Source organism: Balaenoptera acutorostrata, chromosome X, assembly GCF_949987535.1.
Source record: "Balaenoptera acutorostrata chromosome X, mBalAcu1.1, whole genome shotgun sequence".
Classification (NCBI taxonomy): domain Eukaryota; kingdom Metazoa; phylum Chordata; class Mammalia; order Artiodactyla; family Balaenopteridae; genus Balaenoptera; species Balaenoptera acutorostrata.
In genome coordinates, this window is record NC_080085.1 from 20,411,118 (window position 1) to 20,533,013 (window position 121,896).

The following is a 121,896-nucleotide window of genomic DNA, read 5'->3' on the forward strand; positions in this document are numbered from 1 at the left end:
ATTAAATGAAGTGAAGATAGGCAACCTTCCATAAAAAGAATTCAGAATAGATAGTGAAGATGATCCAGGACCTCGGAAAAAGAATGGAGGCAAAGATTGAGAAGATGCAAGAAATGATTTAAAAAGACCTAGAAGAATTAAAGAACAAACAAACAGAGATGACCAATACAATAACTGAAATGAAAACTACACTAGAAGGAATCAATAGCAGAAAAACTGAGGCAGAAGAACGGAAAAGTGACCTGGAGGACAGAATGGTGGAATTCACTGCTGCGGAACAGACTAAAGAAAAAAGAATGAAAAGAAATGAAGACAGCCTAAGAGACCTCTGGGACAACATTAAACGCAACAACATTCGCATTATAGGGGTCCCAGAAGGAGAAGAGAGAGAGAAAGGACCAGAGAAAATATTTGAAGAGATTATAGTCGAAAACTTCCCTAACATGGGAAAGGAAATACCCACCCAAGTCCAGGGAGCTCACAGAGTCCCATACAGGATAAACCCAAGGAGAAACATGCTGAGACACATAGTAATCAAAGTGGCAAAAATTAAAGACAAAGAAAAATTATTGAAAGCAGCAAGGGAAAAACGACAAATAACATACAAGGGAACTCCCATAAGATTAACAGCTGATTTCTCAGCAGAAACGCTACAAGTCAGAAGGGAGTGGCATGATATACTTCAAGTGATGAAAGGGAATAACCTACAACCAAGATTACTCTACCCAACAAGGATCTCATTTAGATTTGATGGAGAAATCAAAAGCTTTACAGACAGGCAAAAGCTAACAGAATTCAGCACCACCAAATCAGCTCTACAACAAATGCTAAAGGAACTTCTCTAAGTGGGAAACACAAGAGAAGAAAAGGACCTACAAAAACAAACTCAAAACAATTAAGGAAATGGTCATAGGAACATACATATCGATAATTACCTTAAACGTGAATGGATTAAATGCTCCAACCAAAAGACACAGGCATGCTGAATGGATACAAAAAAAAGACCCATATATATGCTGTCTACAAGAGACCCACTTTAGGCCGGACACATACAGACTGAAAGTGAGGGGATGGAAAAAGATATTCCATGCAAATGGAAATCAAAAGAAAGCTGGAGTAGCTATACTCATATCAGATAAAATAGACTTTAAAATAAAGAATGTTACAAGAGACAAGGAAGGACACTACATAATGATCAAGGGATCAATCCAAGAAGAAGATATAACAATTATAAATATATATGCACCCAACATAGAAGCACCTCAATACATAAGGCAACTGCTAACAGATATAAAAGAAGAAATTGACAGTAACACAATAATAGTGGGGGACTTTAACACCTCACTTACACCAATGGACAGATCATCCAAAATGAAAATAAATAAGGAAACAGAAGCTTTAAATGACACAATAGACTAGATAGACTTAATTGATATTTATAGGACATTCCATCCAAAAACAGCAGATTACACGTTCTTCTCAAGTGCACACAGAACATTCTCCAGGATAGATCACATCTTGGGTCACAAATCAAGCCTCAGTAAATTTAAGAAAACTGAAATCATATCAAGCATCTTTTCTGACCACAACGTTATGAGATTAGAAATGAATTACAGGGAAAAAACGTAAAAAACACAAACACATGGAGGCTAAACAATACGTTACTAAATAACCAAGAGATCACTGAAGAAATCAAAGAGGAAATCAAAAAATACCTACAGACAAATGACAATGAAAACACGACGACCCAAAACCTATGGGATGCAGCAAAAGCAGTTCTAAGAGGGAAGTTTATAGCTATAGAAGCCTACCTAAAGAAACAAGAAAAATCTCAAGTTAACAATCTAACCTTACACCTAAAGAAACTAGAGAAAGAAGAACAAACAAAACCCAAAGTTAGCAGAAGGAAAGAAATTATAAAGATCAGAGCGGAAATAAATGAAATAGAAACAAAGAAAACAATAGCAAAGATCAATAAAACTAAAAGCTGGTTCTTTGAGAAGATAAACAAAATTGATAAGCCATTAGCCACACTCATCAAGAAAAAGAGGGAGAGGACTCAAATCAATAAAATCAGAAATGAAAAAGGAGAAGTTACAACAGACACCGCAGAAATACAAAGCATCCTAAGAGACTACTACAAGCAACTCTATGCCAATAAAAAGGACAACCTGGCAGAAATGGACAAATTCTTAGAAAGGTATAACCTTCCAAGACTGAACCAGGAAGAAACAGAAAATATGAACAGAACAATCACAAGTAATGAGATCGAAACTGTGATTAAAAATCTTCCAACAAACAAAAGTCCAGGACCAGATGGCTTCACAGGTGAATTCTATCAAACATTTAGAGAAGAGCTAACACCCATCCTTCTCAAACTCTTCCAAAAAATTTCAGAGGAAGGAACACTCCCAAACTCATTCTATGAGGCCACCATCACCCTGATACCAAAACCAAACAAAGATACTACAAAAAAAGAAAATTACAGACCAATATCACTGATGAATATAGATGCAAAAATCCTCAACAAAATACTAGCAAACAGAATCCAACAACACATTAAAAGGATCATACACCACAATCAAGTGGGATTTATCCCAGGGATGCAAGGATTCTTCAATATATGCAAATCAATCAGTGTGGTACACCATATTAACAAATTGAAGAATAAAAGCCATATGATCATCTCAATAGATGCAGAAAAAGCTTTTGACAAAATTCAACACCCATTTATGATAAAAACTCTCCAGAAAGTGGGCATAGAGGGAACCTACCTCAACATAATAAAGGCCATATATGACAAACCCACAGCAAACATCATTCTCAACGGTGAAAAACTGAAAGCATTTCCTCTAAGATCAGGAACGAGACAAGGATGTCCACTCTCACCACTATTATTCAACATAGTTCTGGAAGTCCTAGCCACGGCAATCAGAGAAGAAAAAGAAATAAAAGGAATACAAATTGGAAAAGAAGAAGTAAAACTGTCACTGTTTGCAGATGACATGATACTATACATAGAGAATCCTAAAACTGCCACCAGAAAACTGCTAGAGCTAATTAATGAATATGGTAAAGTTGCAGGATACAAAATTAATGCACAGAAATCTCTTGCATTCCTATACACTAATGATGAAAAATCTGAAAGAGAAATTAAAGAAACACTCCCATTTACCATTGCAACAAAAAGAATAAAATACCTAGGAATAAACCTACCTAGGGAGAAAAAAGACCTGTATGCAGAAAACTATAAGACACTGATGAAAGAAATTAAAGATGGTACCAACAGATGGACAGATATACCATGTTCTTGGATTGGAAGAATCAACATTGTGAAAATGACTATACTACCCAAAGCAATCTACAGATTCAATGCAATCCCTATCAAATTACCAATGGCATTTTTTACGGAGCTAGAACAAATCATCTTAAAATTTCTATGGAGACACAAAAGACCCCAAATAGCCAAAGCAGTCTTGAGGGAAAAAAACGGAGCTGAAGGAATCAGACTCCCTGACTTCAGACTATACTACAAAGCTACAGTAATCAAGACAATATGGTACTGGCACAAAAACAGAAACATAGATCAATGGAACAAGATAGAAAGCCCAGAGATAAACCCACGCACCTATGGTCAACTAATCTATGACAAAGAAGGCAGATATACAATGGAGAAAAGACAGTCTCTTCAATAAGTGGTGCTGGGAAAACTGGACAGCTACATGTAAAAGAATGAAATTAGAATACTCCCTAACACCATACACAAATATAAACTCAAAATGGATTAGAGACCTAAATGTAAGACTGGACACTATAAACCTCTTAGAGGAAAACATAGGAAGAACACTCTTTGACATAAATCACAGCAAGATCTTTTTTGATCCACCTCCTAGAGTAATGGAAATAAAAACAAAAATAAACAAATGGGACCTAATGAAACTTCAAAGCTTTTGCACAGCAAAGGAAACCATAAACAAGACGAAAAGACAACCCTCAGAATGGGAGAAAATATTTGCAAACGAATCAACGGACAAAGGATTACTCTCTAAAATATATAAACAGCTCATTCAGCTCAATATTAAAGAAACAAACAACCCAATCCAAAAATGGGCAGAAGACCTAAATAGACATTTCTCCAAAGAAGACATACAGACGGCCATGAAGCAAGTGAAAAGATTCTCAACATCACTAATTATTAGAGAAATGCAAATCAAAACTACAATGAGGTATCACCTCACACCAGTTAGAATGGGCATCATCAGAAAATCTACAAACAACAAATGCTGGAGAGGGTGTGGAGAAAAGGGAACCCTCTTGCACTGTTGGTGGGAATGTAAATTGATACAGCCACTATGGAGAACAATATGGAGGTTCCTTAAAAAACTAAAAATAGAATTACCATATGACCCAGCAATCCCAGTACTGGGCATATACCCAGAGAGAACCGTAATTCAAAAAGACACATGCGGCTTCCCTGGTGGCGCAGTGGTTGAGAGTCTGCCTGCCAGTGCAGGGCACACGGGTTCGAGCCCTGGTCTGGGAAGATCCCACATGCCGCGGAGCAACTGGGCCCGTGAGCCACGAACTACTGAGCCTGCGCGTCTGGAGCCCGCGAGCCACAGCTACTGAGCCTGCGCGTCTAGAGCCCGCGAGCCACAGCTACTGAGCCTGCGCGTCTGGAGCCCGCGAGCCACAGCTACTGAGCCTGCGCGTCTGGAGCCTGTGCTCCGCAACAAGAGAGGCGGTGATAGTGAGAGGCCCGTGCACCGCGATGAAGAGTGGCCCCCGCTCGCCGCAACTAGAGAAAGCCCTCGCACAGAAACGAAGACCCAACACAACCAAAAATAAATAAATAAATAAATTTATTAAAAAAAAAAAAAAAAAAAAAAAGACACATGCACCCGAATGTTCATTGCAGCACTATTTACAATAGCCAGGTCATGGAAGCAACCTAAATGCCCATCAACAGACGAATGGATAAGGAAGTTGTGGTACATATATACAATGGAATATTACTCAGCCATAAAAAGGAACGAAATTGAGTCATTTGTTGAGATGTGGATGGATCTAAAGACTGTCATACAGAGTGAAGTAAGTCAGAAAGAGAAAAACAAATATCGTATATTAACGCATGTATGTGGAACCTAGAAAAGTGGTACAGATGAACCGGTTTGCAGGGCAGAAGTTGAGACACAGATGTAGAGAACAGACATATGGACACCAAGGGGGGAAGACTGCGGTGAGGTGGGGATGGTGGTGTGCTGCATTGGGCGATTGGGATTGACATGTATACACTGATGTGTATAAAACTGATGCCTAATAAGAACCTGCAGTATAAAAAAACAAACAAAACAACTAATACTAAACTTTCATTGGGTTATTTGTATGGAAATATGTTAATATAAATGTTTCAGACATTACATGAAGTTTCTAAAAATCTTATATTTGTATTTGTATGGAAATATGTATGGAAATATGTTAATATAAATGTTTCAGACATTACATGAAATTTCTAAAAATCTTATATTTGTATTTGTATGGAAATATGTATGGAAATATGTTAATATAAATGTTTCAGACATTACAGGAAACTTCTAAAAATCTTATATGTTCTGGTATAATGTTATAAGTAATAATCCTAGTTATTACTTTAAAATGTATATCTCAGAAATAACTAATTTTCTTGTCAACTGCATTATTATGAACTTTCATCAAATCTTTAACCATGGTCATTTTTAAGTCTTTTGTCATTTACAGACAGTTCTGGGTGTACTCTGATGATTTTGCAAATATGTCCCTATAAAAGGGTTTCATCTTCAAGAAATTCATGGAAAAGACTCTGACAAGTACAGGTTTCTGGTAACTGACTATACTGCTGAACTGAATGAATAAGCATTTTCAGAACTCTAATGAAAAACTGATGAACTCATAAAGGTGCTAACAAAAGATCAAGATGAAAAAAAAAAATTAATTACATGGGACTGAGTGAACTGATGAGGATGAGTATAATTTTTGTGACTTTCTGTCTGAATTAAAAAAAAAAATCCCACAAGGATTCAGAGGCAAAGAATATACAAATCAATTTTCACTGCAAAGTAAAGGAGCTGTTACAGTGGAGGATTACTGGACTGAATGTCAATATTATGACATAGTATGAGTGTGTTTCATGTTTGGTAATTGCAATCACTGTTGCTTTTGTTGTGGTCATCCATGTACAATGCTTGGTGTCAGTCTATTTATCTCTTGTAAAAATAAAATACAGTGTGTGTGTGTGGAAAAAAAACAAAACAAAACAAAAAAAAAAGCCACCATCACCCTGATACCACAACCAAAAAAAGATATCACAAAAAAAGAAAATTATAGATCAATATCACTAATGAACACACATGCAAAAATCCTGAACAAAACACTAGTAAGCAGAATCCAGCAACACATTAAAAGGATTATACACCATGATCAAGTGGAATTTATCCCAGGGATGCAAGGATTCTTCAATATATGCAAATCAATCAATATGATACACCACTTTAAAAAATTAAGGAATAAAAACCATATGATCATCTCAACAGATGCAGAAAATGCTTGACAAAATTCAACACCCATTTATAATAAAACTCTCCAGAAAATGGGCACAGAGGGAACCTATCTCAACATAATAAAGGCCATATATGACAAACCCACAGCAAGCATCATACTCAATGGTGAAAAACTGAAAGCATTTCCACTAAGATCAGGAACAAGACAAGGATATCCAATCTCGCAACTCTTATTCAACATAGTTCTGGAAGTCCTAGCCATGGCAATCAGAGAAGAAAAAGAAATGAAAGGAATACAAATTGGAAAAGAAGAAGTAAAACTGTCACTGTTAGCAGATGACATGATACTATACATAGAGAATCCTAAAGATGCCACCAGAAAACTACTAGAGCTAATCCATGGATTTGGTAACGTTGCACGATACAAAATGAATGCACAGAAATCCCTTGCATTCCTATACATTAATGAAGAAAAATCTGAAAGAGAAATGAAGGAAACACTCCCATTAACCATTGCAACAAAAAGAATAAAATACCTAGGAATAAAGCTACCTATGGAGACAAAACATCTGTATGCTGAAAACTATGACACTGAAGAACAAAATTGAAGATGATACAAACAGATGGAGAGAGATACCATGTTCTTGGATTGGAAGAATCAACATTGTGAAAATGACTCTACTATCCAAAGCAATCTACAGATTCAGTGCAATCCCTATCAAACTACCAATGCATTTTTCACAGAACCAGAACAAAAAATTTCACAATTTGTATGGAAACACAAAAGACCCCAAATAGCCAAAGCAATCTTGAGAAAGAAAAACGGAGCTGGAGGAATCGGCTCCTGGACTTCAGACTATACCACAAAGCTACATTAATCAAGACAGTACGGGGGCTTCCCTGGTGGTGCAGTGGTTAAGAACCTGCCTGCCAATTCAGGGGACACGGGTTCAAGCCCTGGTCCAGGAAGATCCCACACACCGCAGAGCAACTAAGCCCGTGTGCCACAACTACTGAGCCTGTGCTCTAGAGCCCACAAGCCACAACTACTGAGCTCGTGTGCCACAACTACTGAAGCCCACACGCCTAGAGCCTGTGCTCCACAACGAGAGAAGCCACTGCAATGAGAAGGCCGCGCACCACAACCAAGAGTAGCGCCCACTCGCCACAACTAGAGAAAGCCCGCACGCAGCAATGAAGACCCAACGCAGCCAAAAAAAAAAGACAGTATGGTACTGGCACAAAAACAGAAATATAGATCCATGGAACAGGATAGAATGCCCAGAGATAAATCCACACACATATGGTCACCTTATTTTTGATAAAGGAGGCAAGAATATACAAAGGAGAAAAGACAGCCTCTTCAGTAAGTGGTGCTGGGAAAAATGGACAGCTACATGTAAAAGAATGAAATTAGAACACTCCCTAACACTATACATAAAAATAAACTCAAAATGGATTAAACACCCAAATGTAAGGCCAGACACTATAAAACTCTTAGAGGAAAGCATAGGCAGAACAATCTATGACATAAATCACAGCAAGATCCTTTTTGACCCACCTCCTAGAGAAACGGAAATAAAAACAAAAATAAACAAATGGGACTTAAAAGCTTTTGCACAGCAAAGGAAACCATAAACAAGACGAAAAGACAATCCTCAGAATGGGAGAAAATATTTGCAAATGAAGCAACAGACAAAGGATTAATCTCCAAAATATACAAACGGCTCATGGAGCTAGCTCAATATCAGAAAAACAAACAACCCAGTTAAAAAATGGGTGGAAGACCTAAATAGACATTTCACCAAGGAAGACATACAGATGGCCAAGAGGCATATGAAAAGATGCTCAACATCACTAATTATTAGAGAAATGCAAATCAAAACTACAATGAGGTATCACCTCACGCCAGTCAGAATGGCCATTATCAAAAAATCTACAAACAATAAATGCTGGAAAGGGTGTGGTGAAAAGGGAACCCTCCTGCACTGTTGGTGGGATACAACCACTATGGAAAACACTATGGAGGTTCCTTAAAAAACTAAAAATAGAACTACCATATGACCCAGCAATCCCACTCCTGGGCATATACCCTGAGAACACCATAATTCTAAAGGAGACATGTACCACAATGTTCATTGCAGCTCTATTTACAATAGCCAGGACATGGAAGCAACCTAAATGTCCATTGACAGATGAATGGATAAAGAAGATGTGGCACATATATACAATGGAATATTACTCAGCCATAAAAAGAAACGAAATTGAGTTATTTGTAGTGAGGTGGTTGGGCCTAGAGTCTGTCATACAGAGTGAAGTCAGAAAGAGAAAAACAAATACTGTATGCTAACACATATATATGGAATCTAAATTTAAAAAATGGTTCTGATGAACCTAGGGGCAGGACAAGAATAAAGATGCAGACGTAGAGAATGGACTTGAGGACATGGGGAGGGGGAAGGGTAAGCTGGGACAAAGTGAGAGAGTGGCATGGACATATATACACTACCATATGTAAAATAGATAGCTAGTGGGAAGCAGCTGTATGGAACAGGGAGATCAGCTCGGTGCTTTGCGACCACCTAGAGGGGTGGGATAAGGAGGGTGGGAGGGAGACGCAAGAGGGAGGGGATATGGGGATATACGTATACGTATAGCTGATTCACTTTGTTATATAACAGAAACTAACACAATACTGTAAAGCAATTATACTCCAATAAAGATGTTAAAAAATTTAAAAAGAAACGAAATTGAGTTATTTTTAGTGAGGTGGATGGACCTAGAGAGTCTGTCATACAGAGTGAAGTCAGAAAGAGAAAAACAAATACCGTATGCTAACGCATATATATGGAATCTAAAAAAAAAAAAGGTACTGGTGAACCTAGTTGCACGGCAGCAATAAAGATGTAGACATAGAGAATGGACTTGAGGACAGAGGGTGGGAGGGGGAAGCTGGGGTGAAGTGAGAGTAGCATCGATATATATGCACTACTGAATGTAAAATAGCTACTGGGAAGCAGCAGCATAGCACAGGGAGATCAGCTCGGTGCTTTGTGATGACCTAGAGGGGTGGGATAGGGAGGGTGGGAGGGAGGCTCAAGAGGGAGGGGATATGGGGACATGTGCATGCATATGGCTGATTCACTTTGGTGTACAACAGAAACTAACACAGTATTGTGAAGCAATTATACTACAATAAAGATCCATTAAAAAATAAAAAATTTTAAAAATTTAAAAAATTTTTAAAGTAAGTAAATAAATAAATACGTGCTACAGTACCACATGGTGTGGAACCATGGCTACAGGGCCCACTATGGGACTTGAGCATCCCTGGATTTTGGCATTTGGGGGCGGGTCCTGGAACCAACCCTCCACAGATACTGAGGGACGATGGTATTTGTTTTGAAATTTTGCAGGTTAACTCTTAATTTAACGTGCATTTAAAGAGATGCTTTCAGACTTCCCTGGCGGTCCAGTGGTTAAGACTCCGCACTCCCAATGCAGGGGGCACGGGTTCGTTCCCTGATCGGGGAAATAAGATCCCGCATGCCGCAGCTAAAAAAATAAATAAATGAAAATAAATAAATAGATTTTAAAAATGGTTAAAATAGTAAGTATGATGTTATGTATATTTTATCACAAGAAAAAAAGGAATGACGTACCAATACATGCTACAACAGAGATGAACCCTGAAAACATTATACTTAAGTAAAAGAAACCAGACATGAAAGGACATATGTTATATGATTCTATTTATATGAAATGTCCAAAATAGGCAAATCTATACGACAAAAAATAGATTAGTCATAGCCAGGGGCTGGGGGAAAGGAGGAATTAACCACTAACAGAAATGAGGTTTCTTTTTTGGGGTGATGGAAATGTTCTGGAATTAGATAGTGGTAAGCACAAAGCACAACATTGTGACAATACTAACAACCACTGAATTTATTATATATTTTTAAATGATAAATTACATGTTTTGTGAATTTTATCTCAAAAAAAATTTTTGGACAATAAGTCTTCCCGCAGAACGAGTAATGTAAATGAAGACAGACAGATACTATCTTTTTTCTGACCTTGAGTCAGAAGTCACAAAGCATTCCTCCTGTCATATGCATTAGAAGTGAGTCCCTAAGTCTGGCCCACACTCCAAGTTAGCTTTTACACTTATATCATGAAACTCATATCATTTCAGTCTCACAACATGGGGAAGGTATTAATGACTCCCATCTGCAGCTGAAACTAAGGCTCAGAGAAGTTAAATTAATTTCCCCAGGCCATAAGGCCAGTAGGTGGCAGAGCTCAGACTGGAACCTAGAAACAGCTGAGTCCACAACTTGTGCTCTTAACCTCTATCAGCGGTGGTTCTTAACCAGACACATTATTTGTGAAAGCACAGACGCTTGAGACTGCCCCCACCCTGCCCCGCAAACATCACTTAAATCATCATTTCTGGGGCCTGGTCCATACACTCAAATGTTTTTAAGCTCCTCAGGTGTTTCTATACACACAGAACCACCGCCCTGTGTCTGATGGTTTTGTGTTATTAATACGGGCAGCTGACTCCAGCTGGATGGTGAGTGTCTTGGGGGCAGGGCCCCGCCCCGAGCCTCCCTGTGACTGCCACTGTGACAGCACAATGTCTACCGGCGCGAGGCAGGCACACGAGGAGTATCATTGGACAGAAGGATTCAGAGCAACTGCCACCCAGAATGTCAGCTGCCAAAGGTTTCCAGTGAGGAGTGCAGTTTGTGCCTGGGAGCTGGCCTGCCTGGCCACTCTCCAGTGGGCAGGAGGTTCACTGGGGCCCACTTGCTGGGCAGCCCTTGCTGCCAGCTGGGGCACCTCAGCTCAGCCCAGGGCAGAGGTGTCAGGAAATAACACTCTCCCCGAGTTTCCTCTCCCAGTTCCTAAACTAAGAGACCCAGCTCAGGGCCTAGAATTCACTGAGGCTTTGTGGCCATTTGTCCAACGATCAACATGGATCACCGAAGACGACCTCAGGGCATAGGCCTGAGCCGAATCTCTGGGACTCAGTCCCAAATCCCCTAGGCCCCATTCCCCTTCCACGTGGAGCTGGAGGCCAGAGAAGGAGAAGAATGGGAGGTGCGAGATCCACCTCACCCGAGGACTCCTATCTACAGGACCATGGAAAGTGAAGAATTGACAGACAATGCTATAGGTAAGGACATGCTTCCCTCACCCCCTGCCTACCCCCCTCAGCAAAAGAGAGGTGGCTTCCTCCTTTGCCCATAGGAAACAGAGGTCAGGAAACAAAAAGCAGAGCATGTAATGGGCAGGACTGGGGTGAGGGATGAGTTTGTAAAGGGCAGGTTTCCTATCTGTCTCAAAGGGCTGCCACAAAGAATAAGGATATAATATGTGAAAACAACCTGAAACTACGACAGGCTATCAGGAACATTAGGTGTTATTTACAAAATCAAGTGTTTACAATAGCAAATGCTCACCTTGTGCCAGGTGCTTTGGGAAACAAAGATGAATTCGACATCGATTTTGACCCCAAGGAGCAGACAGTCTAATAGAGGAAAGAAACTGTTAGGATGGCTTCTGTGGGATTCAGAAAGATGACAAGAGCTCACAGGAAAATAGAAGGGACCCTGGGGGCATAAAGGCTGCCAATGGCTTCCATCTTTCTGGTGTGTGTTGTGTTTCTCCCCTCAGTTCTCATCTGCCATCTTAGCAAATGGGTGAGTGATGGGGTAATTGTCAGAGGATGGAACAATACCATGCCTGGGAGAAAGGGTTTTGTGGGAACTTATCAAGTCTTGATTTTAAAAAAATAATACACATCTTGAGACAGCCTGAAGTCACCAAACTGTGACTTTCCTGCTTGAGCTTCTTTCCCTCTGGAAGACAATAAATGGTCTCAAGATATTGCTTTTCAGGTTACACCTTTCTTCTCTAAGTCTTCCCAGTACTTAAAAGGACTACAACCTGAGTCATGGCACTGTTCGCCCAGCTCACTGCAGGAAAAGGAGAATAAGTATCTGTTAAAGGTATAAAATGCAAGCCATTCAGAGGCAGAAGGGTTACTTTCAGCTTCGGGGGTCGGGGGGGGGGGGGGGGTGGCTTGGGGGGGGATGGTGTGCGGTAGTGAGGCTCTGTAGGAGAGTGGGGGGAAGGATGAGAGGGTCTAAAACAGTGCTGCGACCGCACGACCAGTCACCGGCAATGGCGGGAAGCCTATCACAGCAATGGCGGGAGACCAGTCTCCGGCGAAGTTATGTGGAAGAGATGAGCCTGGAAGGATGAGGAGGCCCTAAAACATTGCTGAGGGCGAATGGGAAGAGGGGCGGGAGCACGAGACCTGTCGCCATCGACGCCACAAAATGCTATACTGAGTTGGGCGTCGCTGGGCATCCTGGGCCTGCCCCCAGGGCACAGGCACAAACGCCTGTGGGGTGGAGAGTCTCGGGAGGGGGCGACGGAGGCTGGAGCTAAGGGCCTTCGGGCCCCAAGCCCATCAAACTCTTCCGGGTCCTATAATGGGCAGGACTAGGGTGAGGGATGAGTTTGGAAAGGGTTGTCACAAGGAGTAAGGATAAAACATGTGAAAGCAACTTGAAACTATGGCTGTCGGGAACATTAGGTGTTATTTACAAAATCAAGGGCTTACAAGGGCAGGCGCTAACCTTGCGCTAGGTGCCTTGGGAAACAAAGATGAATTCCACATCGATTTTGACTCCAGGGAGCTGACGGTCTAACAGAGGAAAGACAAACTGTTGGATGGCTTTCGTGGGATTCAGAAAGATGACAAGAGCTCACAGGAAGACAGAAGGGACCCTGGGGGCATAAAGGCTGCTGAAGACCCCTGTAAAGTGATGGAGTAATTGTCAGAAGATGGAACTATTCTGTGCTGGAACAAAGTTCGGTTTTCTGGGAACTTTTCAAGTCTTTAAAAAAAAAAAAAGACACCTTTGAGACAGGCTTAAGTCACCAAACTGCCTGTTTGCCTTGCCTGCTGAAGGAGAGTAAATGGTTAGGCCTTTCTTCTTCAAATTCTCCCAGGACTTAAAAGGGCTGCAACTAAGGGCGGGGATGGGGGGGGCGGGGAGTCATGGCGCCGTTCACACAGACCACTTCAAGGAAGAAACAAGTACTGTTAGAAGTATAAAGTGCAAGCCGTTCAGAGGCAGAAAAGTTCGTCTCACTTTTTTGCGGGGATGGTGTGCGGTGGCGAGGCTTTGTGGAAGAGATGACGTAAAAGGATGTCTAGCCCAGCGCAAGGGCGGGAGCACACGACACCAGTCACGGGCGACGCCGCTCTGCAGAGTTAGGCTAAGCTCCCAGCCTTGGCCCGCCCCAGGGCGCATGCGCAAACGCCTGCGGGAGCTGAGCAGGCGGGGCAGACGCCCACGTGGCGGGGCGGGGTGGGGGGGAGCCCGGGAAGCGAGGGACAGGGGGAGTGGGGAGGAGGCGGGGGAGGGAGGAGGCGGGGCAGCTCTCGCGAGGCCGCGCTTCGGCTCCCGCGGGCGTCGGGCGCGCGGTTGTAACTGCCAGGAGGTGGGAGAAGTAGCTCTCGAGCCAAGGGACGTGCGACTACCCTTGCGTGGTCATGGAGGCGCCGCGGCCGCCGCTACCCGCGACGACTTCGGCCCCTGGCCGGAGCCGAAAGCTACTGCTGCTGCTGCTGCTGCTGTTCCTGCTGCCGGCCGAAGCTCTGTGGGGCTTGGAGGCGGAGGAGAGGCCCCGAACCCGCGAAGAGGAGTGCCACTTCTACGCGGGTGGACAAGTGTACCCGGGGGAGGCGTCCCGGGTTTCGGTCGCCGACCACTCCCTGCACCTCAGCAAAGCCAAGAGTAGGTGGTGCCCCGCCAAGGCGGGGTGACCGGTGGCAGAGGGAGGCGGGAGATGGGGAGGATCAGGAGACACATGTACCCTGGTTACGGTGGCTACCCGGGGGCCTGGCTTGGGCGGCACCCCCTGGGCTGCCTCCGGTCCCGGGGAGAGCCTGGCTCTCTCCTTGGGGGGTGGGGGGGGATGGAAGGGGGTGCCAGGTGTGAAGAAAGGGATGGGTTCCACTAATCAGATTTTGGAAGAAGTAGTGGTTACCCCAGAAGCCACAGATGAGGGAAAGAGGGTGGCCCTGGTCCTGGGCTTGCAGGCAACGAGGATGTTGTGCAAACTGAAACACTTCCTCAAACATCGCAAAGAGCCTGCAGCACATCGCGTCTGTTCTGCGATTTCGGGGAAGAATGCATTGATAAGTTGAATAATGATTCACAGAAAGTTTGATTAAACAGAAAAGTGGCTAAACAAAATGCTCAAGAGGGCAAACGTTTCATTTTTCTTTTTTCTTTGATTGTTGTTGCATCTTAGAAAGAAGATTATTAAAAGCCACCTTCCCAAAGACCTGTGTAGTTAATGGGTATCCTTTGTGTTTCTCAAATGAGGAACTTGTTACAGGGTGTACTTTGGAGGCTCTTTGTAGGGAAATGGGAAAAGGGAGGTTAGAAGTAATGCATTTGGGTTGATGATAAACCTCGTGGCAAATTTGTGTCCTGCCAATTTGGCTTTTGATTATTTGCATTTCTGTCCAGTGTACACAACTAATGGCCACTTTCAGGAAGGACACGTCAGACTAAGTAGATACTGAGAAAGTTGTGGCCTGCTGCATCTGGATGTTAAGATTAGCCCAAAAAAAGTGGCTAGGGGCTAAAGGATAAAGACTGTCCCTTACTCGCTTTTAAGTAACTTGCTTTTCCTACTGACCATTTGGCTTTTGTGGTACAGTTACAGAATGCTCCTTGCCCAGGTTCAGTGAAAAAAAGTAGTGCTTCACAATTATGAATCCCCAGTGTTAAATTGGATGTTGTTATGCCTTAGGATGGAGTGGGAGTGATAAATGAGAAAAACCCTTTCGCCTCCTTAAACATCTGCAGTTCTTTCCTACTGAAAGTTATCTTTAGATTTTTGTTTTTAAAAAAGCTAGTGTTGCACTTTTAAAATCGTATTTCCAAGTCCCATTGGTTTTACTTGCCTGGGAAGATATTTTGAAATATGTCAGCCAGTTAAGTGTTTATTGGCATTACCTATATTTTCCATAACAAATCCCATCCAAGTCTGCACATGGAAGCAAAAAATAGTAGTAATAATAGATTTTCCTCTACCAGCAAACCTTTTCAAGTTTTAGGTATTTGCTATATTTCTCTCATGTGCAGGCTCATCTAGAATTAAAATTACAAGGACTTTTCATTCATAAAATGGAATATTATGGCACTATTAAGTTCATACTTTCAAATAATTTTTAATAACATGAAAAACTGTTCATGATCTACTGCTTCCTTTTTTAAAAAGTGGGGCACAACGTGATCCAAATTTGTGTGTTTAAAAAAGACTGGAAGGAAAGACATCAAAATGTTAACAGTAGTTAAATTGATGGGGGTTATGGGGAGAGGGGATTTAAATATTCTTCTTTATACTGCTCTGCATTTGCTTTATTAATTATATGATTTATATTCGGGACAATTTTTGTTTGTTTTTTAATACATGCAAGGGGTTGCTTTGGGAATTCCATTTATAGATCTTAGCAAACTGCATTCTTTTTGCTCTATAAACTGATGACAGTTTTGGTTTTTTTTGAACACTGCAGTTCTTAAATCAAGAACCCAAAATTTCCCAAGGAAAAAAAAAAAAGCAAGCAAGCAAGCCATATCCAGGATACGAGGGCCTGCCTTTCCACCACCTTGCCAACATTGTGTTATCATTTAACAAATCTTTACCGATTTGCTAAGCCAAATAATAACAATAAAGTATTCTATCAGTGTTTAAAAAAGAAAAAGAAAAAAAGAACCCAAAATTGCCAAAATCAAGATTTTCAGAACAGAATTTTTCAGTTTTATTGGTTTTCCCAATATGCTAAAATCATTAAGGACTATCATTGTAACACATTATTTTTTTAAATTATAGTCAATTTATTATAGAAGATTTATTTTATTTAATTTTATTTATTTGGCCACGCCACACCACAGGGCATGTGGGATCTTAGTTCCCTGACTAGGGAGTCTTAACCACTGGACCACCAGGGAAGTCCCTGCAACACATTGTTACAATTATAACCTCACACTTGAGTAGCATTTTAAGTAATGTATATAAAGCATATATAGTTCTGTATCCTTCTGCTATCTAATTCTCCCTCCTGGCCTTTACCAAATCAGATCAAGATATTTCTGGCTCAAGATAAGGAACCATGTGTTATGTATTAACTTCACAGAGAAATTAATCTTAAGTTTGTCTCTATTTTCAGTTACCCAAAATGCTGGATATTATACAAAATACAATAAATGCTGGCTATTAAACCTTACTTTCTAGGAACCTTAGTCAAACTTGGAAGCAAGTATTGACTTTAATGTATGTAATGGTTCTGAAAGTTTAAGTGCTATCTGAATGTGTTAACAGAAGATCAAGGTACATTATTATCAAAGCGTGTTGGCTAGACTTACAGCATGCCCTTACAAGAAAGCAGCATGAACTATTCAATTTCCATTAGGTCACTTGAAACCTGTTCAAGAGGGGTCTCCTCTTTCAAAGCCCTGGAAAATTATCCCATGCTCTGGGATTTTACACTTCTGTCCTGGTATATTTGCAGATTTCCTTTTCCTTGAATGTAGCAGCAGGTCCTCCATGTGTATGTGAGAAATTGGACAAGCATTTAAATTAGTACATCTGGAATACTGCCATTAGAGAACCAAAAGTCTAAATATTTGAAAGTAGGAAGTTGATTAACTTGGAGGGGCTATAGTGAAGTATCCAGTAGGGTTTAGTGAAGGGATGGAATGTAGGGGGTCTGTGAACATGAATAGGAAAAAAATCTTTATTTTCACTAACCTTCCACTGAAATTTGGCATTTCTTTCCATTATGAACATCAGCAACAAACCACCTTAGCTTCAGCAGTACTTGCTTGTACTTGTCTCCAGTAGAGTCACAGATATTTTCATGCCACATTATGGTTGTTGCAAGTATCCTGAAACATCATTTACACTCATCATAATCTTGGGTAGTTACTAGATCACTGCTAGATCTTGCAGTTTTAAAGTGTTAATAAAATGACACAAATCTTAATATTATCACCAGTTTCTTTTTTGATAGTTTTGATAATTGCATTTCAATGTAATTGGTTTCCTTTGCAATTCTAAATATTTTATGCATTCAGTAACACTATTCTGAGAAGTCCATCAGCATCACCAGACTGCTAAAGAGGTCCAAAGATTCTGAAGCCTTGATTTTTAGTGATTTCCTAAAAATGTCCTTCTGTGTTCCCACCAACCTTCTCATTGTTAAAGAACATCATATATTTTTCTTTCTTAGTTTCCAAGCCAGCACCTTATTGGGAAGGAACAGCTGTGATAAATGGAGAATTTAAGGAGCTGAAGTTAACTGATTATCGTGGGAAATACCTGGTTTTTTTCTTCTACCCACTTGATTTGTAAGTAATACATGTACATAGCAGCTAGTAAAACCTCAGTCATTATCAATCATTATTCAACAACATCAAATAGTTAGAAATTATTTTATTTAGCACTTGTTCTTAAAGGGAAAACTGAGATGAGTTTTTTCAAGAAGGTAACATCTTGAATATATTTCAGAATCATAACCCATTGACCCCGGTACTTATATCTACATGATTGTGTTATCATAATGTAGTCATTAGAGGAAAGCCACATTTATATTCATTAAGCTATACTTAGTAAGGCAAGAAAATGGACTGAGAATATTTTAGAAAGCATTTAATAGCAAGACTTATGCCACAAATCTGTTTGTTAACTTGAATGTTTATAAGCCTTTTTCTCTGGTGATGCCGTTTAACTATGGTTTTACTATTTTTATTCTTTGCTACATCTGTTGCTTTTCTGTGACTTGAACATTTTCCTGAAAATACTGGATATGCTTAAGGAATAATACCTATTAATATAAATTATGGTTATGGGGGTAGTTCTCTTTAACTCTGGCAGTGAGCACTTTTGTAGATAGAAAGTTGACTCAAAGTAAATACTCTTGGAACTTTAGTCACATTGAGGATTTAACTTTGAGTGTTTTTCAAATTCCATGAAAGTGAAAAGATACCAAAGAGAGTTATCCCAACTTTTATCTTTTTTGTTTGAATATATTTTTTGGTTACAAAAGTAAATAGAAGATTCTTCTGTCTTTGCCACTGTATATTAAGGTCCTTTTTACATTAGGAGTAATCTAGAACTAAGTAAATATATTTTAAACTTGCAGGGAGGATATACTTAAGCTCATATCTTTAGGTTGTCTCTAGGCCACGGGTCAGCAAAGTTTTTCTGTACAGGGCCAGATAGTAAATATTTTAGTCTCAAAGTGATCTTCATTGCAACTACTCACTTTTGCCTTTGAAGCACAAAACAGACATAGACAATAATGAATGAGTGTTGTGCTCCATTGAAAGTTTATTTACAAAAAATAAGATAGGCTAGATTTGGACTGTGAACTGAAGTTTGCTGACCCCCTACTCTAAATCCAAATAGAATTCTCATAAAAATTTGTACATTGAGGCTAAAACAAATCATGAATCTGCATAATATATAATCTTTTAAATTAGTAAGAACTTGCTTCTTTCTAATCAACTTGTACTATGGCTTGACTAGCTAAAATGTATTATATAACTTAACTTCAAAGAGAAACCAGAAGTAGAAATTTTAATATATATAAAATGATAGGCCTTCTAAATTCATGCTGTAAAGCTGAAAAGCAACACATATATTAAATATATTTGATGCTAAACCTGAATTTTGAAATTAGTATAACATAGACAAATATGCTATTTCTCCAGTGTTGTTTAAAACTCCATAATGAATAAGATATATCTAATTAGAGCATGATGTTAGCAGTGGTCTTCTGGGGCAGGGAGCTGAGAGAGCTTCTTTCTGTTGTTTCTGTGTAATGCCTGCCGGACTGGGCCTGGTTAGAGAGGGAAGAATCCTGGGACATTTGCCACAGTCTGCAAGGAAGAAAGTCGGAATTCTGCCGAGATTCTGCAGAATTTCAGTTTTCTGCCGAAATTTTAAGTTGGGCCAGTATGTCTCTAGGTGGCATTTCTTGGAATAATAGGAAGGAGGGCAGGGGCTGATCATTCCTACCTTTTGGAAAATATTAAAAATACATGTCATAGGCCAGGTTTCCAGGGACATAATCTGGATTAGAATTGTCTGCTTGCATATGGCAGTCCTCCACTCGAACAACTGAAACATTTGAAAAGCCTCTATTGGGCTGTGGTAGGAACTTGTTGTCCTGTAAGTCTGTTTTTCAAACTTTCTTGACGATGACACACGGTAGGAAATACATTTTTCATTGCCGCCCAATACACTTATACATACAAGGTAATACTTAGTCTGTATGCACCGATATAGTCATGCTCCTTAAAATACTGAACAACTTCCATACCAACCCCCTCCCCAAGTTGCCCCTCCCACCTAGTCCCTTTCAGAAACCTCCAGAGAGAGCTAAAGCCAACCTTGAGTTAAGGTGGTTAAATATTTTTAATATCACTCCTGAATAGACACATATATATGCACTTATATATACATGTATATGCTTTATAACTTACCCTTACTGTGTGTGATATATGTGTGATCATATTTTCTATTTCACTTTTTTTAAATGTTGGTTGGAACTCAATAAATTGGCTTAAGGAGTCCCTATCACTGCTTGAAAAATACTACCCTAAGGTAATATTCTCTAAATGTGCCCTTCTGACAACAGGACTGGGAGACGAGGTAGTAAGTAGAAGAGGACCTTATCAAGAAAGGGAGGGGGGTGGGAGAGTATTTCCTCATCTCCAAAATAGAGGTAGATGCATCTAGCTCATAGGGTTGGCATAGGAAGGTTAAAAAAAAATAGTGAAACAATGTAAAATTTGTATTGATCCTTTGAAAGCTATAAAGCACTATATAAAGTATTATTGAATAAAAGCTAATAAAATGGGGGATGCTGCCATAAGGGAGAAGGGAACATTGGTTGACCACTGATCCATTAAGTTATAAAAGTAAAGTTTATCAAGATGTAATTGGGAACTCTATAATATACTTTTTAAATTAAATAAGATTTGATCAAATAACCATTTTTTTAGACTACACCTTGAGAAGCTTCATATATAAAATTGTTCTTAATGTGTGTTTTTATATACTAAAGGTGTTTATAAAAACAAAATCATTTGAAACTAAGTATATGTGTATTTTGAGAATAATTTTTTTTTTTTAACTTTCAGCACTTTTGTGTGTCCAACTGAAATCATCGCCTTTGGTGATAGAATTGAGGAATTCAGATCGATAAACACTGAAGTGGTAGCATGCTCTGTTGATTCACAGTTTACCCATTTGGCGTGGTCAGTATCTTAAACTTAATATTTGTAGGGAAAAGAATGGACATACTCTTAAATTATGGGCAGACAACTCTTAACATGACAGGAATATAGTGGAGCTCCAGTGGCACAATCGGTTAGCGCATGGTACTTGTATGACAGGAATATAGTTATTTATCAGACAGTTCAGGAATAAATTTATCTGAGAGCTGCTAGTTCAATGAAGGTACAGTAAAGATGCTTAAGGATTTTATAGGACATTTCAAATTTTGGGAAAAAAAGTTAAATTCAAAAGATGTAATATCCATAGCAAAAACCACTGAATTGTATGATTACTTTATTATCATAAATTGGGTAACCTTAATCTGGAGAAATAAAATCTAAAATACCATGTCTCTCTGTTACACAGTTGTCTAGTATTAAGTCAAACTCAAAATAGCTTTTATAATTACTTTTTAAGAAGCAATGGTTTTTTAAATTAATGCTTTAAATAATTTTTTAAAATTCATTAAACATGAAAAGATGCTCCGCCTAATTAATTGCAGAGAATTTACAATAAAATGACAAGAGATGCCATTTTTTTCCTCTGTCTGGCCAAGAGTTCAAATATTTAAGAATTTCATCTAATGTTGACAAAGGTGTGAAGAAATGGTACTTACACAAACACAGTTGATTCAGCATTTCTGGAGAGCAGTTAGGCAACATGTTTCAAACATTGAAATGTTCATGTTGATGTGAGTTTTGTTTTATAAATTTATTTATTTATTTTTGGCTGCATTGGGTCTTCGTTGCTGAGCGCAGGCTTTCTCTGGTTGCGGCGAGCGGGGGCTACTCTTCGTTGTGGTGCGCAGGCTTCTCACTGCGGTGGCGTCTCTTGTTGCGGAGCACAGGCTGTAGGCTCGCGGGCTTCAGTAGTTGCAGCACGCAGGCTCAGTAGTTGTGGCTCATGGGCTCTAGAGCTCAGGCTCAGTAGTTGTGGAGCACAGGCTTAGTTGCTCTGTGGCATGTGGGATCTTCCCGGACCAGGGCTCGAACCCATGTCCCCTGCATTGGCAGGTGGATTCTTAGCCACTGAGCCACCAGGGAAGTCCCTAATGTGAGTTTTTAATAGCATCCATAATTTTGTTCACAAAATTTTTGCACAATAAAGATTGTTCAGAATTATTTTGCTTTTAAAATTTAACATTCAATTCATTAAAGTAACAAAGTCAAAACAGGTTTTTCTCCATTTACAATTATGTATATAAATATATATACATATACATGAATATATATTTGTATATATAACTGTAAATGTGTATAAATTATAATTATAAATGTAAATTATACATACACACATATATGTATGTATATATATGTAAGTAAAATTTTAATTGGTTCAGGAGCTACAATTTAAATTTTTTTTTTAAGTATTTGTTTATTTATTTATTTATGGCTGTGTTCGGTCTTCGTTTCTGTGCGAGGGCTTTCTCTAGTTGTGGCAAGCCAGGGCCACTCTTCATCGCGGTGCGCGGGCCTCTCACCATCGCTGCCCCTCTTGTTGCGGAGCACAGGCTCCAGACGCGCAGGCTCAGCAGTTGTGGATCACGGGCCCAGCTGCTCCGCGGCACGTGGGATCTTCCCAGACCAGGGCTCGAACCCGTGTCCCCTGCATTGGCAGGCAAACTCTCAACCACTGCGCCACCAGGGAAGCCCTACAATTTAAATTTAATTTACATTTCCTTAAGTAATTGATTCTCTTAACTATTTTAAGATGCAGTTATATATTTAATATATTTAAGCATCTCAGTTTTCAGACAAATTTTCCCAAGAACTTAAGTAATTCTTGCAAATCTAATAAATAGGTGTGTCTTAAGTCCTTTTAAAATGTTTCTTTACTAGTTATAAACTAAAATTTCAGATTACACATTTTGAATTGGAATCATAAAGTGAATCTGTTATTTTAACATGCCAAATCTTAAACATTATAAATAATTTAGTATACAAATATATACTGATTATTTCTAAATATAAAAATATTAAAACTATGGGTTTAATTTGCTTCATTTCTTTAGTAATTCTAAATCTTTGCAGGATTAAAACACAAATCCACTAAGGAGAAAGTTATGTCATCCCAAATAATTTGGGATTGCTTTCCCAAGGAATTTTGCGGGATACATTCTCAGCTGGATAGGTTTCATATCAACCAGAGATTTCTACTTGGATGTCAGAACTGGGGCTGCAAACATCTGGAGCAACAGTTCCCTGTTTCCTAACGGCTACGTCAGTGTCCTACCATGAGGGCCCCAACCCACATCCCCCAGGTTCAAGTTGCAGAATACTTAAATCTGAAGACTGATGAGTCTGAGATTACAGCTAACTTCCTTGCTGCTTCAAGTGGACTTTGCATTTCTTGTCTCTCAGAATATTAAAATGCCATCCAGTTGTATCCTGCTTATCTCACAAGGCTTTGTCTTGCAATCACAATTCTAAGGTTATGCTTATTACAGTGCATATCCTTTGATCCATAGTTCCACTTCTAGGAATTAATCAGACAAGTATACAAAGTTGAGAATTATCAGGATTTTCCAGCAGTGTTTATAAAGCAAAAAAAATGGAATCAGTTTAAATGACTGTCAGTAGAGATTAGTAACATATATTATGTCTGTACATTAAAAATGTGATGTGTATCTCCATATTTAGTGTTTAAAGGATATGAATATATTGTTAAAGGGAGGGAGAGGCAAGAAAAATAGAATGTATATTAGCCTGTCTTTGTTAGAGAATGTGTGTTGTATGTTTGTGTGCATATGCAAAGAAAGAGTGCTGTTTTAATATATGCCATTTACTTAACCCTGAAAGGTAAATTTTCTGTTACAGGATTAATACCGATCGAAGACAAGGAGGAATTCAGCTGATAAGCATTCCACTTCTTTCAGATTTGAACCATCAGATCTCAAAGGACTATGGCGTATATCTGGAAGACTCGGGCCACACTCTTAGGTACCTTTCAGTGGTTTTACATTATGACAAATATGAATATATTTGTAATCCTCCTTGAAATGGAGTTAGAAGGTACAAGGTTTGATCAAGAAATATTTGCTCTATTTGCAAAAATGTTGTAGATACCATTAAAAATAATTGGTAAGTGCCCAACTTAAGCTATGTGAGTGTCATAGACTGTTAGAACCAGAAGATTATTTAGAGGTATTTGACCAACCCTGTCATTTTACATTAAAAACAGATTCAGAGTTCCATGGACTTAGCCAAAGTTACTATAGTTAATTGCAGAGCCCAGACGTGAACCCAGGTCCCCAAATTGTTTGTCCATTTCTTTCTCCTCTTTTCCAAACTGACTCTAGTAATGGTTTTTCTAAATACAAGTATCATAGTATTTAGCAAACCTGTGTCTTTGGAGAAGGAAAAATTAAGGAAATATTTTACCCAACAACCCTCATTGAGTTACTTGAGTTAATAAATACTGATAGAATTCTTTGAAAAAAGGGCAACTTCAGCTTGAAACAGTTTTAATTTTCTTATATATTGTTGATTTGCTTTGCAGTGCTAAGTTTTTTTAATGTTTTATGTGAAGGTGTCAGTATTTTATAATCCTGTGGGTTTCATATAACAGCTTTATTGAGATATAATTCACATACCATACAACTCACCCATTTAAAGCATACAATTCAGTGGTTTTTAGCATATTCACAGAGTTGTACAACCATCACCACAATCAATTTTAGAACATTTTCATTGCTCCAAAAAGAAATCCCATCCCCATTAGCAGTCACTCCCCATTTCACCCAGTCCCCCTCCCCTAGCCCTACACAACCACTAATCTACTTTATGTCTTTCTAGTTGCCTATTCTGGACATTTCATATAAATGGAATCCTACAGTATCTGCTCTTTTATGACTAGCCTCTTTCACTTAGCATAATGTTTTCAAAAAAGGTTCATCCATATTGTATCATGTGTCACTACCAAGTTCCTTTCTCTTTTTTTTTTTCTTTTTTTTTTTGGTACTTGCCAAGTCTGTAATGGTTTCTGCCTAGAGTTTATTACTAAGTTAACTCCCAAAGAGTAAATATGCCACTAAAAAGATTGAGGCACTTTTAAAATTTAGAATTATTTGAACATTAACCAAGTAAAATTATCTAATATTAGCTATTTTATGTGATTTGAACCAATAGTTTGTTTAATTTTTTACTTTCATCAAAGTAATATATGCACATAGTTTTTAAAAGTCACATTTTCTTAAACAGTCCTCTCCTTACTCCTAGCCCTGCTTCATGGAGGAAGCTACTTTCAGCCCTTTAGCTACTGCTTGCATTATTTGACTCCATATTTCTAAACAGTATCTTATATAATACATCTCCTGGATATATCAATTTTGGTATTATTTTTCATGGTAAATAGGACTTTATCCTTTTTACATCATCCCCAAATTAATTTTCCCAGTATGATGTGTCACAATTTCAGATTAAGTCAATATTCAGTGTTTATATAAATATTGTTCACTGCTAAGCTTTTAAGTGTAGTGTGCTGAAGATAACCTTCCCCTCTGGCAAATTTTTTAATTTTCTTGTAGCTAATAAACTACTTCATTTCTTTCATTCCCTTAGTTGTCTATATATCCATCACTAATTATTCCTAAATTCCACACCTGGATTGTAACCCCTCTAAGTGCTGCATTTTTCCTCTGTCAGTTTTTTTCCTCCATCCTCCTGCTTCCAGTCAGACTGATGGCTCGCTAGGCCTGCTGCATAGCTGTTGTCCTAGCACTTTATGCACCAGCATCCTGGGACTTTCCTTCACCTCTTCTCTATTAGATACCCAAATTTCTGGCTCCCATGCCTGCCTGCCTTCTTTATGTAATCCTTTGTTATGGGGAAGCACATCCTCATAGCTTCCTAATACAAGGTCATTGGAAGGTAAAATGCTTGAGGGCCTTCTGTGTCTGAAAATGTTTTTATTCTGCTCTCATGCTTGATTAATAATGTGGCTGGGTGTAGAATTCTAGATTGAAAGGCATTTTCCTGTGGACATTTGAAAGCATTGCCCTGATACCTTTAGCTTCTGGGGCTGGTATTGAGATGTCTGTTGCCATTTTAATTTCGTGCTTTTTGTAAGAATGACCTGTCTCTGCTCTGTGGAAGAGACATATATACATATTACACCAAGTATGGCAAATGCCTTCGTCTCATAGTCTACCAAAGAAGCAGTTCACAAAATCAGAACAGAAAACAGAAGCTACAATTTGCTACCAAAGAAAAGGCAGATTTGTTTTTGTGTGGTGTGTGTTGGTATGATGTGCCTTACAGAGGCAAGGTCAAAATTTCCCATCAGGGTCACTTACTTCAGAACAGACTTGATCACCTTTGATGAGAATTTTCAACTGTAAAAGTAGTACATGAAAGAATACCCGTATGAGTAGTAATTAACAATTTTGCCTGAGTTTGGCCAAGTTGATCTGGTCTAAGGAGATTGAGCCCTAGTTAGTTCAGACGTTGAGTTGCTCATTCAAAAAAGGTGTTATAGAATGAGCAGGAACACTTCAGTGATGTTTAACATGATTATGGAATAAGATTTCATGTACTAGATATGTAATGCCATGTATTTCTACTAAATATATATATCTCATCATTATTTTAATACTTGTACACAAGCAATTAGCCCTAGTACCCGAGATCCTTTTCTAATCCAAAGTAAGTATTGGGTTGAAATCCATATTGACTGAAATAAATAGATAGTAAAATCCTTTGACAATTTTTATCTCTAGTATACTTTAACTCTTACAGTGCCACCCCTATCTCAATAGCAGGTCTTTTAGGTCGAACTATCTCATTATTCCCCAGACCTTAGTAGTGAATCACATATAGAAAGATTCAGAAGGAAAGGCAACTTCATATTGGTGACTTTGTCTTTTTCCACCACTGAAAAAGGAAATACAAAGACATTCTAAACAGCCAGTGATAAGAAACATGGATCACTCCTTCACCCAAAGGAAGGCTTTGCTAGGTAGTTTAATCATTTCATTTACAGTACAATCCCAAACCTAGTACACGTCAAGATTCAACTGATAATACTACAGTACATTTCATAGACAAAAACAAATTATTAAAGCTACCGTTTAACAGTGATAATCCCCAAATATACAGTAGATAAGTGTGGGTATGGGGGTGTGTGCATGTGCATACCCGTCAAGTAGGTAAGTAGTGTTTTTGGTTCTGTATAACATCCTTCTGTGTGAGCACTACAGGGATTCACGTTAACTAATATTTTTCTTGACTGAGAACAAATGTCCTCACCTTTACCATTCTTATGTTTTACAGAGGTCTCTTCATTATTGATGACAAAGGAATCCTAAGACAGATTACTCTGAATGACCTTCCTGTGGGTAGATCTGTGGATGAGACACTGCGTTTGGTTCAAGCATTCCAGTACACCGACAAACATGGAGAAGGTGCCCTTCCCTTCTAACCATCATAGCCTCTTGATTTTTTAGTTTGAGAGATACTAGCATAATTGGTTTGGTTTCTTATCTTACAAGTAATTTTCATGGTTCCAAAGTCTTCTGATTGTTTTCAGATTATTAGGTCTTTTAAGCAGATCAAATTATAATTTAAAGTGCTTTTAACAAAATATCACTAATATATTCTACTTACTGAATAGGATGGACAAAATATTATTTTCATAGTCCTTTTGGTTAAGCTCAGAGAAGTTTCTGCTACTGTAATTTTTCAAATTATGTTTCTATAAACTTAAAATGCACCGGCCAATCGGGCAGTATCTAGTAACGTAGGTTTTATTTGCATGTTTACATTATTTGATTTAGCTTTTTTTCCTCAAAGTAATTCAGAAATCCTTAAGGTTATTCAGTATCACACTGGTAATCTGTCATTTCATCCTTTCACTTCAAGTTTTTGTAGTAGCCAAATGGAAAAGGTCAGATCATCTTAAAATAGAACACATGTTACATATTCCTTTCAAAAGTGTAACTCAGTGCCTGAGTCAGGGTGCACTCTAAATCAAGGGGAAATCCTACCTTCCAAATAATGTTCAAGTCTCTTTTGACAAACAGTGAACCATGGCATCAGTACAAAATACTGCAGGACATAGCAGATAAGCTTAAGGGAATGTACATTCAAGGAATTTTTGCTGTACCCAGACCTTTCAGTTTACCAGATTCCCAAACTTTACAAAATACTGCAGGACATAGCAGATAAGCTTAAGGGAATGTACATTCAAGGAATTTTTGCTGTACCCAGACCTTTCAGTTTACCAGATTCCCAAACTTTCCAACTGTATTAGAGGAACTCTCAATTTGGTTTCTTCTATTGTAAATGTAACTAAACATAATTGACAAAAGTGAAAATAGATTAGCTGCCTGCTGATAAGCTCCATGACTAAAATTTCTTGCTGCAAGCCAATGAGCTAACAGAAGTCAAGTGTCCTGTAGCAATGTTCTCATTAATATAGGCTCTATTTTCAGTTTCATTTGGAAAAAGAAAACACAAGAGCTGCTAAAGAGAACTGAACTCTGTTTTTAAACTGACTTTTGCCAATTTTTGTTTCTTTCAGTCTGCCCTGCAGGATGGAAACCTGGTAGTGAAACAGTACGTCAAATTGATTTTTCTGTTAAGAGGATGGCTGGGGGAAAAAAAAAAAAAAGCCAACCCTAGGATAATCTTTCCTTGTAATAGAACTGCCTTGATTTTGTAAATGAAGTAAACATTGCTAGGCAGAACTCATAAGACTACAGGCACTCTTTGGAACTAAAGAGCAAACAAACAATGATGAACAACACAATAAATGAAATTAAAAATTCTCTAGAAGGGATCAATAGCAGAATAACTGAGGCAGAAGAACGGATAAGTGACCTGAAAGATAAAATAGTGGAAATAACTACTGCAGAGCAGAAGAAAGAAGAAAGAATGAAAAGAATTGAGGACAGGGCTTCCCTGGTGGCGCAGTGGTTGAGAGTCTGCCTGCCAATGCAGGGGATACGGGTTCGAGCCCTGGTCTGGGAAGATCCCACGTGCCACGGAGCAACTGGGCCCGTGAGCCACAACTGCTGAGCCTGCGCGTCTGGAGCATGTGCTCCACAACAAGAGCGGCCGCGATGGTGAGGGGCCTGCGCACCGCGATGAGGAGTGGCCCCCGCTCGCCGCAACTGGAGAAAGCCCTCGCACAGAAGCGAAGACCCAACACAACCAAAAAATAAATAAATAAATATTTAAAAAAAAAAAAAAAAGAATTGAGGACAGTCTCAGAGACCTTTGGGACAACATTAAACACACCAACGTTTGAATTATAGGGGTCCCAGAAGAAGAAGAGAAGAAGAAAGGGTCTGAGAAAATATTTGAAGAGATTATAGTTGAAAACAATGAGATTAATTAGCAAATCCATCATCTCACAGTTAGCCTTTTTTGTGTGGCGTGAGAAGGCTTAAGATTTACTCTTCTAGCAAATTTCAAGTATACCAACAGTATTAACTATAGTTAACCGTGCTGTGCATCCGCTCCCCAGAACTTATTCATCCTAAGACTGAAGGCTTATACCCTTTGACCAGCGTCTCCCCATTTCCCCCAGCCCCAGCCCCTGGCAACCACCATTCTACTCCGTTTTTATGGGCATTCATTCAACAGACATTCCTTGAGCACCTGCTATATGGCAACTTTTCGAACTTGGATGATAGCCAGATGATACTTACTAGTGAACACCATAGCCAATGTCCCAGCCCTCAGAGTTACGTTCTAATTTTAGTTGTGGCGAATGCTTTTAGAAACAGGTTGATGGGAGTCGGTGGGACAGTGCCTGGGATGGGGATAAAGTGGTCAGGAAAGACTTCTCAGATGATATTTGAGCTGAAACGTGAGTGAAGAAAGGGAGCCAGTCGTGCATGGAGCCGTGCAGAAAGAGTAGCAGGGGCAGAGGCCCTGAGGCTGGAAGCGGCTCAGCGCGGCGGGGGAGCAGAAAGGGCTGGCGCGGGCAGAACGCTGAGCTGTGGGAATGGGAGAGGGCGCCAGTGTCCCAGTGCACAGAGGGTTGGAGTCCCATGAGTTGACTGAGCAATGTGGAGTCCCTCGTGACCACAGGGAGGGCAGCAGGTGGTTTGAGGATAGGGCAAGGGTAGGATGAGGAAAAGGAGATGAAGTATGAACTAGTTCAAGAACTACAGCTGTGAAGGGAAGAAGGAAAGAAAAGAGCTGGAGAGGGGGATGTAGGGTCAGAAAAGGTTTGGTGGTGGCGTTTCTTTGAAGATAGATGAACTTTTCATCTCCATTGCACAGGCCTCCTGATTTGTCTCCCCGACCTCAGTTTCTCTCCTCTCCAACGCATGTCATTCTGCAGACCGGAACCTCTTAGTGGCTCTGCAGTACAAAGTCCTCATGCTGGGGCACAGCCTTCAAGCTTCTGCGTTCTCTCTTTCCACCGCCTCTCCCTGGTCGTCGTCCCATGATTCACGCACGCGCATACACATGCACACATGCTGTGCTCCCACCAAATCACGTGACTCATCTTTCCCCAAACTAAGCCCTACTCTGTCACGCTTTTGTGCCTTTGCTCAGGTCTTTCTTTCTGTAGCCTGGAGTACCTCTCTCCCCTTCCCTAAATTCTCCAAATTCTCCTTTCAAGACCAACTTAAATGCTACTTCCACTCTGAGGCCTTCCCTGATGCCATCTCAGCCTCTGTTGAGTCACAGAGCCTGTGTCCTAGTTTTGTGTGTTGCATCAAAAGCAGTTATGTACACGTACATCGTCCCCACGTGCTTGTACAAGCCTCCAAGGCGGGGACTTCGGTGGTTACCACTGGATCCCCCACTGTACAGCACACTGTTGGCACCCTGTGGTTATGCCATAAGTACTCTTGAATTGAATTGGAATGCGGAGAGATTATATATTGGCAAAGACAAAATACTCCTGGAGTGATGCCTGAAATTAGGTAACATTTATTTTATGCTGAAGAAAATGCATATAGAACTATCATAAGCTGATTACAATAAATTACAAGGTTATATTTTTATATAGTGATAGATGTACTTTACCTGTAACTAGCAAGTAACAGTTAATGTGAGAAATGAGAGGGCTTCCCTGGTGACGCAGTGGTTGAGAATCTGCCTGCCAATGCAGGGGACACGGGTTCGAGCCCTGGTCTGGGAAGATCCCACATGCCACGGAGCAACTAGGCCCATGAGCCACAACTACTGAGCCTGCGCGTCTGGAGCTTGTGCTCCGCAACAAGAGAGGCCGCGATAGTGAGAGACCCGCGCACCGCGATGAAGAGTGGCCCCCGCTTGCCGCAACTAGAGAAAGCCCTTGCACAGAAACGAAGACCCAACACAGCCAAAAATAAATTAAAAAAAAAAAAGAAAAAGAAATGAGAAACCTAGGAGGTTTCTAAGGCTGTAACGCTCTAGGAGGGAACACTTTTTCTTTCAGAGCATTTGTCCATTCACTAAATAGGCACTCATGTTGTTTTTAGAGTACTTCTTTCACTTTGCGGTTTGAGATTAAAAGGTTACAGTTCTGGACCTCCAAGCAATCCATTTGAACCCACTGCCCCCTTTTCAGGTTGTAGCATACCATCACTTCATCAGCAGATGATTTTTAAAATACATTAACATCTGTAGCCATGCTCTCTTAACATGTTTGATTTAATTAGACCATACCTGAAGATGCCATGAAAGCCTGGTGGCAAAGAGAAGAGCTGTAAGTAAATTTGAGGGTGCTTGAGTACAGATGTTAATTTACTAGCAAATTATCTGCCTTCTGGGATAGCTGAGATTAGCAGGACAAATCCAGTTTTTCCTAAATATATATGATATAATTTGGTACACAAAATAATCTTTACCTTTAGTCAAGAGATAAGCAACTAATGTCAGACTACTGTTGATATAGTTTGGCTTTTAAAATGAATAATTTGCTTTTTTTCTTTAACAGATAATTCCAGATCCAGCTGGAAAGCTCAAATATTTTGATAAACCGAACTGAAAAATACTTCCTCAGGTCATGATGCTTGAAACTTCTCAGTAAAGTTCACTGTTTTATTACCACATTGTGTTGCAGTAGTAATTTCTTGAATAATATAAAAATCCATGTCAGGGTCCAAAGATATTTAGTGTTTGGTAGACACTGATGCCAAAAGGTAGGCAGTTATTCTCTATCTTTCCAAAATACAAAAATGTCAGACTGACTCAAACTAGTAACAAGAGTAATAACTAACATTTATGGAGTACATGCCATCTACCAGGCATTGTGTTAGGAGGTTAGGTGCATTATTTCACTTAATTCTCACAGCAACTCTTTGAATTCTTTATTTTACAGATAAGGAAACAGCTAGCTAGCAAAGGTAGACTCAGTCTTTGAACCCAGACAGGCTAATTTCTAGTTTCGGGGCTGTTACCACTCCACTGTGGCTCACCTCTCTGTACCTTTGCGGGTGGCAGGAAAGAATAGGTTGTGAGCACAGTCACCTTCTATAGCATCTGGTAGGGACAGTGGACCCCAGACTCTCTGTATACAACATAAAGCCCCTTGGTTCCTCCTTTTTTCTAAATTTACATTTACAGCTTGTACTAAATTTATAAGTAACAACTTACATGTTTATATTAACAATGGGAGTTCCCTGGTGGCCTGGTGGTTAGGATTCCGGGCTTTCACTGTCGTGGCCCAGGTTCAATCCCTGGTCAGGGAACTAAGATCCTGCAAGCCGCGTGGTGCAGCCAAAAAAAAAAAAATGATATTTAGTTTAGTTTAACATAAGTTGAATCCCTAAGTATATGTAGCCAGCTATTCACAAATGACCACATATAAAGCTGAACTCCAGTGGTACTTTGTCACCCCAGTATGGCAATGGCTTTACTATAATTACTTATATACATGCCATGTAGTTTAAGGGAACTGGGACCCGAGAGCATCTGCCTCGTCCTGTCTTCCATGCTAATCCCCTCTCAACACTCGCAAAAAGCCCCTCGCCCCAGGGGAGGCCGTCCTAGAGTTGGGGATATCCCTGGCCTCCTGGCTGACGCTCTGAGTTCTGTCATAAACGGCAGGGGATTAGTGACAGGCATTCGGACATGGACACGGGAATCCAACTGCCATTTATAACCCTTTGCTATAGCAAAGTATGTTCTAAGTGCTAACTTACAGTCAACATTTTAGAAGCCAACTATTAGTAAAGTTGAAGACTGCTACTACTTTGGTGTTCAGACAGGTTTGTGATAATCTTGTCAATCAGTACTTGCAATACAATTGGAATCTTATTCTCAGGTTTCCTCTTTCCAATCTGAAAAGTATAAAATTTTTTACTCATGGAATAAGCTTGTATCTTCTTGATTAATAGTTTCCATTCTTTGGAGCTTTTCTAGCCTCATGTTCATTTTAGGTATGTTTACAAGGAAGACAGCTATTTTTGGATCCATTCAAAAAAGCCAGTCATTAATGTTTTCATTCAACTTTCAGGAACTATTGATCACCTACTCTAAACACCTGGCATATATCAGTGACCAAAGACAAATTTCTGCCCTCAAAGAGCTTAGTATTTGATTACAAGCAGGTCCTAATAGTATAATTTCCAGGTACCTACAAATAAGTGAAAATACATCCTGACTCACCACTTTTCCTATTAACTGGGTAATGTTAATAGCCTATAAATGCACTCCTCGGTGCCTTTTATCCCTTCAAACAGCTGACTTCTGAAAGTCCACAGGCCCAGAAGTATACCCTAAAGATGATCTCATGTGGCCATTTACAGAAGGCTAGAAAGAGTGTTCCAAAAGAACAGTCCCCTGCCCTGCTGGAGAGGATGGGCCCAGGCCTGACCAGGATGAGCTACAAGAGACCAACTCCCAAACATGCTGACCTACCATAATCTACAGCAGTGGTTCTCAACTGGGCACAATTTTCCCAAGGGACATAGTAATGTCTGGAGATGTTTTTGGTTGTCAACTATGGGAATGCTACTGGCATCTAGTGGGTAGATGTCAAGGATGCTGCTAGACATCCTACAATGCACAGGACATACAACACAATTATCTGGTCCAAGTTGTCAATAGTAGTGAGGTTGAGAAACCCTTCTCTAGGTACAGTTGCCAACAGATTATGGAAAGGAGACCAGTATAGTTTAGTAGCTACCTGTGCAACAGGAGGACAGACCATGCCATTACAGTAGAAGCTTATCCAAAATAATAGGTCAAGAGGTGGCCCGAAGTCTCTATGAAACACACTAGGCAATGTCTTTTCAGTGCACTTACATATATATGAATAACATCTGTGATTCCCTGCTTCTCCCTCAAATTTCTGACCTTCTGTTGAATATTCCCCAATTAAGCCTAGCCAGTGTTCTGACCTTTACAATGATCGTAGTGGACTGCTCTTTCGGGGATTTCTTAGTCCCCAGAATCTCATGCAAGGAATCATTCCCCACTCCCATCACTTCTTCTATATCCAAGGGCACATCTAATCGTACACCCTACACTTTCTATGTCAGTAGACTTCCAGGTTTTATATTTTGTTCTTAAATACATTAACCACTATTTTATTAATGATATTTTTATACCCTAACCCCCTCCCATATGATACCATGGAATGCATCCTTGTATTTTGTTACCCATGAATTCTGATATTATGTCACTGAAGTATCTTTGAGTAGAATTCTTAACATATGAATGTGAAGAAATGTGTATTTCAGGTAAATAGGTCCATAAAGGTCTCCATGCCAGTGTGTGCGGGGGGGGGGATGTATAAATATTAATATGTTTGTGTATATACATGCATATACATACACATATACATACATATACATACACACGTCTATAAAATCATTAAATTTTTTACTTAGCTTTTAAAAGGAAATAAAATATCATAGCTACTGTGTATTCAGTCTTAGACAGCAAAGCAACTTTTAGCAATTCCATTATTAACGTAATAACACAATTTGGGCATAATGTTGTACACAAGTAAAATCCTAAAAAAAATTTTTTAAAGATCCACCTTCCTGAGCCTTAAGCTTAAATTTTTTTAATTAACAAAAAGTCAAGTCAAACACCCAAATTCACCTAAATCACACATTCGTTCATATGGAAGTTATTAACGACCTGCACATATGCAATGTACTTTGCTACGCAATACAGATAAAAAGATACGACACAATCCCTTCCCTCAAGAAGCCCACAGTTCCCCAAAGTCGGCATGTAAAAAGAGCAATACAGTGAATAAATGCTAAAAATGCTGACACCTGTGTTGGCTCCAACGCCAGCATGAGCGACGACAAGGAAATATAGGGATGAGGGAACGTGTCACAGGAGGGGAGGAGTAAGCCCATTTGCTATTCGACCACTGAAGGCCGTGTCCCCTGCCAGTGTACTGTCCTTATACAAAAAGGCAGTGCTTGGGGCTTCCCTGGTGGCACAGTGGTTAAGAATCTGCCTGCCAATTCAGGGGACATGGGTTCGAGCCCTGGTCCGGGAAGATCCCACATGCTGTGGAACAACTAAGCCTGTGCACCACAACTACTGAGCCTGTGCTCTAGAGCCCGTGAGCCACAACTACTGAGCCCACCTGCCACAACTACTGAGCCCTTGCTCCACAACAAGAGAAGCCACTGCAGTGAGAAGCCCGTGCACCACAACAAAAAGTAGCCCCCCGGCTCTCCGCAACTAGAGAAAGCCTGCGCACAGCAATGAAGACCCAATGCAGCCAAAAATAAAATAAATTTAAAATAAAAAAAATAAAATAAAAAGGCAGTGCTTGTGACCCAGCCTCAAGAGACAAAGCGTTGACTGGTCTTCCTCTCTCGTGATCATCTACTGGGAGATGGCACATACTATAGAGTTGATTGGCTAGATTCAGGGGTCCAGTGTGTGGCCAAGGATAGAAGGTAAGAATTGAATCTGCAGGCCTGGGTTTGTTAACTTCAAGTTCTGGCCATTTGTGCAGCTCAGCCAGGACATCAGAAAAAGGATTTGCAAGTTTTCTATCAAAGGGAGTTATGTTGCACTGTAACCCAAAGGCCATGAGATGGCTCCCAGCACACAGAAATCCCCTTGTCCTGAGGCACCCTGTCAGGATAAACTAAAAGAGCAACAACTAACTCAAACGATTTTTGTTTTTTGTTTTTAAACCAATCTAATTTAGAGGAAAAAAAATGGAAAAAAAACTTCTAAATTCAGACCAATCAAAACTAAGTACAACTCAAAGAAGCATGTTAATGTGTGCTGAGAGAACCCCTTCCATTAATGACCATGACCCATTTAGATGTATATTTGACACTGTGACCTAGCACACCCGTAAATGTGCATGTGCATCATGCACATGCATAACAAGTTTCACACAATACTTACCATTACTATGGGTAATGTATTCTTTTATTTTTGTAATGTTGGCCACAACCCACTAAATTTCATGACCTACTAATGGGTCACTTTTTTTCTAACAAATACATACATATAAAATATAAATTTAAATTTATATATGTGTGTGTGTGTATAAATAAAATACAGTAAATGCCTGGCATATCAATACCCTGTCATGTAATTTTCCTTCCATTATGGTACTGTTCATTTGTTTTAGCCATACTATTCCCTCTATTAAAGGTACACAATTTCTGTGACAAAAAAACAAAAATATCCTACCCTTTGTTTTGTTACTACAATCCTTTCCCTGAGGTATTACTTCATCAATGCCTCTGGCTTACTGAATGGTTTTGAGAAGGTCCTGTTTTATTCTGAAGCTCCTTTTTTTTTTTAGCATACACATCTTAACTGGAACTTGATTTTTTTTAATTATGTGCAATATAGTCATTAAAATATTTCTCTAACCAAACAGAAAATCAAGTGAAGGGAAGTAGGCCTAAATCAGGAAACTCTGGAATGAGAAAGCTGCCTCTCCTTTTATGGAGAAGGAAACAGAACCCAAAGAGATGAATCCTCCACGCTATGCCCTAAACTAGCTGGCTGCAGACATAGGTGAGACCTCAGAGGTGCCTAAGAGCCAGCATTCGGGCCAGCAGCACTCCTCCCATGTCACACTGCCTGCCCGAAAGCCACCCGCTGGACCAAAGGACCCCAAATCCACCTCAGATTGATCCCCTTAGATCAAAATAATCCCATGATACAACAGTTTTACGAGAAGCAACGTGACTGGTCAGGGGTCCTTAAATCCGTTGGGTTTTTTTTAATGCTATTTTATTTATTTATTTATCCATTTTTGGCTGTGTTGGGTCTTCGTTTCTGTGCGAGGGCTTTCTCTAGTTGCGGCGAGCGGGGGCCTCTCACTGTCGTGGCCTCTCTTGTTGTGGAGCACGGGCTCCAGACGCGCAGGCTCAGTAATTGTGGCGCACGGGCTTAGTTGCTCTGCAGCATGTGGGATCCTCCCAGACCAGGGCTCAAACCCGTGTCCCCTGCATTGGCAGGCGGATTCCCAACCACTGCGCCACCAGGGAAGCCCCTTAAATCCGTTTTTGAACTTGCCAAATCCCTATTTTTAATTCCTCTTTCTTGTTATCTATTTTAAAGTAGTTCATTATTTGTTGCCCAGGGAGGGACAGAAAACATTCACAAGTCAATTTAGAGAGTCAATCACAACTGCAGCAAAAGTTTTTCTCTAAGAGCAAATTAAAACAAATGCCCAAAATATTTCAGCCATCCTTGTCTCTTATGGTTGAGACCCTACAGAATCAAATGTGTCTTTTGAAAGACGAAAGGCCTTTTTCTCTGCCCAAATTCATTGAAAAGAAAAATAAAATGTTGAACTCCCTGGGGTGGGGGTGGAGGGCAAACTTCAGTTTTTCAGGACTCAAGCTACTGGCTCGATTCAAAGAGAGGAGAAGGAGCAGACGGTATAGAGAACGCCGGTAGCAAAGGGAACACGTAGACATGTAGAATACTCGGGTTACCACGAGAAATGGGGCCACAGCACCACACGGGCACACACAACACAGTGCAGAGCACACTAGCGTGAAGTGAACTCTTCTAAAGCAACCAGAAATAAAGACACCATCCTTGAAGACTGCCCAGTGAAGAACTACCTAAGCAAAAACTAAGAACTTGGTAATAAATGCCTGATGTAAAATGGGGTACCTCAGCATGGACTATTCAATACAAAACTAACTCCAACCCACATTAGGAAGTTCTGTGCTAGACAAGTAGCAGTGCTGGTACTGGTTAAAAGCCCACTATTCCTTAAAGAAGAGGGACAAAACACTAAACATCGACAACCTACTGTATATCCCTTGGAGTTTCCTTCATCTCATCTTCTTAAAGTCCTGTATTAAAAATAAAAATCTCTAGCTCTTATAAAAACTTTTACTGGTAGAAAACATATTTTGATTTAAAAATCTGATATTCAAAATTACTTGAACAAGTAATTTAACTAAAAAGACAATAAGCAATTTTTAAGAGTTCAGTCTCAATAGAATTCAAAGAAAGGCAATTAATGAATGTCATTTTTCACCTACTGAAATGGCAAAGATGTTTTTAAAAGTAAAGGATAAGGGCTTCCTTGGTAGTGCAGTGGTTAAGAATCTGCCTGCCAGCGCAGGGGACACGGGTCCGAGCCCTGGTCCAGGAAGATCCCACATGCCGCAGAGCAACTAAGCCCGTGTGCCACAACTACTGAGCCTGCACTCTAGAGCCCACAAGCCACAACTACTGAGCCCGTGTGCCGCAACTACTGAAGCCCGTGTGCCACAACTACTGAGCCCGTGTGCCACAACTACTGAAGCCCACGCGCCTAGAGCCTAGCTGTGCTCTGCAACAAGAGAAGCCACCATGATGAGAAGCCCGCACAGCGCAACAAAGATTAGCCTCCGCTCACCACAACCAGAAAAAGCCTGCACGCAGCAACAAACACCCAACACAGCCAAAAATAAATAAAACAAATTAAAAAAAAAAAGTAAAGGATAAAATTCAGCCGAGTTCAGGGAAATTGCTAACGAGTTAAGTGCATGTGTACAACTGCTCTGGAACTATTCAAAGCCTTGAATGTGTGCGTACGATTTTGACCTACAGATCACTTATCAACAATTTTCCAAAGGAAATAGTTTAAGGATTAAATGTTTTAGTTTTAGGATATTTACTGCAACATTTCTTACAACAGCGAGAAAAGTTCTTGCAAAAGCTTCCGTGTACAGCAATAAGTGATTAAATGCATAACGTACAATCTATACACCAGCATGCAGTAGGTCTCTTAACTGAACTCCGCTTAGCACGTTCACACAACTCCCCAGGGCCGTACCTTCCTGCGAGGCAGCTCAGGGACCTCACCGGGTTACAGGCACATCTGCAAAATGCTGTACTGAAGGGCCAGGTGAAGCTCAGGATGCTAGTAAGTACAGCAAGGGGGACGAGGACTGACGCTAGCAAGCTTACGGTGCAGCACACGCTGGGTGCCACGAGTCCAGCTGCACGCCTCCAGAGTAGTTGTTTGTTCCCATGACTATTTATGCCAGAAGTGCTCATTCATATTAACTGTGGTTTCAATAAACATTAAATTAATACAAATTTTTTTAAAAGCACTCCAGCCAATTCTGAGGCAGAGCCAAGTTTGTGACCGCTGTTCTGAACCCCCACTCAAGACTGTTTCTTTCCTGGGAGGACCTTTTCAGAGATGAATTTTTTCCCTCTGTGCAGCCTGGTTTCTCTCTCTTCTGAACTTGATCAACTTCCCATCCCATCAAAGGAGAAACTGGGTCTTGGCTGCAGACTCGTGGGAATACGTCCCTTTGGGTTCCTAGGTGGCAGTGTGACATTGGGTATGGCCTCCCTTGCTATCAATACATTCCCAGCTTTACTGTTTACTTCAGAACCAGGTAGTGTGAATCCCAGCACCACCATCTACTAGCTGGGGGAGCCTGAGCAAATTATTAACCTCTCTGTGCTTCAGATTCCTGAGTGGCCAAACCCTACGAGCGGGTTACAGAACCTACCTCATAGTGTTGGTGGAAGAAGTAAACACGTCAAGTGCTTAAGAGAGTGCCTATCTAGCACGTGGCAAGTGCTCTGTGAGCATAAGCATCTGTAATTATTATTACTGTTCATGTTTTTTAACCAGATATATGCTGCCCAGCCCCTAGCAGAGTGTGCTGAAGAGCTGTCAGGTGAATGGAAGAATGAACACTTGGTCCTGTGTCTCCTCTGTTCACCATCTGTGAACACCTCCTCTTGGCATGGTTCCTTTTTTTTTTTTTGATACATCTTTATTGGAGTATAATTGCTTTACAATGGTGTGTTAGTTTCTGCTGTGTAACAAAGTGAATCAGCTATATGTATACATATATCCCCATATTCCCTCCCTCTTGAGCCTCCCTCCCACCCTCCCTATCCCACCCCTCTAGGTCATCACAAAGCACCGAGCTGGTCTCCCTGTGCTATGCGGCTGCTTCCCCCTAGCTATCTATTTAGTGTATATGTGTCAATGCTACTCTCACTACGCCCCAGCTTCCCCTTCCCCCCACCCACCAGTGTCAAGTCCATTCTGTATAAAGCATCTTTATTCCTGTCCTGCCACTAGGTTCATCAGTACCATTTTTGTTTTTAGATTCCATATATATGTGTTAGCATACTGTATTTGTTTTTCTCTTTCTGACTTACTTCATTCTGTATGACAGTCTCTAGGTCCATCCACCTCACTACAAATAACTTAATTTCGTTTCTTTTTATGGCTGAGTAATAGTCCATTGTATATATGTGCCACATCTTCTTTATCCATTCATCTGTCGATGGACACTTAGGTTGCTTCCATGTCCTGGCTATTGTAAATAGTGCTGCAATGAACATTGTGGTACATGTCTCTTTTTGAATTATGGTTTTCTCAGGGTATATGCCCAGGAGTGGGATTGCTGGGTCATATGGTAGTTCTATTTTTAGTTTTTTAAGGAACCTCCATACTGTTCTCCATAGTGACTGTATCAATTTACATTCCCACCAACAGTGCGGGAGGGTTCCCTTTTCACCACACTCTCTCCAGCATTTACTGTTTCTAGATTTTTTGATAATGGGCATTCTGACCGGTGTGAGGTGATACCTCATTGTAGTTTTGACTTGCATTTCTCTAATAATTAGTGATGTTGAGCATCTTTTCATGTGCCTCTTGGCCATCTGTATGTCTTCTTTGGTGAAATCTCTATTTAGGTCTTCCACCCATTTTTTAATTCGGTTGTTTGTTTTTTTGATATTGAGCTCCATGAGCCGTTTGTATATTTTGGAGATTAATCCTTTGCCCATTGTTTCATTTGCAAATATTTTCTCCCATTCTGAAGCTTGTCTTTTCGTCTTGTTTATGGTTTCCTTTGCTGTGCAAAAGCTTTTAAGTTTCATTAGGTCCCATTTGTTTCTGTTTTTATTTCCATTTCTCTAGGAGTTGGGTCAAAAAGGATCTTGCTGTGATTTATGTCATAGAGTGTTCTGCCTATGTTTTCCTCTAAGAGTTTGATAGTGTCTGGCCTTACACTTAGGTCTCTAATCCATTTTGAGTTTATTTTTGTGTATGGTGTTAGGCAGTGTTCTAATTTCATACTTTTACATGTAGCTGTCCAGTTTTCCCAGCACCACTTATTGAAGAGACTGTCTTCTCCACTGTATATTCTTGCCTCCTTTATCAAAGATAAGGTGACCATATGTGCGTGGGTTTATCTCTGGGCTTTCTATCCTGTTCCATTGATCTACATTTCTGTTTTTGTGCCAGTACCATACCATCTTGATCACTGTAGCTTTGTAGTATAGTTTGAAGTCGGGGAGCTTGATTCCTCCAGCTCCATTTTTCTTTCTCAAGATTGCTTTGGCTATTCGGGGTCTTTTGTGTTTCCTTGGTATGGTTTCAGATCTAAAGCTTCCCACAAATCCTTACAAATGCTGTGTCTTTTGTTGAATCCCTTCACTACAACTTTTCATCTACCCTCTGCTAACAACAAAAGCTGGAAAATAGAAGGAGGCAAAAATACAAAGGAATCACATAGGGTTGATGGGATTTAAATAATACAGGGGAATTGCAGTAAAGGTCAGGTTTAAAGAATGCCCTCCAAATGCCCTGGCAGGAAACCATGTAGATTGATGGTTGCAATATGTGTAAGAAAAGAATGTGTCCACTCACATAAAAAGGCATTCAGCCCTCATTTCCTGAGTAGACAGGAGGAAACGTGGTAGGTTCACAATTTAAACTGTCTTGAAAGTATTTATTATTCAATAATTCTTTCCCCCTCTGCCCCACCCAGCCATTCTCTCATTCTACTTTTCTGATCAACCTAAAAGCTGAATACATCCTTCTTCGCTATGGAGGATGAGAATAAACACTAAGAGCAATATACTTGCTCAGGCCTTCATCAGACACTGTGTCACTGTGGGGCACTGGCCTTTAACAAACGCGGTCTTCCTAGGGCTTGATGAGGTAGTCCTTTTTCAAGGTCACTGGTGCACTGATGGAGTTGAAATGCCGCTGCCCATCTAAATACAACATGGACTCTGGAACATAAGAGAGAGAGTTCTGGAGACACGTGCAGCACCTAAGAAAATCACTATACAAACACAAAACTACTTGGGAACACTGGGACAGCAATGAAATTTCAAAACCGGCACCAGGCATGCGCTGCTGGGCCAGGGAGTGCCTCGACTCCGGCCCTTTGGCTGGACCGGTCCTGACCACCGGTGGCTGCCTGCAGCTGACACTGGCCCTTCAGACAACAGCCAGGCAGGCAGAGTAGCAATGGCCACCTGAACGCCATGAGGCATCCCGGCCTTCAGGGCTGCAGAATCTCAAAAGCACAATCCCCTAAAGACATGCTCTAGGGCTGATGGGCATCAGAGTACTTCCTACAACAATTTAAAAGGAGAGAAATGTCTTTAAAAGTTCCCCTCGTTAGGGACAAGCAGTCATTTGCCACTTACCTCCATATGTTCTGGGGAAAACCAAGGGCACTTCTTTTTCCGACATGAACGTGAAATGAAAGACATTGGTGGTCATATGCTCTTTATCCTGTAGAGAGGCCACCTCACTGTGTACTCTGACTTGAATGTAATTTCCCTGAGTAAAGCAAACCTAAGCGATTATGGACACAATAGTTAGTTAATTGCATTAGGAAGGGGGAAGAAAGCAGTCATAAGAGAAACGGTGGCTTTAGAATATAAAAACCTCTCTTCTAGGCCCAAATAATAAAAATTGTATTTCATCTCTCATCGCACACCTACCTGCGAAGAAAGAAACAGCAATGATCCAACCTCAACAGGTTTCTGAAACATGATATCATCCACGGTGACTATAAATGGTCGGGAACCACTATTGGGAAAACACAGTACTTGGGGTCAACTGCAAAATTCAGATGATCTCTAGTTTTTTCCTGACAATCAGCTGAAGCAAACTTTAAATGATCAAAGAATAAACCTAGAGAAGGAGGGAATAACCATACCAGATGGTAAGAGATGACACTGTGACCAGATCAGTACCTAAATCATCTTTTCCCTTCTGCGTATCATCACCCCTTTTTCTCAGCAGGCATTTAATGTACTAAGTGACAACATCAGAGCAAGAGCCTTCTAAAATGAAGATCAAACCCACCTGGTACCAGTGTGGCATTTATTTAAAAACACAATATATTCCCAAACACATCCAGATGGGTCCAAAATGTTTCACTGAGTGAGGCAGTATAAACGGCTTCTCAGGAGTTAAGACTACCTTAAACCCAACTCACCCGAAGTTACAAGCAGTAGCCCATCCAAGTTCATATGCTCTCCTCATAAGGAAACCACCAAAGATTCTATTGAAAATGTTCCGCTCCTATAGGGCATAAAATAAATATTAATAAATACAAGCCCTGTGACCATCCGAATCTGTAGAACAAAGGAATTCACAATGCCATAGAACAGAGGTCAGTTTGAAGGCGTGTCAACTCTTAGATGAGTGTCATGAGTCCAAGTTATCCTGTTTAGAAGATTTTTCACTAAATTCCAATACCTGAGGGTGGCAAATATCCAAGCTCTTCAGTTTTGAATTCTCCATCCACACTGCATTAGGAGGCAAAACTCGACTTCGAAAACTTATAGTCCTGTACAAATGGAGATTGAGTAAACCCTGTCAATGCCATGGTTTTGCTGCTGAAAAGTAAAATATTTGCAAACAACGCCCAATATGTTCAAGCAAGTGTAGCTCTGGAGAAGGCCAAGGTTTAGATGCTTTCCCAACCAGGAATCTCACCATCCTAACTTACTTTGGATCCAGCGTGTTAAGAAACATCTCATGTATGGTTGTCCTCTCCTCAGCAGTGGGAGCCATTTTCAGTAATGACATGGAGCTGAAGGCGACCCTTGTCCCCTTGTTCACTGGAACAGGAGACAATAAGGAGCTATGATCAGGAGGGCCACACTACAGCACTGGGTTGCTGACCGGGGCTGCCTCGGACCCTATAAACAGAGTATTTCCAGATTTCGAAAAGCCCACTGGAAATTGCACATCTACCCCAGAGAAGGCTGCTGAGGCTACATAACACTTTCAGTGATTTTTTGCTTTCAGATGGAAATCATGTCTGCTCAGTGTGAGACCACTTATAATCACCTTGACCTACAGCCCCAACCAGCAGTTATCTCATTAAGATACATTTCCCATTTCATTAAATGTGAGAAAACAAATTACTTCACTTAATATTGTATCATCAATAAAAACCGTTCAAAGTATGGACTCTGTGGACACTTTATTGGTATGAGGAGTCCATGCATACTCTTAAATAATCTCCTCTGTAGTACAGTTAATGTGCTTTTTAAATTGTATCTTATTATGAACAAATGAATATACATTCTCCTTGTCTAAAGAGCTCTTCTTCCTCTGGGCTTTCAAGGGTGAGTGGATTAACAAATGCCGGCCTAAAGAGAAGAAAAGAAAAGAAAAATTTTAAGACATGCCATTACCTAATAAAAACTGAAGGTGTTCATTTTGGGTAACACTTACTGACTGCTTCACATAAGAACTCTGAACAATTAGGGGAGTCTTCTGGTTACAGACTTATCTACACACTAGAAAGTTCACGTTGTAAAAGGATATGGCCACTTGCCAAAATGTTTCACCTGATTCTAATTATGAGGAAACAGTCAAATATAGGTTGTAGAACATTCTGTAAGACAACCAGCCTGGACTCTTCAAAAATGTCAATGCCTTCCCAAGGCAATCTACAGATTCAATTCAATCCCTATCAAACTACCAAAGGCATTTTTCACAAAACTAGAACAAAAAATTCTTAAACTTGTATGGAAACACAAAAGATCCCAAATAGCCAAAGCAATCTTGAGAAAGAAAAATGGAGCTGGAGGAATCCGGCTCCCTGACTTCAGACTATACTACAAAACTAGTCATCAAAACAGTATGGTACTGGCACAAAAACAGAAATATAGATCAATGGAACAGGATAGAAGGCCCAAAAATAAACCCATGCACCTATGGTCAATTAATCTATCACAAAGGAGGCAAAGAATATACATGGAGAAAAGACAGTCTCTTCAATAAGTGGTGCTGGGAAAACTGGACGGCTACATGTAAAAAAATGAAATTAGAACATTCTCTAACACCATACACAAAAATAAACTCAAAGTGGATTAAAGACCTAAATGTAAGGCCAAATACTATAAAACTCCTAGAGGAAAACATAGGCAGGATACTCTTTGACATAACTCACAGCAATATCTTTTTGGATCTGTCTCCTAGAGTAATGGAAATAAACACAAAAATAAACAAATGGGACCTAATTAAACTTAAAAGCTTTTGCACAGCAAGGGAAACCATAAACAAAATGAAAAGACAACCCTCAGAATGGGAGAAAATATTTGCAAATGATGCAACTGACAAGGCATTAATCTCCAAAATATACAAACAGCTCATACAACTCAATATCAAAAAAACAAACAACCCGATAAAAAATGGGCAGAAGATCTAAATAGACATTTTTCCAAAGAAGACATACAGATGGCCAAAAGGCACATGAAAAGATGCTCCACATCACTAATTATTAGAGAAATGCAAATCAAAACTGCAATGAGATATCACCTCACACCAGTCAGAATGGCCATCATCAAAAAGTCTACAAATAATAAATGCTGGAGGGACTTCCCTGGTGGTCCAGTGGGTAAGACTCCGAGCTCCCAATGCAGGGGGCCCAGGTTCGATCCCTGGTCAGGGAACTAGAGCCCGCATGCATGCCGCAACTAAGAAGTCCGCATGCCACAACTAAAGATCACGCATGTCGCAACTAAGACCTGGTGCAGCCAAGATAGGTAAATAATAAATAAATAAATATTTTAAAATAATAATAATAATAAATGCTGGAGAGGGTGTGGAGAAAAGGGAACCCTCCTACACTGTTGGTGGGAATGTAAATTGGTACAGCCACTATGGAAAACAGTATGGGAGTTCCTTAAAAAACTAAAAATAGAGCTACCGTATTATCCAGCAATTCCACTACTCGGCATATATCTGGAGAAAACCATAATTTGAAAAGATACATGCACCCCAATGTTCACTGCAGCACTATTTACAATAACCAAGACATGGAAGCAACCTAAGAGTCCATCGACAGATGAATGGATAACGAAGATGTGGTATATATACAAAATGGAATATTATTCAGCCATAAAAAAGAATGAAATAATGCCATTTGCAGCAACATAGATGCAACTAGAGATTATCATACTAAGTAAAGTAAGCCAGACAGAGAAAGACAAACATCATATGATATCGCTTATATGTGGTATCTAAAAAAAAATGATACAAATGAACTTATTTACAAAACAGAAATAAACTCACAGACATAGAATACAAACTTCTGGTTACCACAGGGGAAACTGGGGGGGGGGGATAAACTGGGAGTTTGGGATTAAAATATACACGCTGCTATATATAAAATAAATAACCAACGAGGACCTACTGTATAACACAAGGAACTATACTCAATATTTTGTAATAACCTATATGGGAAAAGAATCTGAAAAAGAATATAGGTACAGATATAGATACAGATATAGATATGTAACTGAATCACTTTGCTGTACACCTGAAACTAACACAACATTGTAAATCAACTATACTTCAATAAAAAATTGTAAAAAGTCAATGTCTTAAAAGACAGAAAGTGGCAGGGGGATTATTTTAAGGGGAATTATTTAAAGAAACATGATTACCGCATATAATATATGGTCCTTAATCAGACGCTGACTCAGGGGAAAAGGTTATAAAGAATATTTTAGGGACAATTGGCAAAGTTTGAATATGAATCATATATTAGATAATATAATTGTATCACCGTTAAATGTCTTGGATATAATAAAGGCACTGAGGTTATGTAGGAGAATGGCCTTATTCTTAGGAGATACATGCTGAATTAGGGTAAAGTAGTCTCAAACTTACTTTGAAACAATTCCAGGGGAAAAAGTATATATGTTTGTATTTATTGAGAAAGGACAAGAGTAAGGCAAATGTGGTAAAATGTTAATTCGAGAATTTAGGTGAAGGGCATATGGGTGCTCATTGCATTATTCTTTCTACATTTCTGTAGATGTGAAATTTTCCAAAATAAAACACTGAGAAAGGGATAGTACTTCACTGTGGTAGAATCCAAAGGTTGGATGAAAGAAAAATGGAAACAAAAGTACAGAAATGGCAGCTTGGAAAATTAGAATGCATCAGCTGGGAGGGAAGCTTTAAGTAATGCCCTCAGTGCTGGAAAAGGAGCCCCAGGGCAGCCCCTAGGAGCGGCAGGTCAGCTGGAGCTGGTGAGAGGAGCTAGAGAAGATGGGTGGATTCTTTGCTCGGATCAGAGTCACCAAGGGGTTTTTTGATCTTAACTCGGGTTTCCAAGTCAGCTTTCCATGCAGCAGAAGAGATTTCTCATTGCAGACTCCTAACCCAAGTTTCTGAAACAAATTAGACTTCCCATAGGCCTTTAGACTCCGTCCTGTACAAACAGCAATCCTGTAATGTTCCCCCCCACCCTACTCCCACACACATAATTAAACAGTTTTTCCCAGTCTGAATGCCTTGGGTGTAACTGGCATTAGGGAACCAAGAATCCAGTGTAAGAGAAAAAAGATAAAGTGTTAAAGTCTGTACAGTTAAACTGGACTTGGAAACGACAGTATAAATTTATGAGGTTTTTTGTTTGCTTTTTAACATACATCCAAGCCCTGTCTACTGAAAAGGCCTAGAAACATGACAAACTGGTAACAACGTATAGTTCTAGTACCCAGATTTTGGTGTCTAAATACCAGTTTCCCACTAAAAGGAACCTGAGGACTCCTTGGAAAAATGGCTGATTCCAGCCCTGGGACAGAAACTGTACAGGATGAGTCCAAGACATCTCATTGTACCAGAGAGCAGGAAGTTATCAAAGACTAACTAGGAAATGTCAAAATAGCTTATCACAGCAGCCAGCTTAAAGGAGTTCCCACTGACTAAAGATGTTCACTCAGAGAAACAGGAAGAACAATGGCTGCAATTTATTAAAACATATTTACTATATTAAAATCCATGAACTGACAATGATACTTTTTTAAAAAGCAAAATAGTAGAAAAACTATGTCATCACTAGCTAGTAAATGTGTAAATAAAAGCAAGAATGAAACACTGATCCTAACTTTCCTTTACAAACCAAATTGCCCTAGTTGATAAGGGAAAACTCTTCTTTACAGATCTCCAGCTAATAAATACAGAAAGTAATGATAGAATTTGAGAATCATTTTACATCCCCTAATGAAAATGATAAAAGCAATGATCAGCAAAGGACATTAAAAGTACTGGAGGAAGACTGATGGGAAACTAGCTATTCATAAGATTGGATACATTGGATACACCTTGTACACCTGTAGATTATTGCTGATCATAAGAGGATAAACTGAACTACACAAGGCAAAAATTAAAGTGTGTCGCTACTTGAACCCACACACTAATCTCAGCATTACTATGAGTGAGACAATCTATACCTCCTGACATGATACAATATGAGATACAGAGACGTCATCACCTACGAAGTGCTCTCACCAAATACGCTGAACTCGAATCTAATCAAGGTTTAGACCTAACTTCAATTTACAGAAAATACTAGGGATAGTGAAACAAGTTAAAAAAAAAAAAATACCACGAGGAAGCAATGAGACAAATCCAGAAAGTGGGACACTGTATAGCACGATCAATCTGGGCTTTCAACCAGTTAATGATATGAAAGGATAAGGGGACAGTGGGGACACACAACCATTCCGGATTAAAACAGACTGAAGAGACTGCACAATTCTATGAATATACTAAAAGCCATTAAATTGTACACTTTCAATGGGTGAATTGTATGGGATGTGAATTATATCTCAATAAAGCTGTTAAAAAAAACAGACTTAAGAGACGTACAAATCAAATGTAATATGTGGACCTTGTTTGGATCCTGATTTGAATAAGTCGTTAAAGATATTTGGGAAAAAGTGAATATGAACTATTAGAATATATTAAGGACTTACTATTATTTTTGTTAGGTGTGCTAATGGTAATGTGGTTATTTAAGGAAATAGCCTCATTTTTAAAGCAGTGCCCTACACTGAAGTATTTAGAGGTGAAATGTCATTATGTCTGGGATTTGCTTTAAAATATTATAAAGAAAATAATATACTTTAAAAAAAAACAGAAGAAGCAAATATGGCAAAATTTTAAAACTCTTAAGTCTAGGTGATGGTATCATAGAAATTTATTAAAGTCTTCTCTTCAATTTATGTATCTTTGATATTTTTCAGAATAAAGAATTAGGAAAAAAACGCAATTACCCTTTGTTTTCAGAATCACGAGCCACCATTACAAATGTCGCATCCAAAACAGGGGAAAATTCATTGTCGTGTAACTAGAGAACAAAGGAAAGAAAATGCAGATGTAAGAAATGCATTTACTGGGAAGACCTACTACAATCCTAACTGATATCACAGCCTTCGGGAAAGGCTGAAATGAGCAAAAGAGGACGAGTGCTTTCATTAACCACCATCTGCTGAGATGCCAGGCACACAACTGGGCTCTAGGGGGGAAAAGGCAGCAAGAGCAAAGAGTCTGTGGTCTAGCGGAGGAGAGAGACACCCAAAAACCCAAACAGTGCACAGTGCGAGAAGTGCTGGGATGGGCAGAAACTATGGGCCTTGGAGCTGTGAGTGACTGGGACCCAAGGGCCAGGGTCACGGGGGACCTCGTGCATCACCATCATTTAAGTGTCCCGCGTCTTGCAGAACGCTGGCTTTCTCCAGGCCTACCTGTCCTCCCAAAGGCACACACAGCCAGGCGGACCTCCCATCGCTCTCCCAGACATTTGTATTTTCAGGGAACTTGAGTGTGCCAACTACCAGGATGTGTTTGTTTCCTTAGCCTGGCACAGGGGCTTCCAAGAAGGGGTAAGATCAATGAGAATTCTGTGGATTAAGCTAAATATTTACAATGCAGAGGCCATTGAGATTTTAAGGTATTTTTTTTTCCCCTAGAAGTCTGTACTTCCAGGAGAGTCATATCATCAAGTCGTATCATAACCTGAGGGTACAGTTGGTTCCGTCCTCAACAAACCCACCACTAGTCCTCAACACCACTACCTGTTCAGGCCGTTATGAGCCTTCCCCCTCAAATTTCGGAAGAGTCTCACCAACCTTACTATGTCCCTGTCCTGTTCAAACCTTGCAAAAGGTCCTCCTTTACCCCAGCATCTGGTCTACGCCTGCTGGCATTCTATGCAAAGCCTCCACCACGGAGCCCAGATTCCACTCTAGTTGTTCACCAAACACTCCCGGCATGCCTGCACTCCTTTCTCTAGCCACAGCTAACAACTTGGAGGTTCTGAAATGTCCCATTTTGTCACCTGACCGCCTCCCCTCCACGCCTCTGCCAGATGCCTTCCTCAGGGCCACATTCCTCAAGATGCTCCTCCCCTCCCCGGCCCCAGCCCTACTCCCCAGGCAGAGTTCATCACTCCCTCCTTTGTTTGCCACCTAAGTGGAAACAAAGTCCTCTCTTGACAGCGGTTCTCAACATAAGTGAGGAAGATGTCACCCCCCAGAAGGCATCTGGAAATGTGCAGCGCTGGTGATGGTTGTCACATGAGCTGGGGGACATCACTAGCGCAGCGAGGGGTAACCAAAGAGCTAAACAGCTCACAAGGCAGGGGACGGTCCTGCAGAACAAAGAATTTTCTCACATACAATGCCAATAGTGTCCCTGTTGAGAAACAGTACGTAATAATTTACTATATCATAATCATTTACTTATGTGTCTGTCTCCCTACTGCACCGAGAGCTCCTTGAGGACAAAGACCATTTTTATTCTCATTTGTTTCCCAGCAATTGACACAAAGACTGGCAGACAGCAGATACCAGATCAATGGCTGCCAACTGCCAGCGAATGAACTGAGGCAGCTAACTATTGAGCACTACTAGAGTGTGAATTCCAAGAGAATGGAACTTTCTGTTTTGCTCACTGCTGTACACCGAGCACAGACGGGGCACTCCATAAATCACTGCTAAGTCAACGTTAAATGAACGCCGTCAGGAAGTGGGTGAGGTGACTCACACCCGGATCCTGTTGTTGAGGCGCACAGAGTCGAGTGGAAGAGAAAAGACGTTCACACGCAGCTCTGCAGGGCAGAGGACAGCAGGTACCAGGAGAGAAGGTCAGAGGAAAGGAGGCGTGGGGAAGGAACAGGCACTATGAGCTGAAAAGATCAGGGAAGGCTTCGAGTATGAAGTGACCCAGAAGCACAGGTGGAATATGGATATGCAGAGCCAGAGCCCAAGGAATCCCGGCAAAGGGAAAAGTGTGTGCGAGGATGCTCATCCGCTCACCTACTGCTCACGTTCCAGTGTATTACAATGAACATCCACTAGTGCTGAGCATCGGGGATGCAAGGTGAACAACTCTACTCAGGACACTCAAGGTCTCCAGCTGTGCGCTCCAAGAAGGTGTGTGAACGGTAAGTTGGAGGGAATACAGCTGCAAAGGTAGGTTGGTGCTAGTTTATGGAGCACCTTAGATCCTAACTAGTCAAAGCAATTTAGACTTTGATCCACAGATAATGGTCATGGAAGGGTTTTGAGAAGGGAAGAGATGTGATTGAAGATCGGCTTTGGAAGATCTATCTGGAAGCAATGTGTAAAATTAACAGAGAGAGAGCAGACTACAGGCAGGCAGAGTAATTAAAAGATAGCTAAGATACTCACACAAGAGGCAGTGAGGGCTTGAATGAAACACAGAGACCAAGGGGAAGGGGAAGAAAGGACTCTGGTGAGTAGCTGTGGGTGATGAATTCACAAGACTTGGCAAAAGGCTGCACAGGAAAGGGAAAAAAAATTAAAGCTTTCACAAAGGTTTGGAGCTTGGAGAAACGGGAGGGTGGCAAAGGGGAAACCGGAGGAGGGTCAGGATCGGAAAGGAAGCTGATGCACTCAGTTTGGAACACACTGGACTTGAGGTAGCGAGAGCACACTCGGAAGAGAGATCTAACAGGAACCCCAAAAGGCAGGTCTGACGGTCAAGCCTAGAAGAGATCTGGGACCACCTCCATAGTAATGATGATAAAGTTATATAATTGGCAACGTTTGATTAGCGGTTACTGTGATAACAAAACAGCATCTCAGAGAAGGCAAGAAATTTGCCCACAGTCACATGGCTAATAAGCAGCAGAGCTGGGATATGAACTTACATTTCAGCCAAACCAGAGGCAGGGTACCTATTGCCACGCTCCCTCTCTGGAATAAAGGATGACTCAAGCCGTGAGTTATTAATCAAAATGGCCAATGAGAAATGCAAATTTAAAACAAAAGTCTGTACTTCTCTGACACTGATTTTCATTGGCTCTCTCTTCCCAATAATTCCTGTATCTCTTTTTCAACCTATTTGTCCAAGATTCCCTAGAAAGCAGGTCTTATGCCAGGAATCCACCGTGCATCAACCATGAAGATTAAAAAAGGGTGCGAACAAATCAGAGCAACAACTTTACAATATTTGCTTTAAAAGCAGTATTACCGTCAGTTACAGCAACATGGAAGTTAAAAAATTCAACTGTTTACATACAGCATCAAATAAAAAACTACTTACATATTTGACAAATAATTTTAAATACTACAGAGCAACCTTCAGACTTTTTCCAAAACGTGAAATGCTTCATAATTCCATAAGAGAAAAAAATGTATCTGAATGACAGATCCACTGAATACCCTGACATAACTGAATAAGTCACTCTTAAGTAAGTTTTCACAATGAAATCTTGAACATACTCTGAATTATTTGATTTCTGTACTATTATCCTCTTTGAGGTGCTTTTTCTTGACAAATTTCTTCATTTCTTTATAATAGCTATTCTGAGCTTTGCTCATTAGAGAGGCTGTTCCTAACTGCTGTAGTAATCTCAGTGACTGTTATGGGTTGAACTGTGTCCCCCAACAAGATATGTTGACATCCTAACCCTCAGTACCTGTGCACATTACTTTATTTGGACATAGGGTTGCTGCAGATGTAATCAGGTAAGATGAGGTCACACTGGAGTAGGTGGGCCCTTAATCCAGTATCACTGATGTCCTTATAAGAAGAGAAGAGGACTCCCCTGGTGGCGCAGTGGTTAAGAATCTTCCTGCCAATGCAGAGGACACGGGTTCGAGCCCTGGTCTGGGAAGATCCCACATGCCACGGAGCAACTAAGCCCGTGCGCCACAACTACTGAGCCTGCGCTCTAGAGCTCGCAAGCCACAGCTACTGAGCCCGTGTGCTGCAACTACTGAGCCCACGCACCACAACTACTGAAGCCCGCGCACTCTAGGGGCCGCGTGCCATATCTACTGAGCCCGCGTGCTGCAACTATTGAAGCCCGCACGCCTAGAGCCCGTGCTCTGCAACAAGAGAAGCCACCGCAATGAGAAGCCTGTGCACTGCAACGAAGAGTAGCCCCCTGCTCACCCCAACTAGAGAAAGCCCACGTGCAGCAACAAAGACCAAACGCAGCCGATAAATAAATAAATAAATAAATAAATAAAAGAAGAGAAGAGGAGAGAAGAGACACAGACACACAAGAGAAAAATGCTATGTGATGAAGAAGGAAGAGATTGAAGTGTTACAACTACAAGCCAAGGAATGCCAAAGGGCCAGCAAACCACTAGAAGCTAGGAAGAAAGCATGGAAGGCTTCTCCCCTACAGGTTTTAGAGAGAGCATGGTCCTACTGAGACCTTGATTTTGGATTTCTAGCCTCCCAATTGTTAAGACAATTAATTTCTGTTGTTTTAAGCCACATGGTTTGTGGTACTTTGCTACAGCAGCCCTAGGAAACTAACAGTCACCAATTCCATTCATGCTTAACAGAACTCAAACTGTAGGGAAATTCTCTGGGGCAAAACTAGAAACAAGTACCTTAACATGGAGCTGTATATGATTTCAAAGTAATAAACAGTAAGCATAAACACCAAATTACGTGTCAGTCTTTGTCCAGGAGGAGGATATTAATAACACACCATCTGTATGACATGAACTTGAATTGTTTTTCTATAAATGGGTGAACTATATATCTGTCTATGGATAGACAGGTGAGTAAGATTTTCTTTCACTGACACTAGCTGGTTGTATTGGAACAAGGGGGCAGTCTTCGGGCGCAGACACACCTGGAACATATGCATCTTCACTTCCATGGACGTCTTCCCAACCCAACTAACATGGCCACTGAACTTGATGTCCTGTTCTGGGCTTAAGCATTTCTTACACATATCTACAAAACAGAAAAATCAACCTGAGCCCAAACCATACTCCAAATGTTCTGTACTGTAAATGGATAATTTCATTTGAAATTTTGGCAAATTCCACTATATTTCCTTTTTGTCTTCAAAACTAAAAATAATTTTTCAAAAATAATTTTTGAAAAATTAGACAATGCAAAGAATATAAAAAATAAAACTGGAATCATGCAAAACTCTTCTACCCAAAGATAATTATAATAAATATCTTGGTATATTGCAATCTAGACATTTTCATATGCACATATATACATAAAAATTCCCCCATAAAAGGAAAACATTTCCTCTAATCTCAATAATATTTTGTAATTACTAAAAATTCTAAGTATGTCTAGAAAATAATATCACTTACCAATCCTGTCCACCAGGGCTGTAACTATCGATAAAGGAGACATCTTAGCTGAATGAATTTTGTTGTGCATGTAGCAAATAAGAACTGTAGGAAAATAGAAGAGAACCAAATAAAGGAAAAGCAAAATTATTTTTTAACATTCGCAATTTACTCCCTGAAATCCATAAAAAGTCTTGTCTGGTTTTGAAGACCTAATCCTCCATATTCCACTATGGTCTTTTCCTAGAACCAAACACTTTTTTATACATTGAAGAGATCTGGGAATCCTCTACTCTGACTGTCTGTTCGATTTTAGATTTGGTGAGGAAACTGAAGCCCAAAGCCCAGGCCCGCCAGGTGGCTTATTACTACTCAACAGAGGCACGGTGCCTAAATCAGAAAAAGACCCCAGCACATGAGTCTGACAGCATCAGACATCTTCAAAAAAGAGAAACAAATCACAAGGGCTCAGCTACCTGTTTTCCTCTTGACTCTTTCCTAATCATGAAGCTATTATTTGGCTCAGAGTTCTCCCTCCTTCCCTATATCACCCTCAGCTCCTACACCACCCTGTGGTTATCTGTGTACTTTCCATATTTTAACAAGCATTTAAAGGTGCGAAGCATGGTTCTATGTACCTTACAAATATCAACTCATTTAAAATTGTACTGTACTTCTTTAGTGGTCTCCCTGCTTGCCCTATGATTCATTCAAATTTGTATCATCGGGACTTCCCTAGTGGAACAGTGGTTAAGCATCCTCCTGCCAAAGCAGGGGACACGGGTTCGAGCCCTGGTCTGGGAAGATCCCACATGCCGTGGAGCAACTAAGCCCGTGCACCACAACTACTGAGCCTGCACTCTAGAGCCTGTGAGCCACAACTACTGAGCCTGCATGCCACAACTACTGAAGCCCACACGCCTAGAGCCCATGCTCCTCAACAAAGACAAGCCACCCCAATGGGAAGCCCGCACACCTCAACAAAGAGTAGCCCCTGCTCGCTGCAACTAGAGTAAGCCCGTGCGCAGCAACGAAGACCCAACGCAGCCAAAAAAAAAAAAGAATAAATAAATTTATTAAGAACAAATTTTTTATCATCAACCCTCAGGACACGGTCTGTGCTCAATAATTATTTGTTGAGTAACAATAAACCCTTTCATCCGTGCACCTGCTGAAGGATGTACTGGGGAGATGAGGGGCAAAAGGCAAGAAACTCCATTCAAAATACTTGTGGTACCCAGAAAAGAAATCCTAAGTATTTGACCTTCCACAGCATTAGTGGAAATGAAGACAAGGGAAAAGATGCAAGAGCTAAGAAGAAGGCAGGCTTGACAAGACTTGAATTAACTCAGGTTTCTAACTTGCATGAGTGAAGATGGTGTACCATTCACTGAGAAAGAGAATACAGCACAGGGAGAGCAGAATGGACTGTTTTCAACATGTTGAATTTGAGAAGTCCATGGCACATCCAAATGAAGATGGCCAGTAGGCAGGAGGACAAACTGGTCTGCAACTCACAAAGCAGGCCAGGAAATGTAGCTTCTTAAGTATTCCACATACTGAGAGCAACTGAAGCACTGGGATTGAAGATTATTTATAGAGAAAGTGCAGATCCCAACAACAAAAAGGGCAGAAGACAAAACCCTGAAGATAAGTGACATTTAAAGGATCAACAGAGAAAGAGGAATCCACAAAGGAGACTGGGAAGTAGCAGCCTGAGAGGCAGGAGGAAATGTCACCAAAGCCCAAGGGTGAGTTTGACATCATTAGGAGCTTCAAAGGCGTCAGGTAAACCCTGAGAAGCACCCACGAGATCACACAGTAAGGGGGACAGTGGAGAGTCTGGCACAATCAGCTCAATGACACGGAGGAGCAGAAGCCAGAACACAAAGTTAGCTCTACAGTGAGAGAGAAAGAAAACTGGAGAGTGTTAGAAGGGAAGGAGATTTTACCTGTTTTTCATTGTAAGATGCAAGAGCCTTGAATATGTTTAGAAGTTAAGGGAAAAGCGAGGTTGAGAAAAGGCTTGAGATATGAGGGACATATCTTCAGGGTACGTGATAAGGCAAGTTCCTTGAAGAAATGGAAGGAATAGAATCAAGTGAACAGGTGAAAGGGCCTGGCCATCAACAGGAGGTGATGAAGAAAAACAGGGTAGTGGCAGGGGAGTGTGTATATTTAGGGACACCTAAGTAAACCAAAGTCAAGTGTGTGTGTGTGTGTGTGTGTGTGTGTGTGTGTCTGTGTGTGTGTGTGATTTTTTTTTAAAAGGCCAATAAGAATTTTAAAGCAGGTTTATTTAATCTGAAGAAAAACGCAGCTAGCCGTAAGCCTAACAATGGATTTGTGTCTCTATTTTAAAGATTATTACAGCCTTTTTTTAAATCCTTTCCCAACAGTTCAGTCCAAAAGCCATTACGTAGGAGCAAGCAAGATAGATAGCCCAGAGTCGGGTGCTAAAGCCCAAGAGGGGTCAGGAAGACATGCAGGGAGGCAATGAGCGAGATGGCCCAGCATGCCGCAGCCATAGCACAATGACGAGGGGGACCTGGGATGGAGCAGAATCCCACTGAGGTGAGGGGAGCGTCCGTGAGGGTTTCGGGGTGGCGGCAATATGAAATTGGCTACATACAGGGGAACTGATCAAATAAGTAAATGTACTACAGATAATGGAGCCAACTGGAGAAGGGAATTACAAATGAGAAAAGGGAGGAATTAAGAATGAACCTGTGGTTGAATTAGAATTGAACTATCAGTATGAACCCAGGGTTCCTATAGATAGACAGACAGACAGACAGACAGGTAGGTAGGTAGACAGATAAGGAGGGAGAGACAGGGAGGGAGGAAGGAAAGGAGGGAGGGAGAGAGGAAGGAAGGAAGGAATACACATACAGGCAGGCATGTATAGATGTAAATGTACATGTACGTGCATATATTCCCCAGCTCATCCACTGAAAGCACAGAGGAATAGTGATACCCCAGCAACAATGACAACTCCCAGCACCCAGATCTTGGTTTCTAAATATCATTCTCATTAAAAAGAATCAGGGCTCCTCAGAGATTTGGCTGATTCCAGGACTAGGGCAGGGAAAGTACAAATGAGCCTAGAAATGTTCCGCCAGAAAGTGAGGAAGTGCTCAAAGAATGATGGGGACACAGCCAAAAAAAATCCACAGAAGCCAGCAAGAAGAATGAAGGGCAGTCCTGGGACAAGTTGAGCATCAAAACAGATGATAGAAATATATTATAATCCATTCAGTAAAATAGGAATCCCTGAGTCCATACTGATTTTAAAGTAATTGATAAAAGTCTAATGAAGAATGGGATATTTACAAGGTCTCAAAGTACCTCCCTACAAGGTACTTATTAATTACAAAGGGGAAAAGAGTAACTTTACAGCAAAGAAGCCTGGAAGACACCACCTTCATCAAGGAATCAAAGTTAACATCACAGTAATGGGACAAATTAGAATTATGCACTACCTGCTAAGATGCAATAAAAACACAGCATCCCTTCTGTGGATACTCCTGCCAAAGATGCATGTCCCAAATCTAACTTTGGGGAAGCATCAAACATACCCGAATTGAGAGAAATTCCACAAAAGAACTGGCCCATAACCTTCAAAAGTATCAAGGTCATTAAAGTCAGGGAAAGACTGAGGAACTATCCCTGACACAACAACTAAATGCAACATGTGATTCAGAACTGGATCCAGAACTGGATCCTTCTGCTATAAAGAACCTCTGGCCAAAGTTGAATGGGGTCTGAGGATTAGACTGTCTAAATATCAGTGTTAAGTTATTGATTTTGAGGGTTATATTGTGGTTATGAAGGAGAATGTCCTTGTTTGTAGGAAATACACGTGAAAATATTTGGGGGTGATGTGCATCGTGTCAGCAACATACTCTCACATGATTCAGGGGAGAACAACTCTTTGTACTCTGCAACTTTTCGGTAAATTTACTTAAATAATTATGACAATTCAGAAGTAGTAGATGCCCTTCTTTTTCTGCTCGTTTAGAATATCTCCATCTGTGCAAGTTAAAGAATAAAAAGACCCTTTCCAGCCAGAGGATTCAATGTATTACTGTAAGTACCAGTTTAAAAATACTAAAATATCAGTACCTCCTAAGCTGTCAAGATCCTCAAGAATCCTGCCAAACCTGTGAAATAAAGAAAACTGTGATGAAATGAAAATCATAATGATCACCCTTTAAAAAAAATAACACTATGGGGTGATAAATATCTACTAAAATTGATTATGGTGATGGTAGCACAACTCTCTAAATATACGAAAAACCAGAGAATCACACACTTTAAATAAGTGAACAGTATGATGTGTGAATTATATCTCAAAGTTGTAATAAAGAAAGGAAATAAAATAAAAACAAATGACACAAACAGAAATAGTGCCGTGTTACCTTACAGTGTTTTGAACAGTCAAATATTTCTCTCGTAATTCAGGCTGACTGCCCAAAGGTAAGAGAACTTCAATGTAACTGTCTTTCATTCTCCTAGGTGGCAGTCCTTTCTGTGACGTAGCCAAAAAACTATGAAGTAATTTTCTTTCCTCCATTGCTTTCACGTGGTCTCTGAGAAGAAAGGACACAAGCTTCATAAAACATAGGACAGTGCTATCCCCCAACTCGTGACATACAGGTCAGTCAGACACCATCAAAAGAGGAAAGAGCAGGTCTGGACCTACCTCATCTCCTTTTCCTTCCCTCCCTTCCTACCTGCCACTTGGTGAAATCAAAAATTTCTCAGGCTAGTAGATAAGAAAAATACACTTATAAGTGATATAGATATATCCAAATGAACTATATATTCACCCTCATCAAAAAGTGTATTCAAAGAATAGAATCTTTGAAATGAAATTAAAAATACAGAAATGGACATAATAGAGTGTAAGTATATGTACGTATATATATATATATCTACGCTAAAGAACAACATAGCCACTGAACTCCATATTCCCGTTTCTCACCTTGACAAGTCTCGTATTCTCTGTGCCCCAGCTCTCTCTCTCTCTGCCTTCAATTTCAGGAAAGAGAGACAGAGGAGGAAAAATGGAGTATATCCAAAAGAAGTTTGGAAGGCACAGCAAAAGGTAAAGAGGAAGGGCTTCCCTGGTGGCGCAGTGGTTGAGAATCTGCCTGCCAATGCAGGGGACACGGGTTCGAGCCCTGGTCTGGGAGGATCCCACATGCCGCGGAGCAACTGGGCCCGTGGGCCACGATTGCTGAGCCTGCGCGTTTGGGGCCTGTGCTCCGCAGCAAGAGAGGCCACGATAGTGAGAGGCCCGCGCACCGCGATGAAGAGTGGCCCCCGCTTGCCGCAACTGGAGGAAGCCTTCGCACAGAAACAAAGACCCAACACAGCCATAAATAAATAAATTAATTAATTAATTTAAAAAAAAAGGTAAAGAGGAAGAGAACATGAAAAGGAGACAGAAAGGGAAGAAAAAGAAGAGACGATTAAGGTGGAAGAAAAGAGAGAGACAAGGGGATAGGGAACTAAAATGTTGACAATATCACTAATTAAGCTGTCTTTCTAAGCTTTACTTATGAAGTATTATTGCCAGAAAAGTGTAGCCTACAAAAATATAGGGAGGAAACTGACGAACAAGTTAAATGGCACCAGGTAAATCCAGAATGTGGAACATTCAACGAGACACATGGCTTGGCCTCTTTAAAATCAAGCTCATGAGGAAAAAAAAAAGGAGGGAGGGATAACTATTATCCTAGATTAGGGGAGACTAAAGAGTCATAACCACGAAATGCAATATGCAATTGTTTACCGGATCTTGATTTTTTTAAAAAAGCTATAAAAGATATGCGGGGAACAATTGAGGAATTCTGAATATGGGTAAATAATATGCTATTAGGAAATTACTGCCAATTTCATTATGTAAGAGAATATCTTATTTGTTGGAGATACACGACTGCTGATTTTGTTACATAGGAAAATATATTTATTTATTAGAGATGTATTGGAATATAACTGGAGCTGAAGTGTCATGATACCTTTATAGTTTAGCCAGTATATGTATATTGGCAAATCTGGAAAAATGTTCATAAGTATCCAATTCAGATAGTGGGAACAAAGGTATTCATTTCTTCTACTTTTCAGAAAATTGAAATTTTTCATATAAAGAGATAAAAAGAAGTCATTAGATAATTTTTATACCAAATAGATTACTGTTATTGTGCTTTTTCTTTTTATCTCATTTTAGCCTCAAAATTCTATGCACCAAGAGGGATATTATCCTATTTTACAGCAGGGAAATACTAAGAGAAAAGAGAAAGATTGTATGGGAGGCCTGGTTAATTGTGATCTGACAAGAAGCAGTAAAGGAGTCAGGGTGCATGAAATAGAAAAACCAGGAAACTTGGGTTCAAGTCCCAAACCTGGTACTCAATCACTCAATGTCTGAGTTTCAATCTCATCATGTGCAAAAAAGGAATAGGAACATATGTCATAAGCACGTCACAAGTTTCACTGAGAATCAGTGAGGTAATACTCCTGAATACACTTTGAAAAATGCAGAGTACGTGTAAATTACATGATTTTATGACAACAAAGCATCAACTGATGAGTATGTTGGAATGTTGATCTTCTCCCCCAAGTAAAAACAACTCTCAACCCATTTCTGAACAAAGGGTTCCCCCCATTCCTACAGTGGGACCATCAACTGAGCCTAAACACAGCCTAGCACACCGCTTAGGGATAGAAGAACGAATAAACACAGAGCACGTACCTCCAGTTTGTGGATGCTCCTACTATCTCCCGCAACTTATCTCGAACTGAAACAAAAATAAAGAGGTCATTCCATGAAACAAAGAAAGTGAGAAATGGATTATGGCAACGAGCTCAAGAACTACGAAAAGCAATTCATGCACTCAAAAGCTTCAAAGATCCATGAATTTCCATTTAATGCCACAAAACAAACAGCTCAGGGAAGGGATCAGGCCTTTGCTTCCCGAAAACTTGAAACAACTATTGTCTCCTTAGTGCAGAAAAGAATATCCTTGTGTCAATCACTGGGATTTATATAAATAAGCAAAAAAGGATAACTCCAATTATTCATCTGCTGGGGCTGTATCAGTGTTGGCAGGAGTCCCTTTATGATGGAGATATTATGAACAGAATCCCTGCCTATCTTCTTATAGGCAGTGGGACTAAGACTAATATCAAAATTTGAATCTCACTCTAATTGATTTCTCATATATTTATACTACCCTAAATGTTAGAAAAGTTGAGGCAAGAAAAATGAAGCAAAAAAGGCAAGGCAAAAAAAAGCAGTTTAAGTTTAGTTAATGCCCATTGCCCAAAAGTGCAAGAATGAATTAGTGCGAAAAAAATTTAAGCACTTATAAAAAAAAATTGATACTAATTACCACACACACCATGATTCACATGTATTGGTGAACATGCTATATGGATAAAGGGGAAATAAATTAGATAAGCAGTAGTAAGTCAATACTAAAAAATAAATCTATAGGATTTTAAATAATGTTTTGAGTTCATGTGTTTTTTTCTAGCATTTTAAAATACATATTCTGGTTACAGAAAATTAACTATAGCAATCCTTGGTCCTTCAACAACTAAATATTTGATCAAAACCAAATATGGTTAGATGAACATACATCTTAATTTTCATGAAAAAGTGGTTGATTTTTCTATCAATTGTTATAGGGAATTCCCTGGTGGTCCAGTGGTTAGGACTTGGCACTTTCACTGCCAGGGCCAGGGTTCAATCCCTGGTCAAGGAGCTAAGATCCTGCAAGCCACGGCCAAAGGAAAAAAAAAAACCCACAATTGTTATATACCATAAATTAGGTGCAAACTCTAATTACAATGAAATCATAGAGTAGTACTGCACCAAAAATATCCATTAGTAAATTAGTCTTATTTCTGATTTTTTTTCCTCCTGAGCTCCTTGAATAAAAGAATGGACAGAAAGTATCCCAAGTAGTACACAGACTACTGATGCTCAGTGACATAAAATGATTATTACTAGTTTATAATCAGTGTAAGAAGAAAGGCAGGTGTTGAGGGCCAAGAAACAAAGCAGAATTTTAAATTATATATATACATATATATTTATTTGGATCCTTTAAACAAGTCCCAGTTTTCATTATAATGAATATTCCTACATTGACAAAGACATCCATAGTTTGCATATGGATTAGTTACTGAAATTAACTTCAATTAACAGGGTCCCTCTAACAAAACTACGGACTAGGAGCGTTTAGTTGGTACAACTGAAGGGCCTGTCTCTTGCTTATGCATTAGATCTCTTTTTTCCATGCCTTCCACTTCAGTACCTACACAAAGGAAGCAGAAATCATTTAACTAAAAGAGCTCAGTCCCCAAGGCTCCCAGGAACTAAAGCTCAAGTACTGTATGTGATTTCTACCCAAAGCTATCCTGGTCATTTTCTAAGTGAGAAGTTTATGAAAGATCTACCTTTAGTATGCCTCATTTGCCCTAAACTGTCTATCTACATGCTTCGTAAATAAAACAGGGTTTTCCCCCCACATAGGCCTAAAAGATAAACACCCATGCTTGCCTTCATGAATGTGGAAGACTCTCTGTTTCTCGGGATTCTGAGATCCTTGAGTCAGTCCTCTGCTGGGAGCAAGCAGCCCTTTGCTCAGGGTACAAAGCCTACAAAACAAGATGAAACACGCTTCGAGAAGGTTCCATGACTTCTTCCCTGGCAACCCCAAAGACCTGTGCCTCCTCCAGAGCACTCAGCCATCCCACACCCTTAGTAAATACTGTCTTATAGGGTCTGTACATGTTTCTCAAGCGTATGTATATTTGCACATGAGGCTACTCCGTAAATCATCTCTCCAATAAGAGTAAACATTTCTTGAGAGCAGAGACCAATTAGGTAATGATCTACAAAATAAATAAAAGATATCAACCAGGTTTAATGGATTTATTCTTATTAGCTTCAGAAACCCAGAATCAATTTGGTAAACAGCTGAGTAAACTAATTATGAACATTTATTTCGTTGTCATACCATACTTCCTCAATAAATAAGCTAAACCCAATTATAAGTCAATCAACTTCGAAAACAGAATTAACCCTTTCCAGGGTTACTCAAAGAGAGTATTTATTGGACCTAGGCAGAAATTTCCTACTCCCCAATGGAATAAAGTCAAAGCTATTTACCCCAATGCGCCGAAACTGTTCTCCCAAAATAAGTTGTTTAACTTGATTTTGGCTCACTATTGCTTAACTGTTGACTCCTAACCACACACTATCCTATCAGGGATAACACACGTATAGTATCAGGGACTGACAAACTGATCTGTTGAGAGCACAGTGGAAGAAGGCAAGGCATTGAAAAGGTAGAGAACCCCAGATACTCTTACTCATTCTAGCTCAAGTGACTAGTAAATTCTTACTACCTAATGCCAGGTCCAATGATGACTAACCTATTTTTTTTGTTTGTTTTGTTTTTGTTTTTGTTTTTTAATTTTATAGCTACTTTATTTATTTATTTATTTATTTATTTATTTATTTTTGGCTGTGTTGGGTCTTCGGTTCATGCGAGGGCTTTCTCTAGTTGCGGCAAGCGGGGGCCACGCTTCATCGCGGTGCGCGGGCCTTTCACTATCGCGGCCCCTCCCGTTGCGGGGCACAGGCTCCAGACGCGCAGGCTCAGTAGTTGTGGCTCACGGGCCCAGCTGCTCCGTGGCATGTGGGATCTTCCCAGACCAGGGCTCGAACCCGTGTCCCCTGCATTAGCAGGCAGATTCTCAACCACTGCGCCACCAGGGAAGCCCGACTAACCTATTTTTAAAAAGCATACTTTAAATTTTCTTTAGAGCCCAAATTTATTATAGATTTCTCTTCTGAATTACAGCATTCAGGAAGAGTCTCTGAGTAAAAATATTTGGTAAAATCTACAAGTAGTTTTGATACTTGTCCTACTAGAACAAATCCTGGTCCTTTCACCAAGTCAACTACTCTAACTGCAAAGAACACAAAAATAGCAGCACATGCTCACTGGCTAATTCAACTCCTTAGCCAGCCACTCATCACACTGGCCCTGATACAATCCCTGCTGGTTCACTAAGACTGGAATAGTTCCTAAAGCATTTGGGGTTTTGGTTTTGTGTTTATTCTCCAGTCACACAGCTAACAAGCCTCTATCTTACATAGTTGTGGTTTATTTTTTCACAATAAATTTTCCATTTATGTACTTTTATATGTGAATTAATATTTCAGTCTTCTTGTTCTTGACCTTCTAATTTGCATTTTCTCAGAACATGAGTTAAACTTTTTTCTTTTTCACTATTTCATTTTATGTATTTTCTGTAGGTTCAAATCCCTCACTGAAGGAAACAAGAGCATGTGGTCCTTCCTTCTGCCATCTCAGAAACTATCGTTCTGCAACTGAATATATCAGGTTTTAAAAAGCACACTGGAAAAAGCTAAAATCTTCCATTGCTACTATTAGCTGAAAGAGCAGAAAAATAATGCCCTCGATACATTAATTAGCAATAATAATAGTTGCAGTAGATGATCTCAATATAAGAAATGAGATCTGACTCTGAATGGCTAAATATTGTGAATACTCATCACAAACTAACAGGAGCTGTAAAACTGATCTCACATATTTGGGTAAATACACATATATACAAGCATTTCTGTTTTGTTCCTTAAGAAGCAGCATTTTCTGAAAAGTGATGAAAATCATCCCATCCTGCCTGAGTGAAAAGCAGTGTAGTATACAGAGGTTAAGAGCCTGACCATGGGGACTCCCCTGGTGGCACAGTGGTTAAGAATCCGCCTGCCAATGCAGGGGACGCGGGTTTGAGCCCTGGTCCGGGAAGATCCCACCACAACGAAGAGTAGCCCCCTCTCACAGCAACTAAAGAAAGCCTGTGTGCAGCAACGAAGACCCAACGCAGCCAAAAAAAAATACTTAAAAAAAAAACTCTATTCCAGAAAGGCATGCTTCTCCAAAGTCTCCCCTAAAAGTCAAAAATGACCAGAAATTTGGAAATAAGCCAGGCACTATAATGGACCCTCTCTGAATGGAGACTCAAACGGAGATAGTAAAGAGGGAGTTGATGAATACAGAGAAACACTTGGGCCAAATTATTTGGAAAACTGTGGTCCTGCAGCCCTGTTGGTTGCATACTGCCATAATAAATTTGAAAACATATCCCTGTAACACAGCAAAGGCCTAATGTGAGTGCTTTTTTTTAAAATCATTGATTAGGGCTTCCCTGGTGGCACAGTGGCTGGGAATCCGCCTGCCAATGCAGGGGACACGGGTTGGAGCCCTGGTCCGGGAAGATCCCATATGCCACGGAGCAGCTAAGCCTGTGCGCCACAACTACTGAGCCTGTGCTCTAGAGCCCGCATGCCTCAACTACTAAAGCCCATAAGCCACAACTACTGAGCCCGTGAGCCACAACTACTGGAGCCCGTGAGCCACAACTACTGAAGCCCGCGCGCCTAGAGCCGGTGCTCCGCAACAAGAGAAGCCACTGCAATGAGAAGCCCACGCACCGCAACGAAGAGTGGCCCCTGCTCGCCGCAACTAGAGAAAACCCACGCACAGCAACGAAGACCCAATGTGCCAAAAATAAATAAATATATAAATTTATTAAAAATATATATATTTAAAAACAATAAAATCGTTGATTATACTAATCATATACTGGTATAATAAATTTCTATTCTCTTGTGAACATTTGGCTTATTGTAACTTTTCACTACAATTTGATATAATCCCTACTGATAATCAGATGAAACCTGTGGACCCTCATGCCCAGTAGTTGTTGGGGGGGAATACATTTTTATTGATACAGAAAATGGTATATACTATTTCAGATGGTTCACAGACCACTCCCTTTTGACACCTCCATGGGCCCCTAGATTTAAAAAATTGTGATTCAGACCAACCTTCTGAAAAAACTGAGGCCCAAAGGAATTAGATGACTTTTCCCCTGCCTGTCAACTGGCACACTGGATAGAGCCCAGTTCTTCTAATCCCTCCCCACCTCATACACACCATACATGTAAGGAAACTGCTCTTTTCACAGTCTCAGGCTACTTCCCTTTATATATGCAACACTGAGGTGGAAGGAGCAGGAGAATGGTTCAATCACTGCTTAACACCTCAGTACCTCAGGGTTAATGGCTTATTCCCTGATAAGCCCTCAGGAGTTTCACCTACAGCAAATCCTCTAGGCCTTTAGAAGAAACTGTCAAGAGGCCTCTACAGTCAGGCCCTAGGACTCCATGATTCAACCTTTCCAATAAAAGGAGACCAAGGAGCCCAACCTCTCCATGGCTAGCCAAGTGAGTCACAAAAGTCACATGAAGGTGTGATCGTAAGTGTCTTAGCTGTTCTGGGTTCCAAGCTTAGGGTGGGTGTCCGGGAAGAGTTTTCAGTACAAAAACAGGCAATGCCATTCATATGCCCTCCACTCTGGGGAAATGCCTCAATTTAGAGACTAAACAAATTCAGATGACTCTTTTGTGAGTTGGGGGAAAAAAGAAGTACAAAGATTGCCCACCAGTCAAATAACCTAATCATGTCAGACAGTCTGTATTCATTTATGTACTCTTTCTCTCACTAGACACTAATGGAATACCTGCTTAAGGTTCAACAGGACTCAAAGGAAATGAGCCACAGGTTTATAAGGAGTTCAGGGCAAAGACAGAGGACTTCCAAGGAAGGTTTCCTCAGAGAAGACACATGAACAAAACCCTGGAGCTTGTAGAAGGCCTGTCACATCATGTCCAATGCAAGCTAAATCCAACTGCGGCTCTTCTTGTAATGACCTTCAACCCATCTTCAAACAGTATAACAAAGTAAATAAGAGAATGAGAGAGACAGAGAGACGCAGAGAACCTTTTTCAACTGAGAGCAAGGTCCACAAGGACAATGAGAGAGATCCAGGGCCCCCAAAGGAACTGCTGGGGATCACTGTCACTCGGAACCACTGTGGGCCACACCAGGGGGGCTGGCATACCTATAGCGGGATGAATTCAGAAGCTGCAACAGGGGTGAGCCCCCTGGGACCCAACCAGGCAGAAAGAACTTGGAACAGCTGGAGTGCTCCGGTGAAGGGGGTTGGGGGAGAGCCAGACATGCCCTGGAGTCTAAAGCCCTACGCCTTAACTGGACAAGCTGGGATGATGACTTATCCAAAAAGGCATCCTCCTTGTCAAAGGGGCCCAATCAAAGCCACTCCCCCACCTAGCCTTACAGGCCTTGCTGCTCGGTAAAAGTAAAGTGCAATCAGCACCAGGGGCCCTGGTCACACAGTCCTGAGGTCCTGAAAGCCCAAAAGGCGCCCTGCAATCTCTACCCACATTACAACACACTTAAGTCAGAGTCCAAGTCAGTCAAGCACTCAACCTTTAAAACGCTCTGCAAAGGAGGGCAGAGGGCCGGAAAAGGAACGTGCAACCCTAAGTACTAGCTTTCCGACAAGGGGCTAACTCCAAACCACCCCCCTGATGAGCAAAGAGATAGGAATTTCAGGGAACGCCCAACTTCCTCCCTTAAAGGGCCGCTTCGCTTTTAACATCAAACTCCGGGCCAGAACACGCGAAGGTGGGGGGCGCGGGGCCCCACCCTAGGCCGGCGGGGTCGCGGTAGGCGGCCGCCCTTTCCCACCCGGCCCTATTTTCTGCCCAAAAGCCCCGGCACTAGTTTCGCCCTCCGCGGCCCGCTCCTTCCGCCCGGGCCAGCTAGCGGCGCGGAGGGCGGGCATGGGCGCCCCCCGGCCCGCGCCCCGCCAGGCCCCCGGCTACCTACCGCAGCGCCGCCCGCCTCATGGCGCTTGCCCGCCGCCGCACACGTGACCACAGACCCGGGACCCGCGCGCCGGTCGGCGGAGGGAAGTTGGGGCAATGGAAGGCGGGAGAGGGATCGCGGGCGCCGGACTAGACCTTGCTCCCCAGGACCGCACCCTTGCAGCGCGGCCGCGGGCGGGGGCGGGGCCTCGTTGCCCGGGGGCGGGGCCGCGCTGCGCATGAAGGCCCACTCTTTGGCGAGAAGCTGGAGTTAGTCTCTCTCCTCCATTGTTGATTAAATGCATCAGGCGGCACCGCTGGGGTGTGACTAGAGGCTAGGTGCAGCCGCATCCTTGGAGCTTGTCTCCGTTATCCCGCTTCGCTGAAGGCTGCGCGACCTTCACCAAGCCCTGGCTCCCGGTCGGCCCTTAGCTGCACGTTGGAATCTTCTGGGCAGCTTTCCAAAATACCGATGCCTGGGCCCCACCCTATGGAGATTCTGAATTAAGGGTGCAGCCTGGTCTTCAGGATGTCTAAAGGCGCCCCAGGTGATGCTAACGTAAGCAAAGGTTGAAAACCTTTACCCGAAGGGGAAAAAATTGTTCCTCTCCTAATTTCGGTCTGCCCCCTAGTGTTTGACAGTTGGAGATCTTGGCCCGCCCAGAGAGATTCAAGGCCAAAAAGTTAAGATGATTTTTACCCTAGAATCTGATTTTCCATTTCATTCAACGAATTCTTATTCAGCTGTTTGCAGTGCGCAAGACGCTGTAGATTCTGGAGATGCAACAAAACAGACAAAACTCCCTGCCCTTAGGGGGCTTACGTTATAGGGAAGGAAAACAAGTCAGCAAGCAAGTTAGCAAATTATATCGTTTCAAACGTGATAAAGCGGTCTAAGGAGGAAATAAAATAAGGTAATGAGGGGGGATCTTTCCAGAATACATGCCCGTCTTGCTTTGTCCTTGAAGATGGTAATTTCCTAAAAGGCAGGGTTGATATCGTATGCTTTTTCTGATACCCCATGCTTACTAAAAATTTGTCTATTTTAATTAAGCTGGCTTTTTTTAAAAATCACTTTATGAATTACAAATGGAGCACGGTCTTTGGCTTTCTCTTTCCTCTCCACCTAACTTTCCCTGCTTTTATCAGTCCCACATCCAGAAGACTCTCCTTTGGGCCTGCAGGGATCTCACCTTCCTTTTTATTCATGTTGTCCATACCTTTTCAGTGACGGTTTTGTTTTGTTTTGTGGCAGCTGTACTGAAACCGAGCAGGACCCTACAGGGCCTTCCCAGGTACAGATTCCCCCCTCCCCCACCATATCTCCTGCCTCTCGTTTATAGAAAAGCTTTAGCCTCCTAGGCCTTCCCCAAGTTCTATGAAGCAAATTTAATCAGAGAAGTGAGAAGATACAGAAACAAAGGAAAAACAGTCAAGCAAGACAAAATAATAATAATTTAGCCATAAAGCAAAGTCAAGGACCTTTAGCGCCTCCTCAAGAGCTATAGATAATATCCTGAGCCACATCCTTGATTTATTTTGCAGATACTGAAGCCCCCACCAGGTGGGAGAAGTTTACTGCATGCTGCCCACAAGCACATAGACCCCAGACCAGCTGGAACCAGAAGGTTGATGACGTTTAACTCCCAAAATACCACCCTGTTACCTCACCGCCAACCAATCAGAAGAATGTCCACAAGCTGATCAGGCCCCCTACAATCCTCACCTGTAATGTGGCCTTTAAAAGCCCTTCCCTGAAAGCCATCAGGGAGTTCGGGCCTTTTGAGCATGAGCTGCCCTATCTTGTTGCTTGACCCCACTTTGGGCGCCTTGCAGTAAACACTATACTTTCCTTCACCACAACCCGGTGTCAGTAGATTGGCTTTACCATGAGTCAGGTGAGCAGACCCAGGTTTGGTTTGGTACCAATACTTCCTTATACTCTACCACACCTAACACAGTGCAATAAATATTTTATCGAATTATACTTTTTGGTTGGTTTTTACTTGAACTTTCGGTTGAGGCAATAGGAGGTTCAGGGGAAAAAATTAAGTTCAAGAGAATTTTTTAGGTTACGTAGATGGTGTAATGATAGGTAGGGGTAGCTTGTAATTCTGTGCAATCAAGTCACCTCCAGCCAGACACATTCTCATCAGTGTATAATCAGGGTATAAACAGAATCAATTGGGCTGGAACAGCTAGAACCAGGGACTCAATGCCATGAAGATGCCTCTTCTCCATCACTTATCTTTGCTTTACTTTGCATACTGGCTTCATTCTTTTTTCTCTGAATAATGGCTTCCTCCACATGGCCAAAGCAGCTCCTGAACTTTACATTTTACAATCACAGACACATCCACATGCTTGGAGACTGACCCAAAAATCTGTATCCCAAATACAAAAAGTCCTGAAAAGAGATTCATTGGCCCAGGTGGGATCAGATACACACCCCTGGACTGGTCAACTGTGGCAGCAGGGCAAGGTGATGTGATTGGCCCATTTGACTTACCAGGAACCTCCTTACCCAGGCCCATGGACAGGTCACGATCTACTAGTATGGCTATTTCCATAAGTAGCCTCTCAGAGGGGGATGTGGAGCACTCCTTAGAAAAGGAGTACAGAGCAACCAACCCCACAGATGTCCCACTGCAGATGTTATTTATTTATTTATTTTATATTTTCTTTTTGGCTGTGTTGGGTCTTCGTTGCTGCACGCGGGCTTTCTCTAGTTGCAGCGAGCAGGGACTTCTCATTGCAGTGGTTTCTCTTGTTGTGGAGCACGGGCTCTAGGTGCACGGGCTTCAGTAGTTGTTGCACGTGGGCTCAGTAGTTGTGGCACACGGGCTCAGTAGTTGTGGCACACGGGCTCTAGAGTGCAGGTTCAGTAGTTGTGACACACGGGCTTAGTTGCTCTGCGGCACGTGGGATCTTCCCAGACCAGGGCTCGAACCCGTGTCCCCTGCATTGGCAGGCGATTCTTAACCACTGCACCACCAGGGAAGTCCCAGATGTTATTTAAAGAGAAAAAAAATGATCTCATCACTTAGCCCACTTACCTTAGTTCTAAGCTCAGGGAACCCCTGCTAAAACCCAGCCAGCCCAGCATTCAACCACATGTCTACAATTATCTCAATTGGCAGCATGCGTAAAATTCTTAAAACAGCTTAGCAACCCTGATTTCTGTGTGTGTGGTGGTAGTGGGGTTGTAAGTGTGGTATATGCTATACCAAATTTTGGACAGCAGGGATAGAAAGGAAAGTGGTCACAAAATCAGGCCAGGAAACATGCAACAGTTGTATGGTGGTGAGAATCACTGTCGTGAATAACAGATTCTCCACCCCACCTGTTTGTTGTTTTTCTCCGTTAGTTCTATTCTGAAATGGTCTCAGGGTAACAGAAATGGTATCAAATGTATCATTAAAATCAAAGACGCGGGCTTCCCTGGTGGCGCAGTGGTTGAGAGTCTGCCTGCTAATGCAGGGGACACGGGTTCGAGCCCTGGTCTGGGAAGATCCCACATGCCGCGGAGGGGCTGGGCCCGTGAGCCACGACTGCTGAGCCTGCGCGTCTGGAGCCTGTGCTCTGCAACGAGAGGCCGCGATAGTGAGAGGCCCGCGCACCGCGATGAAGAGTGGCCCCCGCTTACCGCAACTGGGGAGGGCCCTAACACAGAAGCAAAGACCCAACACAGCCAAAAATAAAAATAAATAAATAAACTAAAAAAAAAAAATCAAAGACGCCTCATCATACACTGACAGATACATAAGACATTATCAATGTCATTATTATTACAAGTAGAAGAATAATATCAAATAACAAAACCTAACAATACGTTATCAGTTCAACCTAGTATTAAGAGTGAAAAGTATCTAGTAAGCATCCTTGGGCTGCTAAACCATAGATATTTTTGGATATCTAATTCAGGTAGAAAATGTTCTTGGAAAACTATGTCATCAACTTTCAAACAAATTGATTCATGCTATTATTTCATTAGGATAGAGAAACCACTTTTTAAAAAATAGCTTATTTCCCAGACTAGAGATTATACAAAAGGATCTAGAATAAAGTTGTGAGGGGGAGGAGGAAACAATGCAAAGGTGATTTTCCCCCTAAACCTGAAAGACTAGTGAGCTGTTACATGAAAATGCTTAGTATTATACCCACTTGTTCCAACAGAAGTAAAACCCAGGCTAGGCAATTTCAAAACAGTGGTAATTTTTTATCACTTTCCTTACCTTTCCTCAGCTCCACCTTTATGACTGCTCATCAAATTCAAGTGTTGAGGGCTTCCCTGGTGGCGCAGTGGTTGAGAATCTGCCTGCTAATGCAGGGGACGCGGGTTCAAGCCCTGGTCTGGGAAGATCCCACATGCCGCAGAGCAACTAGGCCCCGTGAGCCACAACTACTGAGCCTGCACGTCTGGAGCCCGTGCTCTGCAACAAGAGAGGCCTGACAGTGAGAGGCCCGTGCACGGTGATGAAGAGTGGCCCCCGCTTGCCGCAACTAGAGAAAGCCCTCGCACAGAAACGAAGACCCAACACAGCCAAAAAATAAATATAAACATAAAAAAAAAAATTCAAGTGTTGAAAGGTTTTGTTTTTAGCAATGCTCTTTTTCCTCTAACAATTTCCTCTTGCTTAAAAATGGCAAACATGTAAAACATGTCATACTATTAGTGACATGGGATCAGAGGGTCTCTTCAGGATAGGACATCTTCATTTCAGGGTGTCCTCTTCAATAAAGATGTCTCTTTCAATAAAATAGGACTTAAAAGGTAAAATTTCAGTGGGCAACTCTCCTACCCACGCCTAATCTTCTGATCATTCTTCACCTTGTCACGGCCACCCTCCTTCCCACTTCATACACTTTCTCCAACAAATTCAGTTCTCTTACATTCGTTCCTCCCTCTGCATCCTATTTCTCTCCATTCTCTTGCCCACCCACTTTCCATCATTTTTTTCACACCACCCCAACTGCTACCATCCCAGCTGGGAAATAGAGCCTCCCTTCAGACCCCAAGGCAGCCCATTCAGCTGGGCCAGCGTAGGAGCCAACCCTGCCATTCCTCAGCCCAAGGAAAATCAACAAGTACCTCTGATACAATTACAGCTGCACCAGGATGCACAGCCATAGAGGGAACAAAGCTATCAACATACTTCACTATCTCTGCAAAAGCACATGCTTCAGAGTGCCCACAAGCTTTCAAAATTGACTTTACAATGAGGATTTGTGTATTTTATAGACATTAAAATCATGCTGGTTGTTTGAATTTACATAACATGTTTTCGGGTATAAATTTGTATCTTGTGCTATTTGGAGATGGGGCCACACAAAGACAGGATGGTGCCATTAGTATTAGTTGACTTGGGCTTCCCTGGTGGCGCAGTGGTTGAGAGTCTGCCTACCAATGCAGGGGACGCGGGTTCGAGCCCTGGTCTGGGAGGATCCCACATGCCGCGGAGCAACTGGGCCCATGAGCCACAATTACTGAGCCTGCGCATCTGGAGCCTGTGCTCCGCAACAAGAGAGGCCACGATAGTGAGAGGCCCGCGCACCGCGATGAAGAGTGGCCCACACTTGCCACAACTGGAGAAAGCCCTCGTACAGAAACGAAGACCCAACACAGCCATAAATAAATTAATTAATTAATTTTAAAAAAAAGTATTAGTTGACTTTATCTTCAGAAACAGTGACATTATTCTAGCTGGTTTATCGTTATATGTGATCTTTATGGGATTGCTAGACTGCTTTGTTCTGTTTATATAGGTAACTCATTAGCACGCTGCACAGGACACCACATATGGCTTCTGTCTGGCCTCGTCTGTGGAGATGCAAAAACCAAGCCTGGAGAGAAGAAAGATCCTTGTTTTACTCCTAAAAAGGCTCTTCAAAGTGGCCATTTCTTCCTTGACTCCAGTTCCTACTATAACCCACAATTATTCCCCGGGTATTGCTCAGGCTCCTCCATCTCCCTCACCCTGGCCCTAGCAGTTCCTGTAAAAATTCCCTGAGGAGATATATATATCTCCCTGAGGAGGTATAGGTATAGATAAAGACATAGATATAGATATATAGATACTGTCAAAAATAGCACAACTAAAACCACCAAATCAATAAATAGTATTTAGCTCTCAAACTGGGAGCTTCCAAATTCAAAGACTGATATGAAGCTCATGGGCATGAAATTAAAGGATAGTTTATAAAGTGAAAATGAGAAAGTTATTAACGTTTACAATGACTCATTATTACAATGGGGGTTCCAGATGGCAGGAGATTGGTTAAAAGTGATTCTCTCATACCATTTTTAGGAAGATGACTTAAGTTTTATTATGACTGTCAGAGGCATTTATAAGAAATAACCTAAGTTTTGCTTATGTTCATGAAATAATCTAGACTTAGTTTTGCTTCCATGGCTTACATGGTTTTGTCTGTCCAGGGAACCCTCAGGTTTGGTCTCCCTTTTGTATTTATGTTTAGCAATTCCCCCCTTTCCGGTCATTATCTCAGCAAGCTAAGAGTGTGACCAACTACTTTAGCATTACTCTTGGTAACCACTGTTGATACAGCCAGGCTAAAGAATCGCACGTTCACTGTTTCCAATAGTTGAGTCAACAGGATGGAGGGTCATGTAGTTGCTGTTACCAACAGCTGCATCATCATCATAGACGTGGGAAGTTAGATCACTGAGTTCTTCAGGTTATCTAATCCTCATGAATTTGATAATGAATACACCATACTTTTCTATACTTACCTGGTAGGAGAGATACCATGATAACCATAGTTTTCTAGTGAAACAATTTTTTCCATAGTCATCCCACTTTTTTTTTTAAACATTTATTTATTTTTAATTTATTTTATTTATTTTTTGGCTGTGTTGGGTCTTCGTTTCTGTGCGAAGGCTTTCTCTAGTTGTGGCAAGTGGGGGCCACTCTTCATCACGGTGCGCGGGCCTCTCACTATCGTGGCCTCTCTTGTTGCGAAGCACAGGCTCCAGACTCGCAGGCTCAGTAGTTGTGGCTCACGGGCCTAGTTGCTCTGCGGCATGTGGGATCTTCCCAGACCAGGGCTCGAACCCGTGTCCCCTGAATTAGCAGGCAGATTCTCAACCACTGCGCCACCAGGGAAGCCCCTCATCCCACTTTTATCAAAGATATTTATAGTGAAACTAATTTGTTTATAAGTCATCTTATTAAACTTGGATAGATTATTTACATAAATGTAGTAAGAATAGTAATTCTATGCAGATTCTCAAATATGACATTTTGGTCAAAGCCTTGGTAATATCCAAGGGGCTTTACTGGCTCCATAAAGTCAACTTTAGTTCTTTAAAATTGTCTGGTAATAAGGAATTTCAGATTAGACCTTTAAAGTCTCTTTAGGCTAAGAAGCCAAGCTAAGGATTTGTTTAATTGTGTCCTGCTACAAGAAGAACAAATTCTTATTGAGTTTATATAAATACATATATTGTCATGAAAAGAGGAGTATTTAATAAGAGTTTCTGAATTCTGGAGGGATTAGGTAGGGAGAAAAAGATAAATGTTTCAACTTTTGTTTACAAAAGTATACTTTCTCAAATTGCTGTCAAGTTATAAATATTAATAGCTTAAAAGAGAGAAGCAAAAGGAGTCCTTTAAATCTGGAAAACAAAACATTAAACAACCAGGAATATTTAAAATGAAGTCATAAAAGTTATAATCATCTTCATCAGTTCATTCAGTCTCCTGTAATTAATTTTTGTTTTGCTTCATCTTGGGTTAGTAGCTTTATGAATCAATCACTTTTCCAGTAGAGTCTTAGAAATTCTTACCCAGTTCGGTGTTATGATCTTCAAGTTATCAGAAACCTGTATTCTAGAGTACTTGTTAATATCTTTTCCATAAATCTCTTTGAAGATGAAGCATTTTGCCTGTAGATGATTACAAATGCTTTCAGAGAGGAATCAAGAGTAAAACAATAACTGTGACAAAAGACTTAAAAACATCCATGGTTAAAGATCTAGTGAGGGGCTTCCCTGGTGGCGCAGTGGTTGAGAATCTGCCTGCTAATGCAGGGGACACGGGTTCGAGCCCTGGTCTGGGAAGATCCCGCATGCCACGGAGCAGCTGGGCCCGTGAGCCACAATTGCTGAGCCTGCGCGTCTGGAGCCTGTGCCCCGCGACGGGAGGGGCCGCGATAGAGAAAGGCCCGCGCACCGCAATGAAGAGCGGTCCCCGCACCGCGATGAAGAGTGGCCCCCGCTTGCCGCAACTGGAGAAAGCCCTCGCACGAACCGAAGACCCAACACAGCCAAAAATAAATAAATAAATAAATAAATAAATAAGAAAATCCTTTAAAAAAAAAAAAAAAAAAGATCTAGTGAGAATTCACCAAAAAATGATGCCCAAATTATTATTTTGTGACATACAATATTATAAAATAATAACTGGAATTTTGACTGATAACATTATACAAGGACATATCAGGTTTTTTGGAATTTCATATAATTTCTAGAACACATATTAATAATATATACTATGTAAATATAACCTAAGAAGGTCAAACATTACTTTTTATTTGACAATGTTTGCCATGTAATTTAATATCAAATAAGCCTAAATAAACTGAGATTTCTCTTTTATAAGGAGAAAGAGCAAATTTTTTCAGAACTTCCAGGGGCCCTCTGGAAAATTCCAAAGTTAGTTTGAGGTCAAAAAGACTTCATTCAGAATTTGATTTGGGGAAGTTTGTTAAAAATGTCAAAAGATTTGAAACCCTTGATCAGTTAGGAGTGTAAGTCACTATGACATAATACTTAGTTATCTGTTCACCAAAGTGATAACTGAAAGATTTCAAAGGCAAATATAGAAAGTTATATAGTTGTAAAAAACCCTAGCTCTTAAAATTGAAAAGACTCAGTTTTCCTAATTAATCAAAGATCTGATAAAGACAATGTGGAACACAGGAAATATTTCCCATGACACAGAATCCTTGTTTCCTAGGCAGATTACATTAAAGGTAAAGAAAAACCTTTTATAATATTTTATTAAGAACAGACCAATAGTCTAAGAAATTTTGTGATTTTAACAGAGAGAAAATTAAACTCTAGTTTTGTATCCGTACATTACTGAGCTCATTTTAAAAATCCTTGTAAATAAATCTATTCAATTTTAGCCAGCTGTGACCTCACAACATAAAATTTCTCTTCCACAAACCTTTTGCATCTTTCTATATCCATTTAGGTTTTGCCTTCTTCTTTTTCCTTTCTTCTTCTGAAAAAAAAAAGTCATTTTATTTTACACATTACTCTCTTTCTCCTTAACAAAAACACATCCTATATTCCTTGCATACTCCTCATATGAAAATACATTTTATTGTAAATCAACTATCCTTCAATTTTTAAAAATTACAAGTTCAAACCTCATAATAAGGATCACTTTGATGTTCCATATCCCTAGAATCAGCAATATTTTCACTATTATATTGATTTCTTCCAATCAATGTGAGGGAGAGCAATGTGAGTTTTCATTTCTTTGAATCAAAGTGAAAAACTGCAGGGCAGAATAGTCTAACAAATAATGTTCATGTGCTGTTGGTTGTCAAAGAGAAGAGTTAGAGGGAAAGAGAAAACCAGACATCAGCTCCTCGCCCTACAATACACTAAACAACCAGCTCAGGTGGTTTTGTGTCCTATTCACTTGTGCAGTAACTATTGCTTGTATCCATGCCATGTAAACTCAGTCTATTATTTTCAGGATGTAGAACACACCTCTACATCCTTAGCAAGGAAACGGAAGAGCCAGTCTCATAATGAATGAGTGCTTTGGCACTTGTTAGGGGTTTGTATCCTCGGGTTTAGACCAATGAGTTTATTAATTTCCTAATGCTAGATATTTAGGGGCTTTATGGAGAATGGATAGAAGTTCTGTTGACAGAATTAAAGGCTATGTAGCTGTGAGAAAATTAGGAATGTCTCAGTTCTACTCTGTTTTTGGAATCTGAAGGGAGAAGAAAGTATGTAGAAAAAATATGCAAACACTTACTGAAAACTGTTTGTTCTTTTTTTATTCAGATATTTTATGGAGTTGTTTTTTATGAAGAAATGAAATAAATCTGTACTGATATTTTTTAAATCCAATTTTCTTCCCTTTCTTTGTATACAAAGTTGTTTTCCTTCACTCTTTATTGTTTCTAGTAGCTCTATTTTTACATATTGATTATAAATTTTAACTATGAGTAATCTTTATTTTCCAGTGAAAATTACAAAGCAGGCAATAGTGAACTATCTATCATATATTAGCACCCCATAGTAAATTAGCAAATTTATAAATACATAATTATAAAAACTTATACTTTTTAGAAACACGTTTTTCATAGTACAATATTTAATGTGGTTTTAATGTGGCAAAAGACATATTTATTAATAGACCCAAATATCTTTGTCTCTGTAAAAATTAAGAAAAATAAATAAATTTAAATTTATGTTTAGTGATCAATGTCTCAGTAAATTATCTTATTTGGAAATGATCTAGATAATAAATGTTCACTATTTAGTTTAGCTTAGTATAAACTTTTATTTACATTTATTTAAATTATTTGTTTTTTATGCTTAGATTAGCCATCAAACAGCTAGCCATCATCTTAAGTTATTTTGTAACATAGAGATAGCATGAGCTTATTCGACAAATAAACCAAGGTAGAAAAAGTTATATGTTTGCATTACATTTAATATTGACAATTCCAAAGACACGTCTGTTTTTATTAAACCAACAAACTTAAACTAACTTTTATTTAACAAAGATTATCCTGATCATGTGAACTTGAAAACAGTTGGATTAGAGTTTCCATTTCTGAGAGTTTTAGGAATATTTAATTTATACATGCACTTATTTCTCTTTAAACCAACTAAGTAGAATTCTTTTAAAAATATCAGGGACGGAGTCAAGATGGCAGTGTGGGAAGATGTAGAGTTAGCGTCTCCCCACAACTAGGGCGCCTGCCGGCTGCTGGTGGGGAGACCCCCAAGGAGACAGGAGGAACCCCAAAGTGAACCAGTAGGATGTAGGGGGACTGAGGGGGGAGGAGAAGTGGAGGCCAGACAGGATCAGTGCCCCTGAGGCCGGGGAGATCAGGAGAGGCAGGTGGGAAGGACTCTCCAGGAAGAGCAGGAGAGGAGCAGAGGGCGACTGCCCCCCGACTCAGGCCGGGGAGCCTGCTGAGCTCCCAGGGCGATCCCCTGCCCTCCAAAGCCCCCTCCAGACCACGTGGGTTCTTGAGGGCATAGGAGGGAGGCCAGGGAGATCAGGAGAAGGAGGCGGTAGGGGCCCTCCCAGACTGGAGAAGCAGGAGAGGAGGGCATTTACCCCACCCACTAGAGCCCAGGAAGCCTGCTGGGCTCCTAGGTGAGGTCCCCTGCCCTCTGAGACCAGGGGTGGGGGGCACACCTGGGCCCCTTCTGTTCCTTGATCCTAAGCCCCAATCCCCACAGCCCCCAGGGCCTTTTCCAGCCCTGTGGGTCCTGAGCATTGGCCCTGCCCACTGCCCAAACCTCGCCCTTGCTTAGGCCCTGCCCTCCACAGCCAAGGCCTTCCCCCCCCTTTTTTTCCCCCTCCTCCTCTTTTTTACTATTGTGGTACTGTAGTACTTTCTGGTTGTTGATTCATCTATATTTTTATTTTTATATTCTTCATAACATATCTGTTAGTTTCCTAGTCTAATTTTATATTTTACTTTGTTATTGATTTTTTTGTTGTTTTTTTTTGGCCGTCCCAGGTGGCTTGCAGGATCTTGGTTCATGAGCCGAGTTGGGCCTAAGCTCCTGTGGTGGGAGCTCCGAGTCCGAACCACTGGACTAGCAGAGAACCTCAGACCCTACGGAATATTCATCGGAGTGAGGTCTCACGGAGTTCCTCATCTCAGCACCAAGACCCAGCTCTACCCAATAGCCTACAAAACCCAGAGTTGGAAACCTCAGGCCAAACAACCAGTAAGACAGGAACACAATCCCACTCACAAAAAAAAAAAAGAGAGAGACACGGCAAAACAATATATCACAGATGAAGGAGCAAGGTAAAAACCTACAAGACCAAATAAATGAAGAGGAAATAGGCAATCTACCTGAAAAAGAATTCAGAGTAATGATAGTAAAGATGATCCAGAATCTCAGAAATAGAATGGAGGCACGGACTGAGAAAATACAAGAAATGTTTAACACAGATCTAGAAGAACTAAAGAACAAACAAAGAGAGATGAACAACATAATGACTGAAATGAAAAATACACTAGAAGGAATCAATAACAGAAAAACTGAGGCAGAAGAACAAATAAGTGAGCTGGAAAACAAAATGGAAATAACTGCCAAGGAGCAGAATAAAGAAAAAAGAATGAAAAGAATTGAAGACAATCTCAGAGACCTCTGGGACAACAATAAATGTACCAACATTCGAATTATAGGGGTCCCAAAAGAAGAGGAGAAAAAGAAAGGGCCTGAGAAAATATTTGAAGAGATTATAGTTGAAAACTCCCCTAACATGGGAGAGAAAATAGTCAATCAAGTCCAGGAAGCGCAGAGAGTCCCATACAGGATAAACCCTAGGAAAAACACACCAAGACACATATTAATCAAACTAATAAAAATTAAACTCAAAGAAAAAATATTAAAAGCAGCAAGGGAAAAACAAAAAATAACATACAAAGGAATCCCCATAAGTTATCAGCTGATTTTTCAGTGGAAACTCTACAGGCCAGAAGGGAGTGGCAGGATATACTTAAAGTGATGAAAGAGAAAAACCTACAACCGAGATTACTCTATCCAGCAAGGATCTCATTCAGATTCGACGGAGAAGTCAAAAGCTTTCCAGACAAGCAAAAGCTAAGAGAATTCAGCACCACCAAACCAGCTTTACAGCAAATGCTAAAGAAACTTCTCAAAGAGGGAAACACAAGAGAAGAAAAGACCCACAAAAACAAACCCAAAACAATTAAGAAAATGATAATAGGAACATATGTATCGAATAATAACCTTGAATGTAAATGGATTAAATGCCCCAACGAAAAGACACAGACTGGCTGAATGGATACAAAAACAAGACCCATATATATGCTGTCTACAAGAGACCCACTTCAGACCTAGGGACACATACAAACTGAACGTGAAGGGATGGAAAAAGATATTCCATACAAATGGAAATCAAAAGAAAGCTGGAGTAGCAATACTCGTATCAGATAAAATAGACTTTAAAATAAAGTCTGCTACAAGAGACAAGGAGGGACACTACATAATGATCAAAGGATCAATCCAAGAAGAAGATATGACAATTATAAATGTTTATGCGCCCAACATAAGAGCACCTCAATACATAAGGCAAATGCTAACAACCATGAAAGGAGAAATCGACAGTAACACAATAATAGTAGGGTACTTTAACACCCCACTTACACCAATGGACAGATATCCAAACAGAAAATAAATAAGGAAACACAAGCTTTAAATGATACAATAGACCAGATAGATCTAACTGATATTTATAGAACATTCCACCCAAAAGTGGCAGAATACACTTTCTTCTCAAGTGCACATGGAACATTCTCCAGGATAGATCACATCTTGGGTCACAAATCAAGTCTTGGAAAATTTAAGAATATTGAAATCATATCAAGCATCTTTTCTGACCACAATGCTATTAGATTGGAAATCAATTACAGGAAAAAAACTGTAAAAAACACAAATACACGGAGGCTAAACAGTGCACTACTAAATAACCAAGAGATCACTGAAGAAATCAAAGAAGAAATAAAAAAATACATAGAAACAAATGACAATGAAAACACAACGACCCAAAACCTATGTGACACAGCAAAAGCAGTTCTAAGAGGGAAGTTTATAGCAATACAATCTCACTTCAAGAAACAAGAAAAATCTCAAATAAACAATCTAACCCTACACTTAAAACAACTAGAGAAAGAAGAACAAAGAAAACCCAAAGTGAGTAGAAGGAAAGAAATCATAAAGATCAGAGCAGAAATAAATGAAATAGAAACAAAGAAAACAATAGCAAAGATCAGTAAAACTAAAAGCTGGTTCTTTGAGCAGATAAACAAAATTGATAAACCCTTAGCCAGACTCATCAAGAAAAAAAGGGAGAGGATGCAAATCAATAAAATTAGAAATGAAAAAGGAGAAATCACAACTGACACTGCAGAAATACAAAGGATTATAAGATACTACTACAAGCAACTATATGCCAATAAAATGGACAACCATGAAGAAATGGACAAATGCTTGGAAAGGTACAATTTTCCAAGACTGAACAGGGAAGAATTAGAAAATATAAACAGGCCTATCACAAGTAATGAAATTGAAACCGTAATTAAAAATCTTCCAACAAACAAAAGTCCAGGACTAGATGGCTTCACAGGTAAATTCTATCAAACATTTAGAGAAGAGCTAACACCAATCATTCTCAAAATCTTCCAAAAAATTGCAGAGGGAGCAATTCATTCCACGAAGCCACCATCACCCTGATACCAAAACCAGTAAATGATATCACAAAAAAAGAAAATTATAGACCAGTATCACTGATGAACATAGATGCAAAAATCCTCAACAAAATACTAGCAAACAGAATCCAACAGCACGGACTGCATTTTCCAGCAAGACACAGGCTGTCTGCATCTCAGGGGTGGGTCCGAGGACAGCTCTCGAAAGATGGGGGAACCTGAACGGACCAGTTTTCCAAGCCAGCCTCTTCTGGGGAAGCGCAAAAGAAATATGATGCCTGAGACGTTGGAGAAGAAAAGACAAGACCATTTAGCCAAGGCCAAGCAGAGACATCGTGACGGAACTGCACTTCCTATGAGGCTGACCAGCTGCGTTTTCAGGAGGCCAGTCACAAAGATAACTTCTCATCCTGACAATGCGGTCAGGCGCCGTCAATGCGAGGGGACCTTGGAGAAGCCCCAACAAGTCTGTGCATTCAGGAGACTGCAGGGGCTCCAGGTCTACAGCCCTGAAGGAGAACCTTTCAGCACGTTGGACAGCGTAATTATTTCAGAGTAATTGCCCTGCGTGGTGCAGGTGAATCCCTGGGCCGTGCTGGTGCCCGGTCTCTGCACACCAGCCCTGAAGCCATCACTACCCAGTTTTCAGACGGGGCAGAGATGATCCCAGGATTGGGTCTCTTCCTCCCACAGACCCTCTGCAGGCAACGAGTAACATATGCAGATATTCGCCGACAGTCTCGGAAAGTGAAAGGAGCAAGGGAGAGACTGGATATGGCCTTGAGGGCAGACGGGCTTGCCAGGGAGACAGAGAGAGCCAGGAGCCCTGAGAACTAGGTGAAAAATGGAGAAGACTGTCCTGAAGAAGCCGAGCGCTGCGGCCCCTGGGAAGTGGTTCACTGCAGGACAGCCCTTCGTTCTACTTGCCTCTTTAAGTGTCAACCCTGTTTCTGGAGTGAGATGCTTTGTTAGATTAACATTGTACTCTATTAAACTCTTGGTAGACAAAAACGACAAGAGTAAACGTTTTTGTGAGTGAGAGATTGGGTTTCATGTGACAAGAAAAATAATTTTTCCTTATCTTTGTACACTTCAATCTCTGTCAGGATTTCTCTATTGAATTCTACAGAGGTAATCTAGTCTGGGGGGATTATTTAATGTTTTTAGTTATAATATTTTCTTACATTGCTTACACTTAGGCAAGAAATGATACCTACTCTAGAGATTATTTTTTAATATTAATGCTATAAAATTTTATTAAGCTTGCTTTTTACTTTTCATTTTAACATCTTTATTTTGTCATTATTGTGTCAAATGCTAAATCAGACATAAGACTTTTTTTTTTACATCTTTATTGGAGTATAATTGCTTTACAATGGTGTGTTAATTTCTGCTGTACAACAAAGTGAATCAGCCATGCGCATATATATCCCCATATCCCCTCCCTGTTGCATCTCCCTCCCACCCTCCCTATCCCATCCCTCTACGTGGACACAAAGCACCGAGCTGATCTCCCTGTGCTATGCGGCTGCTACCCACTAGCTATCTATTTTACATTTGGGAGTGTATATATGTCCATGCCACTCTCTTACTTCGTCCCAGCTTACCATTCCCCCTCCCTGTGTCCTCAAGTTCATTCTCTACGTCTGTGTCTTTATTCCTGTCCTGCCCCTAGGTTCATCAGAACCTTTTTTTTTTTAGATTCCATATATATATGTTAGCATACGGTATTTGTTTTTCTCTTTCTGACTTACTTCACTCTGTATGACAGACTCTAGGTCCATCCACCTCACTACAAATAACTCAATTTCGTTTCTTTTTATGGCTGAGTAATATTCCATTGTATATATATGCCACATCTTTATCCATTCATCTGTTGATGGACACTTAGGTTGCTTCCATGTCCTGGCTATTGTAAATAGAGCTTCAATGAACATTGTGGTACATGACACTTTTTGAATTATGGTTTTTTCAGGGTATATGCCCAGTAGTGGGATTGTTGGGTCATATGGTAGTTCTATTTTTAGTTTTTCAAGGAACCTCCATACCGTTCTCCATAGTGGCTGTGTCAGTTTACATTCCCACCAACAGTGCAGGGGGTTCCCTTTTCTCCACACCCTCTCCAGCATTTATTGTTTGTAGATTTTTGATGATGGCCATTCTGACTGGTGTGAGATGATATCTCATTGCAGTTTTTTTTTTAATTTTATTTATTTATTTATTTATTTTTGGCTGTGTTGGGTCTTCGTTGCTGTGCGAGGGCTCTCACTAGTTGCGGCAAGCGGGGGCCACTCTTCATCGTGGTGCGCGGGCCTCTCACTATCGCGGCCTCTCTTGTTGTGGAGCACAGGCTCCAGACACGCAGGCTCAGCAATTGTGGCTCACGGGCCTACCTGCTCCGTGGCATGTGGGATCCTCCCAGACCAGGGCTTGAACCCGTGTCCCCTGCATTGGCAGGCAGACTCCCAACCACTGCGCCACCAGGGAAGGCCCTCATTGCAGTTTTGATTTGCATTTCTCTAATGATTACTGATGTTGAGCATTCTTTCATGTGTTTGTTGGCAATCTATATATCTTCTTTGGAGAAATGTCTATTTAGGTCTTCTGCCCATTTTTAGATTGGGTTGTTTGGTTTTTTGATATTGATCTGCATGAGCTGCTTGTAAATTTTGGAGATTAATCCTTTGTCAGTTGCTTCATTTGCAAATATTTTTACATACTCTTTTTAAATGTACTTTTTAAAGGTTCATTTTTTTCCCTAGAACTTGATTTTGAAAATATTACTGATGAGTTTGCTTCTAGTAAAACAAAGAAAGTAAAATTTTCATAAATTCTGGTTAAGGGATAAATAAAATATTTAAATTTAAAAAAAAAAAAAAAAAAGAATCCAACAGCACGTTAAAAGGATCATACGCCATGATCAAGTGGGATTTATCCCAGGGATGCAAGGATTCTTCAATATATGCAAATCAATGTGATACACCACATTAACAAATTAAGGAATAAAAACCATATGATCATCTCAATAGATGCAGAAAAGGCTTTTGACAAAATTCAACACCCATTTATGATAAAAACTCTCCAGAAAATGGGCATAGAGGGAACCTACCTCAACATAATAAAGGAAATATATGACAAACCCACAGCAAGCATCATATTCAATGGTGAAAAACTGAAAGCATTTCCACTAAGATCAGGAACAAGACAAGGATGTCCACACTCGCCACTCTTATTCAACATCGTTTTGGAAGTCCTAGCCACAGCAATCAGAGAAGAAAAAGAAATAAAAGGAATGCAAATTGGAAAAGAAGAAGTAAAACTGTCACTGTTTGCCAATGACATGATACTATACATAGAAAATCCTAAAGATGCCACCAGAAAACTACTAGAACTAATCAGTGAATTTGGTAAGGTTGCAGGATACAAAATTAATGCACAGAAATCTCTGGCACTCCTATACACCAAAAACGAAAAATCAGAAAGATAAATTAAGGAAACACTCCCATTAACCATTACAACAAAAAGAATAAAATACCTAGGAATAAACCTGCCTAAGGAGGCGAAAGACTTGTACTCAGAAAACTATAAAACACTGATGAAAGAAATCAAAGATGACATAAACAGATGGAGAAATATACCATGTTCTTGGATTGGAAGAATCAATATTGTGAAAATGTCTATACTACCCAAAGCAATCTACAGATTCAACACAATCCCTACCAAACTACCAATGCCATTCTTCACAGAATTAGAACAAAAAATTTTACAATTTGTATGAAAACACAAAAGACCCCGAATATCCAAAGCAATCTTGAGAAAGAAAAACAGAGTTGGAGGAATCAGGCTTCCTGACTTCAAACTATACCACAAAGCTACAGTAATCAAGACAATATGGTACAGGCACAAAAACAGAAATATAGATCAATGGTACAGGACAGAATGCCCAGAGATAAACCCACGCACCTATGGTCACCTAATTTATGACAAAGGAGGCAAGAACATACAATGGAAGAAAGACAGCCTCTTCAATAAGTGGTGCTGGGAAAACTGGACAGCTACATGTAAAAGAATGAAATTAGAACACTACCTAACACCATACACAAAAATAAACTCCAAATGGATTAAAGACTTAAATGTAAGACCAGACACTATAAAACTCTTAGAGGAAAACATAGGAAAAACACTCTTTGACATAAACCACAGCAAGATCTTTTTTGACCCACCTCCTAAAGTAACGGAAATAAAAACAAAAATAAACAAATGGGACTTAATTAACCTTAAAAGCTTTTGCATAGCAAAGGAAAGCATAAACAAGACAAAAAGACAACCCTCACAATGGGAGAAACTATTTGCAAATGAAACAACAGACAAAGGATTAATCTCCAAAATATACAAACAGCTCATGGAGCTAGCTCAATATCAAAAAAACAAACAATTCAGTTAAAAAATGGGCGGAAGACCTAAATAGACATTTCACCAAGGATGACATACAGATAGCCAAGAGGCACATGAAAAGATGCTCCACATCACTAATTATTAGAGACATGCAAATCAAAACTACAATGAGGTATCACCTCACACCAGTCAGAATGCCCATTATCAAAAAATCTATAAAAAAAAAATCTAGAAACAATAAATGCTGGAAAGGGTGTGGTGAAAAGGGAACCCTCCTGCACTGTTGGTGGGAATGTAAATTGATACAACCACTATGGAAAACAGTATGGAGGTTCATTAAAAAACTAAAAATAGAACTACCATATGACCCAGCAATCCCACTACTGGACACATACCCTGAGAAAACCATAATTCAAAAAGAGTCATGTACCACAATGTTCACTGCATCTCTATTTACAATAGCCAGGACATGGAAGCAACCTAAGTGTCCGTCAACAGATGAATGGATAAAGAAGATGTGGCACATAAATACAATGGAATATTACTCAGCCATAAAAAGAAACGAAATTGAGTTATTTGTAGTGAGGGGGATGGACCTGGAGTCTGTCATACAGAGCGAAGTAAGTCAGAAAGAGAAAAACAAATACCGTATGCTAACACATATATATGGAATCTAAAAGCAAAAATGGTACTGATGAACCTAGTTGCAGGGCAGGAATAAAGAGACAGACATAGAAAATGGACTTGATGACATGGGGTGGGAGGGTGAAGCTGGGGCGAAGTGAGAGTAGCATTGACATATATACACTACCGAATGTAAAATAGTTGGCTGGTGAGAAGCAGCTGCATAGCACAGGGAGATCGGCTCAGTGCTTTGCCATGACCTAGAGGGGTGGGATAGGGAGGAAGGGAGGGAGGCTCAAGAGGGAGGGGATATGGGGACATGTGTATGCATATGGCTGATTTGCTTTGTTGTGCAACAGAAACTAACACAGTATTGTGAAGTAATTATACTCCAATAAAGATCTATTAAAAAAATATCATATATATATGGGAATTCCCTGGCGGTCCAGTGGTTAGGACTCGGGGCTTTCACTGCCGAGGGCCCGGGTCCAACCCCTAGTTGGGGAACTAAGATCCCACAAGCTGCACGGGGTGGCCAAAAAAAATATCATATATGTATATATATAATATACATACATATATGGATATACATAAACATGTAGACAGACACAAAGGTCTTATAGTTTTCATTTTTTAATTTTAGCCATATCTCAGGTATAATAATACAAAACTCAAAAGAATCTGGATCCAAATTGTGTTTCTGGCCGACAGACTAAGTTAAGGTTACCTGCTCAGATGGCCAAAGTTTTTTAATGAAGATTGTGTGTGTGTGTGTGTGTGTGTGTGTGTGTGTGTGTGCACACATGCGCGCACTGTAAGGATTCTTTTAGAGAAGCTATTTTTAGAGTCACTTTGTCTCTTAGAAACTTCTGCATACAAATCAAAGAGTATCTTCCATCATCTCTGAGAGGTTTGCAATCCTCTTTTCAAGGGCACCCCGTAAAGTGGACTATCTTATCTACGTTAAAGTTTCCCCGAAGTGGCCACTACAATTCCAAATTATCCTTTATAAAGTTCACCCATTTTGCCAGAAAGGCACAAGATCCTGGTCCATAGTAGGTATACATACAAGAAGCAAGAGTTTTTAAGGGAAGAGGAGAATGAGATTTAGATGAGGTGGAGCCTATCTCTTCCTCTAGATTCCCTGAAACAATCTGTGAGGAGCTCAGTAATCCTACCATTGCCTAAATCCCAGGGAATCACAAGTTTCTCCCCTTTCAGACAGAAGGGTGACTTACCAAGAAGCTTCAACAAACAGAATACAGGTATGCACAATAAATTCCAAGAGCTCAACATGCAAAGAGAGCAGCATTCAGGCTGACTGCAAGGTTGGCAAGACAGTGGTGAGCTCAATGGACCCAGTGGGTACCAGCACGTGGTTGCTCACTGGCCTCAGAGTTGTTGAGGGTCTTCTTTGGATCCCACTTCTGATGTCAGAAAACTGTCAAAAATCCAGAAATAACACAATCAAAACCACCAAATCAATAAGTAGTATTTAATAAGAGTTTGTTGTGTATATAAAAACAGTTAGGAACTGGGAGCTTCCAGATTCAAAGATGGATATGAAGGTCACAGGCATTAAATTACAGCAAGGCTTATAAAGTGAAAATGAGAAAGTTATTAATGTTTACAATGACTGGTTATTACAATGGGGGGTTCCAGATGGCAGGGGATTGGTTAAAAGTGATTATCTCATACCATTTTAAAGACCATGACTTAAGGTTGTTTTTTTTTTTTATGACTGTCAGAGGCATTTACAAGAAATAACCTAGGTTAAGTTTCATTTATGTCCATGAAATAAGCTAGATTTAGTTGAGCTTACTGGCTTAAATGGTTTTGTCTGCTCAGGGAATTCTCAAGTCCAGTCTCCATTTTGTATTTAATTTTAACCACACACACACACACACACACACACACACTGAGAGCAATCTGCTTTAATGTACTAGAATAAATGTCTCAGGCCAAGCCTGCCAGAGTTTGGTTTTGCTATTAAAGGGCATATTCGGGGCCCCTCAAGGTACTGAAATCTAGTGTTGGGAAACTAGGGAAACAGTGTCACTTGCAGGAAGCCCAAATTGAATACTTTAGTGATTGGAGCTGCTCCAATTCTAACTGAAGTCTGTGCCTTCCTGTCTGGGACTATAAGCGTTGAGAAACACTCTGGGTGAGGGAGTGGGTGGGAGGGAATCAGAGAGGGGTTCACTACTGATGAGGCATATGCGGGAGACTCAGAAGTCTGTTCAATCATTCCCAGACTGAGAGCCCCACGGAAACCAAGCTGCTTTGAGCGCTTCCTCGTCACGCCTGCAGTGAACCTGCAGATTCTCTGCCTTCCAGCCCCGCCAGCCCACACCACTGAGAACTAACATCAGCCAATCCGGTCCCCGCCAGTTCTCGCACTTCCCCTCCCTAACGCTGACGCCACCATCATCAGGTCTCCACCCCATATGCCTCCCTACTTCATCCTTTGTCACCATAGAAACACACAGAGATTCAATGATGTTTGAGGGACTAAGAATACAGAGATGAAAAAAGCACAGTCTTGCACCAGGAGAGGCACACAGCCTACGAGAGCGAGAACACGGAAACAAATCAATATAATATGACATTAACTGAGGAATATGCAAAATACTCCTGATACAGCAAGAGTGAATTATTCCTGAACAATGTGATTTGGACAGTATTTTCCTCATCCACTATATTAGCTTCCTATTGCTGCTGTAACAAATTACCACAAACTTAGTGGGTTAAAACAACACAGATTGATTATCTTACAGTTCTGGATGTCAGATGTCTGACACACGACTCAGTGGGCTACAATCAAGGTGTGTTGGCAGGGCTGTTTTCTTTTCTGGAGGCTCTTGGAGAGAAATCATTTCAGAATCCCCTGCAAACCAGTTCTGGGGATGGCTTTTACTTGGCCAAGAGGCTCTTACAGTCTCAGAGAAAGTCAAGATAATGAATAGGAGGAATTTTTCTGATGAATTCTATCTTAAATTCTTAAAAAATAATCAATAGAGGGCTTCCCTGGTGGCACAGTGGTTAAGAATCCGCCTGCCAATGCAGGAGACACGGGTTCGAGCCCTGGTCCGGGAAGATCCCGCACGCCGCGGAGCAACTAAGCCCGTGTGCCACAACTACTGAGCTCGCGTGCCACAACTACTGAAGCCCACGCGCCTAGAGCCTGTGCTCTGCAGCAAGAGGCCACCGCAATGAGAAGCCAGCGCACCACAACGAAGAGTAGCCCCCACTCACCGCAACTAGAGAAAGCCCGCACGCACAGCAATGAAGACCCAACCCAGCCAAAAATAAATATAATAAATAAATAAATTTATTTTAAAAATCAGTAGAGCCAATATATTAATTTAATCCATTTATTAAGCACCTACTATAGGCCAGGTGCTTTGCTGGGTGCTAAGGTTACAAAGATCAAACAGACAGAGTTCCTGACCTCCAGGAATCCACCACCCTGAGAGGAAAAAACAGAAATGTGATCAAATGCACTGTGATAACTGCTCCAATGAATAATGTGCCATAAGACCTCAGAGGAAGCAATATAAATAATGCATTCTGCTGGTATGCAGTGTTGGAGGAGTCTTGGTGAGGAGACAGGATAGTGGCCTGTAGAGCCACAAGAGAAGGTGACATTTGAGAGTTCTTCCCTTAGAGAAAAAGAGACTAAATAACCCAAACTGAATTTTCCAGTTTCATAAATACACTTTTTATAAAGAGGCTAAGAACGCTTCCCAAATAATTAAATGGGAATGTGTTTGTTTGTTTTTCTGTCTCACATTATCACACATACCTGGCTAATTAAAATATGTCATTTTAGGGACTTCCTGGTGGTCCAGTGGTAAAGAATCCGCCTTCCAATGCAGGGGACGTGGACTCGATCCCTGGTCAGGGACCTAAGATCCCACATGCCGTGGGGCAACTAAGCCCATGCACCACAACTACTGAGCTCACGCACCTCAATGAGAGAGCCCATGTGCCACAAACTACAGAGCCCACTCGCCCTGGAGCCCGCGCGCCACAACTAGAGAGAGAAAACCTGCATGCCACAACTAGAGAGAAGCCCACACGCCGCAATGAAGAGCCCGCACGCCACAACTAAGACCCAACGCAGCCAAAAATAAAATCAAATAATAAAATAATAATAATAATAAATAAATCGTTAAAAAAATAAAATGTCATTTTAATTAAAGGCATCCATGGAAGGTGGCCAGGTATCAATGTACCAACGGCCCAGCTGCTCATCTCCTGGCAAGAAAGTTCCCTAAGTAACCTGCCAATGTCACCATCACCCCCAACCCAGATGAAACTTATGCTGGAGGCAACCAGGGTTGTGTGTCCTCAGAGGAAATGAGTTGCATAAGCAAGACATCCGTTTCACTGCATTCTCAGAGGACTTAGTTCCACGCCCAGGGAGAAGTAATGTGACTCTCTCAGGATGGTTCAGAGCCAAGCCCCAGATTCCTGAGGGAGATTCATTGCTTGCTAACATGAACTTTGGCCCCGGGTAGACAAATCTCCAAACCATCGCCTTCATATGTCATGTTTGTTCAAGTCAAGACACACCTATCAAGTGCCTACTCTATGAGAGAAACTGCTTTGATGCTGGAGCCACGAGACTGAAAACGACAGTCTCTGCCACAGAGGGGCTCATGTCTGGCTTCCTGACTCATTTCCCAGATGAGGAAGCTGAGGCTCTGAACTTTCTGGTTTCTTTCTCTGGTCTGTTCATGTCGTACCCTCTTCATTTCCTCCCTTCCTGGATTCGCAGAGCCCAACTGAAGTCCTACTTCTTCTAAGAGGATTTCCTGACTCCTGTAATCATTAACTTTTACTTTCTCTACATTTCTATTTCACTACTAAGTCTGTATCTGACAACTTATCACTTAATTATACTTTGCTTTGTATTATTTCTTTAATTATTTAAAGTGTCCATCATGGAACTCCAATGATATTGTAAGCTTCTTGAAGGCAGGAGTCATCTTTTAAATTTCGAGTCTGGGCACAAAGTTAATTCTCAATATTTAGTTAAGATTTAACTGATTGGATGATGGAAACCAGCTCTCAAGCAGTAATGGAAGGAGAGGAATGGTAAGCAATGCTCCCACCTTCAAAGGCTGGTTTAGTCCCAACCCAGCCTTCAAAAACCAGCTGCATTGCGTTTAAAGAACCTTCCATAAGAGCATAACATAAAAACAAAAGGGTCCACATTATAGATCATATTCACAATCCATCCAATTAAAGATTGAGTCCATCACAGTAAAAAAAAAAAAAAAAAAAAAAAAGGATGATTTATTATATGGGAGGACCATGTAAATGTCAACCTCAAAAGCTAGCCTCCCAGCATCCTAAATTTAATTTAACCGATCTATTATCCATGCATTAATCTAAACCCTTTGAGATGTTTTTAAATTAAAAATAACTTTTTTTCTTATTGCCATAAAGGATTTTTTCCTCCCTCTCTCATCCCTATTCTTGGGGTCTGGCACCTTCTAGGAAAGCCTGATTAACAGAAGTAGGCATTTAGTAGGGAAAGAGACAGCAACTCTGTAACATTACAACGCCTGAAAGCACATGAATGTTGGCAGTGGGAAAGGTCTGATTTTTTGTAACCATGGTAAGGGCCTCTTTCTTTCCTCCCCTCTTCTACTTACTTGCAGGATTCAAGCCCAAGGAAATCCTCAATCCTTTTCTAACCCCTGGCCTGTCTCATCCAGAAGGAACTGGATGACTGACACCCAGCTGAAGGCTATGGAGTGGAAGAAGTCTGAAGGGCTGCGTTTCCCCTGTGGGCTGTAAAAAGACAAGTCCACTACTTTCTTCTGGTCTGTGTTGCTTTGTGTCTATATTCTTTTCTCCTGTTACAGTAGAGTTTTTCCCCTGGTACTTCGGCAGAACTTTTTCCCTAGTACACTAGGTTCTGGGAAAGGAAAGGGAAAGGGAAAGGGATAGGAATAGGAAAAGGAAAGGAAAGGAGAAGCAAAAGCAAAAGCGCCATCAGGAGCAGGTTATCTGCCACTTGCCTATATGGGGCAAAGGCTTTTCACATCCTTTATACCCCTCTTCCATCCTATAGTCAGCCAGAACGTGGCACATTGTAGGAAGGCATCTGACAGTGATCTCTTTCACTGAAGAGAAGATATCATTGAAGAATTCCAAAGAACTCATAAGGGAGAAGAGGATTCCCATTGGTAGAACGAGAAAAGCTTATCCAGAGTCTTGAAGGTTCTGTCTTTATTTACTGGCTCCTAAACTTGGCACAGTGCCTGATACCCTGTAATTATATAATAATATGGATTGATGAAATGGCTAAATAGCAGTATGATAGCTACCATGTATTGAATACTTACCTCACTGCCTAACATGTTGAAAATATATAATAAATATTTGTTGAACAAAGAGGGAATAGCAGTAAGGATAATATTATATTATTGAGAACTTATTGCTCAATTATCTTGTTTAATCCTCACAACAACCACAGGAGATCGGTATTCCCATTATTCCCATTTTACAGATAAGGAAAAATCAGGGTTTACAGGCATTAAGTAACTTTCCCAAAAATCAAAATGGCTAGCAAGAATTTCCCAAATAGCTATTACCAGACGCGCAGTGAATGGTGTCCTTCACCAGAGGGCATAGTCTTATACCCCAGACTTGCCCCGAAAAATTGATGATGCGGGTAGATCTGAGGAAGTAGACTCATGATCCCAGTCATGTAAAACAGCAATCGCTGCTGGAATCAGGGGATTCTGCACAGTCAGAGGAACCAAACTGGGAAATGAGACGGCATCTTGAAAACTAGATGATCACAAGGCCTCAAATCATAATCCTCAAGTTCCCCTCTCATGTACATATTCAGCATTTTCTAAGCCTTCAGCCAATATTTCTCCCTTTCTGGTTTGTTTCCCCATGTGGACAAATGTATTCTACATCTAATTTTTACTTTAGTAAATTATAAAGTAATGACACATGGTTCTAACTTAATGGATGTGTTATCATCAAATGGCTCCCCAACATACTGTAAACAAAATGTTTTGAAATTTGTCATTTCAGAATCCTATATCTGAATGTTAATTTTCCTAATCTAGGACTCTTTTCTATCTCAAGCCAGTAAATAAGGAAACTCTATTTCTACTTCTTTCCTTTCCACTGTGTTTTGGCAAAAATAGATTCAGAACTTATTACTATTTAATTTGATCCTTTCAGGTAGATCTGAGTCTGTCTCATTTATTGGCTAGATCCTTACATACATATCATCCTTATCCACCCCTTGGTCCTATCCACCATGGAAACAGTAAGTGATAAGGGGACAGAAACAAGCATGAAATTCAAAACCAGATGCAACCTGGTACTGGGGCTACAGGGCCCTTATTTTCTGTAACTGGGGTGGACCATTCCTACTTGCCTGTTCTTGGTATAATACAGTAAGGTTAAAGTCAAGATTGGGAGAAAAGACATATCAGGTAAATACTTACCCAAAAAAAGCTGTGGGGCTTCCCTGGTGGCGCAGTGGTTGAGAATCTGCCTGCTAATGCAGGGGACACGGGTTCAAGCCCTGGTCTGGGAAGATCCCACATGCCACGGAGCAACTGGGCCCGTGAGCCACAACTGCTGAGCCTGCGCGTCTGGAGCCTGTGCCCCGAAACGGGAGGGGCCGCGATAGTGAGAGGCCCGTGCACCGCGATGAAGAGTGGCCCCCGCACCACGATGAAAAGTGGCCCCCGCTTGCCACAACTAGAGAAAGCCCTCGCACGAAACGAAGACCCAACACAGCTAAATAAATAAATAAATAAAGTAGCTATTAATTTTTAAAAAAGCTGTATTAGCTCTATTTATTTCATAAAAATGTACTTTAAATAAAAAACCACTATAAAAATAAAGAGGCACAAACGTGAGAATAGGAAAAATTCACCATGAAAATATAAAAATTCTGAACTTGCTTGAATTGGCAATTCAATAGAAGAAAAAAATATATGGCCAATAAACATATGAAAAGATCAATATCACACTAATAAAATTCAAACCACAATAAGATACCATTTTATACCCATCAGATAAGCAAAAACCATGAAGTGAAATTACCAACTGTTGGTGAGGATGGAGAGCGCTAAGAACTCTCATTCACTGCTAGTAGAAGTTGTGAATGGCAGAATCACTTTGGAGAACAATTTGGGTCTATTTTATAAAGTTGAACCCAAATATTATATGCTTTGACCCAGCATTCCAGTCCTTGGCAAGTACCCTATAAATTACTGCTCCTGTACTCAAGGACATATACAAGAATGTTCATAATAGCATTGTTTGAAATGGCAGGGAGGGAAAAAAGGAAACAATCTAAATGTCCATGAATAGGAAATTTTTTTAACCTTGAATCCTCTGAGGATGAATTTTTTTTTTTTTTGTCTGTGTTGGTTCTTCGTAGCTGCACACGGGCTTCTCATTGCGGTGGCTTCTCTTGTTACAGAGCATGGGCTTTAAGCGTGCAGGCTTCAGTGGTTGTGGCACGTGGGCTCAGTAGTTGTGGCTCGCAGGCTCTAGAACACAGGCTCAGTAGTTGTGGCGCACAGGCTTAGTTGCTCCGCGGCATGTGGGATCTTCCCGGACCAGGGCTCGAACCCGTGTCCCCCGCATTGGCAGGCAGATTCTCAACCGCTGCGCCACTAGGGAAGCCCCTGAGGATGAATCTGAATCCAATTCATTCATAATACATTGCACAAATCACAGTTTCAAGGTCAGGACTTCTTTTTTTTTTTGATAAATTTCAATGTTTATAATTTAATATTTCCTTCTTGTATCCCTTTCACACATATGAATAAGCCTAAACATTCCAAATAGGGAAAACATACACTATTGGATTATTAACTGGAGAAAGCTGTGTAGCTCTCTGTCTTCCACAATGGCTCACAAGGTTGAAATGCCTTGTTGAATTTACCATGGTTCAGGTACTAGCCCTGAGATGTGCAAGTCAGAAACTTGAGTTGTCACTTCACTAAAGGTGAATCTATGTCCTTAGGAAGACTCACATCAATCAAGAGATTGATACGTGAAATAAGAATATCAATTTATTAATTCATAATGAGATGTGAGACTGCTTGGGGGCCATGAGAAACCCGGTTGTAATCAGAAAATTTACTGATAAGCAAGGAATCAGTTGCATTCAGCTAAGACACATTCACTAGAATGTAAGCGCCATGAGGATATTTTTGTCTGATTTTTCCACTGCTAAAATTCCAGCATCTATAACAACACCTGATTCAATAAAAATCAATTAAATGAATGAATAAGGAGAAAATTAAGTATCCATCTCCACAATATGCAAAGACTGATCTCAAGATTCAGCTACTGGAGTTCCTGCATCAGGGTATTCTGGTTCCAGTACAGTGCCAGAGCAGGAGGCGCCAATTTTGGCATCTGAGATTCTTTTCCTATGCTTCCAGGACTGATCCTAGTAGATACCTTTAGTTGCCTACACTACAGCCATTCCCTTCTAATTCCTTGCTAAGAGCATCCCAATTTTGTTCGGGGCAGCAATGTGCTCAACCTCAAAGAACGAATCACAATTCATCTTGGCCAAACATAGCATCTGTTCCCGTGTGCCAAATACTCACTGTCCCAGCCTCCCTTGCAGCCATGGGTAGCCGTATTACCCAGTACTGTCCAATAAGACATAAAGGGAAGACTTCTGGAGTATTCTAGTAAAGATGTTGCTTTCCAGATAAAAAGACAGAGCCTCAGCCAGAGAAAGATTTTAGCTCCTGACCTTTCCTCCCTGTTTAGGATGCTGATGTGAGGAAATGATGCTTGGAGCTACTGCAGCCCTTTTATGTTCAAGAAATGAGTTGAGAATAATTGGCAGAGTGGAAGGGTTTTAAAAGCCCAGTTCCTCTGTAACATGGTTAATTGCTGAACTAGCCCTGAAACTGGCTACCTCCAGTCTTCTAATTGAATTTTTTAAGTTTTCATGGCTTAAGCTACTCTAAGTAGGTTATTCTGTTAGTTGTAGTCAAAAGCATTCCTAACTGATACAACGATTAAGGTTGTTATAAGATATACCTTTTCTCTTTAGGTATGTTAATACAGTCAGTCAGTTTATAGTCAAATATTAACTGGCCTAGGATACAATTTGACTATCTCTGCTCGATTTTAAATTTCACTTTCAGAGCCTATCCTAATCTCACTGATTTCTAATGCCACTACCCAATGTGACAGCACTGAGCACCTCAGGTCTCCTTTCCCAACACTCCTTTGCCTGATCTGTTCCTTCTTTCAAATCTTTCCAAGTTGTGCCAGGTTGCTGGCACTTCTGAACCAAAATAATCTCTTTTATCATGATAAACAGAAACTGATTTCAATGCTGAATGAATCAGAATATAGTTGATGTTATCAACAAAAGCTACTGAATTCCATTTGTGGGAATCTGGATATCATGCTTACTTACTTATTCTTTATTTCATTCCATTTTTGAGAGGTAAGTATAAGATGTTTTAGGTGTTTCCTTTGGTGATTTCTTACCTGATAGGTATAAGATATCAGAAACAACAGCAGTCCCACACTTCCTGTTTGTCCCGTCTGTTATTTATTCCTTTTTTCCTCTTTTCCTGTCTTCCCTTGGATTATTTTTTATGAACCCATTTTATTTCCTCTACTGACTTATTAGTTATACCTTTTTAAGAACTTTAGTGGTTGCTCTGAGCTTTACAATATACAACTTTAACTTATCACAGTCTACTTTAAAGGTTATAGCATTTAACATATAATGTAAGAATCGTATAACAATATACGTATATCCCATCTCCCCCATTCTTTGTGCTCTTGTGCTCATAAATTCTACTTCTACAAATGTTAAAAATCCCATAATATACTGTTGTTATTCTTACTTTAAGTAGTTAAGTATCTTTTAAAGACATTAAAAGATGATACTAATAGATGAAGAGATATACCATGTTCTTGGATTGGAAGAATCAACATTGTGGAAATGACTCTACTACCCAAAGCAATCTACAGATTCAATGCAATCCCTATCAAACTACCACTGGCATTTTTCACAGAACTAGAACAAAAAATTTCACAATTTGTATGGAAACACAAAAGACCCCAAATAGCCAAAGCAATCTTGAGAAAGAGAAACAGAGCTGGAGGAATCAGGCTCCCTGACTTCAGACTATACTACAAAGCTCCAGTAATCAAGACAGTATGGTACTGGCACAAAAACAGAAACATAAATCAATGGAACAGGATAGAAAGCCCAGAGATAAACCCACACACATATGGTCACCTTATCTTTGATAAAGGAGGCAAGAATATACAGTGGAGAAAAGACAGCCTCTTCAATAAGCGGTGCTGGGAAAAATGGACAGCTACATGTAAAAGTATGAAATTAGAACACTCCCTAACACCATACACAAAAATAAACTCAAAATGGATTAAAGACCTAAATGTAAGGCCAGACACTATCAAACTCTTAGAGGAAAACATAGGCAGAATACTCTATGACATAAGTTACAGCAAGATCCTTTTTGACCTACCTCCTAGAGAAATGGAAATAAAAACAAAAATAAACAAATGGGACTTAATTAACCTTAAAAGCTTTTGCATAGCAAAGGAAACTAAAAACAAGACGAAAAGACAACCCTCAGAATGGGAAAAAATATTTGCAAATGAAGCAACTGACAAAGGATTAATCTCCAAGATTTACAAGCAGCTCATGCAGCTCAATATCAAAAAAACAAACAATCTAATCCAAAAATGGGCAGAAGACCTAAATAGACATTTCTCCAAAGAAGATATACAGATTGCCAACAAACACATGAAAGAATGCTCAACATCATTAATCATTAGAGAAATGCAAATCAAAACTACAATGAGATATCATCTCACATCGGTCAGAATGGCCATCATCAAAAAATCTAGAAACAATAAATGCTGGAGAGGGTGTGGAGAAAAGGGAACCCTCTTGCACTGTTGGTGGGAATGTATATTGATACAGCCACTATGGAGAACAGTATGGAGGTTCCCTAAAAAATTAAAAATAGAACTACCATATGACCCAGCAATCCCACTACTGGACATATACCCTGAGAACACCATAATTCAAAAAGAGTCATGTACCAAAATGTTCATTGCAGCTCTATTTACAATAGCCAGGACATGGAAACAACCTAAGTGTCCATCATCGGATGAATGCATAAAGAAGGTGTGGCACATATATACAATGGAATATTACTCAGCCATAAAAAGAAACGAAATTGAGTTATTTGTAGTAAGGTGGATGGACCTAGAGTCTGTCATACAGAGTGATGTAAGTCAGAAAGCAAAAAACAAATACCGTATCCTAACACATATATATGGAATCTAAAAAAAAAAAAAAATGGTCCTGAAGAACCTAGGGGCAAGATGGGAACAAAGACACAGACCTACTAGAGAATGGACTTGAGGATATGGGGAGGGGCAAAGGTAAGCTGTGACAAAGTGAGAGAGTGGCATGGACATATATACACTACCAAACGTAAAATAGCTAGCTAGTGGGAAGCAGCCGCGTAGCACAGGGAGATCAGCTCAGTGCTTTGTGACCACCTAGAGGGGTTGGATAGGGAGGGTGGGAAGGAGGGAGATGCAAGAGGGAAGAGATATGGGAACATATGTATAACTGATTCACTTTGTTATAAAGCAGAAACTAACACACCATTGTAAAGCAATTGTACTCCAATAAAGATGTTAAAAAAAATAAAAATAAAATAAAGACCTTAAAAACAAGTAAAATGTCTTTTATATGACCCACACATTTACCATTTCTGGTACTCTTCATTCCTTTGCATAGATTCTTGTGTCCATCTGGTATCCTTTTCCTTTAACCTGAAGAACTTCTTTTAGCATTCCTTGTGGTACAAGGTCACTAGTGATGAATGCTCTTGGCTTTAGCTTATCTGAAATGTCTTTATTTTGCCTTCATCTTTGAATGACATTTTCACTGGATATAAAATTCTGGGTTGAAAGCATTCTTCCAATGCTTTAAAGATGTTGTTCCACCATCTTCTGGTTTGCATTGTTTTTGATGAGAAACCAGTGATTAGTCTTAACTTAAGATTTTCTCTGTATCACTAGTTTTGAGAAATTTGATTCTGCAGTGCCTTGATGTGGTTTTCTTTGTGTTTATGCTGCTTGGCATTCACTGGGATTCTTGGATATGTTTGTTTGTAGTTTTCAACAAATGTGGAACTTTCGGAAAGCTGAGTAAGAGAATTATAAAATTGTAAATTGAGTTTCATTGTTATAGAATGCTGAAGGTAAATGAAGAGTACTTAACCACTATTCACAGCTCTTTAACAGCTTTTTGTTTTTAACCATGGATTCAGAGACTAGATACTGAAAGAAAGTTTGGGACATTGTTCTATCTGCTGTCTTGCCCAGATTCTAAGCACTGTAACTGCATAACTTCCCTCTATTTGGTATAACGTTAAAGTATCTGTAAAAAGGAGAAGGGAAAAAAAAAAGTTGTGTGAATCAATATGTTCTGCATAATGCTTTTTCAATATTTTCTCCTATTTTCACTAAGCCTACCTCTTTAAAAAAGATCTCCATATGTGGTTTATAGTTAGAATGTTAATTAGGCCACAGATGAGGTCCACTTTTAGAGACAGGATTGTAAATAATTTATCCTGCATAATGTGTTCTGGATTTGACCTTGTCCACATGATGTCTGGCTAGGCAGATAAAAAACTCCAGGCAGAGTACAATAGGGATTACAATACTGATTACCCAGCCTCTGTGATTACCAGCTTCTGTGATGATTCCTGATTCTATGATCATTGGAGCAATGTTCCCTCATTGGTTGGCAAATGTTAACAGAATCATTGCACACTTATTATTCATGAGAAAGGTGAAGCTTCATGACAAAGGTCAATGAATAAGAGAATGATCCCTGTGTAAAGGCAAGAAGAAAATTGATTTAGGGACAAATCCTTCTCTCTCTGCATTGGACCATTCACAATTATTCTTCCTAATCCAAAAATTGTTACAGTCTTTATTTTACCAAGTAGACAGAAAGGAGTAAACATTTAGAGGGTAAGTGCTGTATTCTAAGTACTTTACAAAGGGCTTTACAGCAGCATTTAATATTCACAACCTTAGGAGGAGGAAATTATTCTTATTAACTCCATTTGACAGGTAAGCACACTGAGATGCAAGAACCTTGTCCAAAATCACACAGCTGGAGCCTACCCCGCTCTTTGGTGGGGCTAATGGCAGACTCTGGGAAGGCTCACGCCAAGGAGCACTTCCCAGAACTTCTGCTGCCAGTGTCCTTGTCCCCACGGTGAGCCACAGCCACCCCCCGCCTCTGCAGGAGACCCTCCAACACTAGCAGCCGTGTGGCTGACAGGGTCTTGGTGTTCTGGCCGGGTGCCAGGCCTGACCCTCTGAGGTGGGAGAGCCGAGTTCAGGACATTGGTCCACCAGAGACCTCCCAGCTCCATGTAATATCAAACAGCGAGAGCTCTCCCAGAGATCTCCATCTCAACGCTAAGACCCAGCTCCACTCAACGGCCAGCAAGCTACAGTGCTGGACACCCCATGCCAAACAACTAGCAAGACAGGAACACAGCCCCATCCATTAGCAGAGACGCTGCCTAAAATCATAATAAGGCCACAGACACCCCAAAACACACCACCGGACATGGTCCTGCCCACCAGAAAGATAAGATCCAGCCTCATCCACCAGAACACAGGCACCAGCCCCCTCCACCAGGAAGCGCACACAACCCACTGAACCAACCTTAGCCACTGGCGTCAGACACCAAAAACAACGGGAACTACCAACCTGCAGCCTGCGAAAAGGAGACCCCAAACACAGTAGGTTAAGCAAAATGAGAAGACAGACAAACACACAGCAGATGAAGGAGCAACGTAAAAACCCACCAGACCAAACAAATGAAGAGGAAATAGGCAGTCTACTTGAAAAAGAATTCAGAGTAATGATAGCAAAAATGATCCAAAATCTTGGAAGTAGAATGGAGAAAATATAAGAAATGTTTAACAAGGACCTAGAAGAACTAAAGAGCAAACAAGCAATGATGAACAACACAATAAATGAAATTAAAAATTCTCTAGAAGGACTCAATAGCAGAATAACTGAGGCAGAAGAACGGATAAGTGACCTGGAAGATAAAATAGTGGAAATAACTACTGCAGAGCAGAATAAGAAAAAAGAATGAAAGGAATTGAGGACAGTCTCAGAGACCTCTGGGACAACATTAAACGCACCAACATTCAAATTATAGGGGTCCCAGAAGAAGAAGAGAATAAGAAAGGGACTGAGAAAATATTTGAAGAGATTATAGTTGAAAACTTCCCTAACATGGGAAAGGAAATAGTTAATCAAGTCCAGGAAGTGCAGAGAGTCCCATACAGGATAAATCCAAGGAGAAACATGCCAAGACACATATTAATCAAATTATCAAAAATTAAATACAAAGAAAAAATATTAAAAGCAGCAAGGGAAAAGCAACAAATAACATACAAGGGAATCCCCATAAGGTAAACAGCTGATCTTTCAGCAGAAACTCTGCAAGCCAGAAGGGAGTGGCAGGACATATTTAAAGCGATGAAAGGGAAAAACCTACAACCAAGATTACTCTACCCAGCAAGGATCTCATTCAGATTCGATGGAGAAATTAAAACCTTTACAGACAAGCAAAAGCTAAGAGAATTCAGCACCACCAAGCCAGCTTTACAACAAATGCTAAAGGAACTTCTCTAGGCAGGAAATACAAGAGGAGGAAAAGACCTACAATAACAAACCCGAAACAATTAAGAAAATGGTAATAGGAACATACATATCAATAATTACCTTGAATGTAAATGGATTAAATGCCCCATACAAAAGACACAGACTGGCTGAATGGATACAAAAACAAGACCTGTATATATGCTGTCTACAAGAGACCCACTTCAGACCCAGGGACACATACAGACTGAAAGTGAGGGGATGGAAAAAGATATTCCATGCAAATGGAAATCAAAAGAAAGCTGGAGTAGCAATTCTCATATCAGACAAAACAGACTTTAAAATAAAGACTATGGGGCTTCCCTGGTGGCGCAGTGGTTGAGAATCTGCCTGCTAATGCAGGGGACACGGGTTCGAGCCCTGGTCTAGGAAGATCCCACATGCCCTGGAGCAACTAGGCCCGTGAGCCACAACTACTGAGCCTGCGCGTCTGGAGCCTGTGCCCCGCAACGGGAGGGGCCGCGATAGTGAAAGGCCCGCACACCGCGATGAAGAGCGGTCCCCGCACCGCAATGAAGAGTGGCCCCTGCTTGCCACAACTAGAGAAAGCCCTCGCACGAACCGAAGACCCAACACAGCCAAAAATAAATAAATAAATAAATTTAAAATAAAGACTATGGAGACCTTCAAGATGGCGGAAGAGTAAGATGTGGCGATCACTTGCAAACAAGAGGCCTGATTAACACCTCACTTATTGCGGCCTAAAGTCATGTAATACTTTACATTTATAAACAGAAGTCTTCCACTTTTGATGGTCTACCCCAAAGATGAAACAGCTTTCCATGTCCTAAATTATAATTTCTCAAAAAGAAATGTAAGGTAAGGTAAGGTAAGGAAAAGAAAAGAAAAGAATATCTTGGTCCATAATTCAACTATACTTCAATAAAAAATAAATTTAAAAAAAAGAAAGGAAATCTTGGCCCAAAACCAGGTGTTTTCCTGGAGGTGGTTGTATTTATTTATTGATCATTCTCACAGGTTATCACCCATCTGTGATATGTAGCAAGAAAACCACCCTCTGAGAAAGACTCAAATTCTATTACAACTGTGGAACCCAGATGTTATCAGATGTTATCAAAATTTAGATAATTCAAGCTAGAGCAAGCACATCTAGAGAGTCATCTCAAATTACACTTTCATGTAGTGAGGACCTGAAGTTTTAGAGTGTTTCTTTGGCTCCAGATCAACAAAATTACATCTCTGCTCATCTAGTAATTTCACTTCTAGGAATATACCTAAGGAAACAATCAGAAACCTGGGCTAAAATTTAGGTAAAAAGATGTTTATCAAAGTATTAGGGACTTCCCTGGTGGCGCAGTGGTTAAGAATCCACCTGCCAATGCAAGGGACACGGGTTCAATCCCTGGTCCGGGAAGATCCCACATGCTGTGGAGCAACTAAGTCCGTGCGCCACAACTACTGAGCCCGCGAGCCATAACTACTGAAGCTCGCATGCCTAGAGCCTGTGCTCCACAACAAGAGAAGGCACCGCAATGAGGAGCCCGCGCACCACAACAAAGAGTAGCCCCCGCTTGCCACAACTAGAGAAAGCCCGCACGCAGCAACGAAGACCCAATGCAGCCAAAAATAAACAAATAAATAAATAAATTTATTAACAAAACAAAACAAAGTATTATTTATCGTTGGGAAAAAGCCCTGCATCTTCAACAATAGAATGGTAAAATAAATTTCACAATGGAACTCTAAGGAGCCACTATGTATATTTTTTAATTTAAATATACCTAGTGACATGGGGAAATACTCTATACTATTAATAGTAATAATGCTAACAATTATGCCAGGTGCTATGCTGGGTATTTTTTTTTTTGCCACACTGCGAGGCTTGTGGGATCTTAGTTCCCCAACCAGGGATTGAACCCAGGCCCTCAGCAGTGAGAGCGCAGAGTCCTAACCACTGGACCGACCACCAGGGAATTCCCACTGGGTACTTTATATGTATTACTTTATTTAATACTCACAACAATTAACCATATGAAGGGTACTATTATTATTTACTAATTACAGATGAAGAAATGGTGACTTAACAAGGTTAAGTATTGATACAATCACACAGATGGGGAGTATCTAAGTCCAAAGCTGTAGTAGATAAGAAGCCACTACACTATGCTGCAGGATAGACATTATAGATACATGATACCAATATTTTGTTATTACATACGTACAACCCACACAAGGTGATTTTTAAAATATTTTTAAATGAGTATTGCAAAGCACAGACCAGTCGGAATGGACACTACAACCAATCAGAATGGAAGCCAGGTGCAAACAACCTAAATGGCCGTCTGATTTCGGTTAGCCTTTGTTGTGTAACAAAGAACCCTAAATTTTAGTGGCTTAAAACAACAATTCTATTGACTCATGATGCTGTGGGTTGATAACATGGACTGGGATCAGCGAGGGGGTTCTTCTGCTGGTCTTGCCTAAGGTCACTTGTGTGGCTGCAATCATTTGACAGCTCAATTGGGACTGAATGGTCCAAGGTGGCATCGCTTACGCATCTGGCCTCACTTGCGCATCTCCTCATGAGGTCTTTCATCCTCAAGGAAGCTAGCTCAAGCTTCTTCATATGGCAGCAGCAGTGTTCCAAGAGGGTGTGAGCAGAAGCTTTAAGATCTCTTGGGGTCTTGCTTAGGAGTTGTACACCACCACTTTTACTGTATTCTATTGGTCAAGGCAAGTCACAAAGCCAGCCCAAATTCAAGGAGTGGGGAAATAGATTCTACCTCTTATTTATTTATTTATTCATTTATCTATTTATTCATTTATCTATTTAGTTTTTGGCTGCGTTGGGTCTTCGTTGCTGCACACGGGCTTCCTCTAGTTGCGGCAAGCGGGGCCTACTCTTCATTGCAGTGCGTGGGCTTCTCATCGTGGAGGCTTCTCTTGTTGTGGAGCATGGGCTCTAGGCGCACGGGCTTCAGTAGTTGTGGCACACGGGCTCAGTAGTTGTGGCTCAAGGGCTCTAGAGCGCAGGCTCAGTAGTTGTGGCGCACAGGCTTAGTTGCTCCGTGGCATGTGGGATCTTACCAGACCAGGGCTCGAACCCGTGTCCCCTGCATTGGCAGGCGGATTCTTAACCACTGCGTCACCAGCAAAGTCCTAGATTCTACCTCTTGATGGGAGGAGCTGCAATGAATTTGTGGTTATTTTAATCCACTACACTGTATATACCAACTGAATATCAGCCCTGCATGTATATGTACATAGAAAAAAAGACTGGAAGGAAATCAACCTACTAATAGGGATTATTTTTATTAACTTTTTGTATTTCTTTTTTTTTAATATATTTATTTATTTATTTATTTATTTTTGGCTGTGTTGGGTCTTCGTTGCTGTACACGGGCTTTCTCTAGTTGCAGTGAGTGGGGGCCGCTCTTTGTTGTGGCGCGCGGGCTTCTCACTGTCGTGGCTTCTCTTGCTGCGGAGCATGGGCTCTAGGCGTGCAGGCTTCAGTAGTTGTGGCACGTGGGCTAAGTAGTTGTGGCTCGCGGGCTCTAGAGCGCAGGCTCAGTAGTTGTGGCGCACGGGCTTAGTTGCTCCGCGGCATGTGGGATCTTCCCGGGCCAGGGCTCGAACCCATGTGCCCTGCATTGGCAGGCAGATTCTTAACCACTGCGCCACCAGGGAAGCCCCCTTTTTGTATTTCTGCACTTATATTTTCTTATTCAATATGCATTATTTTTATAAACAGAAAAAAAAAAAACTATGACACCTTCCATAATAGTTTAATAGGGCAAGTTGGACAGCTTCACTTTGGCAGGGAAATCAACAGAATTCCTTCTTTCCTAGCTCTACCACTTCCTGGCTGTTGCAATTTTGTAGCCCTCTGAGCCTCTGGTTTTCTCTGTTGCAAAGATGGAGCTAACATTAGCTATTTCACAGGACAGTTGATATTAAAGGAGTCAATGAATGTAAAACACCCATGATGTCCCTTGGCTGTTTCCTTTCCTCCTACTCTCCCCCTACTCAGACCTCTTCAGTTATAGGAATTATCTTTCTCACAAAGATTAAATTCTGTTGTAGTAAACTACAAACATATCTGCAAAAGTAAACTGTATGCCCTGAGGGCTCGTTTCAAAACTTAGTCCTCCTTTATAACCCCCAAGTACCTAGCATAAGAGTCAATAAATAGTTGTTGATTTGTTGACTCATTAGCCAAAAAAAGTTTTCCAAATGCTAAGGAGTTAACCCCTTTTTATGCAGTTTTAAATTTAAATTCCAGTATCAAGAGGGGGTAATGTTGGTCCTCCATGGCATCTATCTACTCCTAACAATAGAAAAACCTAACTTGATTCATAAAGAAAATTCACATTTCTTAGGGTTCTAAGTTTTTACATGTGCAAAAAACACAATCACAATGAGCTTTTTTTTAGCCACCTGTCTTTCAGAATGGGCTCTCCATGTCATAATGGCAAAGTGAAGCATAAGAGCATGAAACTTAAACTGGAAAAACAGAATAAATAGAAAAAAATTATAGTGTGTTTTAATGAAACAATCATTATTCTAAAAACCTAAGCAGCCCACATTGAAAACGACCTTGTTTTTGCTTCAGGGAGGCAGCTATTATTAGTGCTTAGTCACCTAGTTCTTACTTACTGTTAGCAGTAACTCTGTAACAAGCTCTCCTGGGTCCTCCCACAAAACAGAACAAAGCAGAGGCAGGAAGGGCCTATGTATGGTCATCTGTGTGCAATGGTGTCAGGAAAGACACTACCTGAAGTGGCTTTAGGCAGACAAGAATCAATGCTATTTTTAAAGATCTTTGAGAAACACATTTCATAAATTCTCCCAATGACTCACTATGCATGATACCCCCAGAGGGTGGGAAGGGTAACGAAGGAGCTACTTTTGCTTTCTTTTCTACATACAGGATATTGCGAGCAAAGGCAGAGAATTACTTGTTGAACGTTGGGGGAGTCATCTGGTGATAATCCAAACTATAGACTGAAAACACTGCAGGCCCCTTTTATGCTTTCTCTTTGACTCATTCCAGAACCCAGGCAGGCCAGACAAAGCAGGGCCCTCAGAGGACCTGTCTGGGAAGGTGGTTTGTAAAAGCCAAAAAAAAAACAAACAAACAGAAAAACCCTCTATCTGCAAGAGGCTTGAGTACTTGTTCCACTGGGTATAATCCAGGAAGAGCTATACTCTAATCCAACTGTTCTCAAACATTTTACTCTCAGGACATTTAAAAATAATTGAAAAATCCGAAAAGCTTGCCTTCAAAAATTCTAGAAAGCATGAGAACACACAAGCACACATTCCTTTAGTCACCAGAGCAATGATGTCATCACACATCCTGTAAATTTGTAATTGGTTCGAAATAAAAAGTTTTAAAGGGGAGAGGGGAGAAGCACAGGGAATGAGCAAGGAGGGAATATAACAATTTTCAACAGCAATGCAAGCCAGAAGATAGTCAGATATCATCAATATGCTGAAAGAAAAGAACTTCTAACCTCAAACTCGCTAACAGTGAAATAAATCCTTCAAGAACTTTAAGATGAATTTAAAGACATATTTAGACAAGCAAAACAAAAATTTTCCAAGAGCAGACCTTCACTAAATGGAAGTATGAAGGAGTGTACCTCAGGCAGAAGGAAAGTGTTTCCACAAGGAAGGTCAGAAATTTAAGAAAAAATAAGGAAAAAAGTAAGAAAGAAGATATTCTGTTAACTCTAAAAATTACCAGCAGAGGGGGGAAAAAATCATCGAGGAATCGAAGTAGCTTACCTTAGGAAATTCTGGAAAACACAATACAAGCACACATTCCTTTAGTCATGAGAGCGATGACGTCATCACACATCAGTTCTCTGGAAAATTTCAGCGAGAGTAAGAAAGGGAAACGAAATCCTACCATTACTATGAAACTAGTTTTGAAAGGATCTTCGGACCCACAGGGCCCCTCAGACCACCCTACGAGAGCCACTACTCTAATCCCCTTATCCCCCCATCGCCCAAAGCCAGGTCTCTCCAAGGAAGAAACAGCAAAGTCACTGGTCCAGGGCCAAAAGGGGAACCCCTCTCTTCCTTTTTGCGAAGGTTACTAGGGGACGCTTAGGCTCCGAGGTTGGGCTTTCGGGAAGGCTCCACCAAGCGCCGCTAGAGGTCGCCGCTAGAGAGCCGCACCAGGCGCCTCACCGCCCGCTCCCCCGCCCGCGTGGGCCGGGTTCACTCGGGCGGCCGGAAGAGAGGGAGGTGCCCGGAAGAGGGGGGGCGGTCGCGGCCTCATTGGACGAGGCGCCGCGGCCTCATTGGGCGAGGCGTCTCATTGGACGAGGCGCCTCCGCCTCACGGCCCGGGGCGGGGCTTCTTCGCACTAAAAAGCGGAGCCGGGCGGCTGAAGCGAGTGGCTGTTGCTTCAGTTAGGTGGTGTTCTTACTGTGTTCGCCGAGGTTCGCCGGGTCATGGTGCCATCCTGACTGGGAAGAGGACGCTCCCGGGAGACGAATGAGGAACCACCTCCTCCTGCTGTTCAAGTACAGGGGCTTGGTCCGCAAAGGGAAGAAAAGCAAAAGAAGAAAATGGCTAAATTCGTGATCCGCCCGGCCACCGCCGCCGACTGCAGTGACATTCTGCGGCTGATCAAGGTAGCGGGAGGCAGGGGCTCTTCCTGCGGCGGGCGGTGGGGTCCTTGTCCCCGGTAGGTCCCCCTCTCCGCCTGCCTCCCCCAGCCCCGGCCCGGCCGCGCCGCTCTGGGCGAGACTCTGGGAATGAATCCCCGCCCAGCCCACCCCATTCCCCCGAGCTGGCCGGGCCGGGGCCTCACTTAATTTTCTGCTTGTCTTCCTTTCTCTTGTGTACATCAACCCAGGAACTGGCTAAATACGAATACATGGAAGAGCAAGTAATATTAACTGAAAAAGGTAACGCATTAGTGGCGGGGCGGGGGACGAGCGTCCGGTGCCTGCCACCTTCATCGAGGCCAACATTGTCCCTGCTGCCTCTTCTTGCAGATCTGCTAGAGGATGGTTTTGGAGAGCACCCCTTCTACCACTGCCTGGTTGCAGAAGTGCCCAAGGAGCACGTGACTCCAGAAGGTAATCGCCCTCTCCTTCCAGAAGCCGGAGAGACCGAGTGTTGTGCAAGACGTAGTGGCTGCTCTGTAGAAGCACTGACAACACAGGCTGAAGTTACTTACTGAGAAGTTGGCCAGAAATACTAGCCAGCCAGTGTTCAAACTACTGAGAAAAAGAAAATAGATGTGCTGCACTTAATAATAGGGCGGGTTAGAAGAGCTCTTTAAGTTATCAGTGCTGTGGAGACCCGGAAAAGTTAGGTATAAAGTCGTTTGTTGTAATTCAGTTTCATAAATGGTTCTTGTTTGACCCTAACGTAACCGTTTTTGTATTTGTGTTAAATTACATTTTTTTCTTTAATTTGTCCCAATCTTCAGGTTACAGTCTCTAGCTTCGCCATGTACATGGCCCTTCCGTGTACATGGATGGGCGGGGAGGTAACTAAAAGATCCTTTACACAATAAAGTAGATGATCATGATAAATGAGGTAAGGCCCTATTATCACACACTTAAAACACGGTAGATCAGAAGCTCCATTGTACTCACTTCCTGTTTGCAAAGGACTATAAAATGGCTAGAAAGTTTAATTTGAAACCTTTGCCTCCAATTGGAATTACAGACACCCGTAAAGAAGGAGTCAGATGCTTTTTTCCTTTTTTTCTTTGTTTTTTCTTTGTTGTTGTTTTTTCCTTTCTGGTCCTTGTTGAATGGGCAGAAGACAGAGCTAAAGAGGGAAGTTGTTGGGCAGGGGCGGTGGGGGGTGCTTAAGGTTTTTTCTGAGGTCATTTCCTCATACTAGAAAAAATGAGCAGAAAATGTAAGGGATGAGGTACTTTCCAGAGGTATATGGATGTTACATCACACCTGGGTACCTCTACTTCTTCCGGCTTAAACACTGGGGAGAACAAATCGAAAATGTGTGAATTGGAAGGCAAGTTCTGAAATTAAACGTTGCTCTTTTGGCCTGATGTCCTGACCTTAAGGAAGCAGAGTTTCTAAACTACAAATACTTAACTATTCTGAACTGCCGTGTAAACCTGACTTAATCCCAAGTCAAGATACCAGTATATCAATAGGATGTGAATAATGTGTGTGTTTAGTTTTAAGACCATAGCACTTTCGTTCTGGCAAGTAATGAAAGCATTCTCACTTCCTGAGTGTGAGATCCAGCAGATTGCAGAGTGGCCAGTCCACAGTTTTAGCCTGGCTTCAGCTAGCTCTAATGTGTGCTTTTTGCAAATACATGTTCTAAGAACAGTGAGATCATCCAACAGTGGCCTGGATTGCACTAGCATAAAAGTCAGGAGACAGTCCGGCCCACTGGCTACTTATTTCTGTAATACATGCATGTATGTTTTTTAAAAACTTATGATAGACTTCTGATTTTGCAGCTACAACTTTGACGGATTGTTTTTCATCCATAACTCATGTGATACTCTTATTACAGGACACAGCATTGTTGGTTTTGCCATGTACTATTTTACCTATGACCCATGGATTGGCAAACTGTTGTATCTTGAGGACTTCTTCGTGATGAGTGATTATAGAGGTATGGTTGAGTTCAGGGGGGCTGCTCTAAAGAGAAGTCAGGGCTTGAAGTCCTTAAAATGACCTTGTAAATTGTACTTCTCTTTCTTTTTTAGGCTTTGGCATAGGATCAGAAATTCTGAAGAATCTAAGCCAGGTATGTCTTGGTGTTTGGTTTCCAAATTTGTAAGGGTTACTGGATTATTTTAACGCCTGAATCAAAATTGGGTCTTGGAAAGCAGGTGAAATGTCACTGAGTTTGTGTTTTCCTCTCCTGCGTAACAGGTTGCGATGAAGTGTCGCTGCAGCAGCATGCACTTCTTGGTAGCAGAGTGGAATGAACCATCTATCAACTTCTACAAAAGAAGAGGTGCTTCTGATCTGTCCAGCGAAGAGGGATGGAGACTCTTCAAGATCGACAAGGAGTACTTGCTAAAAATGGCAGCAGAGGAGTGAGGAGTGCTGGTGTAGACAATGACAGCTTCCATTCTATTTTAGAATAAATTCTCAACTTACCTTGCTTTCTATACTATTTGTAGTGAAATGATAGAATGAGCACCCATTCCAAAGCTTTATTACCAGTGGCGTTGTTGCATGTTTGAAGTACGATCTGTTTAAGATGGCAATCCTTGTATGCACGTTGGAGTCAGACTTCTGTTGAACATCTTTAATGAACTGCAAGGTGGTATGATAATGTCTATGAAAAAAACTCCACTCTTGTGAGTCATTTCAATGTGTACAATGTACACACTGGTACTTAGAGTTTCTGTGTTGATTCTTTTTTAATAAACTACCCTTTGATTTAATTGTTTGGTGTAAGCATTTTTACTGATCCTTTATTTCTTAGACATTTTTCTTGCTGTTGAGTGCAAAGTAAAAATGCCCAAGAAACATGATAAGTTGACAGTTTTTTAAAAAGAGCTTTTAACCCAGTTTAAAGTGTCTTATGGTCAGGAGCTGTGTTGTGCTGGTATTCCCAGTGTCTAGAAAGAAGCCAGTTGAATCCCAAGGTTTTACATGTAGCAACATATAAAAATATGACTTTATATTGATGACACTACACTTAACCCAACAGAATTTTCAAGAGCTTAGAAACTAAGGCCCACAATGAAAAAGCCCATTTGTTACACCAGTAAAAGAGGTGGAAATGGGATTCTGAAATACTGGAAATTGGGGGAAAAAACATCTTGCCCACAACAACCTCATCCCACACACAAATACTATTCTGAAGAGAAAGTAGATCACCTTGCTAGTTAGGCAGGAACAAAACTTCCACATTTTTAAAGGAATTTTGTAAACTAAAAGGCTGGAGTTGGACACAGGTGTACCAATCAGGGAAATTAGCATCCTATTTGGAGGGCAAGTTTCTGATAACTGTTAACACATAGTTTTCTAAGCGGAGAAACAATAGGAGGGCTTAAAACTGCTGGGGGTTAGGGGAGAAGTAAACAGAAGCTTTCTCCAGAACTGAAAATGAAACTCTCAAAGAGGGCTGAGGAGGAGACAGTTTTAGATAGGTGAACTCCTTTATTACTCATGACACTGACCTAAATTCCTAAACCCACTAATTCCCACAATAATGAAAATGGTAGTTAATAACCACTGTACTGATTTCCAAGATTAATGTTTTCCAAAAGAAATCGTCAGATGACTGAAAAGCAGTACTCTGTATCTTCTTACTGTGTTCTCCAGGAAAGAAATACTGGGCTCCTCACTCAAAGGGTGATTTGTCCTGCATCCCTTGGTTTCAGTGTCTTTTGTGGCTTCCTAAATTAGAAGGCAGCCATATAAACAAGCAGGATCCTGTACTGTGTTTAACAGGAGTGCTTTGGGATTTATTGGTAGCTCAGAGAGCATGTCATGAAAATAGAGTCCATTCTCAACCAGGGTCCTGCTAGACAGGCAAGTAACTATAGGAGACAAACGCTGGCAAGCATAAAAAGGGTTAACTAAACACAAGGAGCTTTGTGGGGAAAGAAGACATTTTGAAAATTGTGTTTTGGAAAGTGGGCCTCTTTGAGGAAAACAACTACATGCTGACTGTGGTTAAATATGTGAATAAATTAGATTAACCAAGTGAGTTACAATGTAACTCTTTGTTTTCTCATACTTCTTAGAGCTTAGCCCTAAAGGCCCAGTGTTGTCACCATGAAAGCTTTTAGGAAGTTTTTGTATCCACTTTAAAAAAGTCCCTTGAGTTTAAAATTTAGAAGCTGAAACACCACAGCATCAGCCCACTGAATGTTCAACTCTGTTACAAAGATACCTCTTTAAAAACAACTATAAAAACAAATGCATAAAGCTTGAAATCACCAGGCAAGTAAGAAAACATGTTCCGGGGAAATTATATGAAAGGAAATAATAAACAATGATAAACCTGGAAAAGGGGGGCAGGGGGAGTCCAGGTAAGCAACACCTCTGTAAAAATAACTTTGAAATTACTATTTTACTAAAATATTATGCCTGACATAATCATTTGGGAAGAACAGTATTTCAGGCCTAAGAACTTGCCAATTATTACATAAGAATATTTTGGGGTTTTCTCTGTGTAGTTAAAAAAAATAACTTACCTGCTAAGTTTATTAGCTCCCTTAAAGAATAATAAAATCAAAAATTTTGATAGTATTAAAACAGGAAGTAGCTGGGTTTATCCACACATAGGCTTACAAGACATCCTGCCGCCAATCTGATTACAGGGTCAACAGTAGAGGCACCTTCTGTCATGCTCCAAACCAGAGCCCAAGGTCATCAACTGCTTAGATTCCACTGGGCAGCCTTTCTAGGGAAAGAAAGTGGAGTCTTTTTCACAGAAATGCACAAGCAACAATTCAGAAGAAATCTAATGATTTATTAGTGTCTTAACACCCACTCTACCCAGTCCTGTGAGTCCCCAGCAGGGCCTAGAATGATGGCACTTACCTGTGCTCCTTGAGGCAAGTGGCTGCTCAGCAGCAACTGAGGGAGCTGGCCAGGCTCTGGGCAGGCCAGGCCTCCTGTTCAGAGTCTGCAGGTGGCCATGTCCGCTCCCAGGATTCTGTTTGCGAGACCGGCCTCATCTTCGTCTCCTTGCTTCATCATCTCTTCGTGTGGATTGTCATCTCAGGGTGACTCTGTGCTTTATTCTCATCCCTTTTCTTTGTGCTGCCGGTCTGGGCTTCAAGCTAGTCAGCTGTCACCCACAACCCAGACTGACAGGCCCACACCCTTATTGAGTCTATCCCACCCCCACCCCTACCATCATTGCCTTTTATGCCTCATCTATCAAAGGCCACCAAATGCCCTTCCTTGCAAGGTTCTCCCAGCACCCTCTTCCCCCAACACCTTTCTTTCTTGTGGCTCGCATCTGCCCAGCAAATGTTTTAGTAGCTTCCACGCGGTTATCAACATAATAGTTAATAAGAGCTAACGTTTAGTAAGTACTCACCAGGAACCAGGCATTGCATTTAGCACTTTGTATAGTTATTATGTCATCTAATTCTCACAAACATCGTGTGAGGTAGATGCTACTATTTGTTTCTTTTTATAATGAGAAACTAACCCTCAGAGAGGTTAAGTTGCCTAAGGCCACACAACTAGGCCTGGGAATCAAACTCCAAACAAAATTTCTCAAACCCCTGGGGGTTCACTGCCATATTCTCAGAGGACCTCATATTCTCCATAAGAATGACTGAATTTGGTGTTTCTTTTGGATTATACTCTAAAGAATAATAAGTACAGTTGTCCCTCAGTATCCGAGGGGGACTCTGGAATTTTTTTTTTCCAAATATTTTCCATCCACTGTTACTTGAATCCGCGGATATGGAACTCACAGATCAGGGAGGGCCAACTGTATAAGCATTTTCTAGATCATTGAAATCAGTAGTTCTTAGTCCGGCCTGCACATTAGAATCACCTAGAAAGATTTTAAGAAATACTAACGCCCCACCCGGATAGAATCTTTAATTATATCTTAATGTGCATTCCAAAGTGAAGGCAGGGTTGATCGCCACTGATGTAGATAATCACCTTTTAACCGAATCCTAGTCACAACTGTGAGGACAACCATTTCAGTCTGTGTTTACGCTGCTCACCTTGGCACCACATCATTAACAAGCAAAGAACAAGTGAAGTCACATCACGCTGCATGAGGGAGAACCTCCTGGAGAGTTTTTAGAGAAAAATGGTGGGAGAATTGTGTCAGCCAACTGCATACGGTGCTGCAACTGGAAACAGCCATCAGTACCATGCTCCTTTGCAAGCAGCAACTTCATTTCAGCAAAATATCTTCCCTCACATTAAATCAGTGTTGCCCATTTAAATTTTATTCATTTGGTAGTTTTGTCTGATTTGACTTGTAAATGTATATGGTTTCACAGTTGTATAGGAGCTATGAACATCAAATGTTCACATCTAGTTGTATGTCTACAGTAAGTAAATATAATAAGAATAATTTCAATCACCACTGTGAGAAGTCTTTCCTGTAAAAGGAGTCTGTGTTACTAGAGTTAGAGAAACACTGCTGTGACCATAATGCAATACTGCCTGCTTCTGATTGGTTTAAAAAAGGCCAACGGCATCAGAGGTAAGACTTTACCAATTAAGCCCCAATTTGGACAGCTTTAGTCTTGATATTTCAGCAAGAATATTTCATAGATATGTTTTTTTTCCACCAAGAGGCATATAATGTTTGGTTGTCTCTTTTTGTGATGCAGCCGATGATGTCAATACCAAGGTGCACTGATTTATTAGGAGTTTCAAACTGTGATACTCTATCATTCCTTCTTCATTTCTTAGCTAAAATACTTCTATAAAGAGAACTTTCTCCTATATTGTATTTCGTTACCATGAAGTACAGTTCACCCAGCAAAGGCAGGATACATGCTTGATTCTTTTTATTTACTGGGTTTCAAAAGAATGAACTGGCTTCCCCAGCATCTTCCAATTTGGTTTTTCCCCCCCCCAAGTATCTTAATTAACTCGTGGACTTTAAATATTTCCTGTCTTAATTTCCTGCCATCATTTTTCTGATTGAAGCTAGGATTGCTCTAATTGTCCAGTGAGAGCTTCTTCAAGTTGGCTTCAGAGTCCTTCGGACACGACTGCAGAAGCCTTTCTTTGTTAGCTTCCTCGCTTTTAAGATGTCCCAGGTTCATCTTGTACATTTCCTACCCCAGACCTGACATCAATGGCTAGGTAATTCCGAGCTTCTGAGATTTCCAGGGAAGCAACATTTACTGGGATCAAGCAGTGTTCACAGCTCTGTTCTGACGATAAATGACATGGGCACAGCAGACTGGTGCTATTCACCTCCAGCTTAGCTCAGGGAGCCTTCCACCAGCTGTGGCCCAGGGCTGTCTTCTTCCACCTCGGGGCTTATCCCGCTTTCTTTCATTCAGTGAATCAATAACAAAAACAACAAAAGTGGTTACAAAACAGCTAAATCCACAATGACAATGATCCTTGTTTGCAGAGCAACATGGTCTGTCCAGGGGCAGTTTGGGTCTGGTGGAAAGAACACTCCACTTGGAGTCAAAGGAAACTGAATTGGATCTTGGCTCTTCTTCATTTACGGGACTAAAAATAAACTACCTCAGAGTTGCAAATGAGATTATGAATACGGAAGTGCAGGATGTACATGATTAATATATTCTATATGGGGCTTCCCTGGTGGCGCAGTGGTTGAGAATCTGCCTGCCAATGCAGGGGACGTGGGTTCGAGCCCTGGTCTGGGAAGATCCCACATGCCGCGGAGCAACTGGGCCCGTGAGCCACAACTGCTGAGCCTGCGCGTCTGGATTCTGTGCTCCCAACAAGAGAGGCCGCGATAGTGAGAGGCCCGCACACCGCGATGAAGAGTGGCCCCCGCTTGCCGCAATTAGAGAAAGCCCTTGCACAGAAACGAAGACCCAACACAGCCAAAAATAAATAAATAAATAAATAAAATAAATTTTAAAAAAAAAGCCATGGTTTCCAGTTTCCCCATTTCTGGTTTCACATGCCTACAAGGACTACAGTTTAAAAAAAATATATATATATATATATATATTCTATATGATATACTTAGAGTAACCCTATGTTGAGCATCTACTATGTGGTAGATACCATGATTTTATTTCATTAATCTTCATAACAACAGTGGCAGAATATGCCACCCCAAAATATGCCACTTTGGCATAAGGATTATTTTGAGCTAAAGGCACTCGAAAAACAGCAGATGCCAAGAAGAGCATTCTCATCTCCCCTTTTCCTTCTGAAAACAGGACATAACACTCCCAAGTGAAAGATGTCTCCCCTGTACCAGGAAAAAAGAAATATTCTTCCACTGGGAGTCAAGGTCTGCCTTTAGCCTCCCATCTATTTCAGTTACTTTTCCACAATCGCCCCTTTGTCCAATCTGTTAGAAGAGCATTTAGGTTTGCCACCTCTTCGAGCGTTCATTTCCTTATGAGGGCTCCCATGTCACTGTAAAACATATTTGATCAATTTGTGTGCTTTTCTCCTGTTAGTCTGTTTTATATTAATTAAATTCTCAGGCCCAGCCAAAAACCGCAAGAGGGTAAAGGTCAAGTTTATCCTCCCCCCACATGTTCCTGTGGTGTGCCAGTGAACCAGCTGGGGTTAGGGAGGAGCCTTGATTTGTAGAATTTGCTGATTAACAGCGTGTAAATACTTCCACCAAGGCTGATTTCAAGCTACCAAAGGCTTCAACAACTGGCTTGCAAAATTCCCGAATATTTAACAGTAGGCTCTCCCAAGCCAGTAGGAGCAGGCTTCAGCACACCACTGAATCAGGCCCATTTCAAAGATGAGGAAATGGAAGCTTAGGGAGGTTGAGCGACTTGGATTCACGGCAGGGGGTGTGGGTCCAGGCTGTCAACCCGGTCTGTGCCTCCACAAATGTGTGCTTTCTCTACCACACAGCTGACCCTTCTCAAAGCAGCTGATCCACACTCTTTGACCTCCTTGACTGTCAACATCCCAGGAGCAGGGACGTGGCCCATAATCTTTATATCCTCAGGGCCTCATTCCACACATGGCACGCAGTAGGCATTCAACAAACATTCATTAAATAAATGGAATCAACCAGCCCCAGTTTTGGGGGGAAACGGAAAGAGAGAATCAACTTTAATGTCATGCTTTACCTGTAACAGGCATCCACTTTGAGAGTCAGAATTTAATTGGGGAAAAAAAAAAGTGGAGTGTATAAAATTGATGAGTGATTAAAAAAAAAAAAAGATCCTCCTGAGGACCCTGCTGTGTTTTTCTTTTTAATTTTATGTCTCTATTTTAATAAAAAGAACTATATACCTTGTATATGTACAAAGTTAAAAAAAAAGTGGATAATTATAGGGCACTTTCTACATTCCACATGTTATACATGGATTATGTCATTTAATCCTTAAAACAAAGCCATCCTTTTGTGTATGAGACAGGTAGGGTGTAGGGGGTGAAGCAACTTGTTCTGTGTTATACAACCAGAAGGCAATGGGGTTGAGCTTTGAACTGGACAGCTGGGCCCCAGACACACCTCACAAACCACAACTCACTGTCTAATTTAACTGTACACAGTGGCCTTGAGTCATTAATACTGGTGGTGCTTTGGGACTCAGACTGTTTCTTTGTCACCTGGAAAAGGTCTTGCCTGTGCTTACGTTAGGTGTGGAGGAGCCAGGGGGAAGGTGGGATTGAGACCAACTGCTTCCTGCCGCAACGCTTCCCAGCCAGCTCTGCAAGAAAATGCGGCTCTTCCGCAGAGGACCAGCTTCAAGGCAAGGCAAGTGGTTCAGGAACCACCCCACTTCACTTTCTCTTCCTCAAATTATATACAAGTTCTGTTACTAGAAACAGAAATTTGCTCGCCTAAATTTTCCACACGGGCCTCCAAGGAACTGAAAAACAAAAATCATTTTCCAGTTTCTCTGGCTTCAAGCCTGATTCCAGGACATGATCCAACACTAATCACCATCCAAATGCCTGTCAGTGAGATGGTGGCGATGTACTCTGGCATACAGTACTGAGGCAGCCTTGTGCAATGTTGTTACAGCATTATGTTATAATTACACCCCGGCCTTGTTTCCTGCACATCTCGCAGATGCTTATCCACCAACGGGGTGTTAGCTGACAATCACTCTAAACAAGCCTGGACAGAAGAAATAATAGCGGTAACCCTGAGGAACTTCTGAAAGAATATACAGCTAATATTCTAGAACGTTCGGCCAGTTCAGTAGTCTCTTACAGGCAGATCAAACGTCAGGCAGCATTTCTACCTTTTCCTGTTCTGCTCTGAGCTCTCTCTGTGCTCTCTTGTCTTGTCCAGAACAACATCACTTAACTCCTCTGTATCTTGAAACATGTTGACTTAAAACATGAAACAGCGGAGGAAATTCTTACAATCCCTCAGTCCCCACCCCACCTCCCAGAGGAGCTAAAAGCTTAAGGAGTGGTGTAGCAGGCTGTTTGTTATAACTGCTAAGGGGGCGGGGGAGCTGCCTACCCACCCTCCTACTGCTCCTCCCCTGGGATGGGACAAGCAGAATCTTATTGGTCATGGACACTGGGTCCAACCAGATGGAACTCTCTGGAAATGTTCCCACCGAAATCCAGGGAAGTGGGGAGGAGGAAGTTCCAGAGGGAAGAATCTAGGTGGTGGTGTGTGTAGTTTGCATTCCTGTCTGTGTTTTAAGAGGTTTCCAGGCAGGTTTTAATTAACCTCCAGCTGAAACTTGCTAAACAAGTTTTGCAACCCAGGTTGTTGTGTTAGTATTTTTCTGGGTGTATTGTCCTAGGTTTGAATTTCATGAAGTTTATTATTCTTTCTAGTTAAAACTCAATGGGAAAAAGCAAAGTGTATGTTTTAAAACCCAGGTATTTCCTGGTAATGGCTTGTAGGAAAGAATGAGATTTGGATTGAGAAAGGAAATGAAAATTTATTTACAAGTGATAAGACAAAACTAAAAATATTATTTTTTCCAATGAAAAATACACCATCTTTTGGGTCAAATGCTAATTGTTTAAGACTTCGTTTTTAAAACAAACCCTTAGGTTTCATATGCTCCAACACCTAGGGGAGAAACAGAATACTTTTGTTTCTTTCTAGTTTCCTTCATCAAGGCCTGCATTTCAGAAACTAAAGCACAACATGATCTTTCTGCAACAATAACCACTGAATAATAATCACTCTGTCCTCAAAGCAGCCACTGAGAAGACTGGGCTTTGAGGATACTCGACAAGATGCAGGCTGCTGCCGCAGGGGCCTCTGTCCCCAAACCCTAAGAATAATCTTTTGACATGATCTCTGATAAATCACTCTCTACAGTCATTTATATAACCCTCTGCCCCTAGCACAGAG

At 40.9% G+C, this 121,896-nt stretch overlaps 3 protein-coding genes across 8 annotated transcripts; 2 read left to right on the top strand and 1 right to left on the bottom strand.

Moving 5' to 3' along the window:
- Positions 1-13,997: 13,997 nt before the first annotated feature.
- On the top strand, positions 13,998-31,914 carry PRDX4 (peroxiredoxin 4). 2 transcript variants are annotated; one of them, XM_057537822.1, is made up of 7 exons: positions 14,002-14,356; positions 17,866-17,983; positions 20,783-20,899; positions 23,735-23,857; positions 27,188-27,318; positions 28,437-28,471; positions 31,800-31,914. In XM_057537822.1, the coding sequence occupies exons 1-7, from the start codon at positions 14,113-14,115 to the stop codon at positions 31,848-31,850; spliced, it is 819 nt and encodes a 272-aa protein (XP_057393805.1). In that variant the 5' UTR covers positions 14,002-14,112; the 3' UTR covers positions 31,851-31,914. The 2 variants fall into 2 exon arrangements, with proteins under 2 accessions (XP_057393806.1, XP_057393805.1); XM_057537823.1 differs by lacking the exon at positions 20,783-20,899 and having other exon boundaries at positions 13,998-14,356.
- A 10,092-nt stretch (positions 31,915-42,006) lies between these two features.
- Positions 42,007-110,065, bottom strand: ACOT9 (acyl-CoA thioesterase 9). 5 transcript variants are annotated; one of them, XM_057538242.1, is made up of 19 exons: positions 109,756-110,065; positions 101,010-101,449; positions 89,450-89,652; positions 77,909-77,965; positions 63,510-63,607; positions 62,344-62,370; positions 61,695-61,740; positions 59,356-59,526; positions 59,060-59,097; positions 54,956-55,039; positions 54,475-54,578; positions 49,628-49,701; positions 44,634-44,701; positions 44,053-44,164; positions 43,800-43,890; positions 43,537-43,622; positions 43,037-43,124; positions 42,737-42,887; positions 42,007-42,313 (listed from the first exon to the last, which is right to left on the bottom strand). In XM_057538242.1, the coding sequence occupies exons 4-19, from the start codon at positions 77,929-77,931 to the stop codon at positions 42,225-42,227; spliced, it is 1,350 nt and encodes a 449-aa protein (XP_057394225.1). In that variant the 5' UTR covers positions 77,932-77,965; positions 89,450-89,652; positions 101,010-101,449; positions 109,756-110,065; the 3' UTR covers positions 42,007-42,224. The 5 variants fall into 5 exon arrangements, with proteins under 5 accessions (XP_057394225.1, XP_057394226.1, XP_057394229.1 ...); XM_057538243.1 differs by lacking the exon at positions 101,010-101,449; XM_057538246.1 differs by lacking the exon at positions 62,344-62,370.
- Positions 110,066-110,359: 294 nt separating this feature from the next.
- On the top strand, positions 110,360-113,374 carry SAT1 (spermidine/spermine N1-acetyltransferase 1). Its single transcript, XM_057539064.1, has 6 exons — positions 110,360-110,612; positions 110,837-110,888; positions 110,979-111,062; positions 112,489-112,590; positions 112,685-112,725; positions 112,854-113,374. The coding sequence occupies exons 1-6, from the start codon at positions 110,547-110,549 to the stop codon at positions 113,022-113,024; spliced, it is 516 nt and encodes a 171-aa protein (XP_057395047.1). The 5' UTR covers positions 110,360-110,546; the 3' UTR covers positions 113,025-113,374.
- The last annotated feature ends 8,522 nt before the right edge of the window (positions 113,375-121,896 follow it).

Coding starts and splice junctions, on each gene's coding strand:
- ACOT9 (XM_057538243.1), bottom strand. CDS start 77,931: ATGGATATAGAAAGATGCAAAAG. Junction 59,527..61,694: donor GGAGCATCCACAAACTGGAG/GTACGTGCTCTG, acceptor CTTTCTTCTCAG/AGACCACGTGAAAGCAATGG. Junction 59,098..59,355: donor ACTGTTCAAAACACTGTAAG/GTAACACGGCAC, acceptor TTTATTTCACAG/GTTTGGCAGGATTCTTGAGG.
- SAT1 (XM_057539064.1), top strand. CDS start 110,547: ATGGCTAAATTCGTGATCCGCCCGGCCACCGCCGCCGACTGCAGTGAC. Junction 112,591..112,684: donor CGTGATGAGTGATTATAGAG/GTATGGTTGAGT, acceptor TTTCTTTTTTAG/GCTTTGGCATAGGATCAGAA. Junction 112,726..112,853: donor TTCTGAAGAATCTAAGCCAG/GTATGTCTTGGT, acceptor CCTGCGTAACAG/GTTGCGATGAAGTGTCGCTG.
- PRDX4 (XM_057537822.1), top strand. CDS start 14,113: ATGGAGGCGCCGCGGCCGCCGCTACCCGCGACGACTTCGGCCCCTGGC. Junction 14,357..17,865: donor GCACCTCAGCAAAGCCAAGA/GTAGGTGGTGCC, acceptor TTTCTTTCTTAG/TTTCCAAGCCAGCACCTTAT. Junction 17,984..20,782: donor TTCTTCTACCCACTTGATTT/GTAAGTAATACA, acceptor TTTAACTTTCAG/CACTTTTGTGTGTCCAACTG.